At 38.1% G+C, this 130,907-nt stretch overlaps 3 protein-coding genes across 4 annotated transcripts; all 3 read right to left on the minus strand.

Moving 5' to 3' along the window:
- Window positions 1-423: 423 nt before the first annotated feature.
- On the minus strand, window positions 424-20,446 carry LOC140149542 (uncharacterized). The gene is made up of 16 exons (XM_072171621.1): window positions 20,303-20,446; window positions 19,939-20,066; window positions 18,953-19,256; window positions 18,095-18,394; window positions 17,248-17,307; window positions 13,453-13,488; window positions 9,810-9,962; window positions 8,231-8,509; window positions 7,833-8,099; window positions 6,351-6,395; window positions 5,657-5,712; window positions 5,308-5,367; window positions 3,580-3,777; window positions 2,186-2,319; window positions 829-882; window positions 424-427 (listed from the first exon to the last, which is right to left on the minus strand). The coding sequence occupies exons 1-16, from the start codon at window positions 20,400-20,402 to the stop codon at window positions 424-426; spliced, it is 2,178 nt and encodes a 725-aa protein (XP_072027722.1). The 5' UTR covers window positions 20,403-20,446.
- A 15,383-nt stretch (window positions 20,447-35,829) lies between these two features.
- Window positions 35,830-70,025, minus strand: LOC140150765 (uncharacterized). 2 transcript variants are annotated; one of them, XM_072172868.1, is made up of 23 exons: window positions 69,776-70,025; window positions 65,098-65,186; window positions 62,696-62,731; window positions 57,550-57,729; window positions 57,114-57,208; window positions 51,619-51,769; window positions 50,682-50,861; window positions 49,579-50,574; window positions 48,782-48,973; window positions 48,154-48,345; window positions 47,019-47,204; window positions 45,641-45,832; window positions 44,601-44,804; window positions 43,338-43,949; window positions 42,252-42,407; window positions 41,764-41,925; window positions 41,152-41,313; window positions 40,162-40,323; window positions 39,430-39,639; window positions 37,933-38,145; window positions 37,439-37,618; window positions 36,180-36,683; window positions 35,830-35,948 (listed from the first exon to the last, which is right to left on the minus strand). In XM_072172868.1, exons 2-23 carry the CDS (start codon window positions 65,165-65,167, stop codon window positions 35,839-35,841), a joined length of 5,145 nt encoding a protein of 1,714 aa, XP_072028969.1. In that variant the 5' UTR covers window positions 65,168-65,186; window positions 69,776-70,025; the 3' UTR covers window positions 35,830-35,838. The 2 variants fall into 2 exon arrangements, with proteins under 2 accessions (XP_072028969.1, XP_072028968.1); XM_072172867.1 differs by having other exon boundaries at window positions 69,772-70,025.
- An 11,301-nt stretch (window positions 70,026-81,326) lies between these two features.
- On the minus strand, window positions 81,327-106,301 carry LOC140150766 (peptidoglycan recognition protein 1-like). Its single transcript, XM_072172869.1, has 4 exons — window positions 106,158-106,301; window positions 98,202-98,396; window positions 86,237-86,391; window positions 81,327-84,404 (listed from the first exon to the last, which is right to left on the minus strand). Exons 2-4 carry the CDS (start codon window positions 98,212-98,214, stop codon window positions 84,240-84,242), a joined length of 333 nt encoding a protein of 110 aa, XP_072028970.1. The 5' UTR covers window positions 98,215-98,396; window positions 106,158-106,301; the 3' UTR covers window positions 81,327-84,239.
- Window positions 106,302-130,907: the final 24,606 nt, after the last annotated feature.

The raw sequence follows: 130,907 nt of genomic DNA on the forward strand, positions 1-130,907 counted from the left end.
TTCACCTTTCACTGGTGGCTTGATACCCGGGGGGGGCACTCACATGTTAAGGTGGTACGGGTATGTGCGGCGGTCAAGGGTCCCTTTTTCAGGCTCTCCTGCAGTTCCTTAAGCCCCACATTTGAATCTAATCCAGTTCTTTGAGCCTCAAACTCTGACAATTGCAGCTCTTTAAGCTCAAATTTGGAAAAAATTTGGAAATTTTAGCTCAACAGCCTATAATTTGGCCCAAATTTCAGTTCTTCAAGCCCCTATTTTGCCCGAAAATCAGTTCTCAGTTCCCAAAGTTCGCCGCTCCGCGCCGCACACCCCTACCAAAATCTAAGTTGAGTGCCCCCCCCGGGGCTTGATATCTGAGGAGAATGATCAAACATTTCCAGTACTTAAACATTCCAATTTTTATTAACATACTAGCATGAAAGTTCATCTGTGTTGGTAGACTTCATAATTGGAAATTTAAACTTATGATCTCAACACAAAATTAAGACGTACCTCAAATTTTCGGCCACAACTTTGACCTTCATCTGGAGACTGGCAACCCAAGTTTTGGATCAGTGACCTTTTGGACACTTGACCCCGAGACCCAAGTTACCAAGAGTGTACGACCGGGTTTTGGGGTCACTGATCCCAAACTTGGGTTGCCAGTCTCCAGATGAAGGTCAAAGTTGTGACCGAAAATTTGAGGTACGTCTTAATTTTGTGTTGAGATCAAAAGTTTAAATTTCCAATAATTTTCATTAACATGTTTGAATCATCATAGAATAAATTATCAAGTATTTTAAAACTCGCAGGTGGTGAACATTAAAAGCACCGAAAGACAAGTTATACCTGGTAGATGGTCTACTTCTTTCTCCGTGTTTTTCATTGTTGGTGCTCCTTTCTCTACTAACATGAAAATAAGTATATCAGATATAATAATATTATGACGCTATTTTCTTAAGAACTATTTCATAGAATTACTTTTATTATGCAACTATTTGTTCCGATTTACTTCAAGACATGTTCCCCTACTAGAGATGGGTACGATTACACTGATAACGCGTACAACGATTTCGGTAAAAGAAGTCGCGTAGTATTAATGGTCCATTTTCTGCATCAAAATTGAGATTTGGTATCAGAAGAAAGCACATATTTATCTCATTATCCAAGTGAAATGTAACGCCCGATATATTTTTGTTTAAATGTTGTGAATCTGAAATAGAAAACAGAACATAAAAATTAAGGGCACGCCTCTTTAAATTGGAACAAATAGTTTCATACGAAAAGTAGTTTTAAGAAATAGTTCTAAAGAAAATAACGCCATTACTAAAGTAATAAACACTGTCTTGTAGAATCGTTGGATATACTAGGCACTTCCTTTTTTACCCTCTTTTCTCGCTGTGGTACTAAAGCTTTAAGGGGTGGGCTAGATCATGAAAAACGAATTAGAGTTTTTCTTCACCAGGTCGAGCAGCTGGATATCTAAAATGTATAATATTTCTTAATATCAAGCCAACCTTTGCGTGTTTTTTTTGTTGGCATTGTGGCCTTTTTATCTTTATGGCCATGTTACCATGGTTACGGGTTAGAAGAGATGGTAACTCTTTCATGGTATTGTGGCAGCGTTTGCACCCAGTTGGTCCAATAACATTATTACATAATTTTAATGTATATTTTCCGCGATCCCGTGGCTGATATGGTCGTCGAATTTCTGATGCGTGTCTTTGATGTATGACGATGACAAATATAATCTGTAGCGTCGTGTAGCAATAATTTCTACACTATATATTCCGTATGTTCTAATTCGATAGCCAGTAGACGAACCATTGCGAAAAACTCTATTCGCCGCAGAAGTGACCATATAACAGGAATAACTCAATTTGCTCAAGGGGCCCTTTTGGAAAACGGCAGATTCTGAATCTACATACCCTCCTCTAATACTTGAAGCAAAAATGCCATTATACGCGACTTCATGGTTTTACTGGATCTTCAATGATCTCTATCCTCGGCTATAAGCTACTATATGATCTATCGACACGACCGAGTCGGTTTTCTGCGATTGTCTTCATGTTTTGCGGACGCTTTGTTCGATTGTATCATATGCTTGCTGTGGAGATTCAAAAGACGATACTCTAGCACTTTTATACATCATCAGTATAAATAAAGAATAATCATCATGATTGTAATTTTTATTATTTGTATGTACCTGATCTTTTTTGCCTTCTTGACCTCTGTCAGTTCTCTTATGATCACCGCATCTAATGTGTCATCTGTCGAGCAATTGAGTGCCTTTTTCAAATATTCCTCCGCAGAGTCTAGCTGCTGCAACCGATGACATGCCTAGATAAATTTCCAATAAAATCGAGTCAGAATGTCACATGTTATACCTATTGAATGGCCATATGTAATCTTGAACTGTTAAGGTTGTATTTTGGCCATACATATAATCCTGGAAATCAGCGTTGAAAATTGCTTGAAAAAAACCCTGGTAACATATGATCATGATACGGGTATTATTGCCTATTATTCTAACACATTCAAACGAAACCAGAAGCATGTGATAGAGTTTATACCATGTATACGTTTAAAGATACAGCCTGTCTTAAAAAAAGTTGTGCAAGTAAAAAGCGCCCTCTTTGGCAATTAGAAAATACCGTTGTGACATAATGCTTACATCAACGTCACGGGCGTTTGTTCTATTCAATTTACTTGTTCCAATTTCGAGATATGTTTATTTAACAACGAAAGGGTAAAATCACAATTGTGCCACTTTTACTAGGGAAGAGAGCTGTACATGTAAATCAATGATAGCTGATGTTGATGCGTCGGGTGATGCGTCTAATGCACTCCCCCTTTCGGGGCGCATGCATTAGACGCATCAACATCAGCACGTGGGCATTATTTTATCTAATATCTCTCCCAACAAGTAATACGCTTTCATTTACCTATAACATGTATAAGTGCACAAGATTTGTTTGTCTTTTAACATGTCTTAAACAGTATTTACCATGATAAAATCATTGACACGCACATGCAGAACAGCAGAATGTGAAATCCATTTTTACAGCAGAATGTGAAATATTTATTTATCTTTTAATCTCTTTAAAGTGGAAAAAGAGAATCATCATTCCTGCATCATGATAAAACAGTAAAAACAGTCAAAAATTTTGTGTATTGTGTAATTGATGCATTCTTTCGGATTTCACGAAGGAACTCTTGATAAACTTGATGCTATCACTGTTACATGTAAAGCCCTCTTCCCTAGTGGAAGTGGCACAATTGTGATTTTACCCTTTCGTCTTTAACTAAACATATCTCGAGATTAAAACAAGCAAATTGAACAGAACAAACGGCATTTGAGAACTAAGACTACACCATGGACGTTGATGTAAACATTATTTCACAACGGTATTTTCTAATTGCCAGAGAGGGCGCTTTTCACTTGCACAATTTTTTTTGAGACAGGCTGTGAGGCCACCTTAATAGGGTTCTTCAGATATTGTGGTTCATGCAACGTATTTCTGAGAAATAAACAACAAATAGGTACTTCTCCAATATATTCCGATTTTGTTGATCGGGTTATATGGGTATGTAACTTACTACACCGTGTCTAAACAATGTCTTAGCATCAAGCGGGTTTATTTGTAGTGATATGCCGCTGTTAATTAACGCCTTTCCAGGATCTTGTAACCTAAGAAAGCACTCTGCAATATTTGAATAAATTTTCGGAATCATGTCGTCTTTTTTCTGGATATCTTTGGTAGATGAAGGCTGAATTGTATCCAATAGTTGTAATGCCTATATTGGAATGAAAGACAGACAAATACGTATTTTAATTAAATTGAAATATTGTCGAGCATGATATCGTGAAACCAGCAGTTCGTTGCAGTCTACAATCACAATACGCGTCACCTCCAAAGTGGGAGTGCCCCCCGGATTTCAGCACAAATCAAAGCTCCCATTGGGCGCCCATTCCCCGGGCCCATTCCTTTCTTAAAGGAATTTTTATTAATATAAGCACAGATCGGCGTCAAAGCAACAGTCGGTCGTGGAGAAAGTAGCATGGAATTGATATTCATATATACAGGGGGCGCTCTGATCTTGATGCAATGGCATTTCATTAAAAAGGTTGTATAAGATATCATTGCATCCGAAAAGATCACAATGTTGCCGTGTATATGGATATCAATGTCATGTTACTTTCTCGACGATCGACCGTTGTCTTGACGCCGATCTGTACTTAACATTTTTAAATGTCCTTGGGTACACCTACATACCACACTGGTAAATACGGATCAGCTCCTACAGGCTGTAGTAGGATCGACAAGGCATAAATTCCACTCCGAATGTTCCGCAGGAGATTAGAGATCTCTTTTTTTTAAAATAATTATAAATATCCTATATATTAACTTGCTTAAGGGCTCTGGTATGAAAGTTAGCACAGTATTTGTTGTGGGACATGGAGAGCACATCAAACATATCAAATTACATTCTGAATACGAAGAATGACCTTCTGATATCAAATAATTTTGATCTTTTGAAATTCGCGATATAATACAAATTTTATGGCAATTAATTATTTATGACATTTAACAGTCCTCGAAGTAAAATTTATAAATCTAATGATACTTACTTAAAGTTTATGTAGCTGGGAGGAAAAGCCGACTATCATTTGAAGATGTAGATTTTTTTCTTTTTTCACCAAAACGCGTAAAAAATTAAGGTCTTTTTCGGGAATAAATGTGTATCTTCAATACGAAATGTTAAATTTTTCAAATGATCGTCGGCATTTCTACCCAGCTACATACGCGTTAAGTACACGTCATTAGATTTATAAATTTTACTTCTAGGACTTTTAAATATGAAAAATAACAAAAATAAATTTTTTTAATGATTTGCCAAAAATTTGTATTTGTATTTCAAAAAATCAAAATTATGTTATATCAGAAGGACATTCCCCGTATTCAGAATACAATTTGATATGTCTGATGTGCTCTCATGTCCCACAAAAAATACTGTGCAAACGTTGTTACCAGAGCCCTTAATAATATGATAAATGTCGTATAGACGAATCCAACGAGCCAAGTGTGGATTAAAGCCGCTTAAAAATCGATGTTATGTTGTATTGTTTTGGAAACTTTCATCATTCTATTGTCTACGTGTAACACGGGTGATGAAATACAGTTTAAAATCCCCGCCAAGGACGCATCATTTCATATTTTAGGTGGAATATACCCGACGGGGACCCAGCTATGGCTGCCACTGAGGTGTAGGAATGCGTGAAATTGGATTCGTCTATAAATTAACTTGCTTGAAGAAGTTACTTACATTATCGTATTGCTCCTTAGCCAAGCCTACGTTTCCTTTTAAAATAGTGTTAAGAGCTTTCTGTATGTGAAACAAAGAGTAAAATGTCAATTGATGGGTACACTGCAAACAATTATCACTGAGCTAAAAAGGGAACACAGCAACAAAATGAGTGAATAGAACTCGATGGTGATTAACCTGTACTCAAATTGAGTAAAATATAATCAATCTTGAGTTCCATTTGACTCATTTTGTTGTTCAGTTCCCTTTTTACTCAACATTGAGTAATGTTTACTAATTTTATTTAGAGTTAATGGTTTGTGAAAACCAGACAAAATTATGAAAGAAAACAACATAGAATAAAGCAAACCTCCTTTAGACGAGTGGCTTTCAGAAGCGTTGCAGTAATTTGCTGTTGGTTTACTCCTGAAACAAAATGAATGCGTCAAATAAGTAAATATGTAAGATTATATACAAATACAAATATACAATATGCAAATTCAAAAGCTACAAATAGCAAGATATATAACTAATTGTAAAACAACGTGCGCCCGGAATTTAAATTCAAAAGAAGCAAGAACTCTTTGATGCAAATCATCAGTGGAGGGCGTCAATAATATTATATTCTTTATTGTATTGTGATACAACTACTTACATTATTTTCAATTGTGTACCAGAACAGTTTACAGTCAAGGACAATTATTAATGCACAATAGTGCAACATAATGTCCTTAGCGCTTTATAGAAGATACTTTAATTGATAAATTATAAATCAAAAGGGGTGTTTTAGAAAGTATAACAATAAAAAGAAAGGTATAGTGATCCCGTATAAACTTTGACCTTGGCAATCTTGAATTGTCCAGGGGTGACAATTCTACTCTACCATAATACCCTTTAGTAGCACGTATTTGCTCCCCATGACATTCCTTTGTTATTAGGACTGTACTTTAAATATCGCAACACATCTTTGCAAATTGCAACCAAATCCACATTAATGCTCTAGACATGCATGCTAGATCGTATAAGTAACAGTTAAGTTATTGTTGCTCGTTTCATTTACCTACCTTCTGTTTCCTGATTGACTTCCATTTTCTTGGTTGGCTTTGTATCTGTGGAAAATGTTTAATTTAATAAATGGTTGGATTCATTATTTATAAGGATTCGGACACTTTAAGTATTAGATGATGTCACCATCGACAACAATGCTACACAGCGCACAATAAGGCAGTTACGGCCCGCTATCCCTAAGGACCGCTATCTCTAAGGTTCGCTACACTAACGTGTATATCAAATTGGGATCAAATATTCGCTGTTTCTAATAAACAGTGATAAAGAAAAGGCTTCGCTATACCTAAAAAACGATCCGCTGTGGTAAAAGTTTGGTCGTTAAGAACTTCGTCACAGTTGGAGGGGAACAGCATCCAACAGGGCTGATTGATCATTAAGTATAATTCTCCATCCAGATTTCATAACTAAATATTTTCCAAATGGGGCAATCAAGCTTGATGTAAAAGGGAGAGCCGCAGTTTACAAGGCCCAGATTCGTAGTGTTATTGAGTATGCTTCACTGTGCTGGATGAGTGCCTCAACCACCACCCTGAAGCTCCTTGACTCCATACAGATATGACAGCGCAAAGCATCGAGGATTATTGGTGTAGACGAGCAGCAAGCAAGAATGGATCTTAACATCCCCTCACAGACGACAGGTGGCTGTTGCATCTGTGCTCTACAAGATGCACACCAGCTTAGCTCAGCTTGTGCCCTACAGACTTTAAAGCATTCCATTGCTGCTCAAGCCTTACGTGATCAGACGAGCCACTTGCAATGCCAAGTCATGCACTGAGTGAGCCAGTCTCAAGAACCTTGTCAACCGGCAGAACTTTCGTCCATTTTGCAGTCCATGTTTGGAATAGAATCTCAGACTGTGTAGTTGGAGAGATCACTGATTATGGGACTCAATCCTTCAAAAGCCGTGTACATCAACACCTTCCGGGATTATGATTTAACAGAGGGTTCTTGCCACTCCCCAAAGCTGCTGTGAAACATTGATTGGCCCACAAGGAGTACTAATATAGTGCCCTGTTGCCTATTTAAAGGAGGATTTCGTGATCCTAGCATCCTCTTTTTATGACATTTTTCAGTATATATCCACGAAAAAAGCCTATTCCCCAAATGTCAGTTGATTCCGATTTTGCGTTTGCGAGTTATGCATGATTATGTGTATTACACTGCTCCATAGACAATGCGTTGTAATTTCGTTCTGGTGCACCAGAACGAAATTCAAATTTCACGATATCTTTGCAAAACGAATTAATCTGCAAGAAATATTTTGTACATAGACATTATGTAGCCAGAGGTTTCCAGTGATATAAAAATCTCAACTTTTTTTGAGAAAAGTGGGGGGGATGAGGCTGTGGATCACGAAATGCCCCTTTAAGTGCTTGACATGGTCATTCCTATTGGGCTATAATTGTTCAATTTGCATTTTATATAAAAAACATCCCTGCCTGTTACGCCTATAATTATCACATCGCAAAGATACTCACCAGCGCCAGATTTATTATAGGTGATGTTACCGGCAAAGTCGTGTTCTTCTTGGTATTCTTGTGCCAGAGGTGAATTTCGTGTGTTTAATTCACATTTAATAGCCTGGACATGCCCAGATGACTCTCCGTGACCAGTGACAGCGCTGATTTTGAAATTGAGACACGGGTTTTGATTAAACTTGTTCTTGATGTTGCAACACATGTTGTGAACACGGCACAGAAGGCAAAGCATACCCTCACCTTCAACGTAGACCAGCCACCACATTCCTGAAAAATATAAACACCCAAAAAACTAAAAATATTATCATGAAAAAGATCATGTGAGTATAACAAATATAATTATAGACATTTAAAATTGTTACAAAGCAAGTATAAAAAGCTCAATCGAATAAATTTACCGGTTTTCTCGCAGAATGACGTTTTCTCAGCTGTTATCCACGTGTGCTTGAACATGTCTGGACTACGTTTCTTCTTAGTGGGATCTTCTCCAGACGTTCCTGGCTTTAGATGACGAATTCGTTCCTTCTCCGTGTCTGGTATGTCTGAGCATGTCGTTGAACAAGTGTAAAAGCTGTGGAGCCGATTATCTTCAAAAGCAGAAGAAAAATATTCTTCCAAAAGCTTAATGGCCTCCCCAGTTGATAAAGGCTTTGGCAATGGGTGGGTACTTGCTGAATCTAAATGTGAAGCAAAGTTTGAGCTTGTCATGGAAACAGTTTCACTGAAATTTCAGTGATTCAAGACAAGTGGTTCATTAGGGGCTGTGCAATAATTATGAGCCCCCCGGGGGGGGTAAAATTTCCAAATGGCTCGCCAAAATTTCGGCCCGCCAAAAATCGCTTGCCCCCCCCCCTCTCGGCCCGCCAAAAAATCTTTGCCCCCCCCTTTGAACATGCCAAATGTTTGGGATCCCAATTTGCAAACTTTAAATGGTCTATATGTATGTTGCGAGCGCAGCAAGCAGGAAAATTTGCATATTTAAGCGTTTCCGTACTGTTTTCCTAAGCCTTTTTAGAGCGTATTATTAAAAATGCGCCCGTGAATGTGTGCCAAAAATCGCTTGCCCCCCCTCGGCTTGCCAAAAATTGCTTGCCCCCCCTTTCGGCTCGCCAAATATTTCTTGCCCCCCCCCCCAATTTTACCCTCCCTACAGGGCTCATAATTATTGCACAGCCCCTTACATATTTTAAGAAATGAGGTACATTCTAGCGGTACCTCTTTTCTTATCATAAATAACGTACCGCTTGTCTTGAGTCACTGAAATTCCAGTGTAGTAACTGGATTCCTTGCCCCTCTAATATACATTAACTTTTGTTACCAGTGTGTTATCATTTTTTGAGAAAAATGCAAAAATAGTCACAAATTTATCAAGGGATGTAGTACCACCTTCCTTAACATTAGAACTACTGATCCATATTATATAACACGGACTACGAAGGGGGCCTTAATTTTGAATTCAAATCATCATGCAGCGTTATATTTGGTACTGACCTCTATCCAGTAGTACCAAAGTAAGTACAAACATTTCCCATATAATATCAATATGACGTCATAATATGAGCGCACCCTTACAAAATTGTGAAATTCTGACTATGTACAAAAGTATGGGCAAAACTAATTCTACAATCCTACTAACAATTCTACAAAAATGCAACTTTCACCGAATTTTCTCCTAAATATAAATGGAAATGGGAACAAGTAAAAATTCAATATCTCTTGTAATAATTGTACATGGATTTTACTGTAGAAACCAACCCGTCCCTCTCCAAAATGTCATTTCTGATGGTTGGACGAACCCCCGGGTAAGGTACTGTTGGGGTAAAAATTGTATCACTAAAACGATCGCAAAGGATGGATCTACAATTAGTTTAAGTCGTTTGGGCGTAAAGATGCGCATTTCTTTTAATGACGGATGAAAATCATACGGGTACACCCCGACATTTCTAGGTTTAGCGGTTTGTTAGTTTATAAACTCACCTTTATTTTGACGTGAGTAATCCTGAGGACCTTCGTGAGTCCAGCTTGAAGAAGAAGATTTATTCGTATACGTAGGTAACGGAGCAGCCACGTGCGTGCTTTCTGCAGGTTTGTCTGAATCAGGCCAAGTTCCCGACGAATCAGTGTCTGAAACTATTAAAATGTGTTCAACATATTTGTAAAGACTTGTAAAGAGATGAACCTATCCAATAAAGTGTATGTAGTATGTATTATAAATATTTTAGGTAGATATGATAAATATAATGTAGACCAAACATTATAGACTACTATAGTCTGTATCACACCTTCAGTCAGCGGCACTAGCTTTGAAGTTCAGCGTGTGCTACGTTAGCTTAGCATTGTTTCTTGCGTGTACATATGCGACACTTTGATCGCGTGCGTAAAAGTCATGTACATGCACCAAGTAAAGCTAAACTAACGTAGAATACGCTGAACTTCAAAGCTAGTGCCGCTGACTGGAGGTTTAGATTGTGATTAATCTATGTCGTCTTTACTTCAACTAGTCTCCATTGTCTGCGAGCTCAACCATATGGTTAAACAGGAAGATGTTTGACATTGGGGTGCCGAGACCATAGGCGTAGATCCGGGGGGGGGATTCATCCCCAATATTTTGCCAGGGGATGTTCCATACAATCATCCCCCAATGTTGACACTTGAATAAGGGTTTCTGACCAAATTAACCTCATTAAGCCCATTTCAGCCCCAAAAGTGCAAATTTTTGCTCGCTTCACGCGCATTTCCAACCCCATTCCCCCCAATGTCAAAAAGAAATCTACGCCACTGGCCGAGACCGACGATACCGATATTATTGTTGGGTGAAGGTTATTCGAACCCTCTTACCCAAAGTATCGATGAGCTGGGCCTTCAGGCCTCTCGGACCTTCCGGTTTCTAAGCTCATAAAGAGTGCCAGTTCTTTTACTGAATACTCAGTATGTTTTTATGTTTGTAAACAATAGCAGAAGCGGCTACGAGAAGCAGCAAAGTGTCGACAATTAACGGAGGATTACATGACCAGTAGAGAAAAAACAAATTGTTTAGATTTTAAAAAGCAGTTTAAAAGTTAAATCAACCCTTAAAGCTACGTAAACAATTCATTTGAAAGCTTCATCTGCAGAAAGAGGTCAGTAACGATTTTATTATTTCAGAAATGTCATATGCTTCTCTATGAACAGAAAATCAGTATGAACAACTCTGGATTTTCAGCAGTAACAAAGATTATAACAATTATTGAACATACTCGTATGATGATGATAATGAATTTAAATTTGTGAAATATGACTAACCGATGATATGATATCTTGGATGGGCATGAATGACATGAATAGTTTGTCCATAACTACTTTAATATAACAATTTTACCTTCATATCACATCGCCCATTCGCCGTCCCTTCGAGTTGAATAAACGAATGATTGCGTAGAGTAAAGCCGCGTTTGAACATGTTTTAGTATAGCCTTCTCTCTTCAACTCCAATAATGCCACAATTCTATTAATTCTACTAAGCGGAATAGTGTACTAGAAAATTCGAGACCGATCTCGAATCCTTATTTAATGATTTGGATTTGATGGACACTGGTAACTGGTAACACTTGTTGGATGATGTCAATATGTATACTAATGAAAGGCCTATCCATGACAATGCTACACAGGCGATTGAGTAACCAGACTAGTCGTCCGAGAAGCGAAATTAAGAACTTTGTCCTGGTTGAGTTCGGTTGAAGGGAAAACATATCCAAAATACCCTAATTTATCATTAATTATGATACTCTACGCCGAGATTTCACGTAAATATTTTCCAATTGGTAATCAACCCACGTGTGGGGGTTACGCATACATGTTTGTGTAAACGGTCGCACCGCGTGGAGACACACTTGGGTCCTGATAGGACCAGGCTGTGTATAACCTCATCGCGAAAATACCATATCTTCTTCTTACCCAACATCGCCATAGTACCACAGCGAGAAAAGGGCAAAGTAGTCTTAACATTTACCCCTGAGCCCTGACACTTCTGCAAATACGCTACTTATAACCTATTACTATAGGTATTAATTATACCACATTACATATATACCATATCGATGGTATTACTAATGTTATTACATTATGGTATATATTTTGCCAAGGTGTCACATTGCATATCATATACTATACATAAGGTCAGATCTATTGCAAAAACAAGTTTATCTCTGTTCGAAGAGAATAATTATTACATTACAAGTTGACACTTGTTGCAATTTTTTATGCGTATTTCTCTTGAAAAAGGAGAAATTGTGTAGGTAAAGTTCAGCCTCGTACGTGTTCTTCACCCGTTTGAAGCGTACGTGTTCTCCTCCCGTTTGGCTGATGACGTAGGTAAATGAAGCAGACACTATATTCGCTGTCGTAGTGCACGTTACAATATGACCGTTGCTAGGCCAACTGGATCACGCTTTCTTTGTTACGAACCACTGATCGAAATGATCACAACACAAAGCCTATGGCATATCAAAATTCGGAACAGGTGTATGAGCCCAGGCTTGGAGCAGTAACCAATGGTTACTAACGTGCACTACGACAGCGAATTATGCTCTCATCATACAATCACAATCACTTTGACAAGTTTGACATTAGCAACAATGAGTACTATCATTTACCATAACAATGCTGCATAACAATATGCACACTATTGTTCTCATTTCGCAAACAAAGTTTACCCAGTATTGTTACTATGCGTTTGCTTTGTAATATTTCATCCAACTGAAACTATAATAACTACATGAGTTTGTGGACTTAACACGGTTTATATGCTAGTCTCAGATGAAATTCTAAGCTCAAATTATTTATTTATTTTTTAGGCATAATATTTCTCATGATATTGATATATATATGAATTGTAATATCACAATTTACTAATATATAAAAAAGAAGCGGCTGATTTTATCCATATGTTTAAAAACCATTAAATTTGTAATACCTTTTAGAGTTTTTTTTTCTGTGAACAACAACAGTATACGTTCTGTCCATTGAGAGCGTTTATAGTCCCTTTTCTCAAAGCGGGCACATCTCATTTCATGACGTCACCGTTTTTCTAGGCCAAATCTGTCTCGTTCGAAGGAACTCACCGCTTAAGTTGGTTTTTGCGGAATATCATTTTTAAACGTCTTATGTTCTCAAAAGAGGAGTCATTTTCATTGTCCTTATAATATTAGCTTGCCAATGATATGATGTTGTTTTTGCAATAGACCTGCCATTTCACTTTAAGGTTATTACATTGACATTCATATGAGTGAGATAGTCAAGATATCATTTACATTGCAGGCAAACGTTTTAAGTATAACCTATAATAATATTTAAAAAATATTATTATAGGTTATACTTCATAACGTAAACTAAATTTAGTAGGCTACACCTCATAAATTGTGGTCTGTGCTGCAGCAGCTTAAAATTCAAACAAACTCTTGAAAATTCATTTAATTAATGTGTTTGCTTGTTGCTTGTTTGAATATTTCACACAATATTTTCTTGCATACACCTAGTTTTGTTTTTGCTCGGAGTTCCTTATGGATTTGTTAAAGTTAAGAACGATCTATCAACCAACTACTTTTATGATTAGTCGATCATCATTCTTGACAATTAAACCTACCTTTGTCGGATTTCTTCACCTTTTGCTTCTCTGGTTCTGTATTTAATAAGCAAAATACAACAAACACATGAATCAGTTAATCGGTAGTGTCATTTGCATAGCCTTATGAGGACAACCCATGTCGTACCATGGACATGTCTTACCCACCACGAAATAACTCGTCTACTCAAAGTAAATTTCCCCATGCACTTAGGTAGGGACAACCTTCATAACTGGGGGACAACTCGTTTCGTAATATAAGTAATTATGATATCAGAACAACGAAGCACCAATGGCCAATAAAATGGTTGGACCCAAACCAATAGTTATTGTCCAGTCAGAAGACATCCATATGATTGAAGGCTTGAAGAGTGAGACCAGTATCAGAGATATCACCAACAACAAACTCCAGGAGGTTCTTCCATCTGTGAACAACAGAGTGAATGAAGCTCCTAACGTGTATGTCCTCGAGTCGTGAGTGCATAATCTATTATAGATGCACTGATAGGCCAGTATATTTGTACTCAATGTTTCCTTCTCCATTGGATAGAACTCAAACTGTGAATGAAAGGACTGACTACAATTAAAGCCATGTTATAACATTTGCTGAGGAGCACGCCCTCACTGATTTAAAAAATTCATTTTCTTACATGATTATATTGTACTTTATTAAACCAATATACCCTGCAAAAATCAAGACTCTAGGTGCTGTAGTTTTGTCAAAATCTGACATTTTGAATACAACGCCGGAACCGGCGTTTTATTATTACGATGGAATTATTAGTCGAACACTACGTACACGGCGTGCGGGACGGTGATCTACACAACAAAGGGTCGTACCATAACATGACCGAAGGAGTGGTACGTATTGGCGACATATGCGCTGGTAGTAAATTCCAATTTTCTTTGCTTTGCCGTAGTTGTTCGGCTCAAAAATAAAAGGGGATATATCTGACAGTAAAAACTAACATTTTATGGCAAAGAAATGGTAATATATTTTGTATGAAAATGTTATAATATGGCTTTAAGCCATGACTTCATCAACACAAATAATTTCGAGTGTTTTCTTTTCGATGTTTGCTGAGAATGTGCTGAAGCATTCATCTAATACGAGGAAGTATACTCGTATACACTGGCCCCATCCAGTATCTGTTCAGCTCTAGTGGAGACAGCCGAAATGTGTCACACAAGCTTTCTGTCGATGGTTTCATCTAATATTTCAAGGTCGTCCTTTACCGCTATTATTGGTGACACTCACCAACATACAGATCGAATTTACAAGGGGTCAGCTTTCTGGATATTGATAGTGCTTTTTACTTTGTTAGGTCAAAGGTGACTTCCCATTTGTTTTTCATATCCCTATTGTGACTCGCCGCATTGTCGATACAGATGCTCCCTCAGGTCCGTATGCACAAAACCGGGTCTATAATAGCTAGACCTGGTCTGAGTGGAATTTAGTCCCAGGAAAAATGACATTTTACAAGTTATTTTGCATTATTTTTGAACTTTGCATTTAAATCTTTAGAATTTGCAAGCTACTCTAGGTAGGAAATAACGGTAAAGGACCATTTCTGATGGAACTAAATTCCACTTAGACCAGGTCTAACTTTAGACCCAGTCTAACTCTATTATGCATACGGACCTTAGTGTGATCATAATAGACCCATATAGGATTGCGTCATTCAGTATATACATGTGCAATTCATTCTAACAATACGCCAGCAAGTTCATCTATGAATACGGAGAACATATGTCAGTGGACTTCGGGTATATATATAAATGCGCATATATAAATGCGCACGTGACATCTACAAGTCGCCATACCGTGTTCAACGATGTAAGGTACCCGGATGTGCACAAATTCCACACGCAAAAGTATAGGCAAAAATGACAGTTTACAAGGAAAATTAGTTTTGCAAAATAGTGGCATTGATTGCAAAGGGCAAAATAATTTGACCCGAAACATAAACTCTTTATTTGGATTTTCCATTACGGAAAAAAAATTATGACGGAAAAGCTAGATATAGCTGATTTAAAAAGTTATATTTCATTATTTCCGTGCTAAATGGGCGTGGCAATTGGCCATATTGATGACGAAATGTGATTCATACTGGCATTAAGGTCAGAACTGGGTAGCTGCCGATGATGTTATTTGATAATGTTTGCACGTAGGGAACTTAGGGGCTGTCATTTTCTTCGGAAGGAAGGGGTCATGGATTTATTTATTTGGGAGTCAAGATAAGTAGCCCCCCGTAGCGCCGCCAATGAACATAACTCTGACCCTAATTTTAACTCTAATTATAACGTAAATTGAAGAAACTATAACTTTAGCCCTTTTCGGTATAATGACCCTCTCAAACTAAATAGGCTAGATGTCCCCGCCCGACCTCCTCAATTCTAACTTCCTCATTCGCTCGCAAATGGACAAAAAACAAATTCAAAATGTGTTTTTAAGCACCTTTTCGTGTCCCCCATGCTAAATCGGTAATCTGTACACCCTTTGTCACCCTTTGACGTACAATTTAGAGTATAAACACGTAGATGACTGTACATGATCTAATCATCCCGGCTGGAAGATGTTGAGCAAGACTCGTACACTATACATCACGCTCATACGTTATATGACAATATGACGTACAGTCACGTATGTATTAATGCATGGTTTGAGGTTTATTCAACTAGTAAGTTAGATCTCGTCATGCACATTATTATCATGGTATATTGTAATTGTATACGTCAATTTTGTTCAGTTTGATTCAACCGGCTTATAAAGTTTTACTTTACACGGAAGGGGAAAGTTAGCAAAAAAACAATTAATTTATGAGTGTAAAAGGGGGGGGGGTAGGGTTATGGGCCGAAGGGGGGGGGGGCAAATACTATTTATAAAATTATAAGTAAGGCGAGAAAGAGAGAAACCCTGTTCTACGGGCGAACGGACCTTTCAAGTAGGGTCGGTCGGTCGGTTGGTATTTAAAAAAAAAATTAAATAACCCAAAATAATTTCAATTTGAGAAAATACAAACAAAAAAATTGTCCTGAAATTTCCGAAATTTGGGGTCGGCATTCATTTGTACAGGAAAATTTGTTTCCCAATTTGTTCAAAATAGAACAGGGTTTTCGTTTTTCGTCGCATAAATAGATAAATAAATAAATAAATTAATTAATTAATTAATAAATTATGAAATAAAGAAATAAATAAATAAATAAATAAAAATAAATAAATAAACATTAGTTATGTTTGTACATGGGGGTGCTGTGTAATAATCATGATCCTTTGATATCCATGATTTATCCTTGCAAATTTATAGCATCGAACCTCCAGCCAATGTTCCTTGTCAGTGCTAGCCACGAAACAAGGTCACAACTGTAGCCACTCCTTCAATGGTCGCCATTTCAGTGATTGACAGTGATGTAATGCAAATATGGCGCTGGCCATCTGGTCACGTGCGCATTTATAAATGCGCATTTATATATACAACCGAAGTCTACTGTATGTGGACCGCGTATTGCTCCTTGGGGTACTGAATCATTGATGGGGATGTTTCCGACATGTCTGATGATTGACACGACGGAAAACTTTGAATGCCACCTGTATGTGGACAACGTACTAGTAACTCATCCACCCAGATCAACTCACTCCCTAGGAACAACTCACACAAAACCTCATGCACTTGCGGACAACTCACCACTTATTCTGTCCACCCTCCGAACTGGTAACTATACCATTGTCGTTAAATGTCGCATTATGTTATAAGGTAAATATACCATAATGTAGTATAAGATTGGCGCATTTTGATACAATTATTATTAACGTACCTGACCCGTTTAGAGTTTGTGTCTTCCGTTTTGAAGCTTTCTTGGAGACAGTTGGTATATCTATATAAATTAACGACAAATGATTCAAAGGTTATTCTGGTTAACTTTTATGCGGCATGAATAAAGGTTTTTCAACGATACAAATAACTGCTGCAGCTGCACGCAACAACCAGACGTCTCTGAAATCGCGGCTTCTCATCATTACGATAATTAAATTACAACATAATTATTACAATTTACAAGAGAAACATTGAAAGACAAAAATTCTCCTTAACAATGAAACGTTATTGTACTTCTGAATCAACCTTTTGAATGTTTTCCTGTTTCTTCTTTAACTTGGGTTACTTTTTCAGTGGATAATATACACAATTAATCCTTTGTACTTCCAAGAGACCCATTTTGTGACTTGTGACTCGAGGTAAAAAATGAAACATGTGACTCGAGTAATATTCAGCGGTTTGAGTCATTTGGATCGAGCTAAACAACAGGCCAAAAGTCTTTACTTGTCCTGCATTTTTTGAGAATCGATATTTAACCCTCTCTGGGGTGGTGGTGGTGGTGGTGGTGGTGGTGGTGGCAGCGACGTAGCCACCGGGGGAGGGGAAATTGCCCCCACAGACAATTTTAGGGATAAAATGGGGACGGCAAAGAGTAGGGTGTCATTGAAATGACAAAAAATGTCACAAAAAAATTAAAAATTTACAAATGGGGACGAAATTTGGCTTTGCCTCCCCACATTAACATCCTGCCTACGCCACTGGGTTTTGGGAATGCTCGTAATAAAAGAGCTTGTAAGTATATAATCATGTTAAGAAGAAAGAGAATAACAACAATAAACATGCTTTACCTTGTCCTTGATCAGCAGGATTTTGGAATGAAATCTTCGCCGCAACACTTTGCAGGTTCCTTTTAACGGCACTCGTGTGGTTCTCTCGGTCTTGACTGAGTTCTTGTAACTTCTCACATTTTTCCTGAATCTCTTTTTTGATTTTGTCGATTTCTTTATCAGCATCAGCAACCGATTCTCTTGCCTGCGTTAGGAACTGGACTAGCGACGTGGGTACCGGTGGACGATCTATTGGTTTGCTTGTCTCAGCCTCAGTTGTTGCTTCGGCGCTCTGGGTAGCAACCGCTTGCTTTCCTGTGTCTGTAGAGACAAGATATCATATTATCAGATAATATCACATAAATATGTGCAATATAAATTATGAGCCCAAACGGCGTGCCACCTGCTTGTCCTCTCGGCCTACCAAAAAAAATCTTTGCTCCCACCTTGCACATGCCAAATATTTTGGTTGCCAATTTGCAAACCTTAAATAGCGTCGCAAGCAGGACATTTTGCATATTTGAACGTTTCTATAGTGTTTTCCTTTTTAGAGCATACTATTTAAAAGGTGCCCGTAAATCTGTGCGGACAATCGCTTGCCCCCCCCCCCTTTGATCTGCCAAAAATTGCTCCCTGGTTTGCCACCCCCCCCCCCATTTTACCCATCATTACTTATCATTCTTTAGCACCCTTATATGAGTTCATTTGAAGTTGAAGTGTGATCCGTGAATTACATTTCAGTTTAAATATGCAAATCAGGTTGCTATATTTTACGATATGCAAATGAATTTACAGAAAGTTTAAATATTCAAATCAGGTTGCTATATTTTACGATATGCAAATGAATTTACAGAAAGTATAAAATAAAGAAATATTTACCTTTGGGGAAGTATTTGAGTCCTTTTTTATACTCTTTCTCTTCAATGTCAACACTGATATCAAACTTCTTGCAGAGACGCTTGGCAAAATGTTTCTCATTGATCACCATAGTTTTCAGCATGTCCTTAACTTTCTGGCTCTTGTTATACATTTTCCAAAGGTTTTGTAGAGCTTCTCTTGAATCATAGCGGACGACAAACACGATGCATGGCCCTGGGGTAGATCCAAAGAATATCTGCATCAATGTTCCTCCTCCTACTTCAGCAAAGCCTTGTAACAGGCCAGTGATCAGTGTAATAGGAGACTGGATTGTTTATAAAAGGGATAAAGCACATTGTATTATTGTAGGGGTAGTGATGGGTGTAACCTAAAGCACTGACCATCCCATCCTTGACCGAGAGGTATCGTCTGCCATCTGGATGCCCGAACTGTTCTGAATCTTAGGATGCTTTAAGTTTAGATCATGTATAGTGCACACCCCCACCGCACTTGTTAGGTGTGTATCTCTAAGCTGCTGTGAACCACTGATTGGCCCATTTGGGTGTCCTTTATCATGTTTATAGTGCCTGTACAAGTTCTTGTTCTGTGTCACTCATCATGGACTATTGTTCACTCTACATGTAGCATTTTATTTAAAAAAAAAATATATATATCATTATTATGTACAACTTGGGTGTTTATCTTGCTATTACCTACACAATGGAAAAGAAATTAAAACAGAGGCCTTCCAGAAAAAAGTATATAGAATGAATTTCTGTGTTCTCACAATTCTTAAAGACAAACTGAAAAACAAATGTGAAAATTGTTTGCAAATTATATTAATTGACAATCCTATTTTAACGGATTTTGCAAGTTGAGTTCTGAAAATATTCAGGATGTGGTCTGCCATAGACAATGCGCATTATTTTGCCTTGTGTGAACAACACAGGGCGTCCTGAATGGAAACATGTGACAACATAGGTCAACTATAATTATCCATTATTTACCTTTATTTCAAATCTAGGCGCATCTATTGTGTCTGCTTCCTCGTGTAACGTTTTAACAAGTTGCTGCATCTCTTTGGCCTTTTTGGTTCCTTTTTCTATATCAAAAATACACGCTCTGATTTCCAGATCTAGAGAGAAACAGTAAAGATTTCAGCTTTTCAAAAGCACCAACTGGTAGTTTTGACTTTTGACAACAATAACAATAATAATAATAATAATAATAATAATAATAATAATAATAATAATAATAATAATAATAATAATAATAATAATAATAATAATAATAATAATAATAATAATAATAATAATAATAATAATAATAATAATAATAATAATAATAGTTATAATGTGACAATTAACTTACCGAAATACTTGGCTTCATCCTCGGTCTTATTATTCCCTTTATCCAGTGTAGGATTGCTGCTATCACTACTAACGGTACCACTTGTCAACGTCGCAGCCATTTTGGCTATATAATAGGCCTACACAATTGTAAAAAAATAACGTTTATAACGACATAAACTAGGCTCATATAGGCCTATAATCAAATACTATAAAGTATAGACCTAAACTACTTGCCTATATAATTCGCTTAGTAACTTCCCTTACTATACTCCAGAGTCTCTGAAACGGTGGTCTCCGCCTTGAAAATGTCCGTATTAAAATACTGGCAGGTAGAGTAAATTAAAGTAGCATTTCATATAGGTTTAGTTTTATCTTTCTTTCCTCCCTAATAATTCATTCATTCCAAATTTTGCCCGCTCTTTTTGCTTTCCCAATCTTTATCACAATAATGTAAATTTGTAATGGCGCTTCGCTTGTAGTCTCTCAACTGTAATTTGTTCCAAGGAACAAAGGTCGCGAATACTATTAACCATAGCGCTGTGAGTTATTGTCAATTTCAAGTTTTAATGAATTACACTTTACATATCATTAATGATCAGACTTTATATAATAATGATAATCGGTGCCTTTTCATAAAATTTGTATATTAATTGGTTTTCAGATTTGTCTTTGTTTTATAATTCAATTCTCATGGAACTGTTTTATTTATGCTAATACAAATATCATTACTATACACGGGGAATATCCTTGCTCATGCAATAACAAAGACTGGATACAAACGTGCATGTGTACATACTAGAGAGATTGCGATTTTCCAAACGTAGACGTAGGACGTACGTTTTTACGTACGTTAACACGTACGTTTTACGTAGCTATGTATTGCAGTGAAGCCACATACTTTACCAAAGCTCGTGTTGTGGCGCTATGTCCTATAGACGAATCTAAATTCACGCATTCCTACACCTGACTAGCAGCCTTTAGTTGGGTAGCCGTCGGCTACAATGCACTCAAAATGTGAAATGATTCGGCCTTGGCGGAAATTTTAAACTGCATTCCATCACCCGTTTTACACCTTCCGCGAAAACACAGGCAGACAAAAGAATAACACAATACAGTTCTGTGTTGATATGCGATTTCAGCTATGTTAGCGCTAGCGTCATAATGTATCTTAGGCTGGCAACACCGTGTTTACATTGCTGTGATAATATACGTGACGAGAGTCAATACCGGTAGTTTTGGTTTGGTTATTTAAAGTGGTTATAAATCCCTTTATAAAACCCTTTCTCAAGCCCAAGGAAATAACACATGATGTCCAGAAGTGGACTCCACCTAAGGATGCAGAAGAATTCTGAAAAATCGACGGGTGAAGAGTACAGAACGTACGCAAAGTGTGAGCACTGTAGCTAAAAATAGACTAAAAACTTTTATGTCAAAATTTTCGCCGCTCGGAACAGTGCACCAAATTCACGCCAAAATTCCCAATTTCATCCAGAGGGCGCTGTTTAGATACCAGCTAGTACCGGACACGATTGAAAACAAAAATCAAAATGAACTCGTTTCACGCACCAGTAATGAACTGGGACAGTCCAGACCTCCCAAAAGAATTTAAGAGATTCAAGCAGCACTGTCTTTTCACATTCAAAGGCCCACTGGCAGATAAACCAGAGCTACGTCAAGTCAATTATTTGATGACATACATGGGTGATAAAGGCAGAGAGGTCTACAGCACATTTGAATGGAAGCCAGCAGTTCCAGCGGATGAAGCAAATAACATTGCAGCCCAACCTGCTGAGGATGCCACGCTTGATGGAGTGTTTGGTAAATTTGAAGCATATGTTGCACCAAAGAAAAACGAAATCAGAGCAACGGTAACATTCAATAACAGATATCAACAGTCTACAGAGAAATTTGACAATTTCGTAACAGACTTGAAAATTCTTGTCAAAGCATGCGGGTACCAGGAAGAAGACCGAATGATCCGGGACGCCATAGTATTACGTGCTAGGGAAACGGTGGTCAGAGAAAATGCCTGGACAAAGGAGATGAGCTGACACTAACTAAAGCAATTCAGATTGGTCAAAACCAAGAAACAGCCAAAGAAAGCATGAAAGCGATGTCTCAAAAAGCTGAAACAAATCTCCACGCAATCAAGAAGACACAGAGAAGTCATAACCACGGTGCAAAGCCAAAGAATGGATCCGACAGAGGTTCAGACAAGAAGAAACAGATGTCGGACAAGACATTCCAGTGCAAGAAGTGCGGCAGAAGGCATAAACCAAGGTCATGTCCTGCATGGGGAACAACTTGTAAATCCTGTGGACAGAAAAATCACTGGCTGACTCATTGCCCTTCAGCGAAGAAAGTCGACCAAATCGGCACAGCTGAAAGCACATATGAGCCTGAAGAGTTCTTCGTAGATGCGCTAGTCACAGAAGACAGCGATGAAGAAGAGTGGATTTTACCAATGAAGATCAACAATATCACAGTACCGTTCAAACTGGATACTGGGGCTGGATGCAATGTTCTACCAATAGGTGAATATAAAAGACTAAAACCCAGACCAGAAATGAAGAGGACTGATGTGAAGGTTAAAGGGATTACTGGAGCACGCATACCCATAATTGGTGTTTGCATGGCACAAGTAACATACAAATCAGGAACAGTACTATTACCATTCCACATCTCAAAGGAGGGTGGAAGACACAATAGGTATCAACCAGTGTTAGGATTGAAAGCCTGTAAGAAGCTAGAGTTGGTCAAAGCTATCTGGAACATAGAAGCTTTAGGTGGACCATCAGTCACAAGATACAAGATCCTTCAAGAAGAATTTGGAGATGTGTTCGAAGGCCTCGGATGTCTACCGGGTGAACACAAGATCAACGCAGACAAAGAAGTGATCCCCGTGAAGAATGCCTGTCGGAAGGTTCCATTTCCGGTCAGAGAGAAGTTGAAAGCACAACTCGACAAAATGGAACAAATGCAAGTCATTGCCAAGATAGATGAACCAACTGATTGGGTTCATGCAATGGTAACAGTGGTCAAGAAAGATGGCAACCTAAGAATATGCCTTGACCCCAGAGACTTGAACAAAGCAGTCAAGAGAGAAGATTTCAAGTTACCATCAAGAGAAGAGATGATGGCACAGTTTGCAGATGCCAAATATTTCTCTAAATTAGACGCCTACTCAGGATTCTGGCAGATCAAGTTGGACGAAGAAAGCTCCAAGTTGTGTACATTCATCACTCCGTTTGCCAGATATAGGTTTCTGAGGCTCCCGTTTGGAATCTCAATGGCTCCTGAAGCATTCCATCGCAAGATCCACTGTCTGTTTGAAGACCTTGATGGAGTTGACACCATGATGGATGATTTCATCGTGTGGGGTGCTACAAGAGAGGAGCATGATGAACGTCTACGGAAAGTGTTGGAGAAATGCAGAAGTGTAAACCTGAAGTTAAATCTTGACAAATGCCAGTTCGGAGTCAATGAGCTGACATACCTAGGAGACGTCCTTAGCGACAAAGGAATTAAACCTGATCCTAAGAAGACTCAAGCAATCCACGATATGCCACGTCCAGAGTGCAAAGGCGATATTCAGAGATTTCTGGGTATGATTAATTATCAAGCCAAATTCATACCAGATGTATCAGCCAAGGCAGCTCCACTTAGAGCACTGCAAGAGAATCAGAATGAGTGGTTATGGGGTCCTGAGCAAGAGTCGGCATGGAACGACCTGAGAACAACACTGACTACAAGTCCAGTCTTGAAGTTCTACGATCCGAAGAAACCAACAAAGATCTCCGCTGATGCTTCACAGAACGGCTTGGGCGCAGTCTTACTTCAGCAAGATTCAGATGGTTGGAGTCCTGTAGCCTACGCATCGAAAGCGATGACAGATGCCGAGACTCGCTACGCTCAAATAGAAAAAGAGTGTCTTGCGCTGACAAATGCATGTGAAAGATTTCACCAGTTTGTACATGGTATGACATTTGTGGCAGAAACTGATCACAAACCGCTAGTCTCAATCTTCAAGAAGCCACTAGCAGATAGTCCGCTACGCCTACAGAGAATGCGCATAAGACTCCAGAAGTATGACTTCAACCTGATATACACACCAGGAAAGGAACTGTTCACCGCGGATGCGTTATCAAGAGCATTTGATCAGTCAGAGTCCGCAAAGAAAGATCCATCGCTGGAAGAAGAGGTAGAAGCATATGTAAATGCTATCATGACAACATTGCCAGTAGCTACTACAAGAATGGAGGAGATTAAGGAAGAAACCCTGAAAGATCCTATTCTTACAAAGCTAACCAATGTAATCCTGACTGGTTGGCCAGACGAAAGAAGACAATGTCCACCAGAATGCAGAGAGTACTGGAACTACAGAGAAGAGTTATCAGTAGTCCAAGGCATCATCTTCAAGGGTGATAGGATAGTAGTACCCTCAAGTATGCACAACGCCATGTTGGAACAGATCCACAAAGGGCACTTAGGAATTGAAAAGTGCAAGCGTCGTGCAAGGGATGTACTTTATTGGCCCAGAATCAACTCAGACATTGAAGCTATGGTACAAAGTTGCCCAGCATGCATTGGAAACCAAAGAAAACAGCAAGCTGAACCAATGAAACCACACAAGGTACCAGATCGACCGTGGGAGAAAGTTGGGGTGGACCTTTTCACAATAGATGGAAGAGATTATGTTGCTATGGTAGACTACTATTCACAGTACATAGAAATCAGCACCTTGACAAGCAACACCACCAGCAAAGCTGTAATCAATGCCATGAAGTCAAATTTTGCAAGACATGGGACACCTATGGAAGTGATTAGCGACAACGGACCACAATTTACAAGCCAAGAATTTGTAGATTTCAAGAAAGTGTGGGACTTTAAGCACACAACGTCAAGTCCACACTACCCAGCATCAAATGGCCAGGCAGAGAATGCAGTAAAACAAATGAAGTCCATGATCAGAAAGGTGACTGCAAGTAAAGAAGACATTTACCTTGCATTACAGATCTATAGAAGCACACCACTAGAGCATGGAAAGTCACCAGCAGAACTTTTGTTCAATAGGCGCATTAGATCTAACCTGCCAATAGCCAAAGTCCTATTAGGCACACTAACAAAGTCTTCAAATTCAACGAAGAAGATGAAAAATGAGTTGAAACGAAGACAGAAAGCAAACTATGATAAGAAAACTGCTTTCTTAGCTCCACTGAAAGTGGGAGATACTGTAAGAGTACAGAAAATGGACAAGCCTACTACTAACAATCCACTTTGGTCACAGAAAGGTGTAATCTTGGAAGTCCTTCCAAATAGATCCTACAAAGTGAAGACTACAACTGGTGAAGTTTACAGAAGAAATCGGCGTCATCTGATGAAAACAACAGAGTCAACACTTCCTGAAGAGTCAGATGAGGAACCAGCTGCAAACCAGCAACCAAGTCAAGCTACAAATCAACAGCCAAGTCAAGCTTCTGTGTCGTCGCCTGCTGCAAGCAAGTCACCAGGAACAGCACCAGTTCGTAGAAGTAGTCGCGAAGTCAAGTTAAACCCAAAATACTACAGCGAGGAGTATACCGCTTAGACATTTGTTAAAGTTACATTCATTATTGTGTGGTAGCAAGATAACTATTGCATAAATAATATGTTTGTTAAAGAAGTTGTAAAACAAATTTGGACAATTGTACATGCATCACAAGAAGTTTGAATGTATGAAAAGTTTGAGCAGTTTTGTATGGTATATTATGCAACTTTACTTTACATACCATAAAAGTTTGAGTTTAAAAGTTACTCTAGAATAGTTAAATGAAACAGTGATTGGTAACTAAGCAGATATGTTTGGATATCTTTTTCTTAGAACATGTTTGGAAATCAGCATGTCCAAATTCATGCTAGCAAATTTCAATGTTTTGTCAAAAGATTTTACTAATTTGTAAATCTGCATAGTTAAGATCTCACTGCATCATACATGTAGTTATGTTTGTTGGAACTTTGAACATCTTAATTTGAAAGCAGAAGGTGTTCTATAATTCTGAAATGTTAAAAGTGTTTAAACATCACACATGTTAAAGACAATCAAAGACTCAAAATGACTCAAAATATAGATGTAAACACTGCAGTGAAGCTTTATTCATAACTATGTATTTTACACTGCACAGGATTTGAAATGCATAATTGTAAAGCGTTTTATGGAAAACAGCTAAAATGCAAGGATACAGCAGAACTGAAATAACTCTGAACAATTGTGAACTTTCAAAAGTATCAAGTTTTGCTGAACTTTATCTTTTCCGTCAAAAGGGGGAAGATGTGTTGATATGCGATTTCAGCTATGTTAGCGCTAGCGTCATAATGTATCTTAGGCTGGCAACACCGTGTTTACATTGCTGTGATAATATACGTGACGAGAGTCAATACCGGTAGTTTTGGTTTGGTTATTTAAAGTGGTTATAAATCCCTTATAAAACCCTTTCTCAAGCCCAAGGAAATAACACAAGTTCCCTTCGACAAAACACACAGCATGGTCTATTCGCTGTTGAAGTGACATAATAATCGGATTAATACACGCGGTATCTATGCACTGATGTACTTGCGAACAAAAGGGCTATATGTATGAATAGATGCGACGGGATTACCTCCGGATTATATATATTATTAGCTATTATTCTATTAACCCTCCTCGTCCTTGCATCTTCTCTAGGTGTTAGGCGGCTTTTATTTGCACAATTGGACGCTCAAAGCACCAGGTTGGTGCTAGCGGCTACCCAAAGATGTCCGACCAAATCCTGACCATGACTTGTCTACTTGGATTCGTCTATAGTCAGTCATCTGGTGATTTGTTTTGCATGAAATCAGCCCGGGGTAGTCGGTGGGGTCAGGGATCAATAAAGGGATCTTAATCCTCTCTACGTCATACATAAATTCGCCCAGTCTCATTTCCCTAATATTAAATTTTAAAAAAATGGAATTTCAGTTCGGCACAGGTGGGCCTCGAACCCACGCCGCTGCTACATACAGAATACAGAAGTCCAGCGCACTAATCCACTGGACCACATGACAGTTCGGTAGCCATATTGAATTTTAAACATATAGGCTATAGTCAACTCCAACATTGATCGGGTATAGACCACTTGACATGTGACGTCATTGCCCGGCAGTATGCGCGCGAATTCTGACAATTTCCATTGTTCTTTGCCCTGCAGTGTGCGTACGCATCGTAGTTTGCTCAGGGCACGTGCATTTCAAATCGCCCACCATATTTCATATAGTACAAGAAAGCCATTGAACAGTGTAGCGGTTTGTTTGAGCATATCGGCTGACGAGTCCCTCGCCTTTGTTGATAAACAATGATTTCATATTAGCATAATGACAGTACTCATCAGTTAATAGCCACTTGGTGAATAGATGGGCATTATCAGCTATCAAAGAGATGTCTTATGCAGCTGCCAATCACGATAGAGCCTTGAAAACATTTTGTTATAAACCCAAAAGTGATATAAGGACAAAACTGTGCATGTTGGTACTTGATTGTTTGGATTCTTATATGTTGAAAATCCCTTGTAGTATAGTACTTTTTATGTGTATGTATATTGTTTATAAATTATACAGAGGTCTATACTTTGAATTTGTGTGTAAATAAATAAATAAATAAATAAATAAATAAATAAATAAATAAATAAATAAATAAATAAATAAATAAATAAATAAATAACCGATCAGGAATTGTGCATATTTGAACGTGTTCCTAAAATATCTGAGCAAAAATTTCCTTGCCCTCCCCACCCAACTTTCGACCTGCAAAAAATGCTTGCCCCCCCTGTTGACCGCCAACCAATCTTTGCCCCCCCACCCACCCCCTATATAATACTTCACCACCTCGGGGATACACAAAGTTATTGCACCACCCCTCAGCTGTACAAAAAACACATGATATTTTGACTATAACATTCGTAGAGAAACACTCGTTCTCTACGTTTCCTTTACCTAGACTCGAGGTAAAATCAGCCTATTTCCACGTGGAACCATGGTGGAACGTACGTTTTAATGCTACGTTGAGTCCAAAATGTCAAATCGCAAGCTAATTTTTTATACGCAAAGTATCACACACATTTCAATGGACAATCTCTGCGTATGAATATTGCGTTTAAATTTAGTCCATTTTTAACACATCGATGTACCTTTATTATAATTATTTAATACAAACAAAAAGGATCATAATAATAATTAGACTTTCCTTCGTATGTTCATTATCTTTGACTGTCTTTAACATATTGTGAAATGGACAAATTTTGTGCATTTTCAACGATGTATCTACGTCGATTTCGCACGTGGAATATCTTCAAAAATAGCTAAATACGTGACCTCGCTTCGATACAGGAGAGTGGTTTTGAATAGATCAACGCGACGTACGTCCGATGTCTACGTTTGGAAATCGCATTCTCTCTAATATCTGGCATGTCAAGTCAGTCATGTGGAAGCTTCGGCATATAACTATTTATATCTTTTATATATTAAGCCAAGGTCAATTTCAAGCATTAAGGGAGTGTTCAGAAATACTTGGGGGGGGCTGGACACTTGAAATTTTGGAGTCAAAACTTTTTGACCCCCTCTTTAGACATAAAAACTTTTTTGACCCAAGAGGTTAAAAAACAACTTATTCCAACAAACTCAGTCAACAATTGTACATGATAGGCCCTTTACAATTGATTCTTAGTTTCCTGTTTCCCGCCCGCATCCAAAGTAGAGAATTGCAAAATATTTAATTATTTTATTTATATTTTGGATTTTCTCTTTTAAAGTAACTTTTAATGACTTCCATTTGCTACTTTCTGATTTTGATTAAATCAACTATAAGGCCAAAAAAAAAAAATTGTTTGCTTGCCCTCGAATGGATTTTAAAAATTGGGTCGGTCGGTCGGGAAAAGTTTTTTTTTTTTTTTTTCCGTTTCCCAGAAACAGACATGGCGAATACCGAATCGGCGAATGCAATTAATGGTTCAAGCATTTCCGTAGCAGCAACATCACGCCATGGTCCAGCATATGTGCTCGCCACTTGCACCTGAAACAATTGTAGCTCTTCTACATGTAGGCCTACGTTTAATGAAGTGTACAATTCTCCTACATGTAGTGTTTTCTGCTTTTCAAAACTATCATATTAATCAGCGTGTTCGGTCCCTTGCTTCACCTGTACAGCTAGCGCTACTCGTGTTTTGTCCCGCCATGTTTTTAAGTGAAATCATATTTATACCGAGCGATTTGTGCTCTTAATAAAAGTAGCCTCAACAAACATGTTGAAAAAAATAGTGCAATGTTACTTCCTAGTCGATACGAACAAATATCATGAATCTAAATATTTATAAACAAGAAATGAATATCTGGTACAACTGTTTTCAAATTTTATCTACTTTTACAATATTTTAACATCTGCTATATTGTATCCATTCTTGCACGATATGCACGGTTATATTTTGCCTGTAAATAAACTCATCCCTAGATGCGCCGTCCGAAATGTGCAGGTGGATAGCAAATTGTATTAGAGCTTAGACGCTGAGGTGGTATACAAAATTGCGGAACCTGACAGTCAGGTACAGCCGGACACGTAAACATGCAGGATATGGTATTTTACAACGTTTCTTTTAAATCATCGGTTTTTCAGACGAAAAATACATGCCATTTTTGGAAAATCGCAAAAAAAAAAAACTTTTTTTCAAAAAAAAAGTTCTACGGTCGGGACTGCCGAGACGGTCGGTCGGACGAGGGCAAGCAAACAACTTTTTTTTTTTGGCCTAATGATGAATAAACAAAGAACATAACTGTACCATTACGTTTGTATAAAATCAAACAAAGTTGTAAAATAATTAAATGCATGTTCCTAATTTCAACCATGAAACAGGAAACTAAGAATCAATTGTGAAGGGCCTTATTTATACATTTATTTATTCATTTATTTATATAGGCCTATTTCCTAAAAACATGCCAGTTTAAGGTGTTTTTCACATGTTGTGACTTGCATTTTTTTGTTGAAAATACATATATTTCATTCATATAACCAATAATTAAATGAATAAAAGGGAAACGAAACTGAGAGCAACATCTTGACGCATACTCAAGATTATAAAAACAAAAATATCAATTTCAGGGGCAAACACAAAAACAATTGCCGGTATCATTGGTGGCATACATTCATATACCATTTTCTTAAAGAGACTGTACAATTCATGTAAAGTCTTCGAGTTTCCAAATAGGCTTTAATGTGATAATAAGCGCGAGTAGCGCGCAAAAATGTAGTTATAATTAGGCCCTACACGCGTAACGCGCAAACAAATTTGTATGATCATCTTCTTTTGGTATTTTCTTGTCAAATTTTTTTTAAACCCCTCTCTATAAGAAGCAAAAACTTTTTGACCCCCTCCCTTTTTGGAGACCTAAAACTTTTTTGACCCCCTCCATTTTGCCTACCCCCTTACCAAAGTATTTATGAACACTCGTGTGTGTGGGGCTATGAAAATAAATGGAATAATTATCTGGCCCCTTAGTGGGTCCGGAGGGCGCAGAGTGTTTGCAAATCAAAAGGGAGATACAAAAAATTGTGAACCAGAAATATTTTATGTAGTCAATGCACTAGGCCTACTATTTAGCCAGTGATATCGGAGAAGATCTAGAATAAGTGCGTACCTCTTCTAAGAAAGTAATATATTTTTCTTTTGACTTGCTGAAGTTTTGTTTATAAAACAACATATCTGGCAATGTAAGTGGAAATAGGGGGACTTGAGCTGCAATGCAATGCAGGCCTGTTTTCCATTGGAAATTTTGTGAAAGGTGAAAATAACACCATTTTGAAGATATTCAACAGTGCAAGGAATCTATCCAAAGGATATAAAAGTTTTCAGTGGACTTCGCAGGACAAGTGAATCAGGATATATATCAAGAACATTGAGAAATTGAACTTTACAATCAACAAGAGGAAGGATGCAGGATAAGTAACTTTGCTAAAGAGTGTATAATGTATGATTGGTGTATGTGTTTATGTTGACTCACTAAAGTATTGTTAAACCATACTTTTCTTTTGATTTAAAGACTCAGATATTGTTAACTTAATTTAACAGTGTGTTTTGTTGTGCATTCTGAAGTGAATTTGGGAAAAAGGTGTTTTTGCCTTAAGTCATTAACGACTTGTAACAATATATTATACCAGAAATGAGTTGTGAAAGTTGTGGATCATGTGCTTTTATATGAAACAAACTCATATTGACCATAAAAACGAATAAAAACAGCCGGCTCTCAACACGCGATATGCAAAATTCCCGCGTCGAAATTGTCTATAGCAATGACGTCATGATTACTTGTGCTCAATTGTTGCAAGCCTTCGTTTTTATGGTCAATATGAGTTTGTTTCAAATAAAACCACGTGATTAGTGCTTGATAATTAATTTTCTATCATATATGGCATAATGTTGTGATTGCCGGAGACATCCTTTAACATTACAAGCATTTTTGAAAACTTGCTGCAAAACATTCCAACTTAATGCCATTTAAGTATTGAAAAAATCTTTTGCAAAACTGTTTGCCAAAAAATATTTTGCAATAGTATTTTGACATTTTTAAAATGTTGTTGTAGTACGTTTTTCATACAAAACATTTCAAAAACGTTTTCATGAGCTTCATATAACCCAACATTTAAATGTTATTAAATTGTTTTGACATTTTCAAAATGTTGTTGTAGTTTATTTCATACAAAACGTTTCCAAAACATTTTCATGACCTTTAAATGTTATTAAAACGTTTTGACCAACACCAAACAAGTTTATATCGTTTTCAAAACATTTTTGTGTTATGTGTTTACGGCTGGGACGGATGATCTGGTTTCGTTATCAACTAAGTCACGTGACTCACGTCTACGACCAATTGATCCTGAGGGCGTCATCATCTTCTGATGACGTCATACCATCCAACAAAGGATCCATTTGCAGACACTATTGAGAAAGGCAACAGACTGGATTGCCGAAACTGTATGGAAAACGTGAGTTTTTTTTTCTTAGAATTATACTATGAAAAACTTTGAAATCTGAATATGGTATTCCTGATGAATCTTTAATGGTTTCGTTACCATGGTTACCATTTATAACTAGATGAGGCAAGAAAAACTCGATAAATGCAACTTACTTGTGCTGATACACAAACGAATTATTTATTTTTTTATTAACAAATTACCCACTGTTTATTAGGCCTACATTATTATTTACTTAAGGGATCTAGAATGAGCGTTTATGGCGTTTCGACAGTATTTTTTATGGAACATGAGAGCACCTCAGACGTATCGAATTGCATCCTGAATACGAAGCATGTCTTTCTGATATCAAATAATTTTCATTTTTTGAAATTCACGATATAATACAAATTTTATGTCAAATTATTAAAATTTGATATTTTCAAATTTTGATATATAACAGTCCTCGAAATACATTTGATAAATCTAATGGTATATTCTTAAAGTGTATGTAGCTGGGAGGAAAAGCCGACGATCAATTGAAAATTTTGACCTTTCATATTGAAGATATGGATTTTTTTCCCAAAAGACCTATTTTTTTTTTTTTTTTTTTTAAAAAAAATCCATATCTTCAATACGAAAGGTCAAAATGTTCAATTGATCGTCGGCTTTTCATCCCATCTACATACACTTTAAGTATAAATCATCAGATTTATAAAATTTACTTCGAGTACTGTTAAATATCAAAAATATCAATTTTTAATCATTTGCCATAAAATGTGTATTACATTGCGAATTTCAAAATATCAAAATTATTTGATATCAGAAGGACATTCTTCGTATTCAGAATGCAATTCGATATGTCTGATGCGCTCTAATGCCCTACAATAAATACTGTCCAAACGTTCATACCCCACCCCTTAATGGTTTCGTTACCATTTATAACTAGATGAGGCAAGAAAAACTCGATAAATACAACTTTCTTGTGCTGATACACAACGAATTATTTATTTTTATTAACAAATTACCCACTGTTTATTAGGCCTACATTATTATTTCTTTAACATCTCAACCAAAATTGCAGCTGAAAGCAATGTTCGGAAAAACCTTTACAGTAAGAAATAGAGTTACGCATCCTAAACAAAACATCTAAAAAATAAGCATGTTAGTACTCAGATGCGAAGCCATGATATTTTGCGGGTTGGTGGGCCGAATTGCTAAACGTTTTCGTAAAAATATTGCTTACATGCAAAAAGTGAGAGAACCTAATCCCTACAAATTTACTTTTACGGGCTGATTTTAACAGCTTATTATTTACGCACCCTGACTACGCTCTAAGCAGCAAACAATTAGCACAACGTATTACTTAAACGTACCTTATTGTCTTTATGATATGTGAATATTATCTGTTCCAGTGACACTTCATGCGAATTGTCTGTGTAAGATGCTCACTGGAGGGGCATGAAAACTAGCACTACAACCACGTTAATGAAGTAAAATGCTAATACCTATTACAATTATGATCCAGCGAAATTAATGTGGGGTCACTGGAGCTGGAATAGATAATAAAATTAAGTTTGCTTAATGAATTACACTTTTGTCTTATAAACAAAACAGGGAAGCTGGTCAGAAACCCGTTTATCAAGCTTACACACTTGACGTCGCTCCATTGACTTCACATGAGCGTTTCTGAGCAAATCACAAGTTCGGTATGATATCAGAAAAAGCGCAATGTAAGTAGAATTACTCTGGATTTATAATAAATGAATATGAATGCAATAGACACTGCAAGTGACCAACATAGGCAATATTTTTGGGTGTAATTTAATTAATATAATTATATTATATTCTTCTAAACATCGGTATATTTTTCTGGTAAGTAGCGCTAGGTCTATGCAGCATTGCGAACTCTGTGTATACAGACAAGAAACCTTCCTACGGGACACCACCAATGGCGGCGCCAGAATTTTTTTTCGGGAGGGGGGGGGAGGGCAGGGCCTCCGACTGGGGGGCATTTTCACCTAATTTGGGCTAAAAATTGGCTTTTCACCCCTCTTTTTCAATTTTTCAGGGGGGCAATTGGGGAAGAGCTTCTGTCTGGGGATTTGACCCCATGCCCCTCCCCCGTAGCGCCGCCACTGGACACCACATCAAACACGAAACCTTTTTCAGAATAACTTGAAGTGTCGGGTTATATAAAATGTATTAAAATATTTTAGAAAACTTGAGACAAAACATTCTAACATAACATAATGTTTTTAAGAGTTGACAAAATATTTTGCACAAATGTTTGCCAAAATATTTTACAATAACATTTAGACAACATTTGTCAAATTGATGTTGTTGTAACGTTTTTTCATATAATACGTTTTAAATTTTTTTTCATGATCTTTACATAACCCGACATTTAAATACTATTAAAACGTTTTGACCAAAATTAAAACGCATTTGTAATATATTTATAACGTTAAAAACATATTGTGTTTACTGGGATTTACTCATATCGAGTTTTTACCAATAATTTACCACGAATTTACTTTATGTCGGTATTCTTTTGTGCAGAAACGTTGAAAATATTTTAACAATTTTTACAAACTTCAGGTGGGTCGGGCCCGCAGAACAAGGTTTCTATTTTTTTTTCATTAATTTCATAATTAATATTAAACCGATGTTCCTCTTATTAACTTTGTTGTGTTTCCTGTAAAGAAGAAAGAGAAAGGAAAAGAAACATTTTAATTATATAAGAGGAAAACATGGTAAAAACAAATTCCAAAGCAGAATTTTTTTTCCGACTCTGAACATACGATCTGGTCGTGGAGCATTTAGTTCCATAAGCTTCCATAAATGGCGGAAGCGGGGACGGGGACACATCCCCTAAAATTGGGCAACACTATGTTTTCGCCATGATGGTAGGCCGAATCCATTTGTTCTTCAACGGCCACGCATGGCCATTTTGTTCCGACCTGTGTAATAGTTTTGAAACGCATAATGGGCCGAGGAACATCCGACTAAGGCTTCTGACAATAGCCTGGTGACTGACCTCTGTAGATGTCAGAGTCATTTTTATGATCTTTACTGTTTAAATAAAATCTGAAAACATGCTTCAACGAATCTTTTAAAGCATTTATTTTAATTTTATGTACCATGGTGTCTTGGATGGTAGAAAGCAACTTGTTAAAACTCAGTTGAAACAGTTCTAGAGCTCGGGTATTATGGTTTTAATTTGGCTAGCAGTGGCGAAGATTTCTTTTTGACATGGGGGAATGGGGGTTGGAAAAAAGTTCTTGAAGTAAAGTGAACCCATCACCTTTTTGCGACAGAATAAGTTAATGGTACAAATGGTTAAAATATTGCCATATATATAGAAGCTAAACTGATGAAATATGGTGCAAAAATTTGGTTCAAATTAGAGCTAGCAAGATTCTGTACACGACCTTATCAATCAAATTGTCATAAACAAGATCAGGTTTAAATGTATATAATATTATGACGGGTTATATAAATGCGGACTTTATTTGAGGTGTTTAGTAATCATTCGTGGGAATTTTTTTATTGCCTACCATTTAAGCCTAATTTTGTGGCACTATGCATGACGTCTGGCCCTCCTGTGGTTGGTACTGGTTGGAAGGACAGGAGTGACATTCGCCATTAGTTTCATAGGTATTCACATCACAAGCAACTGCAAAATAAACCATATACGGCAACATTTAGTTTGTCACCAGCACAGCAGAGTCGCAAAACGTTACATTTTGTAAGAAGATCTAAGAAGGATCTTTGGGTTCTCATTTTAATGTGATTGGGCTCAAATACAGCTTGGCAGACAATAAGTTGGTTGGCAGCCTTTAAATAAGAATTTATTTCCAAAAATATACCCAGGCTATTGTAGGAACATCGCAAAAAGAAGGCTTACTACATGTCAACGTAGACGCAGCTTTTGAATACCCTCCAGGACACGTCTGTACTATCTCGCTACTCTCTAATGGGCTACCATTCACAGGTATGGACGCGATGGACATTCCTCCGACGTAGGCATTGAAGGTGCCATCTTGTATTTCCCTGGATATCTTCTGTGTTATAAAGGATATTGCTTCCACGTCGTCGGCGATATCGTCGTTGGTGGCTGTTTCATTCACTTTTTTCTTGAGAGTAAAATAGACCTCCATTTTGAACACATTTGGTTCCTGGCGCTTGCGACGACGACGGCGGCGACGGTCAGATTCCGTATTCTCCTCGCAGGAAACTTCAACATCCTGAACGACACATTTATCTTGACATGTTTCGCCAAAAAATGTCGAATTCAAATACGTAACAACTCCCTCTCGAATACGTTGTAGGAGCTCCACGTCAGTGCAGTTATCAGCGCTGTCAAATTGAGCATCATTGGTCTGTTTGATGTCCTTTCCCGGCGTTGTTTCTAATAAATAGCAGTGAGAAAAAGGACGACTTTTAATATTTGCTAATAACAGAATTATTGATGTGTTAGTATCCCTGATGAAACACTACTCCAATCTCCAATCTAAAGAAAAAGTCAACACATAACATATCGTGATTATTTTCTACATACAGCTGAAAACTATATCACTATAACCGTCCCGAGAGAATCCGTAAATGACCTTCCGAAATTCGTCGAGTGTGATTAGTGGCCAATACTAAAACGTGTACTAATATGTGCACTGTCGGGGGGCATTGCATTTTTTGATGTCGCCATTGGTTTAACACGAAATTACTCAATTTTGGTATAAAGTTTGGTACGAAGCAATGTTTTTATTCTAAATCCGTTGATATTCGAGAGTGAACCCACTATAGGGACTATATTTGAATATGTTTTCTTGACTAATGGTTATAATACGTAGCCGATAGATCTGGATCGCTGCTTGTGCCAGCGTGAAAAACGCTCTTGGAATGGTCTTCGTCGTCTATGCACTACTGTAAGCAATTCGATAACATCGTCCTATACCAGTCAGTATAATAATGGGTTGGTTTGTAGTTAACTCGGGTTCCGCAGTACAAGAAAACCGCAACGACATTGTTAGCAATGGAAATACACTTAATGATTGCTTTTTTTTAGTTCTTTCTGTTCAAAAACTTTTTCCAAACTAATTTTCATTACAATTAGCGTATACCGTACGCTGTCTTTAAATTATGCAAATTGAATGTGCATATCCTTACGTTTGCATGCAATTACTGATGGCAAAGAAGGCGCCCACACTCCATTCGAACAGATGTATTGAGTTTCCTCACTCTTTCTGACATCTTTTCCGTCAAGACATCGTAAATTGCAAACAGATCCGCGTTGATTGCAAGCCCAAAAACCATTTTGGGGTCTAGGTAGCGATGGGCAGGTTTGATCTGATAACAAAAACATTAAAAAAAACCATTTTAAGCTTTTATCAACAACAACAAAATGGATATATACAGTGATAAATGTTATTTGTTTGTAAATTAAAGTCTAAAAGCTATTTTAGTAAAGTCGTGTGATCCACAATGTTCTTCCCTGTTAGGCTGTTAGGGGCGAATAACCACATGCACGTTCAGGGTGATTTTGCATCAGTGTACAATTTCAAACAAACCTCATGACCAATCCCCTTCCAATTCCATCCGCATCTTCCATATAGGACTTTGATTACTTTAATCGAGAATAAGAGGATCATCGTAAAGCTTACCCTTTCCTAGACAGTAAGGTTCTTGGTCCCATGACCAATATGTTTGCTCTGTCACAGAGTCATAATCACATGTGGCTTGACTACTTCCTCGTAGTACAGTCCTGTCTTCGCATACTATCTTACAGCTACTCCCATACTGGTTAGAACACGGGTATCTTGTATCCACGCGGGCATGAGGTGGTAATGGTGGAATGGCTGTCTCGCAAGATTTGACTTGGAATAATACAAAACGTTTTGTTACAAGTACAATAAACTTTAAAAGATTCATAGATTTTTGAATAATAAAACTGGTGTAGATTCCTTGTAGTTTATTTTAGTAGGTTTAGTATTAATCCTCGATTCCTCGTCCTGCCATTTTTGTGACACGAGCAACGAAGGAGGTTCCCAGCAAACACAAAACGTTTTCGACATCATTCGCAAAAGGTTATAAAAAGATGTCAGAAACGTTTAAAAGTCGGGTTATATAAAGGGTATAAAACGTTTTCATAGCATTAAAAAACAGTATTTGATAACCTATTGCAAATATTTTAACATAATGTTATTTAAGTGTTGGAAAAATATTTGGCAAAAAATGTTTGCAAAAAATAGTTTACAATAACATTTTGAAATTTTTTTTAGAATATTGTTGTAGTGTGTTTTCATACAAAACGTTTTAAAACGTTTTCATGATCTTTATATAACCCGACAATTTAATGTTATTAAAACGTTTTTACCTAAACCAAACCCAAAATAAAACTTGTTTGAAACGTTTTTAAAACGTTTTTGTGTTTGCTGGGTTGTTGCAACCCCCTCAGTAATATTTGTATCAATGTATAACTATGGCCCCTCTCTCCTCCAGTGAGTGATACCAAAATAAATATAAACATATTCCCCAGATAATATCGCTATCATCATCATGACGTCATAATATGAGCGCGCTCGGAAAATTGGGAAAAAATTGGAAAAAATCTACGATTTTCACCGGGATTGCTCTTTAAAATTGAAGGAAATTACTGTTTCAACCAAGTTAAAAGTGTAATCCCTAACCTTTCGCTATGATAAAACCGAGTCAATGTTTTGCTTCTCTAACTAAACCCTGTAACAGTGTTGTTCATCATCCCGTCTTTCATCTTTATTTGATCTTGAATATTTCACATAATTATAAGCCTACTATGATTTCGAACATAATTGCAATTTTCCCGTGTAAGTTTTCTGTCCAGAATCAAAGGCTTGAAACCTCCATGCCGGATAAAGCTCGATCCGACATTTTATGCTCATAATATGTTGGGTAGAACTTAGTAAAGAGTAAAGACAAAATATATACACGTATCCTGCTGCAACCAAGTTCTTCTAATATTTTATATAATTTGAAATTTAAAAAAAAAAAAAAAGGTCGTGATCATATCTCATACTCCACACTGCAGCTAAAGCTCATTTATTTCACTGTTTCCGAAGCCAAAAAGTAGCCAAAAAACCCACCCCATTCTGGGAAATGATCCACGTGAAATAAATACTTACCTTCACATATTGGTTCGAAGGATGTAATATTCATATTCCACGTTCCGTCCCCTAGACACACCAATGTTTCGCCATGTTCACTGATACCCGTCATTTCATAGCCTTCTTGACATAAAAATGTGCAATTACTCCCAACACTATTTGAATCGGTACACCGTACAGAAACCTCATTGGTAAATGCATCCACTGGTAAAGCACTGCAATGGGTAACTGAGTTTAACCAAGAATAAAACGAGTCACAATATTGGTTTTAGATATCATTAAGGGCTGTAACCAAAGATCTACATAATAAATATATTGATACTATAGATGCTGCGGTAGTTATTAACCCTAACACCCATAGATACCACAAAATACAACGATGAAAACCACTGCGCATGCGTGAATCCCAGGGTCTGCGATGACGCAATCACCCTAAGTGCTAAATGCTCACGGAATCGCTGCCCGGGGCAGCGTAACCCATGTAGCTACCGGTCCGTGATCGTGTGCTTGGCATGCGAGGGGTCTAAGGTTCGAATCCCGGGGGTGCCAAGTGACTTCTTTCTTCATCTTCTCTCCTTTTTCGTTTCGTCTTTAACTTCCGATAGCAAAAACCAGGGTTGGGTGTTAGGGTTAATACTATAAAATGGGTCACTATTTTGTCAAGGAAAGGGGGCTTCCCTGGTTCCGAGTTGGAGCAAATACTAAAACTGGTGCATTGTGTATCGCCAGGATTTGCATGATGGCACTTACCCACACATTGGCTTGGACTGTTTGCACCAGTCTCAATGGTGCCCGTATTATCTGGACATGATGTACATTCAGTTTGACCTGATTCAGTTTGGTATGAGTTGACTTCACATTCCATGCAAGGAGTTAGACCAGTGCTAGACCAGGATCCCGGTAAACATTGCTCTGATTTCAATAAAAAAATATATGAAAAGTTTCATTATGTTACTGGTCCTTTTAAGTTCTAACCAATTTATCTCTTCAGTAAATTCCACATACATCTTTGCGATTGGGCCCCTACATACGTGTAGAGGCGCATATCGTAACTGCGCCGTTTGCCGGCTGTGATCAGCGCAGTAGTAGCGGTGTTCGCTAACGACGTCCGCATTGTGAGATTTACGGAGAAAAGGTCAATTGAATTCCTCTTTCCTCTGGTACCCAAAAAAGTCATTATACGAGTGGATATTCATACGTAGTGGTAGATAAAATGAATTAAAGTTTTAACTTGGTAGTGTTGAAGTTAAAACTTTAATTCAAGAAAGTCATTATATTCCTGAGATAACCAGTTTACTATTTTTTCAAACAGCCAGGGGTAGCTAATATGTGACCCAGATGGGGAATCAGTTATATCAGATAACATTCTTTAGTTCAACTTTCCAGAAAGTGACATTCGCCTGACTTTTTCGGTAAATCCCATAATCCTTTGCGGTTACACTTGAGATGTCGTCATTAAAGTACTGCGAGCTTCACTCTCTCAAATACGCAGTAACGATGTTTGCTGACCGATGTGCACATCGACGTGACGTCAAATGACGACATCTCGGGTCTAACCGCAAAGAATTATGGGATTTACCGAAAAGGTCAATAATTAATTGTCAATTTGTTTTACCAAAATTCTTGTCAGCTAAAACATATCACATATTCAAGCCTCAGTCAGTTACGCTACGGTATGATTTCCCCTAAGGAAAAGCAATAGTTCCCGAAATTGATCTTTTGATAAATACAAATACGAACCTTTACAGTCCGATTGAAATTGTGAGCCCTCCTGAGCGGTATTTTGTCCTATTGGGCAGGATAAGCATTCCGTCGCCATCTGGTCAGGCTGGTAAGAACCACGTGAGCAAGCAGTGCACGGAACGATACCAGTTGATGAAATCTCCCCAGGTAAACACACATCTGTCATTAATTATGTGGAAAGGTGAAATGGGAACTATTCGAAGCGAATAACAATGATGTGGTAGGTGTGTAGGTGGATGTGTAATCCCTGATGTATTATGTGCCATAGGAGTATGCACCCCTTCGCGCGATTTCCACTTGACGAAGGCATAATGGTCTGGCCTATGGGTTAGATAACCCTTAATCTGTTAAATAAATGTGGATTGCCGAAACGCAGGAACGCCTGAACACCCGCAGGAACACCGCAGGAAAACCTGACCTTCGGCAATGTGGTTTGCCGAAACGCAGGAACACCTGACGAAATTATGGGATTGAATTATTCTGGTATGTGGTATTAATGTTTTTTCATCAACGATGGCATTTGTCATCTTTAATATTCGTTTCTCTTGCCGAATTACAGTATCTTTGTATTAACATACGAGCATCGAATCACAAAAGCAATATAACTACCTTCGCAATTATCTTGTGACTGACATCCACTTTGAACAGTGCTCTGACCATCTGGACATAGAATACACTCAGTGCTTCTTGTGAGAGGTTGGTAAGATCCTACGGAGCAATCGGTGCATGGTGCTAAGCCTGTTGTAGAATACTGCCCGGGGTGACATATTGCTAATGAGTTCAAAACAAGGAAAAAGAAAAGGTAAGCTTATCTATACGAATCTAATTCAGTGGTATTACTTTATCCAGTTTTAAATTAAAGAAATGTACACTATGTTTTATATATCCCAGTCATACAACTTAAATTGTCGGTAAATGTCCCATCGAACATAATTGGGCGTCTCTAGTTACGCGTCGAGGTGTATCAATTACTGAGGCAATTTATAAGGAGTTGGATAAGGTAATTATATATTAACGAAGAAGTACCCCTTCAACTCCCTTTTATTTGTGAGGAGTCGGAACTCTGGGTAATCAAACCTATAGTACAAGCTCCTTACTCTTGCAATCTGTTATATTTTGAGAGCCAGTGCGAAGAGTTGACATTCCTTCTGGGCAAAGTTTGCACTCTATTTGAGCTTTCTCGTCTTGGTATGTCCCGATTGGGCATCCTTCACATCCACCATTTACATTGTACGTTCCTAGAAAACAGGCAGCTACATACAACGTACAATAAATTAAGAACAAAAATGTACATTTTGAAGTAGGAAATTTTATAACACTATTTATACGAGCAATACATATGATCAGACAACTACATACATATTTACTTACAAGAATTATACTGGTAACTTTTGTAATAAAATGCTAAACAATGAGGACAGAACTCATTCTTATAGTTCGGACATGATAGGCGATGCAGGAGCTATTCTCACGTAACTAATTTTACTTACAAGGTATGTCAAAGAATGCTTTACGCACTACATACTACATGTCGTGGTTTGCTCATACTGGTGAATCCAAAATAGCTATAAACCCTCATTTTGTATTATACTGACTGGATGTAGAGAGCATCCTGTATGGAGGCCATGCAGCCAAAAAGTGCTCTAATTAACGGTTCTGTAGGACAGATGTATAATGTATTCTTCACACCAGATATGATGTTTCTACTCCATATATTTTGAAATAAATTGCTAGTTATGTGACATTTTTGGGTAAAAATGACAAAAATTGTAAAATAGCGTAACCGTTGCCATGGACACGGAATAGATCGCGTTGGTTACACATTTGATTACATGGCAGGATTTGTCCAGACTCTTCTGCACATTTGGATGATTTATCCATTTGAAACATCTGTCCAACGACGCGAACATTTCATGGGGGTTGGCTCATCAACCGCTCGGCGAATAGCCTAAGCCATTTCATGGGTCATGTACGGATGGTTGATAGCGATCTAGTATTGGTCTGTATGCTGAAGTCACGACAATACAAGACAAATCCGCTTTATAGAGTGCAACATAAACACAGGCCCTACCCAATGCGACTTTAAGAAATAAGGAAAATAAATCAAGTTAAGGACAGTGATTTTGTGCTCTTTCTGTTATAATTAGGTAACAAAATCGAGTGACAAATATTGAGATACTTACTGCAGAGTAAAGACCCAGTGGCTTCTACGTATCCAGGATCACACTCTGGAGACACTTCTTCATCCCAATAATTTATAGGGTAACCATCCTGTAGTCGGGTATCTATATCCATACCATCAACGTCAGGTACTAGTTGATCATTTTCCGCCATTACGTATAACTCATCCATCATATAATACAAATTATCAACCGCGTCCCATGATGCATCGACCAAATCGGAGTCTGGATCCGGGTTAAATGTCATTGTGATGTCAAAAGATACCGTAAATTCGTATGGACTATTTCTCTTCACTTGCTTGGTCTTGCTTCCCTTTTGACGCATGGTATGACGAAGTAGAGCATCTAGGCGCTTCTGATCTTTTATGGTAGTTTTACCATGCATTCTCCAATTGATGTTACTTTCGGCATTTCGTCGCCTTCTGCTTCCACAAAACACTTCAACATTTTTCACTCCACAACCTCCTTCACAATATTCCGTCGAATAAATTGAATCAAGAATGAGGGCTTCAAAGTTGGCCTCTATTTCTTGTATGATGTTTTCGCCATTGCATGGGGCATCGGAATAGTAATAAAGATCGACAGAGCCGAGCAAATGCGATGGTCTTCTAGTGCCTTTATGAGAGAAATAATTATCAATAAGACGAAATACATTTTGCAAAATATTCTTGAAGTATTTAAGTACAATTTACACGTAAATACTTGTCGTATAAAGATCCCTTTAAAACCTACAAATGCACTAAATAGCCTATATAAAGTTACCTCATCATAATTAGTTGGCACATCATTGGCCATATCCATAAGAGAAGTTCGGCATTTTTATCGCGAAACAGAACCGAGTCATGCTACGGTTCAGAAAATGATATGAATGAGGAGATGTTACAGTGATTTCTTACCAATTCTTTCCACTGGGCGCAGCTACGTGGAAAGGATTCGAGCATTGTTGTAGGTAATCTCAGCCAGAAGCAAGGGTCGAGGTTTAAAAATAGATTGAATTCTAAAATGTTGTGAATGACGCAGTTTCGGTGACGTCATTAGGTCAATGATATCGCGAATCATGATTGGTCGTTTCACTCGTTTGTTTAATCTTTGAAAAACGGTACGAGGGAATGTTTGTATTACAGTGTAAATTTGTGCTGTGCGTCAGTGTTTAATGACATAAATCAATCAGCCAATCAGAACCCCGCTTGATAAGGGTGGGTGGGGTGCACGCCACTTCGCCGAAGTGCCGAACTTCGCTGGTAAACATTGCAGCAGTGACCTTACCTTCACAATCGGGTACTTTGTACTCGGAATTCTCCCAATCTCCGTCTCGGCACACGTATGGTTGTTGGAAATCGTCATCACGACTCACACTTCTTGGGATATCAAAATCATCTCGACAGTTGATATAACAGAACTTTACATTGGCGGTTATATCACAAACCATAGCGCCGTTACTTGGAATATCCAGCGGTTCACATTGTACAACTGAAAAAGATAAATCAATGAATATAAACTGTGTACCATCAGGAGGTTATCAGGTTACAAGTGCCTTTAAAAAAAGATACTAGCAGTCGCAGCGTGCGATTTTTAAAAACAGTTATTAATCAAACGCTGGTAGTCCAGTTGTCGCTAGCAACGTAGCGACAAAGTTGCCTTCAAGTCAACGGGTTGCTATTTGACGGTAGGGTTTGCTAGCGACTTGTGCTGGTTTCATACTTTCTGTCGCTTGCCCATGAGCGGCAAGATGCTTCATCATGCCGCTTGCACTTTTCTGCAAGCAGGACGGCACGTCGCTCAGAGGCAGCGGCATGACAAATGAAAGCCAATGTTGCCGCTCAGCATTGCCAAAAATCATATCATGTTCTCATACGTCAGAGCGGCACCGCTCCCGAGTTGACCTCAATTGAACTCCTATAGCGATGCTATTGCTTGGGCCAAGCAGTGGAGTGATCAATATATCGGTTTGCCGCTGGTCACCGCTACTGCAACTGCGCAGTGAATCAAGATCGGAGCATTGGACAACCAGATGCTTCAGTCATTGGGAAGTGAAAATACAAGCATTATTTAAGGCAGATGTAGTGTAATTTTTCCAGGTTTCTTGTGAATACGTACCGCATGAAATCAAATTGCGCTTTGTTACTACTCTTTATAGATATTATGTTCAAAATACTGGAATCCGCTTCGATAGAATTTTCAGTGTTGAAATGTGACAAAGATTTTGAAGCTATACGAAATGATAAGCTTCTACCCAAGGGTAGAATAGAAATAGAAACACTAGAGTAGAAATCAAAATAATTCCGCTGGTGGAAACTAATGGCTACCTTGACAGTTGTAGTTTGCATTATCCCAAGTTCCATCTGGTAGACAAGTGGAAGTGTTTGTTCCAGTACCATAAAATCCACTTCTGCAATGCCATTGACAAATATCACCGACCTCATCCGTGCCATCAGGTGGTTTATTGCAGCCAGTATGATATGATGGATGCGGTTCTACCAATGAGGCACAGGTTATCTCTGCAAATGATATTGAAAATGATTATACAAAACTACAAAACTGAAATTATTGAAACACCCTTTATGGCAGTCTTCAGAGTTTTTATTATTATGGACATTGAGTGGCATGTATTGGCAGTCTCTTAATTGAAAGAAAATCTTATATTAGGTGGTTGGTTGAATTTCGACACATGGTTTTTCCTACCTTACATAAGACACTTCACTCAAGTATTCTTATCCCACGTTTTGAGCTTACCCAGCAAACACAAAAACGTTTTTAAAACGTTTTAAATAAGTTATATTTTGGGTTTTGGTTTAGGTAAAAACGTTTTAATAACATTAAAATGTCGGGTTATATAAAGGTCATGAAAACGTTTTGTATGAAAACACACTACAACAATATTTTAAAAATGTTTTCGAAATATCATTGTAAACTATTTTTGCAAACATTTTTTCCCAAATATTTTGTCAACACTTAAATAACATTATGTTAAAATATTTGCACCCAGCAAACACAGAAATGTTCTTAAAATGTTTTTTACAAAACGTTTTAATAACATTTAAATGTCGGGTTATATAAAGGTCGTGAAAACATTTTAAAAACGTTATTGTAAATATTTTGGGCAAACAGTTTTTGCAAAATATTTTTTCAACCCCAAAATAACATTCTGTTTAGAATGATTTGTACCAAGTTTTCAAAAATGTTTTTGGAATGCTATTAAAACGTTTTTATACCCTTTATATAACCCGACATTTAAATGTTTTCTGTAAAACATTTGTGTTTGCTGTGCAGTAAATTACCAACAAATGTTATTTAATGTTATGAAAACGTTTTATACCATTAATGTACCCTTTATATAACCCGACATTTAAACGTTTTCTGACAATCTTTTATAACCTTTTGCGAATGATGTCGAAAACGTTTTGTGTTTGCTGGGTAATTACTCCAGCAGTTTGGATTCTAGAAGCATAAATGTACATGGCTTCGGGATCAACCTGCCATGTTGTTGTTCATACCATCTACACGAAACATTTTAATAGGGTTAAGAATTGTCATGGACATCTTGGTAACCACTATAATACAACCGATATCCCCCGCGCGATAAGCCTGCTATTATTTTGTTACGGAATTAGAAAGTAGGCTTAGTCATAAACCCAAAATATCCATAATTAATAGTAACTATTTAAAAAACATGCGGGTTATTACCTTCACACACGAAGTCCTGCTTGTCCCACGTTCCATCTGCCAGACACGTTGATATATCTGAGCCAATGCCACGATATCCAGAATCACAGCTCCACTGGCAAGATGTCCCGAATGAGTATTGACCCGCTGATCCACTGCATTCAAGGACAGCTGGCGAAGTTGCTGTCAAAGTTGAGCACGTAATTGCTGGAAAGAGTATGGTGAGTGGAAGTGTAAACAGTTCTTTTAACAAAATACCAAGTTCATGATTCATCACACGGGGTCGTCTCCACATCCATTGGGACTTCAGCAGTTGAATGAAAGTGTATCAGTAACGTTAGTCACGTGACTTGCGGAGTGCGCTGGAGTCTTGTGACTTGATGATGGGGTTATAGACTTGGACAGATAGGATGTCTCTTGTACTGGACCTAGGGAGGCGATGTAACAGAACTTTGAGATCCGCCTGACGCCTCAATGAAAGTGTGATCCTCTTATTTCAGCTGAGAGGAATCTCTCTCGTGTTCAATGACGCGTTAACATAGTGGACAATCAGTTTCCCAAACATAATGAGAAGAACATCTAACCTGTATTATCATGCCGTTTAGACAGAAGATGATTTTTTTTCTCCGAAGGGTCATTGTGTGTATTTTGTTCGGAGTGCGAACCAACGACTCGTGTAATATTTTTAGCCTAATGATCTCAATTATTGTGATTGCCGCACAAACGACATGTCGGAATATGTGATGCGATCAAGCAAAATCAGTCAGAACTCGGAAATATTGATTTTGAGATATAGCCACACAAAATATCAAATATATATACCAAATATTTCCTTTTGTTTCCTCTTGTTTTGGAAACTCTTTAATTGCTCATATCTTTGGAATTGGATATCCAATTTCAATGGTGTTTTCTGCAAAATCCAGATTTGTATATGTTTTTTACTATCATATAAGGAACAAAAAATTTAATATTTCCGAGTTCAGACTGCTTTTGCTTGATCGCACTACATATTACTCTTATTTACAAAACCTTTCGGGTTTATGAACTTATTTCATACAAAGGCGTGCTTGTACAAACCAACCCTTGGAGTAATAACGATTTGGAACAAAACACTCCAGAATATCACCCAGCCCGATGATAATTATTACTTACTTACCTTCACAAGTAAAATCTGTGAAATCCCATGTACCATCTGGTTGACAAGTTGAAACATTTGAACCACCACTGTAAAAATAACCAGTTCTGCAGTACCATTGACAAGATGCACCGACTTCATCTTTTTCAGGAGCCTTGTTACAGCTAGAATGATAGGCTGGGAAAACCTCTTGTAGGGAATCACAGCTGATCACTGTAGGATAGAATACATCGAATGTATACGTGTATTATAGCACAGCAACAAATTGCCAATAACTTCGCTGAATGGAAGTAATCTAAGTAATAATAGAGCCCAATTTTCCAATGTCCGCCCATAACGACCATTGAATGGAAAGTAAAAAATCAATACAAACAGAAGTGTAAATTCTCACGCTGACCACGTGAGACATGAATGTTGAGCTTCGCCAATATCCTTCTACTGCGTCAACAGTGCGCCGGATCAATTCCAGTTTCACAACAAACAAATACATTTTGAAGGAAAAGTGTTTCGGATTGATCGTTTAGAAGAGACCTTTTCGGAATATTATGGTTTTTTTCTCTTGTGATAATTATGAATTCTGCAAGTTCAGTAAAGTACTTTTTAACTATTTCTAAAATATTTGTACATGAATTTTCATGTAAGTAGTCACCTTCACATTGGAAATCCTCGTTGCTCCAGGTACCATCTCCATTGCAAACGGCTTCGTGCTCATCCCCAACACTGCGATATCCATCAGGGCACTGCAACTGGCAGGATGTTCCTGATGGAACTGCTTCCGTACCTGCAGTACATCCAGTGATGGAAGCTGGTGACGATACCACCAACAGAGGACACATGACACCTAATATCACAGAGCAACGAAAGTGAAAAGAAAAGTACTGAGTAAATGGAAGTAGTTGCAGTCGACTCCTGCTTGTGCAAAAATTGTGTCGCAAAATGACTTTATATTTTATCGATGGGTGGAGTGCGTGCATGTGGGGGTGATGTGGGTGGATGCAGTTTTTAAAGGTGAATGGCCCAATTGAAAGCCTCATCTATCCACTTTCCCTCCCTATCAATATCGAGAGGTTTGGCGTCAGATAAAAGATCACATTTTCACAAGACACTGGAAAAGTCTTTGTTCCGGTAGTATGAACAAAGTGCACCTTTCCACATATGGGCCATAAATAGTGTTATTTCACTCAAACCTATTTCTATTCATCTCTGCGTTATGGGCATCCATGTAAGGTAGAATCATCAGATAAAATTGGACCACCCATTTTTAATGTATGATTTTTTTTCATATTTGAGCTCAATGTGTTAAATTTATTTTCACAAAATCGTCAATTACCAATATCCTGACGTCCTCATTGTAAATATTATTTGCTAACATGAGTGGAAAAATAAGCATAATATTAAATTTTAAGAAATTAACAAAATGTTTTATCATATATTGGTTTTGCTTACGATTGCATACAATATCGTGTCCACTCCATGCAGCCGAACATCCATACCCCACTTGTATCTGACAAAAACGACGAGCATTATTGTCACTTAGACGGTAGCCATCATCGCAAGCAATATCACATTCACTACCAACAGGTAGTATAACAGGTGCTGTTGTTGGCGCAATTGTTGTAACTTCCGGTTGCACCGTCGTTGTTGCTGGAGGGACCGTTGTCGTCCCGGCCGTCGTCACACCTGGTGGCAGCGTCGTTGTTGACGGAGGGACCGTCATCGTCCCGGCCGTCGTCACACCTGGTGGAGGCGTCGTTGTTTCCGGAGGGACCGTCGTCGTCCCTGCCGTCGTCACACCTGGTGGCAGCGTCGTTGTTGCTTGAGGGACCGTCGTCGTCCCTGCCGTCGTCACACCTGGTGGCAGCGTCGTTGTTGCTGGAGGGACCGCCGTCGTCTCAGCCGTCGTCACACCTGGTGGCAGCGGCGTTGTTGCCGGAGGGACCGTCGTCGTCCCGACCGTCGTCACACCTAGTGGCAGCGTCATTGTTGCTGGAGAGACCGTCGTCGTCCTGGCCGTCGTCACATCTGGTGGCAGCGCCGTTGTTGTTGCCGGAGGGACCGTCGTCGTCCCGGCCGTCGTCACACCTGGTGGCAGCGTCGTTGTTGTCGGAGGGACCGTCGTCGTCCCAGCCGTCGTCACACCTGGTGGAGGCGTCGTTGTTGCCGGGGGGAGCGTCAACGTTCCGGCCGACGTTACACCTGGTGGCAGCGCCGTTGTTGCTGGAGGTACCGCCGTTGTCCCGGCCGTCGTCACACCTGGTGACAGCACCGTTGTTGCTGGAGGGACAGCCGTCGTCTCTGCCGTCGTCACATCTGGTGGTAGCGCCGTTATTGTTGTCGGAGGCACCGCCGTCGTCCCGGCCGTCGTCACACCTGGTGGTAGCGCTGACGAGCAAGATACTATATAACCATTGGCTGGTGGAGTTAAGGAAGGACACTGTATTGCTGAAATTGAAGGTATGCATAAATGAGTTGAAATTATAATAAATTCCAAGCGATCTTGGCGATCGAGAATTGAAAGAATTGAAAAAAGACAGACAGACTATACTAACGTGTGCATGCAGGTTGGTCGGTATTCCAAGACCCCTGGTTATCACAAAGAAGTTCATTGCCTCCATCTAGACACCAGCCAGCATTACAAGAAAACAAGCAGGTTGTGCCATATTTGAATTCCGGATCATTACAAATCATCGTTTGGTGTTCTACGTCAATTGGTCTATCACATCTATTAACTGCAACAACAACAATAAAATAAAACTGGAAACGGTTTTTAACAAAATAAATAATAATTGTAAATAGCAAGTTAGATAACAACATATAAAACATAGTATTATTACTCTGGCATATGCGCAACAATGATATTTTTACAAATCCATGTATAAGTTTAGATAAGTTTAGTAACACTTTTGGGAGCACGGTGGCCGAGTGGAACGGGCTCCCGACTCATAATTGAAAGGTCACGGGTTCGAGCCCCGATGTTTAAATGGGTACCGGCATTCTTAAATGCTGGGAAGGTAACAGACTCGCTGTGGAGGAGCTGTGGCGATCCCTGGCAGCAACACGATGGAGTCTGGTCAAATTGCTAACGAAAGAGACATGGGTAAAAAATGTAGGTTCGATTCAGTTGAATAGTTTTGAAACGTGCGGAAACATCAAAGCATAAGAAATCGCAACCTCTCAACAATCAACATTATCTTGAGTATTAACTGAAAAACACAATCTTGTATTTGTTTTATTCTGCACATGTTATCATCAATCCATCAAAATAACTGCTGCATGAATTTCATCGAATGGCTCCGAGTGACTTGGTATCAAATTATGCACGGATGAATGAATCTTATACCTTACAAACTTTCAGTAATCATCCGCTCACAACCTTATGGTGTTTTTGCTAAGCACTGAATATAACAAATAAAATCTACATTCCCCAATGACACTTTGTTCCGTGCCTTGGTGAGCCCATGAAACACCCTGCATATCGTTTCATACCCGTGACTGTGACCGTAAAAGAGCAGTCGTTCTTGTAACCGGCTGGATCGCAAGCTTCATAAGAAATTGTATGTGTTCCTTCCGTAAAGGTTGATCCCGATAGCTTCGTAGAAGTTAAGCTTACAGATGGTGTTCCATAGTTGTCCTGGGCCTGAAAGTAAAGCGATTTTATACAATTATTTAGACAGCAGCAGCGTCTACTCGTCTATTCCAGAAAAATGCAGTACTAATATTTTGGGATTAACAAATATTATCCTGTGACTGGTGTTTTGTTTACAGTATCAATACCTGCGCGACCTATGTCAACTCTACCGAATGTCAAAATGTCTTTTGGTCTTGTCAATAACTCCGGATGCTTAATTTTTGTTTTAAGAAGGCAGGAGACCCGGGCAGGAGGCAAAAAAAGCTTCATCCATATCAACACACAGTCTGGATGTTAGTTAGAGTTAACTCTAACCATAACCATCCGTTTTCAGAACAAACTTTATTTTGAAGGTTCACCGAGAAGACCAAGAGTGTTCTCACTTGTAATGAAAGACATTTTGACGAGTTGATAACCAGCCGTGTTGGATACCAATATCAGGGATCGTATATATAATAGAGATCTAGTGTCCCTGCCAATACCATCCTTTCAACAAAATAAAAACAAATAAACTACGCCAAAAAGTTTTTTTATGGTTAGGAAAGTTACCCACAATTAAAATCTAGCAACACATTTTGTACGCGGGGGGTTGTCCTGCGCATTTTGACACCTCAATTACTACCCTACAACACTCCTGAGAAAAGATATGAATGTGTAAGTACCAAGAGGTCGACAAATAATAATGGCAAAGAAGCCTATTCAGTGGTTTTAGAGCTGATTCACTGATCCAAGACGGTTTCATTATTCCCGCCATATCAATTTGAATTTAAAGCATTTTCCTTGATGCATGTTGGATAATCATTTGCTTATTGTGCGGACGAATGATTAAAGACAAAGGTAAGTTGGTACTAAGACATTTACGTTTTGAGAGATGGGTTTGGAAAAGGGATATAAAACAGGTCATGATTACAGCAGTTTGGAAGATACTGTACGTTCAATAGGTTACCAAAGCAGAAGGATTTGAGACATTTGAGTGGCCCTCCAGATGCCCTGATCTTAACTCCTTGGAGAACCTTTGGGATCAGCTCAAGAGACGAGTCAACAAGAAGATAATGACAGATACAACTCTGGTAGGATTGCGTCGCATCGTTATCAACGAGTGGAATGGGATTGAGCAAGATAACATTCGACGCCTCATTCGGAACATGAGACGCCGCGTGGTTGCTGTAAGGGAAGCCAACGGTGGACACACAAAGTACTGAAAGACCGGTAAAGCAGTCAGCCACCTGGACAACCGATTCTTTAGAAATGCTTAGTCGCGCTAAAAGTCGATCGATACATGTTAAAATCAGCACAATTCAGAGATACACCTTTTGCTATGAAATTAATTTTCTCGGTCAAATATAAAGCAATATTTTTTCTTTCTTCAGTAATGTCAGTTAAAAACTTGGTGCTTGGATATATATATATTTTTAAAATCCTGGTGTTAAAATTAAGCATCAAATTGTGTCTTTTAGTGTGATATTTTTGATTTTTATAGGCCTTGAGTTCGCCCGCGAGCTTTTTACGGAATTGGTTTTTTAGCGTCTCAAACTAATGGCACATTCTCCGATAAAGTGTTCAAAATGCCAAATATGTGTCGCCCATAGTTTCAAGTCGTATTCAGACTTGTTTCGTGAGAAAGAAATAACTTTTATTAATATAACTTATACTTAGGAGTTGCTTTTTAAAATGTGTGAGGCTAGAGGTTGTAACATGCCTAGAAAGTATAAAACAATAAAGCTGATTATGCATGTCCATTGTTTTCCTCCATGTCGCCAGCCAAGGTGTGTTCCGTATAATGTGTCCCTGCTCTCTAAACATGCGCGCATATAATGGATTATAGGTACTTTTCATTACCTGGTATCATGCCCTCATTATAAAGTATAAATCATCACAACACAGATTATTAAATTTTTCCAACAGGTCTTTCAGACTATGTCGCCAATATTGTTCACAGATACGTTACCATATTTCTAATGGATAACAATCTGTGAAAATAATTGGCTAGATGAATGTTCTCATATGTGGTGGATCAAGCAGGCTTCATAGTTATATTATATATATGGAACATAACACAATGGTTTCAAAGTAAAAAAATCAGGTCTATTAATGGCAAAAAGTCCTAACGTTACGTTCATGCTGTCACAGATACGTTACCTAAATTCTACTCCCCTCGGAAAAAACGCTGTGATAAATGAAGCCAAATACCATACCAGGCTTTAGTACATTGGGTGATGACTGATCAAGTATGGGTATTAAGTTGGTCAGTTTTTACACTTGCACGATTAAGACAAAGATGGGCAAGGGTTTCACAGATACGTTACCACTGATACGTTACCCCCAATACGTACAAGTAATATTGCTCAAAAATGTTTACGATTCTGAATGAATTTTATGAATTCTTTGTGATTGGCATTTTGTCATTCCTGAGACCAAACTTGAACGCTTTAACGGAGAATGGGCCTAATATAGTTTGCTAAAGAAAGATATTTCCCACCTCTGTAACGCACATCGTGTGGGTCTATATATTATAGTTTTGTCAGAATTTCCGTTTTTATTTTACCCTTTTTCCCTTCATGCTCCGAAAATGTCAAACTCAGTACTTTTTATCTCGTTAGCAACCAGCAGAAATAGTCGATATTTTCATTGTTGTCATCCAGGGCAATTTTCCATTGAAAAGCATATTGCCCGACCAGCGATTTAGTAGCCCAAATCCCCAATTGGGTTTTCTGGTAAATGAGGTGAATTTTAAAATTTGCTCCCGTGATAGCCTGCAATTTCAATTTATATGGATTCCATGATTATGAAAACCATTTTGTCTGTCTGTTTGTTTGTTTACCTAGGTTAGTCCGTATTTTCTCTTAAAAGAGACGCACGCTTGAGGTCCATGGGAAAATCCACGGTCCAAACCTAGAAAAATTAGCGTGTTATTATACGGGATTATAATCTTCTGTCCCTCCTATCTCCAGGTGAATTTTGTATGACCTACCCACCCCCCATCGCGGGTTGCCATTTTCATTACACCCTTCAGACTTGTGTTCGGGTTTGTTTTTAATTTGACATGTAGGCGTATACCTAAATGTATAGCTATGCTATATATTATTATGTAATATCATGTGCATGTAGGCCTATGGGGTGGGGTGGGTGCAGAGGTGTGTGAGGTGGGTAGTGGGGGTGTATGTAGGGAAACTTTGGGGTGGTACTCAACACACTTTAACCATGACTTCCAATGCAAGGCTTATTGTTGCCACAAATGTTTTTTTTCCTTAAGGTTATTTAATAGGTTTTTATAAACTTCCATGTTTAACCTGGTATTGTTTTGGCTGCTTCATTAGGGCCTATGACTTTCGGTGGGTTTCCAAAAGCAGTTTCAAACAAACACAAACAAAAGGCACCATACCCAGTCACCTTCGTGACAATTGAAACACTACGTCAAGTATTAACATCCAAGTTATTCTGTTTTTTAGGTAAGCAATTTTAAATAATTGCTTGAACAGGTTTTTTTTTTAAGTTAACAATGATAATGGATGGTTCCTATAAGGCACAATCTCTGATGAGGAACTCAAAGCGCGTAAAGCACGAAATTTACAAACAAACATAAAAACAATCAATTTATAAAGATTGGTTTTAAGCTGGCGTTTAAATAACGAAAGTCTGGGGGCGTTACGAAGGTTATTTGGAAGAGTGTACCAAACAGTTTGCTTGATCATAAAACATACAGCGTAATATTATGTTTTGTAAAAGAAAGTTTTGTTAAAAATATTGCCCAATTGCATGTAAGATTGTCTGGCAAAGTTGTTTTGAGGAGAAGCAAATTTCAACACATTTGTCCGATGATCACGGTGATGATGAAATCAAATAATTAATCACTCACGTGATGAAAGATCCTCGTCATGCTATAAACATAATCAGTTAGTGGCGTAGCTGCCGGGGGGGGGGGGGCAGGGGGGAAATTGCCCCCTGGCAAAATGTGCCTATTTGGGCCCCGCCCCTAGTGCAATGAAAAAGAGGAAAAGGAGGAGAAAGAAGAAAAAGAGAGGAGAGAGAGAGGGAAGAGAGGAGAAGAGGGGCAGAGAGATGGAGAATCCATACGATATGCAATACCATACGATTATATTCAATAAGCCTGGCAAAATTGTCTATTTGGGCCCCCGCCCTCTCCCCCAAGTGCAGGGAAATTTGGTGGATTTGGGCCCCGCCCCATACAGGCTTGCCCCCTTGGAAAAAAATCCCAGCTACGCCGCTGTGATCAGTTGGAGCGCTATTATGCCTGGGAATTTCGTTGCTATATTGAAGTTCTGGCAACACTGTACCCATGCCGGAATTCCTATTAAACCCAGGGATATCGATCCACAATGCTAGTATTAGCCTTAGATTTCACGCGTTGATTTTGAAAAATTTTCAGGCGGGAGTAAAAAATGGTGAAATCAAAACGGAAATTCTGACAAAACTATGATATATCGCTCACGGTGATGTGCGTTAGAAAGTTGGGAAAAATCCTTCATTAGCGAACTATATTACTTTGAAAAGCTAAAAGGTTGATTAAAAAAAAAGGCTCGCGGGCAGAGTTTAAGCCTATCAAAATCGAAAATCTTACACGAAATGACTGAATTTCACGTTTAACACTAGGATTTGAAAAAAAATACAGTATCAAGCACTACAATTTGACCTGACATTTACTGAAAAAATGAAAATGATTGCTTTTTATTTGGCCGAGAAAATTAATTTTACATTGAAAAGGTGTAACTCAAAATTTAGCTCATTTCAACACCAAATTCGATCGTTTGTATTGCCTCATTAAATGAGTGAGCCTTGCAGAACAAAAGAACCGGTTGTCCAGGTTGCTAACTGAAAGAAAGAGATTAATCTCAAGTGAAGTTGGAAGCGGTAGTATGATGCCTGAAATGTGCTGAGCAAGTAAACAAAAAATGTTATCGTTGTTTTTTGTGTTCTTTTATGCTGAAAACTTGAATAGGTCTTTTTGCAATTTTTATTTTTCGACCTCGTGTTACTGAAACATTCATATCTTTTCTCAGGAGTGTCGTAGGGTAGTGATTGAGGTGTCAAAAATGCGCAGGACAATCACCCGCATGTGATTATTTTGCAAATTTACAAAATTAGTCGCTAGATTTTAGTAGTGGGTAAATTTCCTTACCATAAAGAAACTTTTGAATTGTATTAGGTCGCTCTGGATGTATCGGAGCGTCCCATAATGCAGAAGCCTTGTGTTTCAACTGGACTTACCGAAAACTAAAAAGTTTCGAATTTGATTGACTACTTTTGGAATTTGGCAATAAAAGTGTTAGGATGTATGTGATACATGCGGTGATAAAGATATAATATGTTCGAATGGATACAAAATTATACTTACAACTGCGGGACTCCATTCTACAACAGTGGATGTTAAGAGTGCATCTGCTTTCTTCGTGATTGAACTAGGACATGTAATAGTCGGTGCTTGTATATCTGAAATACAAGTTATTAAACAATAAATCGCCGATAATGGAATGGTATTGCTTGTTTGTAATTAATCGCTTGTTTTTGCCGGGTGTTTTGTTTTTGTCTGATTATACAAACAAAAATCACAGACTTATATAGCGCAATTTGACTGCTCAGTACCAGAGGTGGGTAAGTGTATTAAATAGCTGCCCTCTGAACATTAGGCAATTTACACAGTGTATTGTACTCATCTACACATGGTAGTTACACAGGGCAGCTATTGCACTTACCAACTTCTGGCACTGAGCTATCGAATTATAAGATAATTGCGCTTTACAAAAATCGACAAATTTGAAGTTTAATCATACCGCAACATGGCGGATTAATGTCACCAGGTCCCCAATGTCCAGAATTACATGTAAAACAATGGTTCCTCCCTGAACATATGCCAAAACCACTGGAACAAGAGTAAGTACATCGACTTTCGTGCCTGTTACCATTAGAGCAGCTAACATGGCCGTGATGAGGATGATATACGCCAGAACAATCTGCAGATAAAGCAATAGACCTAATTACAGAATTATTATGATTATTGAGTATTGACTAAGCTTCATTATGATAAGGAAAAATTGTTTGATTGGCGTAACCGGACTTATTCTAAAAATAGGCCAGACCCAAGACATTTTTCTTATTTTTTTGCAAAAAATACCAAAAATTAAAAAAAAAAATTTTAAAAAAAAGAAAAGAAAAAAGGTACAAAGCCTTTATCATACGTATATGTTTATAGCTTAAAATGTGTGTAAAAATGCCGACCGACCTACCCCTTTTACTTTATAATGTTACGCCAATCAAACATTTTTTAAGCCTAATTCACTGAGCAAAGTGTATTCGTCAAGATAATCGCACGTTACATTTAGCTTGAGAGCCGCAGAATAGCATCAGAATCGCACCATCATTTGCCTCCGTCTCCTAAAATCGCAAACCAAACATTTCAAAAGTCTCTTAAAACAGTGGAACAGTGCCTAATTTGTATAAATCCAACATGGCCGCTGGGATGAATATTTATTCCTCCAACGTACTAATAGTTCTTGCGTTATATAGGCAAAATATCAATGTTTGACTTTATGACGATTTTGCCTATAACTAAAGAACTGTACAAGACAATCTATACTTTTGCTGAATCCTGATAAGAGGAAGGTTTGCCAAATGCTGTTCCAAATTTACTTCGACTTCGACGTCAACGTCCCGGTTCGTTGTACATTAATAATAAGCCCAATCACCATTTTAACATTGAGCAGTTTTGGGACACTTTGATCTCTGACATATCTGGGAAATTGCTGTAATTATTATTAATTTATTTATTATATTATTGTCATAATGTTACCATTAACAATATCTAAATAGTTAATTTATTCAATAATAATGTTTTTTGGGGTTTGTTTTTATTCTTGTAAAACATTTTAGATTATATTTTGTACGAGAAATATCTGATTAGCAGGCAGGGTTTTGTGAAGGAAGTGGGATGGGACTTGGGACCAAATTGTCAACATCAGAAATGTTATTGAGAATTACAGAGAGAATAGACTTCCTCTCTACATGTGCTTCATAGATTACAGTAAAGCTTTTGACTGTGATAGCCATCCTCAGATGTGGGAAACTATGACGAAGATGGGTTTCCCAATCCATCTTGTAGACCTGATCAGCCGCTCATATGAAGACCAAGAATCTCAAGTCAGAACATGTAGTGGGGACACAGATTGGTTGAAGACTGGAAGAGGCAGGCTTACGGCAGGGCTGCGTACTATCATCAAACCTCTTTAACATCTACTCTAAAGACACCATAAGAACAGCTTTGGAGGGGTTTGAAGGTGGAGTGAAGGATCACTAACCTGAGGTACGCTGGTGATACCACTCTTATTCAGAGGATGATTTAAGCACTTCCCAGCAAGTCTTGCGGTTAGCACAGCTGTGTGAGTGAACATGACACCACTGCCCGCCCAATGCATACACACGTGCATGGTTAAATTTGAATTTGGACAGATATATTTACAATAAAAACACCTTCAAAAAGTTGGTCGATTTCACATTTTATGTTATCTACAGAAGGTATGAATTATCCTTCATGCATACATCACTTAAGATCTGAAATCGACCAAGTAATAATGACACACGGGCAATTCTAAAACAACATCTTTTGCACAGAGTTCAATGGGATTTGAAAAGTAAAGTGGCAGTTGAAACTCTAGTGATAACACTTTTACAGTGCATGATGGGGCTTCCTTAAATCATCCTCTGACTCTTATTTATAGCAGCAGAGTAGAGCTGATTGATCTTTTGAAGCGTTTCAAAGAGGCCAGTGAAGAAAGAAAAAAGTCTTCTCCTGAAAACCAAGACGACAAAAATAATGGTTGTAGACAGAGAGCAAATAGTGTTGACTTTGTGATAGTTCGACCGCAGGTTGATGAAGTGAAGTAATTTGAATACCTGGGTTCAATGATGAACAACATCGGTGATAGTATTACTGAAATTAAGAGAAGACTGGCTATTACAAGGACAGCTGTGCAAGGCATGTCAAGCATATGCAAGAGCCGAGGCCTATCCATTGACCTCAAGGTACGCCTATTACATGTAACTGGGTTTTCCATTGCTGCTTACGGATGCGAGTCTTGGTCTATGACAAAGAATGACAGGAAAAGAGTTGAGTACTTCGGTCATATTGTCACGAAACATGGAGTTGTGGAAAAACAAATTGAACAAGGGGCTATGATAGGCCGACGAGGAAGGGGACGTCCACCAAAATCTTGAACCAATGACGTGAATCTGGTTTCTAGCCAAGGAATGCATGGTGCAACGCACTTGGCCATGATGCAGTCATGTCTACAGTAGAATTCATCTCGACCTTTGCAGGACTTAAACCCAATTAAAAGCTATTAAACCAAGATAACACTCATTGAAACAGCTCAACTGATTAAATCGGATCTACTCTGGTTGTGCACATGTGTCTGTTTTACATGTGCGACATCGCAATAAAGCTGGTATTATAGCTTCAGTTGGGTAACCGATTATAAAGGAAACGGAAGGAAACAATGGTATGTGGACCTTTGTTCACGAAATGAGACAATGGCCTGCTTTTTGTTAACCAGCATTCTTGAAAATGAGCAACATAATGATTGTTGACTTAACACGGTTTGGAAATAATTTCTTCATATTTTTGGTGTTATCTGTCGTTTACATATCCTTCCTAAAACACAAAAGTGCGACCCTCTCCAAACACCTAAATTAGCTAAAAATTTAGGACATGTTACAAAACTATATTTTCTAGAATTTCTTAGAATACTTTAAATGTAGCTTGTACCGTTTTTCTGTGGCATCCTTCAGAACGGAGCGGTCCGTTACCAATATAGCTCAATATTTTCGGTCAAATCTCCATTCAATTAACACGGGGATTTGGCTAGCTATGAGCTAGCTATGCTTTGCCCTCACTCATATTCTACGAAAGTGCGACCCCTTCTGAACATCTAACCTAGCTGTAATTTTAGGTCATGTTAGAGAAATATATTTGCTAGAAGTTTGGAGAATACTTTAAATATTGGCTGGTTATTTTTCACACAGTGATGTTAACTAGTCAAGTGCCCATTCTTCCAACATACATCATTTGTAGAGGTCACGCGTCAATGGTGAGAGCACTGTGTATTGTGTATAGGAAAACGGACAGTAACTGCAGTACAGTATGCATCAGATCGAGCGAGATGGCGTACTCTTGTGATGACCCCAGCAGCGTTTCAGAGCGCCACCTGGCACACTGAGAGAATAGGCGAGCTGGCAGAAAAAGCCGTCGTCAGATGAAAACACGGGGTCTTTCTATCTTTTTGGTTTCGGTTCCTCTATTGTTCAGAAACGAAAATGCAAGGGATTATGTGAGTGGATCTGTAATTTGAATTCATTGTTAGTTTGAAGTACCAATCAGCTTAATATTTCAATAGAGGTGGATGCCTGCTGTCAATCAAGGCTGGATAAGACAAGATTATAGAACATCCACAGTGTGTTATGTCCTCGCATATAGGCCCAACCTATTATCAGATTACAAATTCCACTTGTAACGCCAAAGAATGAAATCAATCAGTTACGCTTCAACGCAATTATCAAGTTTTAATGTGTATTTTGGGACGAAAATAATTCCCCGTTTCATCTCTACATAATCATATCGCGGGTTGAGAACCAGACTGAAAGCCTCAACTCACAATCACCTGCTCCCACAAAATGAGTGTAAAGTCGCCAGAGCACTATAGAAGATACAGTCCATTAATCATGACAAAATTCAATAGAAAACAAAAGACATAGTGGAGGGAATATTGATTTTTGAAGTCAAAAGCAAGGAGCCAACGTTATGCTCATTTTGTGCGAGCTGGTCATAATGAATTACGGCTTTCTGGTTCTGAACCCTCGATATGACCAATGTGTGTGTGATTGCACGAACAAGTATACCTACATGCCTAAAACTACCCAATACCTCTTGGCAACACCCCGGGCAACACTGATTAGTGTATATTTTGATGGTAGACTATTTCACGAGCCACTCCCGCCTAGGCAGATGGGCATATACACCAAACGCATGTCAATTGAAGCCGTACAACTTATCGCGAATTTAAGACCGTAAAATTTAGACACTTCTTTTGTCTAGATTAGCACAAACCCTCTCATCTGAAGGTTTCATGTTAGAAATTAACATAACTCAACAAACCGAAAACAGAAATTCTCTTCGTTCAACTTTTTTTAGTGAGCAACAAAAGACTATATGTGACGTGTCATGTTAAAAGGAGACACTTTTGGGCAGGATCGTAAATGGAGAAATAGCAAAAAATCTGCCCGGGGTGATTTTTTCACAATTTGCGTTTGTTGCGAATTTGTGATGTAATGTTAAAAATATTGTCTAATAGTTTCAGACCATAATATAACTCGCATCTTGTATTTTTTGAGACATTTTTCAAGGTAATTCCTACTCTCAACATTGTCAATAATATTTTTAAAGGCCGATATCTCAATTTCCAATTTTATAATACCATAACTTACAAACTCAATATCTTCGCTTAGAAATGTCCGATTACATTGGAGAAAACTGCATTGTGAAAACTGCAAAATATCTTTATATTTAAGATATGTAAAAATCTCAGAATTGATAACCTGCCCAAAAGTGTCTCATTTTGAAATATTATAAATAAAAGGATTGTTCACACGTACCATGCTAACACTTCAAAATAACAATGAGATCTGAAACCGAATACTGAAACAGGAACCGAAACCAAAAAGATAAAAAGACCCATAGCCTATTTACGATTTTTTATTAGAGGAGAGGGAACCCCAACGGTACATAAATACAGATATAATCTTTGTATGGTAAGCGGATAAATTAACAAGCCATGTCCAAAATGAGATCATTCACGTTAATATCGACATTAAAATAATAATGATGATCCGTTGATTTTTGAGCTAGTCGTATGATTACCACGTACTTACCAGGTGGCGGGGCAGGTGGATCCGAACTGCATGAATCTAAAGGATAAACAAAAGAAGAACGAAAAAATACCGTGAATGAGAAAGGGTACGAACTTTTCACGCAGGTGATATAACATTTTCGAAAAAAATTGCGTTATCACTCGCTATACTCTGAGACACAATCGACCCAAAGTCATCCAAGCGACACAATTGGCACATCATCTTCATCTTTCATCTTTTCTGTTTCGGTTTCGGTTTCCGAGGTATAGGCAAAAAGACTGCCTTCAAGGCCTTCACTGAAGCAACACCTGAAGAATTCACAGCACTGAGTCAACTTGGTGATGCAGAAATGCCTTCTTAATGTGTTGGTTCAGGCTGTGAGAGGTTTTTGTGCAGGCAGGCTTCAAGAGCCGACCAGGGAGGATTGATAAAATTCCTTCAACTTCAAGTGCGTGGCATCAACACATTCTGCGGGCGCATATGCAAGCATATGTTTGGAGTCAAGACCTTGTGGTAAATCCAAATATTCCAGACCCGTTCAAGCTAGGATGGTCGAGTGATGCAGATACCATTCCAGTACCTATCCTGTCAGACATTGCAATAGCTCCCAAGTCTGTTGTCGAGCTTGTTAGGTGCGGATGTGGAATAAGCAAATGCTCCAGAAGATGTTCCTGCATACGACACAATCTGACTTGTACAGAAGCATGTGATTGTAGAGCAGATGAAGAGTGTACCAATATGATAGGCCTACAGCTGTGCACCAAACTGAGGAACTTATGATGACAACTAGGCATTTACATGCCTCAAGGTCAGCTCTATCACTGTCTATCATAAATGTTTGAAGTTGAATTACAATATAGACATTTCATTGCATAAATCAGTGCTGAAAAATTAAACTTAGCCAATTTCAAGACACTTTGGCGGCCATTTTGAAAGGTTAAATGCACCTATATTCTCCTTAAACAATGTTGTTGCACTACTTTAATTTGTTTCGAATCATTTTCTTATCCATATCTAACAGAAATAAGATAGACGTATTTTACTCTCAATGATAGTAATTGTTCAAAGCGGTATGCCATATTACAATAAAAGGCGGCCATTTTGGATTTAGAGGCCATCTTGGATTGGAGAAAATGGACCAAATTAAGTTTTTAGTTCTCAGTGGATTCTCAGAAACATAAGCAGTGAAAATAATCAGGAAAAAGGAAAGAAATCAATGTCCTTATAGCTGGCAGACCATTTTAGACAAATTGTCGGCCATTTTGGATTTGGCAGCCATCTTGGATTCTAGAAAATGATCCTAATTATGTTCTTAGTGGATTTTGACAATCAAAAGTATAAATAATCATTAAGAAAAATATGACTGCGCTTTCGGGACAAATGCGGCTTAAAAAAGGCTAAATGGAACCAACTCAGGTTTTGTTACCTAGGGTATAAGGAAGCAAAATAACCTTGGTTCCACTAGTGTAGCAAATTTTGCACTGACTTATGATAATTCTACGTAACACCATGTACTAATACATTTCTTATGAGTTCTTATTAGGAAAAACCCGTTAGCCAAATTAAAATCCAAGATGGCTGCCACCTAATGACAAAATCAATGTTACAAAGGATCAAATTACCAGACAAGTACTAATGTTTAATATCACCTATTTGAATTAATTCATTAGGAAAAAATGTTAGCCGATTCAAAATCCAAGATGGCCGCCATTTTTAAGATAGTCGCCCCTAAATTACAAATATCAATACAACAAAGGATTAAAAGATCATACAAGCACCAAAATTTGGATTAGCCACTTGAAATTTTTAGATGGCCGCCATTTTTAGCATGCCACCAATAAATGATAAATATTAATATTAATGACCACCATGTTATATTTTCAAGTTAAGTGTCTAATGTTAGTATCCTAATAATGGATTCAAAAGGAGGTTAACTGCAAATGTTGGTGCATGTATGATCTTTTATCCTTTGTAACATTGATATCATTGTAATTTAGGGGCGGCCATCTTAAAACTCGCGGCCATTTTTAATTTTGAATTGGCTAACATTTTATCCTAATAAATGATTCAAAGGGAGGGTATCTACAAGTTTTGGTACTTGTCTGGTCATTTGATCCCTTGTATTTGTGATTTAGTGTCGGCCGTCTTGATAATGGCGGCCATATTAGATTTTAAATGTTACGAGAATAAGTAGAAACATTCCATAATGGTAGAATGAATGAGTGAATGAATGAATGAGTGAATGAATGAATGAATCAATCAATCAATCAATCAATCAATCAATCAATCAATCAATCAATCAATCAATCAATCAACCAATCAATCTATCAAACAATCAATCAAATTAACAAACAAACAAACAATCAATATATCAATCAATCAATCAATAAGATATTAATTAGTTGTATTTAATATGCACATACCACCGTAGTTAATGTAGATCACTACCAATATAATAGCGGCTCCGTACGTCTTCGAGTTGACGACGAACATTCTCGTATGTAGACCGCACCTGTAAAAACAATCAAGTTACATTATTTTATTGCATTTGTTAACAGGGCTCGAATTAAGCACTAGGCCTAATCTAGCGTCAGGCAAAATGCAGGCAATTTGTAACACAGTCTTTACTAGCCCAGTTGTAAATTTGAGCCTCTTCACTAAAATCTCATATCAACATATTCAACAGCAACAAAAAAAAGTGATCATTTTGCGCAGAAATACATACTGATTATAACGCAGCAAAAATGTTATAATTAAATTCGGTCTAGTTGAAATGTTATTGTCAAATTGTTTGACCTTTTTATCTACGGTAATCATTTGACTGGTGTATTACTCACTTTAACCCTAACCGCAATGGGCTTTTTGGCGACGGGAAGGGAAAGAAAGGAGGAATAAAGAGAGAAAACAAAGAAAGAAGTTGTTTGCTCTGGGTGGTATTCGAACCCGAGACCCCTCGCATGCCAAGCACTGAGTCAGCGACACTTTGCCACAGGTCTTGGGCTTCGCTGGCCAGCGAAACCGTGCCTATAGACGACTGATCCAATTTCACGCATTCCTATACCTCAATGGTTGCCAAAGTTGGGTCCCCGTCGGCTCAATCTCACCTAAAATGTGAAATAATGTGGCCTTGGAGGATATTTTAAACTGCATTCTATCACCCGTGTTACACGTAGACAAAAGAATGATGACAGTTTACAACACAAATCCACCCAATTGGGTAGTCACAACACCAGTTTGGTGTTGCGGGGACCCAAAAATGGCCGACCAAATCCTGACCATGACTTGGCTCGTTGGATTCGTCTATACATCACTTAGGGTGATTGCGTCATCACACCACGTGGATATATCAAGTAGTATTTTGTAGTACTCAGGCGTGCTAGGGTTAAGTGAGCCCTGGCCCACGATATCGAGGAGGGCGTGTAATCTTTGTTTCTAATATTTGTGAAGTAAGCGTGAACAAGTTTATGAAACCATGTATGCAGCTCTTTTGTTAAATGGAAAATAAATAACATTTAATGAATTAACAAGAATTTGTCTTTAAAAAAGACCAAGTTCACGGATCAGGTGTATAGTACATGTACTTTGAGCTACTTTGGTCTAACATTCAGGAGTACATATTATATTCATATCTAACCTACTCTGCACTTATTCAACAATAAATAAGTGATATGAGGCTTAATAATGATACCTGCGTCTTGACTCTGGAAAACAATATTGTTTAAAAACCTCATTTTGCATTTAGTTTTTTAAGCCACCTCGGGAGCCACCTACAGGATCTCGTTTTGCATTTAGGTTTTTATTGTGTTGTAAAGTAGCAAAACTTTCTTTATATATGGCCCAATTCGTGCCTGGAAAAGGCTATCCCCTCTTACAACCTATCGACAGGTCCGATTTCTATAATGAGGTGTCACCGGGTTTGCAAGAGATAATAATACCAAATCTAAACACCATGAAATTTACCACATCACGACCAAGCTCACATTGGGCGCCCCATTCCTTTTTAAAGGAATTTTATTAAGTCACCTACTAGGAAACAAATTTGGCTATAAGTATGAAGAAAATTGTATCTTATCACTAAAGTAAACAAATTACACAGCTTGCTCTTGCTAGCTTTTGTCAGGGTCAGGGATATTTGTCTCTTTATAGTCCTGCTTTAATATGAACACCAATATTATACAGGTTTATACACATGGGTTATTACAAGAGTCAATAAACATTCAATTAAAGCCATATTATAACATTTTCAAACAAAATGGATTAGCATTTCTTTGCCATAAAATGTTAGCTTTTACTGTCAGATATATCCCCTTTTAATTTTGAGCCGAACAACTACGGCAAAGTAAAGAAAATTGGAATTTACTACCAGCGCACATGTCGCCAGTACGTACCACTCCTTCGGTCATGTTATGGTACGACTTTTTGTTGTGTATATCACCGTCCCGCACGCCGTGTATGTGTATGCGTTCGACTAATAATTCCATCGTAATAATAAAACGCCGGTTCCGTCGTTTTATTCAAAATCTCGGATTTTGACCAAACTACAGCACCTAGAGTCTTGATTTTTGCAGGGTATATTGGTTTAATAAAGTACAATATAATCGTGTAAAAAAAGAATTTTAAAAATTAGTTTTGTGCAATGTAGTAATTTTCTGAAGTAAATCGTCTGCTGCACAGTTATCTATACAGAATGATATGTTTACTTTGTAATTAGGCCTGGCCATGACCTGTCTAGTTTTGATTAACCAATCAGTTATGTCTATTGTCAGCATGTGATGGCTATAAGCCAATTACAAACATGTTTCTAAAAAAGGCTAACAAATTCCTACACTGGATAGACTCTTTTCCGGGTTAGGGCTAATTAGTAAGTTGTCATGTGCGGCAAGATTAGATAAAGGCATACAAACTAGGGTATGAGATATTAGGAATTATTTCCTAGACTCTTTACCACAGGGCTGGTGGGCTACAATACCTATTCATGACACAGGATATGTAAGGGATAAACTGTGCATATGAGATATGGGGGAAAGTGGCATCATTTCACTGCCGTGAAAAAAAACCCACTAGTATGTGTAGGTGAAATATCAGGAAGCTCAAGAATGTATACATTTTAAAATGTATGTGACCAGCTCCAACAAAACCCGGAACAAATCGCCAGGTATGATTTTGAGGCCTTTAAAGATGACATTCCCATGAAATAAAAATCAAATTTTGGAATTCTTAATGTCATGGCATTTGACCTTGGGACTGAGTGGACTTTCAAATCCTTGAAAGTACTTATTAAAAAGAGGTTTATTTAATCAATAATTAACAATTGAACTATGATAATCCCTATTCAATCCTGTGTAAGGCAGGGAACTAAATAGTATATTATATAGACTAGCAATTTGGCAAAATTATCAAGGTATCATTGACCAAATTATCCATATCTTGAAAAGTATTGATGCTATGTATATAATTTTGATACACATTTATCATCATTCGTGGACAGCTCTATACAAGCACAGAATCCTAGTCAGCCTATATAATAGGCCTAACCATCGCAGCCAGGATCAATTCCCGATTTCGTATGGTAGACTGGGACAGCTAGCAGTTTCTTGCCCAGTGGAATGTCAAACTAGCGTTTTTTTCACGAGAACAGTAGGATCGAACTCGTGTCGTCAAGCATTCAATCGCACGCATCAGAGACTACTAGGGCGAATTTCTCGACGAGTGGCTTCCCAGCAAACACAAAACGTTTTTGACATCATTTGCAAAAGGTTATAAAAGGTTGTCAGAAAACGTTTAAATGTCGGGTTATATAAAGGGTATATTAAGAGTATAAAACGTTTTCATAACCTTAAAAAACAATTTTTGATAATCTACTGCTCAGCAAACAAAAATGTTTTACAAAAAACGCTTAGGCCTAAATGTCGTGTTATATAAATGGTATAAAAACGTTTTAATAATATTCCAAAAACATTTTTGACTTTTCATATTTAAGATATTTTTTTCCCAAAAAGACCTTTTTTTGTGTGTGTGTGTTTTGGGGAAAGATCTATATCTTCAATACGGAAGGTCACAATTTTCATATGATGGACGGCTTGTCATTATCGCTATACAATTTACTTCAAGGACCGTTAAATTTCAAAAATATCAATTTTTATTGCCATAAAATGCGTCTTATATCGCAAAAATAACTAGATATTTAAAATGCGATTCGATATGTCTGATCATGCTCTCAGGTCTCACAAAAATACTTGAAAGCGTCGCTATCCCAGCCCTTAAATGGAAAAAGTGCCTGCCTGTACGCAGCGAAAGTGTAAAGCATCCGCATTAGAAGTGTTTCGATATATTGTTCGATTTGATTTATTTCGCATTTTTTATGACATAATTCCTGAAAATGTTCATTAGACCACAAAAAAATCTTTGTTAGCAACAATAGGTAAACTAGCAATAAACGTTGGGATTTCTGTGGGACTTTCCCCATGTACAAGTTCAATGGCGAGTTGAACTTAAGTATAAGTGTAAGTGAAAAACTGTTGTGCTGGCAGTTTAGTTACTTTTGATGTGTTTTTTTTTCAAAGAATGTTTTGGATCTTATAACTTTTCTGAATTGTTTAAGCAGAATATTCTGGTTTTTTTTAACAGAACTTTCATGTTTTTTTCTGCTTTCACGCAGAATTGTCTGCTTTCAAACGGGGAAATAACAGGTTTGTTTTTCATATCATTGGCAACTAAGCTGTCAAGAATATTGCATTTTCTGACTTTTTTAGTATTACCTTTAACAATGTTTAACTGAGACTAGTTTAATAGTCTCAGTCTTTAAACATGTTAATGGACGTTTTGATAATTCTGCAGTGTCACGACAAATAGCCATTTTTGGGATGTACATAAAGAAATTCCTGTAAAATATCCGTGAAATGTCAATTAAAAACGACAACTTGCTGTTATATAAATGAAAACCCAACATAAATAGTAAAACAAACTTTTTCAACAATGTGACCCGTTGTAATTTTATTGTGCAAATAAAATTGCGATTTAACAATCGACAGCCTTGATTTTACATCAAATTTATCCATATAAAAATAATATTATATGATAAATAAATTGACACTTACTTACCTAATGCTGAAATCGTCAGTATCATAAACTTAAAGTAAAAACCAACCGTATCGCAGAAGTTAGAGAAGGCTTATTGCAGAAGTTAAGTACCGCGTCTCATTGGATCTCAGTGGTTAGAATGGTACTCTACCACTCAAAGAGATAGATTGAAGACAGAAAGAAAGACCGCCTTACTTATCGTGAAGGAGTAGCCGCAAACTGTGAGTCAACCAGATGCGCTGCAAACTTAAAATGTCGAACCTTGGAAATGATACAACTTTTGTCACAGTAGAGTGGGTCTTTTTAACCAAACATGCGATTGCGCTAATATCGAGAGTCACACCACCCGGATTGGGCATGAATTCAATTATTATTCTGAGATTGTGAAATTGGTTTCGGTGCCTTTTGTCATGAAGATAAATGAAGATAAACAACAAAATATAGTATTCATAAACAAATTGGTTTTCGAAATACAGTTTTTCCCGGGGACTTAAGACTACTATGACGTCAGAGATTCAACAAAACAATTGGTGATTTGTTTATTTTTAGAAATTATATGATCCTGCAATCTAACAAGATTTTATTCCAGAACAATCTTGTCTGAACAGATTTATGTTCATAAGTTTTGAATTTGATATTGAATTGCTCATATTGTATAATTATAACCAGGTGGTGGCCGCATTGCATTCTCTAAATTCAGTAAATTTTCATCGTCAACCGTGTAATTGAATGGTATTATTTTGAAATTTTAAAACGCTTGAAATATCACAAACAAATAGGCCTATGTTGATAAATAATATAAATACATGCTAAAACCGTTGGGGTTCGATAATGAACCCCACAAAACTAACCGACTATTTGGAAAATGCCATACGGCCGGGCGGTTTCACAAGTTGCCGGCTCGATCATGTCATCCGCCGCCTGATTATAACTTCCCCATGTGGGGACGTGACAAAGCAAAGAGGTTTGTGTTTATGGATGTAGGGGTGGGATGTGTTGTCAGTCGGTGGGCGTATGTTCCGCTCACGAAGAATGGGGTATGTTGGGTTGGGTTTCATTGCTTTCGTGTATAGCTGTGGGTATGTTGTGGTGTTTTTCTACAATACTCAGCTTCGTTCCGATGTGCGGCATCGAGTGCCCAGCTGTCAAAAAAGCTCGACGTATGTGATATCACAGACTACCCGTATCAGAGACGTCCGTGAATTACGAGTGCCCCGAACTGATATTGTATAATCTACTTATAAATTTTGAATTGTAAATAACTATGTTAAGGAATCGGATACCATTTGCACAGTATTTTTTGTTGGAGCTGAGAGTACATCAGACATATCGAATTGCATTCTGAATACGAGGAATGTCCTTCTGATATCAAATAATTTAGATTTTTTTTAAATTCGCAAATTTTATGGCATATTATTATTTTTAAATTTGTGATACTTAACAGTCCTCGAAGTAAACTTAATTAATCTACGTACTGAGAGTGTATGTAGCTGGAAGGAAAAGCAGACGATCAATTGAAAATTCTGACCTTTCATATTGAATATATAATTTTTTTTTCAAAATGACCAAATTTTTTTGGTGTTTTTGTGGAAAAAATTAATATCATCAATGCAAAAGGTCCGAATTTTTTATATGATGGACGGCTTTCCATCCCAGCTACATACACTTTAAGTTCATATCATTAGATTTAAACAATTTACTTAGCGGACTGTTAAATTCAAAAACATCACTTTTTAATGATTTGCCATAAAATGTGTATCAGGGTGTCCCAACAGTAACTTAACATTGTGAATTGGCCATAACTTGCTTTGTGTTAAGGTTATACAGAGAAACGTATAAAAGACGTATAAAGTTGTTCTCTAAAACCGCGTTTTCTCAGCAATCAAATATCGCAGTGAGTCAAATGTTGGTGCATGGATGTATCTTTACATTGTTTTTGTGTGTTTATACAAATTTTTAGAATCCGTTTGAAAATCCTTCGTTTAAATCATTTTTATGCACCATGTTCAAAAGATCAAAAACACGTTCCATGCAGTTTTTTTCAAATGTTCGCTCCGTATAAAACCACGCCGAGTGATTATTTTCTCTTTTTTTGTATTGTACTACAAATCGACCAAAGAAATAATGTTGCCATGGGGAAGAACAAAATACAGTACCGATTAAATTTTATTAGCTCGTTTTTGGGAACAATTTTCGAGAATCTTGTACCACAAAACACTGTTTTGTTAAATTATCGATATCTGGATTGTGGAACGTTAATTTTGATTTCTAACTGCCTACATTATTTCTCAAATGTCTGTCGCTTACTTTACCATTTGAATTTCACTCCAAATTTAAGCTACTTTTGCAAAAAACGAGGTTTTTCGCCATCGATACCTCCGACATTGACAGCGGTAACAAGCTTGTTTATCATAAGAGCCTGTTATGCACTATTCCATAAGTATCAGTTTGAGATCGTTAATTTTCATGTGCCCCAGTAGCTCAATCGGTTAGCGCGTCGGACTTACGCTCTACTATATAGGGCCTAATACTATAGTTTTGAGCTGGAAAATTTTGGTACGTGTTCGAGTCCGTATGTGGTCCATTCCATTTAGTTTAGTTTATCTTTCTCTCACTTTTTTTTTCTTTTTTTCTTGTTCGTTTCTTTCTTTCTGACTGCAGCGATTGATTGGTTTTGCCCGGTTTTTTTTTCATTATATAATTCAGCAATTTTTAGGCCTATACTAGTCTATAAAATAGGCGCGGCCTATGAATATATTTTTACAAATTAGATTAACAAAATATTGGTTGTTGGTTTTGTTATTATTGTTGTAGTTATTGTTGTATATATTGCATAATCAGGGTATGCATAGGCCTACTAGGCCTGTTATAGCCTAGAAGCATTGCGACATCATCCAGGATAATTTTAGAAATTGAAAATTTAGAAAATCCAAAGGAAAATTGCTCGGAAAATTGCCGAAAACGGCTGCCCACAATCACCCCCCCCCCCATCTGCCCATATGGTCCTATAATCATGGTCGCCCCCTCCCCATCCCTGCAACATATTAGGATGACTCACGAGCCGCGGTTTGTCCGTGCCCTAGTTCAGATTGATACACTATTGTACGCGTGAGTTCATTCTTTTATGCATGGCTGTTTCCATTATTAACTTACGCCCCTCTGGATTCAAGCCTTGAAAAGCAATTGAATACCTGAGTGGAAGAAGGGCCCAACTCCATCAAAACTGTTTTTGAGATATTAACAAAAAACTTAATATTTGGAAAAGTTTTATAGACGGAATGTTTTCATCTTCAGGGGACCTTTAATACATGAACATGCAGTATTACATACATTCGAAATCATATATGATGTTTCCATGGCAACAGTACAGGTCTTAATACGAGCTGGAGTTGGGCCCTTCTTCCACTAATATACTGCAAGTGCCAGTTACGTAAGCAGATTTGTTATAAATAGCTACAGAAATTTGAAAATTGTCCATTAATTGCACAAGTAGAAGCATGTAATATGTTAGCAAGAAAGTTTATTGTTGTGAAAAGTAGATTTCATGGATGAACAAAATTCCTCTTTAACCCAATATTTGTGGAAGAAGGGCCCAACTCCATGGAGTTGGGCCTTTCTTCCATGAAAGCCATGATTAAGTGTACGTGGAAGACTATTTAGAGAGTGGATTTTGGGTCATCTTTCACACACAAGGAAAAACAGTCTGCTGGCAATAAAATGGTGGGTCTAACTCATTTTTGTAAAAAATTGGAGTTGGGCCCTTCTTCCACTCAGGTATTCAATTGTATTTAACCTTAATAGTGTTGTTACAACAATTGCACAGTATGTAGATAATTCTTTTAGAAATTTTATGATACCAAACATGCCTATGTGGTCATGACCCCTTTGGCATGAAATTAACGGATATCTACTGTACCGTAAAACCCACTTTTATAAACGCAAAATAAGTCTCGTCATTTGAGATGTGATAACACGATATAACGTGTTATCGTTTTCAAATCTGTTTTGTTTCATTTTGCTATGTTTGTTTGTTTGTTTTCAATGCGTAATCTTCATTTTCTGTTTTATCTGGATTTTATATGGAAACTGCTTAAGATCTTTTTTGAGGATTCGATGAACAGTTGTACGCGGTACGTTGTTCTCCATTGAAAGTCGACGTACTGATTGTCTTGGGCTTTTCGCCACCGCTCTCCGTATGACATCGATGTTTGTAGCCAGTCTTCCTGTTCTTCCACGTCCTGCCCGAGGTAGATCATGAACAGATCCAGTTGATAGGACGTTCTGCACTAGTTGCTGGATTGTATTTCGACTGGGTGCATAATTTACATTAACATGTTCCCTAAACTTTGCTTGAGTGAGTTTGTCCGACTTTGTCTCGGCAAATAATCTGAATCTGTTGATCTGTAGGAAATTCATCTTCACTTCAACTGTTTTAAAGTAAAGTTTAATACTGTCAATATATCCTAATTATAATCTAAAACAGCAGTTACGCTTACGCTAGGCCATGTAATCCATGAATATTCATACCTAAATGTAGCGTGTGCAGTGAGTGAGCCAACTCTATTGTTCATCAGGGAAGCACATCATTCATGTGCTTGAACAAAAAACATATGAGCTTGCTTTTGTGGATTTGATACATACATATGTACAGCCGCACAGTAAGGTCAAGGGGTCATCAATAATGCTGTTTTTGGTATCAAAATAATTCTAAAAGATCAATCTATGTGAATATGTTCTCCATTTTGGTATGAAGTAGAAAGTATTTGAGATATGGCAAATTCACAATGTTAAGTTACTTTTGGGACACGCTGTATATTGCGAATTTCAAAATATTAGTATTTGATATCAGTAGGACATTCCTCGTATTCCAAATGCAATTAGAGGTTATCCACGTTACTCATGTGTGACTTCGAACAAAAAGCGCTTGTTCCCGTAGTATTCCTCCGGAGTATTCCTCATTCAAACCAATTTAATACACGATCTTGCATGACTTTGGCGGGCTATTTTGAAACAGTCATGGTTGCACATGCAGGTACTTCTTTTGAAAATAAACAAGGTATAGCAGTCGCTGATAGGATATGCAGCTTATAGAACACGTATAACCCCTATTCGATATGTCTGATGTGATCTCAGGTCCCATAAAAATACATGAAAACGTCGCTATCCGAGCGATGAACAAGTGTATATCTAAGTAACACGTGAATGATATCATGTAGGAAACCTATGGCACATAATTAATATTAATAATAGAGAGATTGGGATGTTCCTAAACGCAGCACGTGGACCGTACGTTTTCACGTACGTTTTTATGTACGTTAATACGGTGTTAAATATTGCTAGTCGATAGTCTCAGTTCCAAACTGGATTGTGCTCATTCATCACGAAGGAGAACAAGTCGGCTGGAATAAAGACTACAAATTTGATCTCATCTAATCTAGGTCGATAGGGGACATAGTGATTGAAAAATTAATAGTAAGCATAGTCTCTGCCTAATTCAAACAGCCCGCTTTTAATTTTGACTAAAATTTTGACTTAAAATGCTGCTTAAATTTAATTGTATTTTTGTGCTCCCCAAATATTATAGTTGCCCAAAAACATATAGTTTGATAGACTAAAGTTCACTACATCCATATATCATGACTGTACTTTCAAAATGAGATTTGTTCGTCCTGAATTTTAGGCGCGTTGCATGAACTTCGACATGAGGTAAAATCAGTATATTTCAAAGTAGCATCTGCGTTTTATACTAGGTTGGAATCCAAAATGGGAAATCGCAATGTCATTTTTTGTACGCAAAGTATCACACACATTTCAATGGGCTATCTCTGCGTATGGATATCGCGTATAAATTTAGTCGATTTTCAACACATCGCTGTACCTTTATTATAATGATTTGTTACAAAGGATCATAATAGTAATTAGACTTTCCTTCGTATGCTCATTATCATTGACTGTCTTTAACATATTGTAAAATGGACAAATTTTCGGACGTGGAAAATCTTCGAAACTGGCTTAATACGTGACCTCGCTTCGATACAGGAGAGTGGTTTTGAATAGATCAACGTACGTCCGATACCTACGACCCAATGTCTAAAATAATAACTGACATAGGTCAATATCCTTTCCGACATGCTTAGTAGCCAAGTCCGTAGAATAACCACACACTATGTACACATTATATAGCCTACATATTGGCCACATTTTATTATACGATAAATACGAATTTAATAATTATGGTAACAAATATGCTCTAGCAAATCGGTTATACGATCAAGTAGCGTAGCCGGGGGGGGGGGGGAGACTGCCCCCTGACAAAAATGAAAGAAAAAAGTGCCCCTCTGACCAAAGGGCAAAGGAAAAGAAAAAAGAAATTTTGCACTTTCAAACATGCAAACCATCTCAAAAGTTAGTCTTTATAGTAGGAAACTTTCTTTCGCGAAGGCACCATGTCAACAATGCCTAGAAAAGTTGCTTTTTGTCTTCTAAAAGTACGTAATTTTTCGCCATTTGCTGCTATTCCTTTTCTCCGATCAGCACCAGATAGATCGGTCTTCCTTTACGCGCTATTTAACCTATGTAAACCAATCAAGGATCGTAATTGACAGTGACATCAGACGCGATAAATTCTTTTTATCTCTGTCTTTAATTATAGTGTAAAGTACAAAATATTTGCGCGCTGCGCACGCATATCGTCCCATAAAAAGCCTTTTTTGGAAGCTCGAAGACATATACAGAAATTGTCAGCAGTGCCCCTGAAATTTTATTTTCACCCCTGACCAAGAAAGCTGGCTACGCCCCTGATATGATCGAACTGGTAGGCATATTAAATATTCGGGATATTAAATATATTCCTGACCAGCCAGAATATGGTATGGGTTGAACGTTGAGCCTGCCTATATGTCGAGTGGTGTCCTCGAACTGTGATGGCCCTCCATATCTTCCTGTCTTGCATTGCTGTTGTCATGTCAGTTGTTTCAAGTCCGGTGTCTTGTTTCAAAATGTCGACATATGTTAGGGCATGCTTTCCAGTTACCAGTTGAGATACAGGTTCTGTCTTGCTTCTATATCAGTGACCAGTAAACCGAGTCCTTCTCTCTCTGATCTTGTCCGATAACTTTGGAAGGTCACCATACAGCTCTTTGTTTGTCATGTGTTGTTTCCAGTGGACATTACGCATTGACCTTAACAGTCTGGTATAGCAGCCACCCAGCTCCTTTGCCAGTTTGGAAATGACTGTCCATGACTCACACCCCTAGAGCAGTACCGATTCTGCTGTTGCTGTAAATAGGCGCTGTTTGAATCTTGCTGAGAGCGACGACTTCCAAATCTTGGCGATCCCATTACAGGCTCTCCAGGCTGCTGCTTTTCGTATTTTTACATCCTTTTCTGAGCTCTTCATCCACGCTCCTAGGTACTTGAAATCTGGGACCTCCTCAATCTGTGTTCCACTGTTTGTCTTAATTGTGATACCTTTGTTATGGTTAAATGCCATGAACTTGGTTTTGCCAGCATTCACTCTCAGTCCGACTTTTCCAACTGATGTTTCCACATGGCTGAGTAGCTTGTTTGCTTGATCTATTTCCTCTGACAGTAATGCTATATCATCGGCAAAATCAAAGTCAGTGACAACCTCTGGACCAATACGCCTACGTTTTCTTCTTTTCTATTGCTGTTCTCAGGGCATAATCCAGTACCACTAGAAATAAATATGGCAGTACACCGGCCAGTATTTCAAAGAGGTCTGTTTCTCCATCAGGTGAAATCACTTTTGCTTTTGTCTTTGCATACATATTGCCAAGGAACCCCATAGGCTTTCAGGATTTTCAGCATTTTTCCCCTATGGATGGTATCAAAAGCCTTTCGAAAGTCAATAAAGGTAATTATTGCTGGAAGGTTTGATAGCTTTGATCCCTTCGATGAGCCTCCGTAGGGCAAGAATATGGCCGACTGTGGTCCTTCCAACTCAGAATCTATTTTTATTGTTTCTCAGGTGTTCATCGAGTTCTGGTCTGATCCTATTGAGGATCATCCTATTGAAGGTCTTTGCCACTATCGAACGTAAGCTGTAGTTTCCAGCTTGGCTGAGATCTCCAGACTTGGGTATAGGTACTATGTTTAGGATAGACCACTGTTCTGGCATTTTTCTCTCGCTCAATGCATGGTTACAGAATTCAAGAATGATATCATCTAAGTCGCATCTCTTGAGAACTTCGGATGGTATGCCATCTTCGCCAGAGCTTTTACCTTCCACCAATGCAATTTTTGCCTTTTCATATTCCTCTTGTTCGAATGGCCCTGTTTTGATGCTGAGCTCTTCTAAGACTGCTGGAATATCTTCATCTTCATCATCAATGTCGGGGGGGCTTCCTAGTAGGTTCTTGAAATGGTTCTACCAGTTAGTAACTCTTTCCTTCTGGGTGTTGCCTTCCTTTCCTAGATGCCAATCTGCCTCTGATGTCATTTATGAATCTTCAACTCTGGCCGTGTTTACTGTTGGCATTGGCCATTTCCACGTCTGTTAACTTAGTGCTAAGATCTTCTTCCTACACCTGGTTGTATGCATCTACGAGCCTCTTATTTGCCTACAGTCTGTGATCTGTGATCTTTAGTTGTATTTACCTTATACACCTTGTCTCTTGCCTCAGTCACTCTTGGATCGCTTGAGAAGCGTACCCTACGTGTTTTCTTCTTCACAGGCACAGTTTTATCTGTAGCTTCCGTGTGGGCTGTTATTAACCTTTCATACTTCTCTGTGGCTGTTTCACTTATATTTTCCAATGGCTGGAATCGGTTTCGTACTTCTATGGCGTATCGTTTTGAAAGTTGCTATCGGTACTTAGAAGCTTCCAGTCATACTACCTTTTCCTAGCAGCAGTCTTTTTCTAAGACCCAGGCGCACCTTTGCTGAAACAATTCTGTGGTCTGAGCTAACACTTGCAAAGGAGCTATATGCTTCGGAATTCAGCAGACTGTTCCTCCATTTCTTTCGGACAAGGATGTAGTCAAGTTGATATTTGTTTCCTCCAGGACTTACAAACGTCCGTAGTTTGCCTTTCTTCTTTTGAAACATTGTGTTTTAATGATAAGATTCCTCTCAGTCGCAAGGTCCAAAAGAAATTTACCATTCCTGTTTGTTGTTCCATGATAGGTAAATCTATCAGTCCCCTGTGACCATCGAGAGATTGTGAGCAGGGATGGAGTCAATAGCTCTTCTCATGTTGTCATAATGACTCTCCATGATGTCTTCATCTGTTACATTGGTATGGCAGTAAGTGATTATTATCGTTGTTGCTGGATTCCCTTGGAAGTTGACAGTGCTAACACTGGCTAGAGAGTTTGGGCATGTGTGTTGAGTAGCACTCCAACCCCAACCCCCCCCCGATTGCTGCTCAAGCCCTGTTCCTTGTAGCTGATGATGTTATTAGTGTTTTGCCTAGAACCTTTTCGTATCTGACTGGCTCATCGTGTGTGATGCGATGCTCTTGACTTCCTAAAGCCTCTATGTCATATTTGATCAGATTGGATACAAACTCTTCTCTGCATCGCTGCTCTCTAATGGTTCTTACATTCATAGTTGATATATTTACTATTTTCCTGCACTCAGCAAATTTTCTCCTCCTGCCGGCATCTCTGATTTTGGTAAATCATTGATTTTGGTAAATCGATGTCTGCACCAGGAGAACCAAAATCAGTATTAGTAACTCTAACCCTAGTGTTATTAAGTTGTGCCATCATAGTTTTTCTATTGCTATTAATACTGTGGTCGCAGCTCCTACAATATGGTTTGGTATTGAAGTTTACCTTCTCCTGTTTGTCCAGTGGCCGTTGAAATATGAGCAGTCTTTCTGTCATTCACGTCCGCCCTTTGCTATTGAGATCTCCGTCATTGAGGGCTGGCTTATTTATGATGATGATATCTGCGCATGGTCAAAGACGATTCCTTACTAGCCACAGACCGTCCGCTGGAATTGTTAGAACAGGAACATTCGTTGTAATGAACAAAATAGCTTTTGGTTGGACCATACAGTGGTCGGACCTCATGTCTTCGCATCAACTGTGACCTTTAGTCCCCGACATTGCCCTTATAAACTCACATCGTCCTGGACCACGGTTGTTTGATGTGATCATTTATTAATTTTTCTAACAAAATATTATATAATGTTCAATTCTAGACCTGTATAATACCAACAGCTATCATACAAATAACGGTATTATACACATATATTTTGTGTATATTTTTAACATAGATTTTCGTTTCTATATCAAATTATTCATCTTTTTCTGCTTTTTTGTGGTAATTTTTATTCTATAAACGGAACATTTGTGTGCAAATTGAGGGCGCTATTTACATATATTTCAAATTGAGATTAGCGAAATAATATGAGTTATACATTACATTTCATGGTAAAAAGTTTTTTGAAAATTCCCTTGTCATTTGTTAGTCTTTTTGCTGATGTTCTAACAAGATGCAAACAAGATTTAAGTTAAATAGCGCCACCATTGTTCAACTTTTCTTAAAAGTGACTCAGTTTTACATGCGATCAAACAACCGTAGGACCAAACCATGACATATTTTTTATACATACATGCGCCAGGAAAGGGTTATAATGTTCTTTCATGTGCAAATGACCATTCTTAAACACTTGAAAATGTTCCTACAATCTTATTGGTTCTTACCCGTGTGATATGACACGATATCACACGGGTCAGCGCGTGTGCATCGACGCGATACGCGTACTCGCTATTTAAACCAATCGGAGGCACATAGCAACAACGTGACTGATCGATTTTAAGTCCTAGGTATAATTCCTTGCAAAATGTAGGATTTAATTTGATTAAAATTTGTAATACTTATGATACTTTTATTTGAATTGAAGTGTTTGGTATTGTTTTTAGCCACTGTCGTGCATCTATCGTCTCATATAACACGGGCGACATCATTATTTTTGGCGTAAAACACCCCGGCTTCGTCTCGTTGTTTTACTTAAAATAATGATGTCGCCCGTGTTATATGAGACGATAGATGCACTCCAGCGGTTAAAAACAATACCTTTATTCTCTAAATATCACACTCCAATCGATTTGTGCATCTATCAGGAACTATCCCTTTGTTATGCTATAATAGCTTTTCGAAATTTACCTGTTGAAGGTCGTGGTCTACATACATCAGTGTCCATAAAAAGAGAAGATATATCGATCTTCATATCAAAAAATGACTGGTGCCCATTTTTCATCAAAAATTTTATATCCTTATTTTCATGACCTCTTATGTTTTGAACACTTGCAATGAATACAAGGGACCGCAAGTTATATACCCATCAATACTTTCCAAAAGTGACCAAAAGAGCCCAAGTGATGTTGTTGCTGTAAAGCCCTCCGTCATACATGTTCAGTTGGAACTTGCATGCATCAGGAACCAGTTGTTAGATCTTTTGCAAAAGCATGGTGCTTTGTGGTATAGTAAAAACTATATTTAAACTTAATGTTACATACTTTACATTATGTATAATGCTCTATCTGTTTCTTTGTCATTTTTAACTGAGTGAGGCAGATAAAAACTCAATAAAGACAATTTTCATATGCTAATTCACAACATCGAATTATTTATTTCTATTATCAAATCACATTTTGCTAATTAGACAACATATTTCCTTAACATATTTACCAAAACTAAAGTTTAAGTATGTTCACTTTCTTGAAGTAAACGTGATTTTTTAATTTTTAATTTTTTTTTTAAATTTTAATTTAATGTGATAGGTGGTTTCTGAAAATGGTTTAATGATTTTAGCTGAAATGATCATTTACAGCCCATGTCATATTTCACTATCACCCCATCTTTTCCCAATGCAACCAAACTCTGTGGTGAGTGGCCAGGATTTTTTGAATACGAATTTACGACAAGGGATACCAAAGTAGTGCCATTTGTCCCCTAGAAGGACGCTTCGTTTCCATTACTTTACATGAGATTACATTACATTTACCTTACACAATGTAAATTAGGCGTGTGAGTGAAATCCATCCCATCTTTGAATGGGATGATCCCATCCCAATCCCACGCAAAAGATGGGGTATATAAGTCGATGTTTCACTCCATCTTTTTACTATTGCTATTATGTATCCCATGTCTGTAAAGATGGAGTAAGGATCGGGGCTGTCTGGGCCACCAAGGTTGTGGGTTTTCTCTCTATTGTGCGATGCTATTGTGACAAAATCTCATAAAGTTGTTATGGGATTATCTTAAGACCTTCATGAATTAACCAAGCGCCAAAAATGAGCGTTTATGCAAGGACCAATGCCTATTGTTGCAGAGTGCTATAATAGTTAATACCAAGAAAATTGCATGTGATACTGTTATTATTAAAACAAAATAATAAATCATTTATAATTTTGGGTAATTCCCCGGGGTAAGTCCTATGGATGGATTTTCAAAATTAGCAATACATTCTAGTAATAGATCATGTATCTTGAATGATTTTATACCTTGTAAATAAGATAGGTATACAGGGTAAAATATGAGGGAAAAAAGCTATACTGACTCCCCTGACTAAAGCTACCAATGTGCTGATTGCAACAAAAATATGATATGAAAGGTGACATGTCCAGCACGTACGCCCTTCCATCAGGAGATAGTGACCAACACCGCCAAATAAAAGTAAACATAAGTATTATATTACGCAGGGGCGTAGCCAGGATAATTTGCGGGTGGGTGGATTGTAGAATTTAAAAAACCCAAAAAACATATTTGATTACTTGCAAAAGTGGACTGAATCTACTAATAATTAACTTTACGGGCTCATTTTAACGGCTTAACAAGAAAAGTGACTCCTTGTTTATTTTTCTTTATAATTTGAACCTTCTTGAGTACCGTATATTTTTACATTGGGGATGCGTCGCACTACCCCTGTCTACGCCCCTGTTATTACGCTTTTGTTATTTTACATATATATATATATTTAAATATTTTGCAGCAAGCGGCAAACATTTAACACAAGTAAAACATTCTTGTCTTTCGGGATTTTAGGTGTATCACTACCAGATTCTTATTGCTGCCTCCCAGAGGTACACCGCTGCCCAGCTAATTCATTGGTACTCACACATCGGTATAACATGTTAAGGGTAGACGAGGTATTCTTGGTCGAAGCAACCTAAAAATCTTAATTTATTGTTGTTAATGAGTTATGTACGTTTTACAAAAGTGTTGTTGTTTCAGACCTCTTTACAACGTAACTCAAGAACCGCAGCACCTATAAAGGTATATATGTGATATTTTAATTCTTCTACACGCTCGCTATGAATTGAGCAATGCATTTTTTGCCAAAGCTCACTACCATTCGTAAGATGCTGTGAACTACCAAATCACAACAGTTTAAAATATTTAATAACCTTAAAGCCATAATGTGTGATTTGCTTTACAGCGACGCCCTCAATTTTACTTGGATTTCTACTTTTTGCATAATTATAATGCCCAGTGGTATACTAAAATACCACGTAAAAGACTAAGCCTGCAGTGCTTTAATAACAGTATAATTTAACTTTTTGTATTAAAACCGGGTTGACCCGGTTTTATACAGAGTTCAACGATCGAGTACTTGCTAACATGTACCGTGGATGTCAGCTTGTATGTACACACATCGAGCGCGATGCTCCGTGCAGTTACATGTAATACGATCGGCGAGCGTAGTACACGCATTGTAGGCGTTGGAATGAATCGCAATTTTTTTTCGTTATACCTCATTCGTTTGGCTCGAAATTAAAAGGGGATAATGTGATCAGTGAAAACAAACATGTAAATAAGAATCTATACTTTATGCAAATCACACATTATTGCTTTAAGTACACCCCGGGACCGGGAGTACACCCGGGAAGTAAATAGAGAATTTGGGCAGTGAGTTGTAGTTAACCGTAGGTTTGCTAAATTTATTACAAATTTCTTCTTATAACTATAAAACAGGTGAGCTAGTCAGATATAGACGAATCCAACGAGCCAAGTCATGGTCAAGATTTGGTCGGCCATCGGGTCCCCGCATGCACCACACTGGTGTAGTGACTGCCCAATTGGGTGGATTAAAGCCGCTTAAAATTCGATGTTAGATTCTTTTGTGTTGTATTCTGTCATTATTCTTTTGTCTACGTGTAACACAGGTGATAGAATGCAGTTTAAAATACCCTCCAAGGCCGCATTATTTCACATTTTATGTGAGATTGAGCCGACGGGGACCCAACTTTGGCAGCCATTAAGGTATATAGGAATGCGTGAATTTGGATTCGTCTATACGTTTTTGTATGCCAAGCTTGCACATGCTGCTTATTTGGTTGCGTAATGTTATCTATTTAATCAGTAACTATTTGTGTCTATATTTTATATCTAATTATCTAAACTCCGTCGCGACGGAGTTTGCTTGCCTTGCAAACAACTAACCACGCCCGGGTAACCATGCCTGTGCGAGGCTCGTTGCATCTGTATAGGTGTATCTGATATACATGGTTAGTAATGAGGCCAGTTTTTAACATCATCATAGAGCTTGTCTCCAGGACACAAAGTTGTCCCCACATCTCGATGGCCTCTCAGTGTATAGCCTGACTTCAGCTTTCCAAGGGTCACGCCACACGCAATAGCTTTCTTGCCTGCATCTATGGCGGCTTGGCTTGGCTGAAATGAAGAAAACAAGGGTTATATAATCATCATATCACAGGTTAATCGAGAATCAACTTCATGACAATTTATTTGTCTTAAATGATCCTATTCTTTTATGTGTGAGGTCCATCACCACAGTATTAATGTTGGGCCTAAGTTCACTACAATAAGAACGTTCCCAAAAGACAATTTTTAGATAATTACTCCAGAGTCAGTTGCAGCCCAGTAGATCCGTAATCAAATCTCAGCCACCAAAGCAAAGGCTTCAACTAACCAGATCTCTCCAGGACCGGATTTGCCACAGGGCCAGATTAGCTAGGGCTCAGGGCCCAAGATGCAGGGGCCTCAAATTTGGGAGGATAAAAAAGAATGAAACTGAGTGGAAAAATGTATGTTATAGAGATGAGATGGGGTGGGTGGAGCACGTGAATCTGGATAGCCAGGGGAACCTAAATTTTAGCCCGGCCCCGGGCAATGAAAAAGGTCAATCCGGTCCTCTAAAAAGGGCATATCTGTGAGTTCCTTTGAATGAGACAGATTTGACCTAGAAACTACCTAGATTTTCACATAGATATGAGCAATCTTTTTGATCAAAATTAGCCTTTCTTTTCAGACCGTTTCCGACATACTAAATCTGTATTCACTTTAACCAACACATCTTAACAACCAAAAATCACATTTTAATCAAATAACTTTTATTTTATAGCCAAGATTTAAGAACACAAGCATGGGTAATTTTAATATCCTGGCACGTAAGATCACAGAGATGTGATGATGGAGGTAGATCTTTTTGAATGACCCTCGTATATTAGTAAAATTCATATGCATATCAACTTGATGAGAAATACTTGGACTAAAAATAAAAAATGTATTTTAGATCAATTTCACCGTACGATCAGAATTTGAGCATAACATACCAATATTGTATTAAAATAGCTTTCCCAATTTTTCGTGTTGAAGGTCAAGCTTTACATACATCAATGAACATCAAAAGAGTTCTCCGTCTGAGTGCTCACGTGTATGATAATGTAATGCTCGTGTGTGTTGTAAGTTAATAGCGGTGTTTAATATTGTGATTTTTTTATTTGCCGTAATTTACCCTAAAATGCCATTATGGTAAGGTTAAAAGGTTAAAATTTCACTACTTTTACCAAATTCAAAGTAAACCTGATACACACAAGTCTAGTTGTTCATAGTATTCGGGAAAATTTGAAAGAATATTAATGTCGGAAATTTAATAACAACAACTAGAAGTATCACGATGGTTTGGAAACATATAGACTCCTCCGCAACCAGTTACGCGTAACCAAACTGGCTGCGGAGGAGACTACTATTCATATAATGACGTCATCAGTCTGCTGCATTGGAAATCAATTTCGCTTCGAACGCTGAAAAGGGCCGTACGAGCCAGCATGTTAGCAACACAATTTGTCCTTTTCAGGAGAAATACGAATAAAAAATTGAAACGAGTGTCAACTTGTAATGTAATAATTAAGCCTATGCTCTAGAATGGAGTTAATTTTTTTTTGAAATAGATATACCCTTTAAAATGGACACCAACAATTGGGTCTTCTCTGTAGGCTCCTGATTATGAGTCTACCATCCTGGCCTGCAACTGGCTCTGGAGTTAAAGTTATCTTTGGGATGAAGGCTTTTTATTAAATTAGTAATTTCAGACTTTTTCATTATTCTCGTATTATATCACCCCTGATACAGGTTAATAATGATTTATTGTGCCCTGGTAGGTAAGCTCACAGAATAAACGCAACTGTTATGATCATGTACAGCTTTACTCTGCGATTGTATGACGTCACGGGTGGTATAATAAGAGACTACCGTATATTTACCAATCTTGAGGTATATGATCCAATGTAAGCCCAGGCTAGACCGTCATCATTGTATCCAAGAGTATGTGCCCCCACGCGATCCCATCCTCGTCCCTCGTAAATGTTTCCTTCTTCATCCACGAGAAAACTGTAGCCAATATCTGACCATGGAGGATCTGAAATAGATGGAGAGAGCACTGAGTGATAGGCGTCTTTTGTACTTCATGATATGTTACAGCTATTCACCGTAGAAGTAGTGATGTAACAGGAATAATTATTGTGATTGCCATACATACATATTCGCCTAGCTCCATTTCCCTGAAATATTTTGTTGTATAGTATTGCATAATCAGGGTAATAATGTAGCAGCATTGATTTATTTCACCAAATATATCAAGGATAATCTAAAATCAACACATTTTCCAGACGCAGTGGCGTAGCGTCATAGGAGACGGGCAAAAGCTCCACTACCCCAGCCTTTACATTTGACATAACCCATTTGGGGACAAACGTCACGCATGATTTATTTAAACTAAAAATGCGATTTTTACCCAAAATGCTTCTTCTTCTACAGATTACATGGTAGCGTAATGAGACTTGATCACGATCGGCATCGACTATAGTTGGGGTCTATGAGGTAAACACCGATTTTGGGTCAAAGGTCATAAGGAGGTTTTTGGCACATAACCAAATACCTTCAAAATGCTTCTTTTCCTACAGATTACATGGTACAGAGATACGACTGTTTTTTAAAGGTTTTAAAACATCAGGTAATCTTTAATCTGCAGAGTGGTTGCTTTTTGGATTGTTTTGCCATTGGATGGGTGAAATATTCGGAGATTTCGATAAGATTTGAAATTGCTACCAGTGGACTTTTTTAGTACAAGATGGCGTACGTGTCTGGCGCTATGGATATTATGTAGTAGACATCAGCACCGGACGGGCGTAGGGTAGCGGCGGATTGTGTGGGGTGACCTTTCATCTTACTTCTGCTTCATTCTGTTCTGCATTTTTGTGTGGTTACGGCTTCCGTAACTGTGAGTACACTATCTCTATTTATCATCACCTGGATGATGGTTCGACCGGCGACGCCATGGTTACATGACGAGCAAGTGTAAACAATGGAAACGACCGGGGTATAAGATACGCATACAAGAGAGATTGTACAGACATGACAGGTTTAATCTCAGAGTTCATGTTCAAATATGTGCCTACTCATTGCTTTAATGAAGCAAATAAATCATTCATACAGGTATATAATGGTTCAAATAAACCAAACAAATCTGCCTTATTGTGTATATGTATGCTTGTCATAGTGCAGGCTCATGATTGTCATCCCAATCCAGGGCCGACGCCCAGTGTTGATGTAACTATGGGTTCCAGTACAAATGCTTCCGATTCCCAATTTCCCTGTCCCAAGTGTCACAAAGCGTGTTTGTGGGGGGAACGTTTGCTGAGAACAGCAAGATAACTTGGATTTGTTGGAATTGTAATATGCCAAACTTTTCCAGTAGCTTATTTGAATCAGGGGCTATTGAACTTGCCAATAGTTACAGCACGCTGGAGTCACCGGATACAATTGTATAAAACAGATGAAGATTTCTGTATTAGATCACCAATTGCAACATCCTCTCCCCAAAACAAAAACGCCACTAAAGAACGCATGCAGCTGAACAAAGACAATAAAACTGGAACTAAAGAAAAGTCCAACAAAAGAAAACAAGCTAGTAAAAGAAATAACCGCCCGATAAAAACACTGGTCATAAATTTCCAAAGCATACGAGATAAGGCAGGGCCGTGACACTCGTATTCAGTCCCTGTATAAAAAATGAAGTCACTTCTCCGGCAGTTTGAGTGACGGTTGCTGTGCCGGTTGCTATGCATCGAGGTAGTAAGCCTAAAACTTACAAACTTGTGAACAGCTATGATGCGCGTTACTGCTTTATTGGTCAAAAGGACTTATCCTGTATTTGATTGACAGTTGCTAGGACATCCGGGTGGTAAATTAGTCTTAGTTTCAGACCTGCAAGTACAGGTACAATTGTAACGCAATTTGAAAGTATGTTTATTTGTTTTAAGAAAGAAATAATAATAATAATAATAATAATAAGTGGGATTTATAAAGACGCGCCTTACATTGAAAACACAACCCCAAGGCGCATACATATGAAAAAATAAGAAAACAGAAGAACATAGCTAAAATATAATAAACTACATCAAAAGCATATAAAAACACACCTATAAATTACATATAAAAGTCATTACATATTATAATACAGTTTTAAGAAAATATATATGATAAAAACATCATGTCCAGCAAATATAACAACAAAAATTCATGTCACTTCATAATAAAACATGTTTGAAATACACCATAATCTATACAACAGTGTTCAGCAACAAAATTTGAAGAAAACAGAGAATGCACTCAAAGATTAAAAGATATGTCTTCAATGAGTTCTTGAAACATTGCACAGATTTGGCACGTCTGACAGACTCCGGTAGACTGTTCCATTCATACGGCGCCGCGATGGAAAAAGCTCTTTTTCCGTACCCAGATTTAGCGGATCGAGACGCGCGCGGAATCTGAAGAAGTCCCTTGGAGCTCGATCTTAAAGTCCGCAAGGGTACGTATGGAGTGAGGAGTTCACTTATGTAGAGAGGAGCCAGGTTTGAAACGGATTTGTAAACTAACAAAAGCATCTTAAAAAGAATCCGCTTTCTGATTGGCAACCAATGCAAATCTCGAAGGATTGGTTGTATGTGGTCGCGTCTTCTAGCTCCCACAACCAGACGAGCTGCCGAGTTCTGCACACGCTGTAGTTTTGCGATATCAGCGTCTGGAAGTCCATAAAGAAGACAGTTACCACTGTCAAGTCTCGACGATATAAAAGCGTGGACGAGACGCTCTGTTGTAGTCTTATCGAGGTATTTCCTCAGCTGGCTAATTGACCGCAGTGCGTAAAGGGCTGTCCGACACACATTACTGACATGATTTGACATGGTAAGCTGGTTATCGATGAACACTCCTAGGTCTCGTACACCTTCCACAGGTTTAATGTCAGCAGTACCGACCTGGACAGAAGGCGCAGTCGTTTTGGATCGAAATCGAGACGATATATGCACAATTTCTGTCTTTGCGTCGTTTATCTTGAGCTTGTTGGATGTTGCCCAAGCCCGAATGTCTGAAACACAGGCTTCTATTGATGCGATGGCTTGTGTGCTAGCGGACGGATCAAACATGATATACACTTGTGTATCGTCAGCATACACCATTCCGCTAATTCCATGAGCATTCAGAATATCTTGGATTGGACCAGAGTACAAAATAAACTGTATTGGACCGACCACAGATCCTTGCGGAACACCGTATATTAGAGGATGGTTCTCAGAAACAGTCTTGCCAATGACAACTGATTGGTTACGTTCAGAAAGGTAAGATCTGAACCATTCAAGGGCAACTTCAGTGACACCATACCTTTCCCTCAGCCGAGTTAGTAGCATGGTGTGATCTATGGTATCGAACGCGGCGGATAAGTCCAAGAGTATAGGAATAGCCTCCTTGTTGTCATCCACCGCGCGTAGAAGATCGTTTTGCACACGTACCAGGGCCGTCTCTGTAGAATGATGTTGTCTGTATGCGGACTGAAGATTGTTGTGAAGATTGTTATCATCGAGATAATCCTGCAATTGGGCAGATACCACGCGCTCAAGAATCTTGGATATAAAAGACAAGTTTGAGACGGGCCTATAGTTCTTGAGGTCCTCAGTATCGGCATTGTTTTTCTTGAGAATAGGACGAATCCTTGCTGATTTTAGTGCACGAGGTACAATGCCAGCAGAGAGGGAGCGGTTTATAATGCTGGTAATAACCGGTAATAACACATCAATACAGTCCTTCAGAAGAGCAGTAGGAATAGGGTCAAGCATGCAGTATTTTGTAGGGGCATCCATGATGACTTTCCGCACAGCATCTTCGGAAAGTGGAACAAAAGAGTCAAGTTTGCTGTCACACGAATTGCAGATGTCAACAGACAGGCTAACCGAAGATGTTAAGTCCAACTCCTCCCTGATGTTTTTAATCTTGCCAGTGAAGAAGTTGGCAAAATTGTCCGCTACATCGTTGTCTTCACCAGAAGGACGGACAGGGCGGGATGAACCATGCGACATATTGGCTACCTTGCGAAACAGTTGGCGTGAATCGCATTCAGCAATTTCAGCTCTGTAGTAGTTCGTTTTAGCGTTACCAAGCAATTTCCTATATGCTTTGCAATCCTCAGAGAAAATTTGACGATGAACTTCGAGGTTTGACTTCCTCCATCGCCGCTCACTGCGACGCTTAGCACGCTTAGCTTGCTGAAGATCTTCTGAGTACCAAGGGGTGTGGGGTCTAAGTATCACAGTTCGCGACACCTCCGGTGCATGCTTGTCCAGAATATCGCTCAAGACTTCGTTGTACTGGTTCATGTAGTCATCAAGTTCGCTACAAGTCTCAGTAAGCAATGATGAAGATCGTATATCTTGCTTAAAGGCCTCAATGTTGATGCTGCGTAGCTTCCGAGACACTACCTGTACCCTTGTAGTACTAGGTTTGGACAGCTTCAGTTTACACAAAACTGCGAAGTGATCTGACGGCATACTTTGATCAACATCAACATCAGACACAATGTCATCCACACCACGAGTGATAACAAGATCCAGAATATGGCCATGTATGTGCGTAGGCCTGTCTACAAATTGTTGCAGATCAGCTGAGTTAAGCATATTCAGGAACTTCCGGGCGTCGTAATCATCAGCAACGTCAAGATGGAAGTTGAAATCGCCAGTTACCAGAATGCTCGTCGAGATATTAGGGAAACGTTCCATCAGGTTTGAAAAGTCATTGAAGAAATCAGATGTTTTCAGTTTATTTATCTTAGTAGGACGAGGTCTATAGATGACAAATAATCTCACTGCTTTGCTACCAGATGAGACAGTTAAGTCCATGTGCTCGAAGGATGCATAAGTACACTCCTCGTTCTTTGTGATCACGAACCCCTTGCGCAATATAATGAAGACACCACCACCAGTTCTCTCCTTGCGTGGAATATGGTGAATGTCAAAGTCACGCAATGCATTCTCTAGATCTGCCAGCGCGCAATTATCACGGTTACTTCCAGTCAACCACGACTCAGTGATGGCAAATATATCCAGTTTATTGGAAATGATGAAGTCAATTACGGATGTAGTGCAGTTGTCTTTCTTAATTGATCTTGCATTCCAGACGGCAAAACGACAGTATTTAGTTGAGTAGAGTAACTCCGGTTATTTTGACATTTAACCAAGTTAGAGGGGTTTGAACTGGTTAAAGGTTTGGTTGACTGATTTCTTTGAGTTATTATCGGTTTTATTGAGCGAATCTTATTCATACCAGCTCTGCAACCACGCTTCGTTCGTTTAGCAATGTTCAGATCCACTAGTCTTGACCAAGTCTCTTTATCACAATGGGTGTTTATCACACCTTTTCCGACATCGATGAGCAAATCTCTGGTGTAAGTAATACGACACATAATTGAACGATGAAAATTGAAAATTGAAAGTCCGAAAAAGTCAATAATTATACACACAGTAGTACACAGTATACAGTTTATATAGTAGCAGTTCAATTCACGATGCAAAGACGATAAAATATGATAAAAGTCACATTCTCAGCAAAAAATCATGGTAAACGAGTGTCCTTCGTGATCACAAAAGTACTTACATAACATCAAAAAGAGTTAAATAATGTAAATTAAGGCGAAATCAGATAAAATATCACAGAAATTGTGGAGCGAAGTATAAAGCGTGGTGCAGCCACTGGAGGGCGCAAATCTAGAAATACCATTTTAATCAAATTTTATATTAGTAGAGATAATATTAGACCCATATTTTACTTGTTTTACTGAATTTCGAGCTAATTTTATGTATGAAATGTGCACATTTAGACCGATACAGTGCAAACGACACTCCGTCTTGATCAAGTCTAACATCGTCAGGCTAAAATCTCAATCTTGAACGACTGTCGAGGAAGTCTATTTCGAGCTATTTTTCCAAGATGGCGCACATCGACTGCCAATTATTCGGACCCTTTCCGGCAAAAATACAGCTTATTTAGCCAGTCTCGTCATGGGGTCATCGAAGAGAATATTTTCCTAGCATATTGAGGTAACTCTTCAGCTACTTGGTTTTTCATAATATGATAGTAATGGAAAAAAACGACCAATTGTTCGCCGTTTTTTCGCCATTTAATTTTTTTTGAAACGATGACGTAAACATGCTGTCACATGCATCAACTCTTCCACAGGTAATACACTCCTACACAGCCATGCCATCACATGCATGAAGGCGCATAGGCTGAATGACTGACTTCATTTGCGCAAACGAGTGGCTTATCCTATAGTATATTAGTACTCGAGAATCCTTGATAAGGTAGCCGAGCTTACGGTGTGCCTGGAAACGCATGACCCGGATGTTGTTATCGGCACCGAAACTTGGTTGGGTCCCAACACCCAAAGTAGTGAGGTTTTTCCATCAAATTATACGGTTATTAGAAAAGACAGAGAACCAAATCAGAAAAATCAGAAATTTTATGGTTGTGTGTTAATTTGCTATTAAAAATGATATAATCGGTGCACAGTGTCGACAGCCAGTGTTATAAATATAAACTTAATACTCCGTTGGCGAGCGACGGGCGATTGGTATTTCACCGAACGCAAGAAAAGTAGGCCTACCGTATCTGATTGGCTAGAAATCGATCGCTTGATCGCTCAGAGGTGTAGTACAAACTCAAAATGGAGACATGTATTCAATTCGATTGAAATCGATATTCCATTATTGACGCAGATAAAGAAAGTCGATAATGTACATTGTATTATAGATACAGCAGCTGGATCTTACACGGGTTCCTTTGTATAATTCATTTCTCAAAAGTTGAATATATCACAATTTTACTTTGGATTTCAAAATCTTTACTTATAAAATGCAGTAAAATATATCCACAGCAAACAGCAAGGCCCCGCTAATTAGTGTATTGCTTTTCGAGTTAGTGTACTGGAAACAAAACCTGCGTTTTACCTGACAACAAATCGAATTTTCTATAATAGCAACACTATTATGTGGTACTGATCATGCACAAATCGTAGAATAGAAACTATGCGGCAGGCCCTGTGTGATATCTCATATCATGTAAATGGTATGCTTAGCCTGAGTCGCTCGGCCTATCTCGAACAAAATCGCCATGCGTAGCTTTTGAAAAACGAGAGGATTCGCCGTAATATCACGGCAATTTTTGACACGAAGATATAGGGATGATGACGATGTGCGGTGTGCATAGAGCTGATTTAGACACTGATTGCGAGGTTCTTTGGGCTCAAATTGAAGTTGTTGGTGCCAAACCGATCATCATCGGGGCTTTTTACAGGCCACCAGACTCAGATTTGGCGTACCTGAGTAAATTTAGAGAATCCATTGATAAGATCAATAAAAACCAATTTGACCATGTTTGGATTGGGGGTGACCTGGGTGACATTCATTGGCCAACCCAGACCGTCAAACCCGGAGGCCAAAAAAGTTGCTCTGTGTAAAGAGATGATAAATCTGGCCAACGATTTTGGCTTGGACCAGCTCATTGATAGATCAACAAGGAAGAAAAAAACCTTAGACCTTTTCTTCACCTCAAATCCTACTTTGGTTGTCAAGGCAACAACCGTCCCTGGGATGAGCGATCATGACGGCATTCCATCAGTCGTTATAGATATTTGTGTTTAAAAACAAAACCACACCCTAGGAAGGTGTTTATGTACCACAGAGCTAACACCGAAGGTTTGAAGGCAAATGCACTGAAAATAAGTGAGGAATTTGAGCGTAAAAATCTTACAGTGACGGATGCAGACGGCCTATGGTGTGAGTTCAAGGTTAAGGTGCAAACATCAATTGAACAACATGTTCCTTCAAAAATAGTAAGGAAAAACAACACGACCCCTTGGATATCGCAAAAAATCAAGCGATATCAGAGACGTAAGCAGAGAGCGTACAACACAGCAGCTAAGAGAAACACACAGGAGGACTGGAACAAGTATTACGAATTAAGAAAGTTTGTCAAAAAAGAAACAAGAAGAGCTTACAGAAAACACATTCACGATACATGTTTGGAGTCTACAAAACAGCTTTATAGTTTCATCAAGTCATTAAACAATGATAATACAGGAATTGCTGCCCTGAGAGAACCATCATCGGGGAATTTGGTTTCTGAAAGCAAACAAAAAGCTGACATTCTAAACAATCAATTCATGTCCCAATTCACTCAGGAAGATTTGGAAAATATGCCTGAAATGCCTGATAGTGAAATTCCTTCTATGCCGGATTTTGAGATCAACGAAGAAAGGGTGATCAAGTTGCTTGAAGATCTGAATCAGAACAAGGCAACAGGACCAGACGGAATTTCCGCTAAATATCTGAAATTAACCGCAAAAGAAATTGGTTTGGCTTTAAAAATCATTTGTCAGCTTTCTTATGATAGTGGAATTGTTCCCAGTGACTGGGAAATTTAAAAAGGGGGACAAGACAAATCCAGCAAACTATAGATCTGTAAATCTAACTTCAGTTAGCAGCAAGTTTTTTGAACATATCCTAAGATCTAACATCATGAAACATCTGGATAGTCATGGTATCTTGTGCGCAAATCAACATGGTTTTCGGAAAAACCATTCTTGCGAGACTCAGTTAATTAATACAATCCAAGAAATAGCTACCCACCTTGATCAAAGTTGATGTTATAATCATGGATTTCGAAAAGGCGTTCGATAAGGTGCCGCACCAACGCTTGCTACTGAAGTTGGATAATTATGGTATTCGGGGGAAAACACTCGAATGGACCAAGCACCAAGGCATTTGTAACGCAACGAAAACAACGCGTTGTTGTGGACGGTCAGTGCTCGGATTGGGTAGACGTTAAATCTAGTGTCCCACAGGGCACAGTTACTGGTCCACTGGACTTCCTCATTTTTTATTAATGACTTGCCCCAGAACTTAACATCTTCTGTGAAATTATTCGCAGATGTCTGCGTGGTTTATAGAAAAATTAGCGGATCTGAGGATGCCGATATGTTACAAAAAGAACTGAACACACTCTCTGCATGGCAGTCTAAATGGCAAATGAAATTTAATGCCAAAAAATGTTTTGTCCTCAAAATTACACATGCAAGAAAACAACTAGATTAAAAATACACCTTAAACAATACTTTACTAGCAGAAGTAAGTGAGTACCCATATACCTGGGGGTAACATTGAACTCAAAGCTAACTTGGAACTCACACATTAATAATACAGCAGCAAAGGCAAACAGAACTCTGGGATTTATTAAGAGAAACCTGTATTCATGTTCTAGATAAATAAAAAACCTGGCTTACAAATCTCTCATCCGTCTAGGGATGGAGTATTGTGGATCCGTGTGGGATTTACATACACAGGAACTCACACATAAGCTCGAAGCTGTGCAGAATCGGGCAGCAAGATTTGTAATGGCAGATTACGAAAGATACAACAGTGTGACATCAACGAAAGAAGAGCTCGAGTGGGAGCTTCTTGAAGATAGGAGGATGACAACAAGAATTTCCAGCAAGCTATACATAGTCTTCCAGCAAGCTCTGATGGGCCACCTCGCCATTCCAATGCATAACATCATCCTGCGCCCTGTCCAACGCTCCTCACGATATAGCAGATTTACCCAATTACCAGCATCAAAAAACTGATTAAAATTCTCATTCATGAACCGTACAATAAAAGGCTGGAACAACCTACCGCACCAAATCACAGACATAGAAGACAAGGACACGTTTAAGTCATCAGTCAAACAGCACAACAAAGACATAGAAAGCAAGAAATAAGCAACCACCAAAGCATCTGCAGAGTAGCACCACCCTGCTCGTGTGACCCCTTCTCAGGGGCGTTGGGCAGTATCTAATCCAGATCCAGATCCAGACTGACAAATATGCATTGACACAAGCTAATGTCAATAGGGTAAACACAGATTTGGATTTCAAGGTCATGCAGGGGTCAAATATATAGGGTTGATTACTGAAAATCATCTTAAACTTTACTATTTGCTGCATAATTAAGTGCTGTGATCATCAAAATAATGCCAAAATGACTATAGCATTTTAGACTATTGGGTGCATATTTGGTTATAATCAAATTTGGTTTGGACATGGGGAGGAGTCTGTTTTGGGGTCAAAAGGGGTAACATTCTCAAATTTGTCCAATTCGAATAAAAATTAGTAGGCCTATATGATCATTGATCACGATATGATTCAAAATATGATGGAGGTCATTTCAAGGTCACCAGAGGTCAACCGGAGGTCAAAAGGGGTAAAATTCTTAAGTTTGTCCAATTTAAATGAAGATTAGTATATGTGATGTTGACATGATTCAAAATATAATGAAGGTCATCTCAAGGTCATCAGAGGTCATCTAAAGGTCAAATTAGTTTATTAGGTAGATTATTATTAAAATTAGTATCGCCATTTATACAATTTTGTCTATAGTAATTTCAAGGTCATCAGAGTTCATTTCAATGTCACGGCTAGACTTCGTGGCCTTATAAGGCTGCAATACATCTAGTTTTGTATTGCATTTCAATATAACATGATGACCAAATCGTCACTTGCACGCCTCATTGGGAGATATTTGGCTATTTCTGACGCTCGTTTCATCGTCAATATGAAAGACTTTTTGTTTATAACTTGGCAACATGGTTATTTTTGGCTATTTTTACGAGCCACTCCCGCATAGGCGGAAGTGCCTATACACAAAACGCAAGTCAATTGAAGCCGTACAACTTTTCGCGAATTTACGACCATAAAATTTAGAACTTCCACCTGGTTTTACTAAAATCACGACTTTTTGCAGTTTAATGAATTGTAGGCCTAAGCTTATAACTTTTGTTGGTGTTTTTGGAAACGTCAAGTTTTTCATATAATGATCGGCTTTTCATCCTAGCTATATATGTGATGTGATCAAGCAAAATCAGTCGGAAATCGGAAATGTTGATTTTCAGATATAGCCAAACAAAGGAAATATAATGTCTTTTGTTGCCTAATATTTTGACAACACTTCATATCTTTGGAACTAGATGGTCAATTTAAATGGGATTTTTTGGGCAAAATGTAGTTTTACAAATGATTGATTCAATTATATAGAAAATTTAAAAATTAAATATGTCAAACTTCAAACTGATTTTGCTGATCACACCCAAAGAAACTTTCAGTACATAGCATTAGATTTAGAATGACAGGTGACTTCCACAAAAATTGACATTTGAATATAGACCCTTTTTTGATGACGTCACCTAATCGATATTGGGGTCTCAGATGTAAACAAACCACACGTGCGTTTCCCACATGCCCACAGTGTGAAAACACCAAATACTGCATACTTTCTCCCCTGTTCTGTCATCTTTCACTTTAGCTTCCATAAAATAATCTTTTAAAGGGAACTGTAGGCCTATAATACTGGTTACCTTTGTTTCAGATTATTTTGATACCACAAAATACAAAAGATCGGAAAACCCGGTCATGCTATTTGAAAATTAATCTTTGTTTTGTTTCACATTTTTGTTTACTTTTACACCGTGGCGAACGAAAGGCGTACTGCAAGCTGGCAATCCCGCGCAGGACGCCTAGCGTGGTGCAAAGTATTTGCGTTTGGGTGCTGATGACTCGAATGCTGGACCCCAATATCGATTGATTGGTGACGTCTGAGAAAAATGTCTATAATGGCCAAGACGGCGATACTGTTAAAACCTTGTGCGCTTGTTTTAATTCCCGTTGTTCAACCCTCCGTTTTACCGAAAGTCGTTACCTTTTGTACTTTTATGAGATATTCCACGCTAATATACATCCGTGTGAGATTAATTAAGGTCCCGTCTTCCACAGGGGATATATGAATTTAAACTGGAATAGCATTATCTTACTTTTGTTGTCCATGTGGTAATTCTGTATTCCACGCACCACGGCTTTACAATCAGAAACAGAGCTGCAAAAAGGACCATCTGTGTGATGCACAAAAGCATACTGTACTGGAAGTGTAAGAAGATTGACAGATGTAGGGGACCTGGCTCCCCATTCCGCACGGGTTATGATGTTAAGACCAGTCTGAGAGCAGTCAACTATAGTGGTAAGGGAAAGATAACATGTTTAAAAGCTTACCACGTTTTACATGTTAAACATTTTAAAAGCTTTGAATCAGTGATCCGGACGAGATCAGCCACTAATAGTCCCATCAATGTCATGTAGGGGTGATTAGGAGTTATTTTATGAAACTCTTTAAAAAATGATACTCCTGCTGTAAATTTCATGCTAGCGCAATGACCACCAAACTTGGTCAGAAGAACGGTTGGTCCAAAATTAAGGTGTACCCAGCTTGGGGTCGAAGTCACGTAAGGGTTGTGAGAGTATGTGAAAATCTGATTGAGCAGCTATTACTATTATAGGTACGCAAGCAGCAGCTATTTCAGTCAAAAGAGACAATTAACCCACATTTATGATGTTTGCGGTTTGGGGATGTTAGATTTGTTCTGTTAGATCTGAGGTTACTGCATGTATATCCAGTGGCGTAGCTGCCGGGGGGGCAGAGGGGCAATTTCCCCCTGGCAAAAATTGCCTATTTAGGCCCCCGCCCCCTAGTGCAAGGAAAAAGAGGAAAAAGGAGGGAGAAAGAGGAAACAAGAGAGAGAGGGGAGAGAGGAGAGGAGGGGGGCAGAGAGATGGGGAATCCATACGATATGCAATACCATACTATTATTATCAATAAGCTTGACAAAATTGTCTATTTGGGCCCCGGCCCCCCCCTCCTCCTCAAGTGCAGGGAAATTTGGTGGATTTGGGCCCCCGTCCCATACAGGCTGCCCCCCCCCCCCCTGGAAAAAATCTCAGCTACGCCGCTGAGTATTTATTATCAAAGACAGAGATAACAATATTTTATCGCGTCTGACGTCATCTGTCAATCAAACTCGAGCACGGTTTGTTTACAAGTGTTGTGATGATGACTTGCTGAATGCGACGGTATAACCGGCGCCTTATTGTTAATTTTTAACCTGCAAACATGCAAACCATCTCAAAAGTTAGGTCTTTGTAGTAGGACACTTTCTTTCGCGAAGGCACCATGTCAACAATGCCTAGAAAAGCTGCTTTTTTGCCTTGTAAAAGTACGTAATTTTTCGCCATTTGCTGCTATTCCTTTTCTCCGATCGGCACCAGATAAATCGGCCTTCCTTTTACGCGCTATTAACCTGTGTAAACCAATCAAGGATCATAATTGACAGTGACATCAGACGCGATAAAATCTTTTTATCTCTGTCTTTGATAATAGATCATAGTAAATGATGCCTTCCCATTAAACATTTATATTAAGGATGATTTGCAACAAGTTAAGGTTACACGAAGAAACGTATAAAAAACGTATAAAAGACGTATAAAGTTGTTCCCTAAAACCGCGTTTTCTCAGCAATCAAATATCGCAGTGAGTCAAATGTTGGTGCATGGATGTATCTAGACTGGCCCCCAGTCTCGGTTCGGTTCCATCTCTGGATAATGTAACAATAAATAATTACGTAATGCCTTATGAAAAAAATGCCAACTCCCCCCTTATTTTCTTCAATGCCAAAAACCCATTCCTCTTCATCCACAAATCGACGCCACTAATTACACCCACCACAGTCAACCATGCAGCAATATAGAAATATACTCGTATTATAAGTGAACGCGAAAGTCCATTGAGCGCTGATTCCGAGACTGGTCCAATCTGTTAGAGATCTCACTTCCAAATATTCGTTCAACGAAGCACGGTGATTCCGATGTCAATTACGAAAGCCCCGCCCCAGTTTCAATTCAAATATGGTAGCACACGCAAGATCGGATGGGACACTTGTCAACAACTGAGAGGTATTGAGCTCAAGTGGCACGCGTCTGATAGACCCATGGTACGCGCAATAATAAAAGGCAACCACTCGACTCGGACTTAGGCCTATTGTCCATATTGCGTACATTATCGCGTGCGGTTTGCAAATGTTTGCACATTATTTAGCTACGGAAGCCTTTTCAAATATCCCCGCGCTGCCAAGCTGCGTTGATTGGTCGGATACAATATCGTTGTTTAGTCGCTTACACAAACGTTAATGTAGTGAAAACATGGACGTGGTATATAGAAAGATTGCGTGACTCCAAATCAGTAAAAGTGAACTTCCAGCAGTTTGTGGAGCTGGAAGTCAAATTGCCTACAGACTGGGAGGGTCCGTGTATTGGGTTGATTTTTAATGCTATGTAATCTACATTACCAGTCGTTCTCCACGGACCCGAGGGAGGGTCTAGGATGTATCTTAACATTATTTTTGGGTGTTTATACAAATTTTTAGAATCCGTTTGAAAGTCCTTCGTTTAAATCATTTTTACGCACCATGTTCACAAGATCAAAAACACGTTCCATGCAGTTTTTTTCAAATATTCGCTCCGTATAAAACTCCGCCGAGTGATTGTTTTCTCCTTTTTTGTATTGTACTACTGGGGAAGAACCAAAAACAGTACCGATTAAATTTTATTAGCCCGTTTTTGGGAACAATTTTCGAGAATCTTGTACCACAAAACACTGTTATGTTACATTATCGATATCTGGATTGTGGAACATTAATTTTGATTTCTAACTGCCTACATTATTTCTCAAATGTATGTCGATTCCTTTACCATTTGAATTTCACTCCAAATTTAAGCTACTTTTGCAAAAATCGAGGTTTTTCGCCATCGATACCTCCGACATATACAGCGGTGATGGGATCGTTTATCATAAGAGCCTGGTATGCACTATTCCATATCAGTTTGAGATCACTCGATTTCACAGATCACTCAGTAGCTCAATCGGTTAGCGCGCTGGACTTACGTTCGACTATATAATACTATAGTTTTGAGCTGGAAAAATTTGGTACGTGTTCGAGTCCCTATGTGGTTCATTCCATCTATTTTATTTTATTTTTCTCTCACTTTTTTCTTTTTTCTTGTTCGTTTCTTTCTTTCTGACTGCAGCGATTGATTGTTTTTGCCCGTTTTTATCATTATATAATTCAGGAATTTTTAGGCTATACTAGTCTAATAGGCGCGGGCTATGAATGTATTTTTACAAATTAGATTAACAAAATATTGGTTGTTCGTTTTGTTACTGTTGTTGTAGTTATTGTTGTAGGCCTATATATTGCATAATCAGGGTATAAATATGCATACTAGGCCTATTATAGCCTATAGAAGCATTGATTTATTTCATGACAGATATCATCCAGGATAATTTTAAAAATTGAAAATTTAGAAAATCCAAAGGAAAATTGCCGAAAACGGCTACCCACAATCCCCCCCCCCCCCATCAGCCCATATGGTCCTATCATGGTCGCCCCCTCCCTATCCCTGCAACATATAGGATGACTCACGAGACGCGGTTTGTCCGTGGCCCTAGTTCAGATTGATACACTATTGTACGCGTGAGTTCATTCTTTTCTGCATGGCTGTTTCCATTATTAACAGTATACAGACTTTTTATTGTACGTACAATATTGTATGTACAATATGTACGTTATTTAATCTATTGCCATTCTATTTCAGTACTGTTTAAGTTCTAACGAATGTTTGATGACGTAAAATCGATAATATATTTCTGCTAGATATTGTATGTAACATATTATCGATTTTTCGTCATCAAACATTCGTTAGAACTTAAACATTACTGGAAATAGAATGGCAATAGATTAAATAACGTACATATTGTACATACAATATTGTACGTACAATACTCGTAGTCTGAAGCGCGCTGTACGCCCCTCTGGAATCAAGCCTTGAAAATCAATTGTATTTAACCTTAAAGCCCAATCAGGCAAACTTAAACATTTGACCCATTTAACCTTTGACTTCGGATGACCTAAGATTCACTTTTTCATGTAGTACAGAGGCCACATCGGTCTAACTGCTCTGTTTAAGATTTTCGTGCGACTTTTTTAGACAAAGCTTCTTATGGTTTTGACATGTATCTACACACTCTTATCTTTTCATTTTACCCGGCTGTCATTTCTGAAGCTGAGATATTTGGGTTGAAAAATGCAGTTTTTGTTATTTGTGTACCTTTTTTAACCAAAAATGTCAACATTAGGGAATGTTTATTAATACTTTGGTGGGGGGATGGTCTTCCTCATATTTTTCGCTCGAAAACTTTTTTGACCCCCCCCCCCCGTCGATGGACCGCTAAACTTTTTTGACCCCCTCTTTTGACAGACAAAACTTTTTTGACCCCCCCCTTATCGTATAATAAACAAACTTATTACTTAATAGTGTTTTTCCAGTGGTGTAGTATCTGGGTCACATGTCATTGAGGGAGGCAAATGTTTGAAATATTCTCGGTGGGACAATTGCGCTTAAAATACAAGCACAAGGAAATTTTCTTTTTATACTTAATTTAGATTTGTCCCAAATCAGGGTGTTTATCTGATTTTACAGGGATAAATGAAATAGAGGATTTATTTGGCGGTTCATAGGCACATCACCATAATTTGGATCCGTGGCTATTATGATAGTACAAATGCGCCAAGAAATTTGGCCATATTGAGGCTTGAATGGTCAAATATTGTTAAAATTGGAACAAATTTAATATGCAAAAAGCTAAAATGGTCAAAGAGATTAATTTGGTCACGCGAATGTACACAGGTATCAGTTTGGGCCCCCAATGACCGTGGTACCTGGGCCTGTGCCCACTCTGCCGTATGGCAAATCTACCCATGGGCCTATGTGTACAAAATAATTGTGCAATGAGAAATCGTAAACTGAAGTGTGCAGTTTACGTGCAAAGAAATCCAATTTATTTGCAATATTTTCTTGATTTAGTTGTATTTTGATCAGATTGGCACATAATCATATTTGTAGCCTACTTTGAAGAGATATACAATTCTATGATAAAAAGTGCCAGTATTTCTTAGACCAACCCAGATGTTGCATTTTGCTGATCATCATGTTATATTAATTAATAGATATGTGTACACTAATAAAGTGCCATCATTTTTTCGAACAAAAGCACTGAAAACCAAAACTTGCCCATTTTAAAAGTGATATAGAGGGTCTCAATGCGCGCGAAGCGAATATTTTGGTCCCCCCTCTTTTAAGATCCAAAACTTTTTGGCCCCTCCCTTTTAACAGCCCCCACCAAAGTATTTCTGAACACTCCTTAAAACAGCTATAACATGTCAACTGTGGCTAATACATGTCACATGTACAACCTGTCTCAAAAAAAGTTGTGCAAGTGAAAAGCGCCCTCTTTGGCAATTAGAAAATACTGTTGTGACATAATGCTTACATTACCTTGACGTTGATGAAAGCATCATGTCACAACGGTATTTTCTAATTGCCAAAGAGGGCGATTTTTACTTGCACAATGTTTTTTGAGACAGGCTGTATATTCAATATCGTCACCCTTATGACCTAATTGCCTAAATCATTTTTTGAGGTTTTTAGGTTTTTGCTTATGCTAATGGAATTACTGTGTTTACGTGCTATGGTGCAAAACACACCAATGATTTGATATTTCTAATGTATTCTGGTCCGGGATTCTGGTAAGGTAATATTGCTGTGTTTCGCGCGGCAACGTAGCACTAAATCATAGCAGTAACCTGTCCTCTATTGATGCTGATGTCGTGTCTACAAGCTAGTCTTGCTTGCCACGGATATTTTTATTTTTTATTTCATTAAATTGTTGTGTTTATGTGCGGTGTAGAGAAACATAGCACTAAGGGGCCGTTCACAAACACTTGTAAGGGGGGGGGGCTGATGCAAAAAGGAAAATTCATTTATTTTTTTCAGGACCTAAAGTTGTTTTCAGGGTCCCTTTTTGGCCATGGAAAATGAACGTCAACCCCAAAGAAAATAGTGTAAACTCATGTTCTACGAGAAAAATTAAGGTGATTTTACCCCCCCCTTCAAAGGGATAAAAATTTCAGGGCCCCCTTTTGCATCTGCCCCCACACTTTACAAGCGTTTGTAAACGGTCCCTAATTGTTAATTTCTCATGTATTCTGTTAGTCCAGTCAATCTAAATCTGAACGGTACATAGACCCTCCCTCGGGGCCATGGATAACGACTGGTACTGTAGACTACATAACATTAACAATCAACCCAATACACGGACCCTTCCAATCTGTAGGCAATACGCCTTCCAGTTCCCAGTACTTTGTGGGAATTCACTTTTACCGATCCTGGGTCACGCGATCTTTCTATATACCACGTCCGTGTTCACACTGCATTAAAGTTTGTGTAAGCGACTAAAACAACGATATTGTATCCGACCAATCAATGCAGCTTGGCAGCGCGGGGATATTTGAAGAGGCCTCCCTAGATAAATAATGTGCAAACATATGCAAACCGCACGCGACAATATACGCAATATGGACAATAGACCTAAGTTCGAGTCGATTGCCTTTTATATTGCGCGTACCATGGGTCTATCAGACGCGTGCCAGTTGAGCTCAATACCTCTCAGTTGTTGACAAGTGTCCCATCCCGATCTTGCGTCACATCCCCCGGCATAGCTTTGTGCTACCATATTTGAATTGAAACTGGGGCGGGGCTTTCGTAATTGACATCGGAATCACCGGGCTTCGTTGAACGATTATTTGGAAGGGAGATCTCAAACAGATTGGTTCAGTCGAGGAATAAGCGCTCACTGGACTTTCGCGTTCACTAATAATACGAGTATGTTTCTATATTATAGTGCATGGTTCAACTGTGTGTGTAATCAGTGGTGTCTATTTGTGGATGAAGAGGAATGGGTTTTTGGCATTGAGAAAACCAAGGGGTGGGTTACAGGACTTCGGCATTTTTTTTCATAGGGCATTGTGTAATTATTTATTGTTACATTATCCAGAGATGGAACCGAACCGAGACTGTGGGTCAGTCTAAACGGTACATCACTAAAGACATACTTGGGTAAAGTTTTAAAAAAAATTAGAGCAATATTATTTTGAAATTTGAACCCTGTATAACCTTTTCCCGCCAAAAACTACCAAGTATATTTTAATATACTATTGGTATGATATTCAGGGGACATCTCTAAAATGCATACTGGTGAAAAAATCTTTTGCAATTAATTTGTTTAGATTGACTGAACTATATTAGATTGCTGTGTTCACGTGCTATGTTGCAAAACAAAGAATAGCGATATACCGTATTCGCCGTAGAAGTATTAACGGCTATCCTTCTTGAAATGTTTGTGCGGGGGGGCATTCATCCATTGTCAAAAAGTGGCTGAAAGAAATTGACGCCCATGCGTAGAAGAAGTGATGTAACAGGATTAATTACTTAGCAATGGATTTACACTATTTTTTAATGTATTGCCCTGCACTAGTCGTTACGCCGTTATATGGATAAAGACCTGGATTGTAATTCTATAGAATTTTCACATCATGCTGATCACCCACACCTGTAAGATTAGTGTCTTTGAAAAGAGCGGTATTGTAGTCAATCTATCATTGCGCACATACACAAGTGATGATCGAGGGCAATCCTGCTTATTGTGCTGGGCAATATATTAAAAAATAGTGTAAACCCATTGACGGCGAATTACAAACAATAGAGAGATTGTGAAGAGGCGTTCACTGCTAACGCTATACTTTGATTCGCTTCATAATACGACAAAGATAACATTTTTCTGCATTTTGTAATGCCTTTTTTTGTCATTTTGGAACGTCATTTTTGCTACCAACCGCAACGTAACTGCCTTACGGGAATTGAACGATTGACCAATTCACAATGGATTTCACGCTCTGGAGGGCATACTAATTTTCGACTAATGAAGCATGCGGTTGGCGTTCCCGTATCACGTTTCACGTAAATTTCGCAATCTCTCTAATACTAACTTGTGCATGTTACTCCATCTCCAATGTATCCGGCATTGCATTCACATGTGAAGGAACCAACAGTATTGGTACATGTAGCATGAGAATGGCAGTTGTCTGTATTATCTTGGCATTCGTCATTATCCGGATTGGAATCTAAATTAAATAAAACAATATTCATAATTGGGTTCTAAATCAAATAAAACAATATTCATAATTGGGTTCTAAATCAAATAAAACAATATTCATAATTGGGTTCTAATTCAAATAAAACAATACTCATATTTAGTAATTATAATGATGTCGATTCATACGTAGCGGTAAACGTAAATAGAAAGCAAAATTAAACTTTTATGCTACCCAAATTTGGTAGGCCTACACTCAACGGAGCGCTTTCACTGGGACACCGGGCTTCAGCGGATGTTATAATTTTTGCTCTAACAGTTAAGACACTTGTTGACCCGGTGAGTGTACCAAATTTGAGTAGCATATAAGTTTCATTTTGCTTTCTATTTGCCGTAGAAGTGATGATGTAACAAGATTAACTACCATAGTTTCAAACAAAAATTGAATATTTCGCACTGTACTAGTACGTTCACGCGGTACCTGGATCGTAATATAGAATATTCATATCATGCTGATCACTCGCACCAGAAAGATTAGTATCTTTGAAAAGAGCGGTATTGTTTTCAATCAATGATTGCAGTCATGTGATGAGTGCAAACTGCACGTAGGGAAGGGCGATACATTCAAAAAAATTTTAACCTATTGCTATGGTAGTTAATCCTGTTACAATTAACGTTGATGTGTGATAGCATAATTAATATAACAAAGTTTGAGGCAGTAAGCCGATTTTTCATTCCTTGTTAATGAATTACCGAATACTATAAGTGTTGCAATAGAACTGATTTTTGATTTCTTGGCTCTAATTTTTACACAGCCGTGACTAACGTCACGGCTGTGTCTTTTTTCTTACAGGTTCAACGATTTCTTCTTTCTTTAGTCTAGCCGAGCGGCGGCTAGACTCCTGTTTCCCAGTAGTTTCTTTCTTCTTACAAGCCGACGACGGATGTCGGCTTGTTCTGTCTCTTCTCAATTCTTCTTCTTACAAGCCGACGTCAAACGTCGGCTTGTGCTGTCTCTTCTCAATTCTTTCTTCTTCTTTCTTCTTTCTTTCTTCTGGCAACCGCAATCAACTGCATGTAGCTCCGCAAAGGATTGACAGATTTCAACCAAAGTTGACCCAAATGACCATTGGGCTAGGCCAAACCTTCCATTTGACTTTGACCTCGCTGTGACCTTTGACCTAGCTATAATGGTCAAAAATGTGATTTCACAAAAAATGCTACTCCTTCCACAAATTACATGCAATGATCATGTGACTCATGCATATGAATCAACATGTGGCAGTGCTTAAAACTTCCTAAAAAGAATTGAGGTCAAAGGTCATTAAGGGGGTCATTTCCGGTCTGAAAGCTAAAAATATTCAAAAAATCACTGTCTTTACAAAATATATAGCAGAGAGTCGCCATTAGCACACATGCATTGCTACTAGCGAGGGTCTTTAGGATGCCTACAGGTTTGGGGTCAAAGGTCATTAAGGGGTTACTTCCGGTCAAAAACCAAAAATGTTCAAAAAAATTTTTATCTCAAAATGTAAACAGACCAGAATAATATAACCAACATACATGAATTAGTGTTCCCTGATGTATGCATTGTATTTTTATTTTGGGGGTCAAAGGTCATTAAGGGGTCACTTCCTGTTTTTAGCTGAATAACTTCAAGAATTTTTATCTCAAGAACTGAACATGTTAGAATTTTTTAATTAAAATTGGAACAATGCATTTTGTCGGTGTACATAAGGTTTTTTTTTTTCATTTTGGTCAAAGGTCATTAAAGGGGTCAAAAGGTCAATCAAAATTTTTCAAAAAATCAAAATCCATGTATAAGTTCCGATTAAGCTGAAATTCACCAGGAATATTTCTTATGACATCCTAAGCACAGTGCAAGAGCAGTTGACCCCATCCGTAACCCAGGGGTCAAGTTATAGGGGTCAAATTGCGGCTTGTATTCAGCGTCTGTTGACTCTAGTTTCTTCTTTCTTCTTCTGGCAACCAATCAACTGCATCTAGCTTCGCAAAGGATTGACAGATTTCAACCAAAGTTGACCCAAATGACCACTGGGCTAGGCCAAACCTTCCATTTGACTTTGACCTCGCTGTGACCTTTGACCTAGCTATAATGGTCAAAATGTGATTTCACAAAAATGCTACTCCTTCCACAAATTTCATGCAATGATCATGTGACTCATGCATATGAATCAACATGTGGCAGTGCTTAAAACTTCCTAAAAAGAATTGAGGTCAAAGGTCATTAAGGGGTCATTTCCGGTCTGAAAGCTAAAAATATTCAAAAAATCACTGTCTTTACAAAATATATAGCAGAGAGTCGCCATTAGCACACATGCATTGCTACTAGCCAGGGTCTTTAGGATGCCTACAGGTTTGGGGTCAAAGGTCATTAAGGGGTTACTTCCGGTCAAAAACCAAAATGTTCAAAAAAAATTTTATCTCAAAATGTAAACAGACCAGAATAATATAACCAACATACATGAATTAGTGTTCCCTGATGTATGCATGGTATTTTTATTTTGTGGGTCAAAGGTCATTAAGGGGTCACTTCCTGTTTTTAGCTGAATAATTTCAAGAATTTTTATCTCAAGAACTGAACATGTAAGAATTTTTAAATTAAAATTGGAACAATGCATTTTGTCGGTGTACATAAGGTTTTTTTTACATTGTGGTCAAAGGTCATTAAAAGGGTCAAAAGGTCAATCAAAATTTTCAAAAATCAAAATCCATGTATAAGTTCCGATTAAGCTGAAATTCACCAGGAATATTTCTTATGACATCCTAAGCACAGTGCAAGAGCAGTTGACCCCATCCGTAACCCAGGGGTCAAGTTATAGGGGTCAAATTGCGGCTTGTATTCAGCGTCTGTTGACTCTAGTTCTTCTTCTTCTTCTTCTTAGTCTAGCCGAGCGGCGGCTAGACTCCTGTTTCCGGGTAGTTTCTTTCTTAGTCTAGCCGAGCGGCGGCTAGACTCTTGTATCTCTTCACGCTTTTTCAATTTAGCGCAATTCCCTTCTTCTCCTAGAGCAGTTGACAGAATTCCACGAAATTTACTCAAACTGTTTATTGACTAATGTAGTTTAGGGGGTCTTCACAGATTTTAGATCAACCGTCATTAAGTGGGTCATTTTGGTCTTTTTAATTACTGCAGTCACTGCATCGGCTATCAGTCACGCGATAAGAGCCTATACCGGTCATAGGAATTCTGTGTTATTCTTCACCGTCCATCTGACACGAAAACAACATGATGGCGAGTTGATGTGTGCCAGATGAGTTGCCAGGATTTATCCTGAATTTGCCGCGCCGGCGAACGCCCAAACAGATTTTATCATCATTTTATAGAGTCCCCGACCTTTTCTAATCACCCACTATGACTGTGTATTCGGTGTATAGGCAACTGCTACGATAAAGCAACACTATGGTTCTAATCCTTTTCATTCTTCACTATACATTACACATAATATTAAATAGGATTTCTAAGGATTATTACCGAGTCCTGCAGGGATTACGTCAGACCGGTATTGTTGACTAAAATGTCCTTTATAAACTGGTATTGATCATACTACTACAGTGTACATGGTACGAAAAAAAACATTCATCCAATCTATTCACAATATTCAACCATGAATGGGTGCTTTTATCATGCTAATTCCACCACTATCATCAACACTATACATCAGTTCTATACAATTTAGATCCGACCTCAATGTTATACATTAACACCAACACATACTACTTGGAATTTGTTCAGAAAACTTCAGCATCCCTCTATAGCGCAGCGGTAAGAACCCCGGCTTGTGGCTCTGATCTCGCTCTACGGGTGTGGGTTCGAACCCCTACCTGTTTCATATATGTTTTTTTTTTTTTTTTTTTTTTGCTAGTCGTGACTATTTTTAGTCTGGCCGAGCGGCGGCTAGACTCTTGTATCTCTTCACGCTTTTTCAATTTAGCGCAATTCCCTTCTTCTCCTAGAGCAGTTGACAGAATTCCACGAAATTTACTCAAACTGTTTATTGACTAATGTAGTTTAGGGGGTCTTCACAGATTTTAGATCAACCGTCATTAAGTGGGTCATTTTGGTCTTTTTAATTACTGCAGTCTCTGCATCGGCTATCAGTCACGCGATAAGAGCCTATACCGGTCATAGGAATTCTGTGTTATTCTTCACCGTCCATCTGACACGAAAACAACATGATGGCAAGTTGATGTGTGCCAGATGAGTTGCCAGGATTTATCCCGAATTTGCCGCGCCGGCGAACGCCCAAACAGATTTTATCATCATTTTATAGAGTCCCCGACCTTTTCTAATCACCCACTATGACTGTGTATTCGGTGTATAGGCAACTGCTACGATAAAGCAACACTATGGTTCTAATCCTTTTCATTCTTCACTATACATTACATAATATTAAATAGGATTTCTAAGGATTATTACCAAGCCCTGAAGCAATTCCGTTCACCATGCAATGATTCCGGCAAGTCACTTTATACACTTGTATTCCCCTACTACTTTTCTCAGTAGGCTTCTCAGTATTCAGTCATCGGCGCATGTGCTATCAGCCTTATTATTATCAGAACGTTCCAATCATTTATTAATATTTTGATCGCACAAATGTCTTAAATATTATTTTGTATTTAAATTTGATTATTGTGAAATAAATTAAGACAAACTTGACAGATACGAAACCCTGAACAGCGCCATCCCGAATTTTAGCAGACACTCGCGCCTCCTTCCCAGTTACGGCCATGCTATTGTTCCGAGAGCCTGTCACCCATGCACATTCGATTCGGAACGTTTTCTGAACAAATTTGTAAGGTTGAGCTCCTATTCTATCGTTTTTATCAACTATCAACTCAACCAAGAGTCACTCAAAATTCGGTTCCCTCGGAACGCCGATATATTTCGCTTAGGCACTATTTTTTACCGGGACTATGAAGGGTTACACCAAATGCGGAAGGATTTAGTGTTGTGCGCCTGGCGAAATCTACACGGAGCACGTATGCAATGCAGGGGCCACACCAATTAATTATTTGAAGTACACGTAAAAACTTTACCACAGGCAATCAATGCCCGTGACCACGCTTTGTCACATGACAATCGTGCGGTCAAATATCACACAGTTGTTTGATATGATGCAAAACGTGGTGAAGGTCATTTCAAGGTCATTTCAAGGTCATTTCAAGGTCACGGCTAGACTTCGCAGCCTTTTAAGGATGCAATATATCTAGTTCTTCTTCTTCTTCTTCTTCTTCTTCTTAGTCTAGCCGAGCGGCGGCTAGACTCCTGTTTTTGGGCGATTTCTTAGTCTAGCCGAGCGGCGGCTAGACTCCTGTTTCTGGGCGATTTCTTGCACATCCGCCATCGGCGATGTGCATTCTTTTTACCGCGTTCTTCTTCTTCTTCTTCTTCTTTCTTTCTTTCTTCTGTCAACACTATGATCAGCCATCGTAGCCACATGCTTTCAGGCATGTTGACCATACTTGGTCAGTATAACCGTTTGGTGGTGCCACAGATGTCACATGATCAACTTCCGGTCAAATGTCATCCACTTCCGGTCAATGGCCAAAACTTGGATTTTCACTAAAAATGCTACTCCTCCCACATATTACATAGCACCGTGACGTCACTTACACACATGCATCATCTATAGCCACTGTCTAAAAGTTATACCACAAAATTGGAATCAAAGGTCATTAAGGGGTCACATCCGGTAAAGGTCTGAAAAATTTGTAAAAAATATTCAAAAAATCACTGTCTTTACAAATTACATAGCAGAGAGTCGCCATTAGCACACATGCATCGCTACTAGCCAGGGTCTTTAGGATGTCTACAGTTTTGGGGTCAAAGGTCATTAAGGGGTTACTTTCGGTCAAAAACCAAAATTATCAAAAATGTTTAAAAAAATTTTATCTCAAAATGTAAACAGACCAGAGTAATATAATCATCATACATGAATCAGTGTTACTTGATGTATGCATGGTATTTTTATTTTGGGGGTCAAAGGTCATTAAGGGGTCACTTCCTGTTTTTAGCTAAATAACTTTAAGAATTTTTATCTCGACAACTAAACATAGTAGAATTTTTTAATTAAAATTGGAACAATGCATTTTGTCGGTGTACATAAGGTTTTTTTTTCATTGAAGTCAAAAGTCATTAAAGGGGTCAAAAGGTCAATCATAAATTTTTTAAAATCAAAATCCACGTATAAGTTCCGATTAAGCTGAAATTCACCAGGAATATTCCTTATGACATCCTAAGCACTATGTTATATTTTTGCGGGGTCAAAGGTAATTAAAGGATCACTTCCGGTTCTCACAGATTAAGGGGTCATTTTTTATTTTGCATCAGCCCCCCCCCCTAAAATACCTGGCGGTTGTGCATGCTCGCGGTCGCAGGCGACCGCAACCATATCTAGTTTCTTCTTCTTCTTTCTGTCAACATTTAACATAATTTGCTCTAGCTCCTTTATTATTTGACCGATTATGACCAAACTTGGGCACAAGCTCCACTACCCCAGCCTTTACATTTGACATGACCCATTTGGGGTCAAACGTCATGCATGAGTAATTTTGGCTAAAAATGTGATTTTTACCAAAAATGCTTCTTCTCCTACAGATTACATGGTACAGTCATGAGATTTATACATTGACCTTGGCTATAGCCGGGGCCTATTGGTTCCTCACAGATTTGGGGTCAAAGGTCATTAAGGTGGTATTTCCGGCACATAACCAAATACCTTCAAAATGCTTCTTTTCCTACAGATTCTATGGTACAGAGATGCGACTGACACATATGCATTGAAATTAGTTGGTGTCTATGGGGTCCTCACAGATTTTGAGTTCAAGGTCAAACAGGGGACAAAAATGGTTGATTACTGAAAATCACTTTAAAATTCAATATTTTCTGCATATTACGTGCTGTGATCATCAGAATAATGCCAAAAGGGCTCTAGCATTATGTTCATATACGATTGTAATCAGATTTGGCTTAAACATGGAGGAGGGGTCTGTTTTGGGGTCAAAAGGGGTAAAATTCTAAAATTTTCCAATTTAAATGAAAATTAGTATATGTGATCTTGATATGATTCAAAATATATTGGAGGTCATTTCAAGGTCACCAGAGGTCAACGAAAGGTCAAAAGGGGTCAAATTACAAAGTTTATTCAATTTGAATGAAAATTAGTATATGTTATGTGGATATGATGCAAAATGTGGTGAAGGTCATTTCAAGGTCATCAGATGTCATTTCAAGGTCACGGCTAGACTTCGCAGCCTTACTAAGGATGCAATATATCTAGTTTCTTCTTCTTCTTAGTCTAGCCGAGCGGCGGCTAGACTCTTGAATCCCAGTAGTTTCTTTCTTCTTCTTAGTCTAGCCGAGCGGCGGCTAGACTCCTGTTTCTGGGCGATTTCTTTCTTCTTCTTCTTCTTCTTCTTCTGTCAACATTTAACATAATTTGCTCTAGCTCCTTTATTATTTGACCGATTATGACCAAACTTGGGCACAAGCTCCACTACCCCAGCCTTTACATTTGACATGACCCATTTGGGGTCAAACGTCATGCATGAGTAATTTTGGGTAAAATGTGATTTTTACCAAAAATGCTTCTTCTCCTACAGATTACATGGTACAGTAATGAGATTTATACATTGACCTTGGCTATAGCCGGGGCCTATGGGGTCCTCACAGATTTGGGGTCAAAGGTCATTAAGGTGGTATTTCCAGCACATAACCAAATACCTTCAAAATGCTTCTTTTCCTACAGATTCTATGGTACAGAGATGCGACTGACACATATGCATTGAAATTAGTTGGTGTCTATGGGGTCCTCACAGATTTTGAGTTCAAGGTCAAACAGGGGACAAAAATGGTTGATTACTGAAAATCACTTTAAAATTCAATATTTTCTGCATATTACGTGCTGTGATCATCAGAATAATGCCAAAAGGGCTCTAGCATTATGTTCATGTACGATTGTAATCAGATTTGGCTTAAACATGGAGGAGGGTCTGTTTTGGGGTCAAAAGGGTAAAATTCTAAAGTTTGTCCAATTTAAATGAAAATTAGTATATGTGATCTTGATATGATTCAAAATATATTGGAGGTCATTTCAAGGTCACCAGAGGTCAACGAAAGGTCAAAAGGGGTCAAATTCTAATATTTGTCCAATTTAGATGAAAATTAGTATATGTGATCTTGATATAATTCAAAATATATTGGAGGTCATTTCAAGGTCACCAGAGGTCAACTAAAGGTCAAAAGGGGTCAAATTACAAAGTTTATTCAATTTGAATGAAAATTAGTATATGTTATGTGGATATGATGCAAAATGTGGTGAAGGTCATTTCAAGGTCATCAGATGTCATTTCAAGGTCACGGCTAGACTTCGCAGCCTTACTAAGGATGCAATATATCTAGTTCTTCTTCTTCTTCTTTCTGTCAACATTTAACATAATTTGCTCTAGCTCCTTTATTATTTGACCGATTATAACCAAACTTGGGCACAAGCTCCACTACCCCAGCCTTTACATTTGACATGACCCATTTGGGGTCAAACGTCATGCATGAGTAATTTGGCTAAAAATGTGATTTTTACCAAAAATGCTTCTTCTCCTACAGATTACATGGTACAGTAATGAGATTTATACATTGACCTTGGCTATAGCCGGGGCCTATGGGGTCCTCACAGATTTGGGGTCAAAGGTCATTAAGGGGTATTTCCGGCACATAACCAAATACCTTCAAAATGCTTCTTTTCCTACAGATTCTATGGTACAGAGATGCGACTGACACATATGCATTGACATTAGTTGGTGTCTATGGGGTCCTCACAGATTTTGAGTTCAAGGTCAAACAGGGGACAAAAATGGTTGATTACTGAAAATCACTTTAAAATTCAATATTTTCTGCATATTACGTGCTGTGATCATCAGAATAATGCCAAAAGGGCTCTAGCATTATGTTCATATACGATTGTAATCAGATTTGGCTTAAACATGGAGGAGGGGTCTGTTTTGGGGTCAAAAGGGTAAAATTCTAAAGTTTGTCCAATTTAAATGAAAATTAGTATATGTGATCTTGATATGATTCAAAATATATTGGAGGTCATTTCAAGGTCACCAGAGGTCAACGAAAGGTCAAAAGGGGTCAAATTCTAATATTTGTCCAATTTAGATGAAAATTAGTATATGTGATCTTGATATGATTCAAAATATAGTGGAGGTCCTTTCAAGGTCACCAGAAGTCAACTAAAGGTCAAAAGGGGTCAAATTACAAAGTTTATTCAATTTGAATGAAAATTAGTATATGTTATGTGGATATGATGCAAAATGTGGTGAAGGTCATTTCAAGGTCATCAGATGTCATTTCAAGGTCACGGCTAGACTTCGCAGCCTTACTAAGGATGCAATATATCTAGTCTTCTTCTTCTTCTTCTTCTTCTTCTTCTTCTTCTTCTTCTTCTTCTGTCAACATTTAACATAAGTTGCTCTAGCTCCTTTATTATTTGACCGATTATGACCAAACTTGGGCACAAGCTCCACTACCCCAGCCTTTACATTTGACATGACCCATTTGGGGTCAAACGTCATGCATGAGTAATTTTGGCTAAAAATGTGATTTTTACCAAAAATGCTTCTTCTCCTACAGATTACATGGTAGAGTATCGAGATTTGGACATATACCTTGGCTATAGCCGGGGCCTATGGGGTCCTCACAGATTTGGGGTCAAAGGTCATTAAGGGGGTATTTCCGGCACATAATCAAATACCTTCAAAATGCTTCTTTTCCTACAGATTCTATGGTACAGAGATGCGACTGACACATATGCATTGACATTAGTTGGTGTCTATGGGGTCCTCACAGATTTTGAGTTCAAGGTCAAACAGGGGACAAAAATGGTTGATTACTGAAAATCACTTTAAAATTCAATATTTTCTGCATATTACGTGCTGTGATCATCAGAATAATGCCAAAAGGGCTCTAGCATTATGTTCATATACGATTGTAATCAGATTTGGCTTAAACATGGAGGAGGGGTCTGTTTTGGGGTCAAAAGGGGTAAAATTCTAAAGTTTGTCCAATTTAAATGAAAATTAGTATATGTGATCTTGATATGATTCAAAATATATTGGAGGTCATTTCAAGGTCACCAGAGGTCAACGAAAGGTCAAAAGGGGTCAAATTCTAATATTTGTCCAAGTTAGATGAAAATTAGTATATGTGATCTTGATATGATTCAAAATATATTGGAGGTCATTTCAAGGTCACCAGAGGTCAACTAAAGGTCAAAAGGGGTCAAATTACAAAGTTGATTCAATTTGAATGAAAATTAGTATATGTTATGTGGATATGATGCAAAATGTAGTGAAGGTCATTTCAAGGTCATCAGATGTCATTTCAAGGTCACGGCTAGACTTCGCAGCCTTACTAAGGATGCAATATATCTAGTTCTTCTTCTTCTTTCTGTCAACATTTAACATAATTTGCTCTAGCTCCTTTATTATTTGACCGATTATGACCAAACTTGGGCACAAGCTCCACTACCCCAGCCTTTACATTTGACATGACCCATTTGGGGTCAAACGTCATGCATGAGTAATTTTGGCTAAAATGTGATTTTTACCAAAAATGCTTCTTCTCCTACAGATTACATGGTACAGTAATGAGATTTATACATTGACCTTGGCTATAGCCGGGGCCTATGGGGTCCTCACAGATTTGGGGTCAAAGGTCATTAAGGGGGTATTTCCGGCACATAACCAAATACCTTCAAAATGCTTCTTTTCCTACAGATTCTATGGTACAGAGATGCGACTGACACATATGCATTGACATTAGTTGGTGTCTATGGGGTCCTCACAGATTTTGAGTTCAAGGTCAAACAGGGGACAAACAGGCTTGATTACTGAAAGTCCCTATAAGCGTCAATATTGTCTGCATAGTACGTGCTGTGGCCAGCCGAATAATGCCAAAAGGGCTCTAGCATTATGTTCATATACGATTGTAATCAGATTTGGCTTAAACATGGAGGAGGGTCTGTTTTGGGGTCAAAAGGGTAACATTCTAAAGTTTGTCCAATTTAAATGAAAATTAGTATATGTGATCTTGATATGATTCAAAATATATTGGAGGTCATTTCAAGGTCACCAGAGGTCAACGAAAGGTCAAAAGGGGTCAAATTCTAATATTTGTCCAATTTAGATGAAAATTAGTATATGTGATCTTGATATGATTCAAAATATATTGGAGGTCATTTCAAGGTCACCAGAAGTCAACTAAAGGTCAAAAGGGGTCAAATTACAAAGTTTATTCAATTTGAATGAAAATTAGTATATGTTATGTGGATATGATGCAAAATGTGGTGAAGGTCATTTCAAGGTCATCAGATGTCATTTCAAGGTCACGGCTAGACTTCGCAGCCTTTCTAAGGATGCAATATATCTAGTTCTTCTTCTTCTTCTTCTTCTTCTTCTTCTTCTTCTTCTTCTTCTTCTTCTTCTTCTTCTTCTTCTTCTTCTTCTTCTTTCTGTCAACATTTAACATGATTTGCTCTAGCTCCTTTATTATTTGACCGATTATGACCAAACTTGGGCACAAGCTCCACTACCCCAGCCTTTACATTTGACATGACCCATTTGGGGTCAAACGTCATGCATGAGTAATTTTGGCTAAAATGTGATTTTTACCAAAAATGCTTCTTCTCCTACAGATTACGTGGTACAGTAATGAGATTTATACATTGACCTTGGCTATTATAGCCGGGCCTATGGGGTCCTCACAGATTTGGGGTCAAAGGTCATTAAGGTGGTATTTCCGGCACATAACCAAATACCTTCAAAATGCTTCTTTTCCTACAGATTCTATGGTACAGAGATGCGACTGACACATATGCATTGACATTAGTTGGTGTCTATGGGGTCCTCACAGATTTTGAGTTCAAGGTCATACAGGGGACAAAAATGGTTGATTACTGAAAATCACTTTAAAATTCAATATTTTCTGCATATTACGTGCTGTGATCATCCGAATAATGCCAAAAGGGCTCTAGCATTATGTTCATATACGATTGTAATCAGATTTGGCTTAAACATGGAGGAGGGGTCTGTTTTGGGGTCAAAAGGGGTAAAATTCTAAAATTTGTCCGATTGAAATGAAAATTAGTATATGTGATCTTGATATGATTCAAAATATATTGGAGGTCATTTCAAGGTCACCAGAGGTCAACCAAAGGTCAAAAGGGGTCAAGTTCTAAAGTTTGTCCAATTTAAATGAAAATTAGTGTATGTGATCTTGATATGATTCAAAATATAATGGATGTCATTTCAAGGTCACCAGAGGTCAACCAAAGGTCCAAAGGGGTCAAATTGCAAAGTTTGTTTAATTTGAATGGAAATTAGTATACGTTATGTGGATATGATGCAAAATATGTGGTGAAGGTCATTTCCAGGTCATCAGAGGTCATTTCAAGGTCACGGCTAGACTTCGCAGCCTTACTAAGGATGCAATATATCTAGTTAGTCTAGCCGAGCGGCGGCTAGACTCTTGAATCCCAGTAGTTTCTTTCTTCTTCTTCTTCTTCTTCTTCTTCTTTCTGTCAACATTTGATATAATTTGCTCTAGCTCCTGCATTATTTGACCGATTATGACCAAACTTGCGCACAAGCTCCACTACCCCAGCCTTTACATTTGACATGACCCATTTGGGGTCAAACGTCATGCATGAGTAATTTTGGCTAAAAATGTGATTTTTACCAAAAATGCTTCTTCTCCTACAGATTACATGGTTCAGTAATGAGATTTATACATTGACCTTGGCTATAGCCGGTGCCTATGGGGTCCTCACAGATTTGGGGTCAAAGGTCATTAAGGTGGTAATTCCGGCACATAACCAAATACCTTCAAAATGCTTCTTTTCCTACATATTCTATGGTACAGAGATGCGACTGACACATATGCATTGACATTAGTTGGTGTCTATGGGGTCCTCACAGATTTTGAGTTCAAGGTCATACAGGGGACAAAAATGGTTGATCACTGAAAATCACTTTAAAATTCAATATTGTCTGCATATTACGTGCTGTGATCATCCGAATAATACCAAAAGGGCTCTAGCATTATGTTCATATACGATTGTAATCAGATTTGGCTTAAACATGGAGGAGGGGTCTGTTTTGGGATCAAGAGGGGTAAAATTCTAAAGTTTGTCCGATTGAAATGAAAATTAGTATATGTGATCGTTATATGATTCAAAATATATTGGAGGTCATTTCAAGGTCACCAGAGGTCAACGAAAGGTCAAAAGGGGTCAAATTCTAATATTTGTCCAATTTAGATGAAAATGCAGTTTAATTTGTACATATCAAATGAAACAAAAAATTATCCCTGCTGCTGAAATGGAATCGCCCTCGTGATGTCACGCGATGTTTCCATGGGAAGCCAATTGGGTGCCTTGTTTGGTATCAGGCGGGCCAATCACAGGCAGCCTTGCTTGGAGCCGTCGGTGGCCATTTTGTTAGCTAAGGCCATTCTCTGTCAGTTTTTCAGCAAGAACGGATGCAGAAATTTTTATTCAACTATAAGACAATGAATAGGCCGTCACAGCTTACAAAAATGGGTAGTGGTGAATCCAACGGATGTGGACACAAAACACATCAAGGATACCTCGAATATGAACAACTGGAAAGAAAAAAAGCAAGTAAGCTTACAGTTTACAGCACATCACATCACATGAAATGAATTGTGACGGTACAATGAACAGTCCGGAGTTGTTTGTATAACTCGATAAAACTTTCGTGGTCGATTGTCTAAACAGTGATTTGAGGAAGTCATGCATGTACGAGTACTATTGATTGGGATTGCCGGACTGGTGGTATGGAATAATTCTAATGTGTTGAAATATTGTAAGAGAGACTACATTTATCCTATGCTTGTAAGCGGTGACAACAGCAATGACAGCCGATGGCCAAATAGAGTATTTGTATTTTGCGTCAACAGTGAATAACACGGTGAGAAATTTGCTTTCAAAATTGTCAAACGTGGTCGTCTACATGTATACATACTGTATGTACATTATTAATGGTAACATAGACCACTGAATCACGGTAGTATATAACCCGGGGGGGTCATTGGGTTATCAGGGGTTTTTGACCTCATAAATATTTATAAATCATGCAGGTAGGAGAATGGAAAACGCTTGAAATTAAGGGAAAGCAAAGTTTTGAACCATTTCTATGTTCATCATAATTATATTGGGCAGTCTGAAGGAACACATTATGTTTCTGTTCTGGTTTGAAATTGAAAGTTGTATAACAAAACGGTTCAAAATTTTTTGTTCTGAATTTGAAAAACTCTCTTGGTATTTAATAGCCATATGAGTGAATTTAGCACATGTTATCATCATGGGGTGGACACGTGATGCTTTGTCTTGGTAAAAGTATAATAGGTCTTGTCATCTGAGTGAATTTAATCGTCATTTTCAAAATTTGTATCGCAATCATCATGGCATTGGACACGTGATGCTCACTCTTGGTATATAAAAGCCATATGAGTGAATTTAATTGTCAATTTCAATCTTTTGGCAACATGGTTCAAACATTTGTTCTGAATTGGAAAATCTGTCTTTGTACATAATAACCATATGAGTGATTTTAATTTCAATACGTTTAGCGCAATCATGATGGGCGTAGACACGTGATGCTCTCTCTGGGTAAAATTATAATAATAGTCATAATATGAGTGAATTTCATGGTCAATTTATCGCAATCATCATCATGGCCGTAGACGCGTGATTCTCTCTCTTGGTATATAAAAGCCATGTGAGTGAATTTAATTGTCAACTCTATTTAGATAAAACGAATCACAACAAAAAAGAGTAACAACGCTGTCGTCTATGTCATTTATGAACAACAAAACGGCCTTTAAAAATAAATAGATAAATAAATAAATTTTAAAAAATGAATAAAAAATGGGTTTAATTATGTGTTTTTGACATTTATTACAAGTTCAATCCAAGGTTGTCGGAGTTCAAATAGATTAATAAAGGAGTTGAATTGTCGAATATATTGGATGTCATTTATAGACAGGCATGAATTATACACAAAGTAAAAGGGCTTTGCTGGCAGAATTTGCTTCTCTTTTTCTGTCTTTTAATTCACTGCAGGTCATGTGGTTACTTCGAGACAGGTGGTAGAAGGAGGACATCTTGCGGGATCTGCAACAGAAAGCTCGTAATTACCATGCCTATGACAGTGGATGGAGTATATTTTGAATCGTAACCTGGCTCTATGGGGAGGAACTATCGTTGTTAGAGCACAAGCATGATGGAAACGGTAACTTCTCTAATGGTGAAAATTTTTATTGTGTATAACAGCTAACTATATTGAGAGCATTGTACAGATAACGAAGAATCTTCACTTACATTAGATACAGTGTATCCTTAAATGGAGTATTGTTGCACCTTAATATGGCGAGGAGGCGAAACAAAACATGCTAGTGGTGAACGGGAAGATTATATATTATACAGTTCTTCATGCGAGTAAAAACAGCATAAGCAATTATGGAAGCTGTATGCTAACAAGTCCATGTCAAAAATGCTTCTACGAATGGAGCTGCAATAAAGAGGAAGATCATTCCATAGCTTGATGGAAATGTCAAATTTATTTTGTACCACTGATTGGGCTTATATTATTCTTGGGCAATATGTCCATGTCAAATAATACAAGAAACAGATGAAGGAAGCGGTTGCAGGAAACTGCAGAATTATCTTGGTGTCATCAATGGATCATTTTAGTGATAAAATGTCAAAAATGCTTCTACGAATGGAGCTGCAATAAAGAGGAAGATCATTCCATAGCTTGATGGAAATGTCAAAATTTATTTTGTACCACTGATTGGGCTTATATTATTCTTGGGCAATATGTCCATGTCAAATAATACAAGAAACAGATGAAGGAAGCGGTTGCAGGAAACTGCAGAATTATCTTGGTGTCATCAATGGATCATTTTAGTGATAAAATGTCATACATTAAATGGTGAAGCGATCTGAAGGCAATTGAAGTGAGTGGATTTATCTCGGAGTAGCTAATTAACCAAACTCGTTGCTGCATGAATTATCTTTTAGGTGTCATAGCACATCCGACAACTTGACTTTTGCTAGTTGGAGAAATAACGGCAAACTTTTGCTAGTTGGAGAAATAACCCCAAATTCTATGGGGTAGAATTCAAAGTGAAGTGAAATATCATATCAAACTTTTATAGATGTTCATTATTAATAAATCAAGGGAAATTTGTGTATTTGCAGATAGGGGTGCGCAGGTCCAGAGTCCGAATAAAATTTATTTACTGGGGAAAAAATTATTCATCAATTAAATTATTGCAAATTGGCAATGTTTTCAATCAAATTACCTTTTACACTATACGTTTTGTCACCTAACTATTCTCCGACACAGGTTGGGGGTAGTCTGTTAATATAGGCAGAAGGAAATGCATATAATATATTACCTATTGTTAATGGCTAGTCGAGCGGTTATTACCAAATTTGGTAAAACAAACCTGCATTGTATAAGGCAAATAATTTTGTCTGTATCTATCAAACAAAGACTGGATCTTCATTATCATCAAGTTAAACATGTGTGTGTGATTAAATGTTGTAATAATTGTATCTATCAAACAAAGAGAATAATTTGTCATTAATTGAAATACAGTATCATCTATTATGGCATACTTATAATTTCACCGCCTCGTAAGTTTCGCTTATAGACTGTAGGTAGTTACTAACAGAGGCATAAGGATATGCAGATAACATATTACATATAGTTAATGGCTACATTGAGTAGAGTGATTATTATGAAATTATCAAAACAAATTCATGGTAAATGATTTCTTATTCGTATCTATCAAACGAAGTCCAGAACTCTTGTACATTATTATTATGTTTTCATGGTTTTAGTATATTAAGGTGTGTATATGAGTTCTATCATGCGTATTTTTTATGTATACTATTTTGTTCAGCATGTAGGCCCTATTTTTAATTTTTTTATTTTATTTTAGTGGGTGTAAATTTAAGATTCTGTGCAGCGCGCGCCTTGAGGATGTTTTTACATCGTGGGGCGCTTTATAAATCCCATGTATTATTATTATTATTATTATGTCTTCGTTCTAATTACGGCAAATTAACCTTTAAAATTGCAGTTAAATTAAGCACATTTTGTCCCAGTAGATATTCACTGATAGACCAGGGGAGTCATTTAAAGAAGCAAAAAGAATTTCATATAACATAATTAATGTACATTGCTATAAGAGTGTTATCAAGTTTGGTAAAACAAATTTTTTTTTTTGTACCTATCAAACAAAGAACAATTCTTCATTAGTATTAAGTTTGGTAAATCAAAGTTATGAATTTAAACGTACTGTAGGACAGATTCGTTCACCATGTATGGCAAATTGACCTTATATAGTTTCATTTATCGGTAAATTGGTCACTAAAACATTTGTCCTAGTTGGTATGTACAAATAGGCTATGTGTAGTCCGAAACAGACGGAAATTCATAGATTACATGTATAGTAATGTTTTTCGGTACGTCAGTGTTTTAAATAGGTTATCACCTAGTTGTTACTCCTGAAGCAGAAGGAAATTCACAATTTTTACAATGGTAACTCGTTAATAAGTAATAGTAGGCCTATTAAGCTACTAAAACACTCATTCATGATAATTGACAGTGGTCAAAATATGAGAAGTAGACACTCACTCGACAGTAGCATAATTATCTCATCTCACATGTTCAGAAGGAAGGAAATTCAAATAATTCAAAACAATCCTTTTGAAGTTATAATAGTCAGTGGGTTTTGTTGTTTTCTTTTCGGGGTTTTCTCGTACGTGAATGTACCAGATGGCCAAAACAAAGCATTGGCAGGCATTCTTTTCCACTAGTACTGCATAAGAAGGCTCACTAGGTAGGACTGTTGATCCAATCAGTCAAGTTAAATCCTAAACTTTTTAGCACCAACATTCGTCACCACCAACAATGGCAGGTTTATAAGTTGGGACAAACTATTTTAAGAACACTATAATGGAGATCATAAACAAGGAAGGAACGACAGCCAAGAGCTCGCCTTATTTGTAAAGCATAAAAATCTCGAGGGGGGGGGGGTGGTTTGGCAATTTCCTTGCATGTGATGACAAGGAACTTGGGTGGAGAGTTTTTGGATCATTTTTCTAAAATGATCAATTTAATGTACAGAATTATACATGTACTACATTAATAAATTCGATTTAGTAGTTCCAATATCCGGAGGTATCTACCTACTGGGTATTTGGCATGGGTATATTTACCGATGTCCACTATGTAATCTGAATATGAATATAATAGGAAAATGAGAAAGGTATCAGCCATTTAATTTCTTTTGACGCGCTAGATGACTGCCTAGCGAATTCATGTAAGTCCGCGGCATTTTATATTCTCTCCATTGGTATTATGGAGCTTTTTATTTCCTCCTCCGAGGAGATATCGTGTAGAGGATTGCCTAGCGAAATATTTGTCCATTGGTATATGGAGCTTTTCCTCCTCGATAAGGAGTTGATCGCTAGATGAGTGCCTAGCAAAATAGTTCCCAGTGTGTTAAGGGGAACTCTTGGGTTATAGGCGCAACAAGCTTCCCAGTAATTGTTGGGAGGCTCGGTCGGGTATTTACTCCGTTCGAAAAAGTTGTCCAGAAATCATTATTATTTGGCTGATTCCAGGGAATTTTCTAAAAACATTGCTTGAATAAATTATGCGTTCTTTCTGAATGGCTGACCAGAGGCCCAAATTTTGGCGTATGTGTTTTCGTCATTTCAGTGTCTGGGGATAATGCAGTTTAATTTGTACATATCAAATGAAACAAAAATTATCCCTGCTGCTGAAATGGAATCGCCCTCGTGATGTCACGCGATGTTTCCATGGGAAGCCAATTGGGTGCCTTGTTTGGTATCAGGCGGGCCAATCACAGGCAGCCTTGCTTGGAGCCGTCGGTGGCCATTTTGTTAGCTAAGGCCATTCTCTGTCAGTTTTTCAGCAAGAACGGATGCAGAAATTTTTATCCCACCCACCACTCCCCATATGTCATAATTGATATCTGTTTAAAATTGATTTCAAGAGTTTGATAGTGTGTCATAAAATTTGAGTCTCGCAGTAGTGAGACAAGTACATATAAAGTGTCGGTCTTCAAATTAAAAGGTAATGAGGAATGAGATGAAATACGAAAGAGAAAGGAAAATATATTCGATTGAGAGTTCTTTGAATTTGAATAATATTCTAATTACATTGAGGTTTTTGAGTTACATAGGAGTATGACTATTGTATACGGGTGTGAGAGTGTGCGTGGGTAGATCACTTTAGGTTCAATTTCTATCTCAGCAACACATTCTATTCTGTTGCGCAGTTGTATTTTCTGAAATTCTATTTGTATAGGTGTGCTCACTCTAGTGTGTCTTCAGAAGCATTAACAAAATCGATACAATTGGTACCACTTTCAGTCTTAGGTGGTAATGCCCTTCAGTCTTAGGTCGAGTAATTTTATTTATAGCAGGAAGGAAGGAATTAACACCAGGTTGGCATGGGATAGCTAGACAGGGGCCAAGTACTATGCCCTCAGATTTTTCTTGTTCATCAAAGTATAAATAAAAATGAAATATTGGGTTCAAGTTTTTATGAGGTTGCGCAGCCGGCTGGTTATCGCGTTAATTTCTGTTAAAGGCTGCCTTTTGTATTAGACATGATATCCTAGTTATGTATTCGAATTCATAAATGTGCAGAGCATGGCACTGTGTTTGCTTGGCGTTGGCAGCGAAAAAATAATGGGTTTTGCAATTAACTCCTTCAACATGTTCAAACAAAAAAATCGGGTTAATGGTCCACTGTGGTGAAGAGGCCTCGACCGTAAAATTCAGAGGCTCTTCAAATAATCGCAAACGTGGATCTTGCGGTATTTATTATGTATGTATGTATTATTCACTGAGCGTGTTTGTAGAGAGCCAGCTTATCAGTTAGGCGCTTATCACCGTAGAAGTACTTCAAGATCATTTGCCAGGGCAGTGTGGTATTTCCGTGATAAACCACTACAAGCACGCTCGTAATATCATTATGCATTTAAAGTGCATTTTGGTCAATCATACATAGTAATGTTATTCTAATTTAATTATATTGATTTAATTGTTACTGCCTAAAGGTATTGAGATTTATTTATATACCAATCACTCTTGTTTACATTTAATTTTATTACTTTGTTGAGCTATTAGTATCACTTGTATATTGATGTTGATGATTGATGAAAATGAAATATGAATGAATGAATTTACTAGCAAAGGAAATGAGGGGATCAGAAATAGCTTATTCCATGGTACAGGGTACGGATGTTAACAAGTAGTCCTTGTGGCAGTTTTTGGATCATTTTTCTAAAATGATCGATTTAATGTACAGAATTATACATGTACTACATTAAAATTCGATTTAGTAGTTCCAATATCCGGAGGTATCTACCTACTGGGTATTTGGCATGGGTATATTTACCGATGTCCACTATGTAATCTGAATATGAATATAATAGGAAAATGAGAAAGGTATCAGCCATTTAATTTCTTTTGACGCGCTAGATGACTGCCTAGCGAATTCATGTAAGTCCGCGGCATTTTATATTCTCTCCATTGGTATTATGGAGCTTTTTATTTCCTCCTCCGAGGAGATATCGTGTAGAGGATTGCCTAGCGAAATATTTGTCCATTGGTATATGGAGCTTTTCCTCCTCGATAAGGAGTTGATCGCTAGATGAGTGCCTAGCAAAATAGTTCCCAGTGTGTTAAGGGGAACTCTTGGGTTATAGGCGCAACAAGCTTCCCAGTAATTGTTGGGAGGCTCGGTCGGGTATTTACTCCGTTCGAAAAAGTTGTCCAGAAATCATTATTATTTGGCTGATTCCAGGAATTTTCTAAAAACATTGCTTGAATAAATTATGCGTTCTTTCTGAATGGCTGACCAGAGGCCCAAATTTTGGCGTATGTGTTTTCGTCATTTCAGTGTCTGGGGATAATTAGTATATGTGATCTTGATATGATTCAAAATATATTGGAGGTCATTTCAAGGTCACCAGAAGTCAACTAAAGGTCAAAAGGGGTCAAATTACAAAGTTTATTCAATTTGAATGAAAATTAGTATATGTTATGTGGATATGATGCAAAATGTGGTGAAGGTCATTTCAAGGTCATCAGATGTCATTTCAAGGTCACGGCTAGACTTCGCAGCCTTTCTAAGGATGCAATATATCTAGTTCTTCTTCTTCTTCTTCTTCTTCTTCTTCTTCTTCTTCTTCTTCTTCTTCTTCTTCTTTCTGTCAACATTTAACATGATTTGCTCTAGCTCCTTTATTATTTGACCGATTATGACCAAACTTGGGCACAAGCTCCACTACCCCAGCCTTTACATTTGACATGACCCATTTGGGGTCAAACGTCATGCATGAGTAATTTTGGCTAAAAATGTGATTTTTACCAAAAATGCTTCTTCTCCTACAGATTACGTGGTACAGTAATGAGATTTATACATTGACCTTGGCTATTATAGCCGGGCCTATGGGGTCCTCACAGATTTGGGGTCAAAGGTCATTAAGGTGGTATTTCCGGCACATAACCAAATACCTTCAAAATGCTTCTTTTCCTACAGATTCTATGGTACAGAGATGCGACTGACACATATGCATTGACATTAGTTGGTGTCTATGGGGTCCTCACAGATTTTGAGTTCAAGGTCATACAGGGGACAAAATGGTTGATTACTGAAAATCACTTTAAAATTCAATATTTTCTGCATATTACGTGCTGTGATCATCCGAATAATGCCAAAAGGGCTCTAGCATTATGTTCATATACGATTGTAATCAGATTTGGCTTAAACATGGAGGAGGGGTCTGTTTTGGGGTCAAAAGGGGTAAAATTCTAAAATTTGTCCGATTGAAATGAAAATTAGTATATGTGATCTTGATATGATTCAAAATATATTGGAGGTCATTTCAAGGTCACCAGAGGTCAACCAAAGGTCAAAAGGGGTCAAGTTCTAAAGTTTGTCCAATTTAAATGAAAATTAGTGTATGTGATCTTGATATGATTCAAAATATAATGGATGTCATTTCAAGGTCACCAGAGGTCAACCAAAGGTCCAAAGGGGTCAAATTGCAAAGTTTGTTTAATTTGAATGGAAATTAGTATACGTTATGTGGATATGATGCAAAATATGTAGTGAAGGTCATTTCCAGGTCATCAGAGGTCATTTCAAGGTCACGGCTAGACTTCGCAGCCTTACTAAGGATGCAATATATCTAGTTAGTCTAGCCGAGCGGCGGCTAGACTCTTGAATCCCAGTAGTTTCTTTCTTCTTCTTCTTCTTCTTCTTCTTCTTTCTGTCAACATTTGATATAATTTGCTCTAGCTCCTGCATTATTTGACCGATTATGACCAAACTTGCGCACAAGCTCCACTACCCCAGCCTTTACATTTGACATGACCCATTTGGGGTCAAACGTCATGCATGAGTAATTTTGGCTAAAAATGTGATTTTTACCAAAAAAATGCTTCTTCTCCTACAGATTACATGGTTCAGTAATGAGATTTATACATTGACCTTGGCTATAGCCGGTGCCTATGGGGTCCTCACAGATTTGGGGTCAAAGGTCATTAAGGTGGTAATTCCGGCACATAACCAAATACCTTCAAAATGCTTCTTTTCCTACATATTCTATGGTACAGAGATGCGACTGACACATATGCATTGACATTAGTTGGTGTCTATGGGGTCCTCACAGATTTTGAGTTCAAGGTCATACAGGGGACAAAAATGGTTGATCACTGAAAATCACTTTAAAATTCAATATTGTCTGCATATTACGTGCTGTGATCATCCGAATAATACCAAAAGGGCTCTAGCATTATGTTCATATACGATTGTAATCAGATTTGGCTTAAACATGGAGGAGGGGTCTGTTTTGGGGTCAAAAGGGGTAAAATTCTAAAGTTTGTCCGATTGAAATGAAAATTAGTATATGTGATCTTGATATGATTCAAAATATATTGGAGGTCATGTCAAGGTCAGCAGAGGTCAACCAAAGGTCAAAAGGGGTCAAGTTCTAAAGTTTGTCCAAGTTAAATGAAAATTAGTGTATGTGATCTTGATATGATTCAAAATATAATGGATGTCATTTCAAGGTCACCAGAGGTCAACCTACGGTCAAAGGGGTCAAATTGCAAAGTTTGTTCAATTTGCATGGAAATTAGTATACGTTATGTGGATATGATGCAAAATATGTGGTGAAGGTCATTTCCAGGTCATCAGAGGTCATTTCAAGGTCACGGCTAGACTTCGCAGCCTTACTAAGGATGCAATATATCTAGTTCTTCTTCTTCTTCTTCTTCTTTCTGTCAACATTTAACATAATTTGCTCTAGCTCCTTTATTATTTGACCGATTATGACCAAACTTGGGCACAAGCTCCACTACCCCAGCCTTTACATTTGACATGACCCATTTGGGGTCAAACGTCATGCATGAGTAATTTTGGCTAAAAATGTGATTTTTACCAAAAATGCTTCTTCTCCTACAGATTACGTGGTACAGTAATGAGATTTATACATTGACCTTGGCTATAGCCGGGGCCTATGGGGTCCTCACAGATTTGGGGTCAAAGGTCATTAAGGGGTATTTCCGGTACATAACCAAATACCTTCAAAATGCTTCTTTTCCTACAGATTATATGGTACGGAGATGCGACTGACACATATTCATTGGCATTAGCTGGTGTCTATGGGGTCCTCACAGATTTTGAGTTCAAGGTCATACAGGGGATAAAAATGGTTGATTACTGAAAATCACTTTAAAATTCAATATTTTCTGCATATTAAGTGCTGTGATCATAAGAATAATGCCAAAAGGGCTCTAGCATTATGTTTATATACGATTGTAATCAGATTTGGCTTAAACATGGAGGAGGGGTCTGTTTTGGGGTCAAAAGGGGTAAAATTCTAAAGTTTGTCCAATTTAAATGAAAATTAGTATATGTGATCTTGATATGATTCAAAATATTGTGGAGGTCATTTCAAGGTCACCAGAGGTCAACCAAAGGTCAAAAGGGGTCAAATTTCAAAGTTTGTTCAATTTGAATGAAAATTAGTATATGTTATGTGGATATGATGCAAAACGTGGTGATGGTCATTTCAAGGTCATTTCAAGGTCACGGCTAGACTTCGCAGCCTTACAGGGATGCAATATATCTAGTTGCACATCCGCCATCGGCGATGTGCATTCTTTTTACCGCGTTCTTCTTCTTCTTCTTCTTTCTTTCTTTCTTCTGTCAACACTATGATCAGCCATCGTAGCCACATGCTTTCAGGCATGTTGACCATACTTGGTCAGTATAACCGTTTGGTGGTGCCACAGATGTCACATGATCAACTTCCGGTCAAATGTCATCCACTTCCGGTCAATGGCCAAAACTTGGATTTTCACTAAAAATGCTACTCCTCCCACATATTACATAGCACCGTGACGTCACTTACACACATGCATCATCTATAGCCAGTGTCTAAAAGTTATACCACAAAATTGGAATCAAAGGTCATTNA

Source organism: Amphiura filiformis, chromosome 4 (genome assembly GCF_039555335.1).
Source record: "Amphiura filiformis chromosome 4, Afil_fr2py, whole genome shotgun sequence".
Classification (NCBI taxonomy): Eukaryota; Metazoa; Echinodermata; class Ophiuroidea; order Amphilepidida; family Amphiuridae; genus Amphiura; species Amphiura filiformis.

Coding starts and splice junctions, on each gene's coding strand:
- LOC140149542 (XM_072171621.1), bottom strand. CDS start 20,402: ATGGCTGCGACGTTGACAAGTGGTACCGTTAGTAGTGATAGCAGCAAT. Junction 19,257..19,938: donor CGCCTAGATTTGAAATAAAG/GTAAATAATGGA, acceptor TAAACAATCCAG/TCTCCTATTACACTGATCAC. Junction 2,320..3,579: donor CATTGTTTAGACACGGTGTA/GTAAGTTACATA, acceptor AAATTTATCTAG/GCATGTCATCGGTTGCAGCA.
- LOC140150765 (XM_072172867.1), bottom strand. CDS start 69,800: ATGATACTGACGATTTCAGCATTAGGTAA. Junction 42,408..43,337: donor CACTGGGTCTTTACTCTGCA/GTAAGTATCTCA, acceptor CGTTGTATGTAG/CTGCCTGTTTTCTAGGAACG. Junction 41,926..42,251: donor AAATATAACAGATTGCAAGA/GTAAGGAGCTTG, acceptor TGAACTCATTAG/CAATATGTCACCCCGGGCAG.
- LOC140150766 (XM_072172869.1), bottom strand. Junction 84,405..86,236: donor GATCATATACCTCAAGATTG/GTAAATATACGG, acceptor TCTTCATTTCAG/CCAAGCCAAGCCGCCATAGA.